General features: G+C 43.0%; 6 protein-coding genes and 1 pseudogene across 23 annotated transcripts in view; 6 read left to right on the top strand and 1 right to left on the bottom strand.

Annotated features, from left to right (window-relative positions):
- The window catches only part of LOC120059902 (protein LBH-like), a 4530-nt gene extending 4509 nt beyond the window's left edge, over positions 1–21 (top strand). The window contains exon 4 of the mRNA XM_039008974.1: positions 1–21. This exon is cut by the window's left edge and continues 1509 nt beyond it. The gene's annotated coding sequence lies outside the window, so the exon portion shown is untranslated.
- A 24065-nt stretch (positions 22–24086) lies between these two features.
- Positions 24087–40693, top strand: LOC120060361 (exocyst complex component 3-like protein 4). Of its 4 annotated transcripts, none has more exons than XM_039009626.1 (15): positions 24087–24206; positions 30068–30408; positions 30918–30962; positions 32492–32620; positions 32823–33035; positions 33289–33916; positions 34038–34155; positions 34315–34443; positions 34588–34688; positions 34904–35002; positions 36333–36456; positions 37174–37296; positions 38651–38803; positions 39078–39196; positions 40129–40693. In XM_039009626.1, the coding sequence occupies exons 2-15, from the start codon at positions 30084–30086 to the stop codon at positions 40346–40348; spliced, it is 2526 nt and encodes an 841-aa protein (XP_038865554.1). In that variant the 5' UTR covers positions 24087–24206; positions 30068–30083; the 3' UTR covers positions 40349–40693. The 4 variants fall into 4 exon arrangements, with proteins under 4 accessions (XP_038865554.1, XP_038865553.1, XP_038865556.1 ...); XM_039009625.1 differs by having other exon boundaries at positions 30918–31046; XM_039009628.1 differs by lacking the exon at positions 32492–32620 and having other exon boundaries at positions 30918–31046.
- A 4672-nt stretch (positions 40694–45365) lies between these two features.
- Positions 45366–56668, top strand: LOC120060360 (tumor necrosis factor alpha-induced protein 2-like). Its single transcript, XM_039009624.1, has 12 exons — positions 45366–45500; positions 50437–50664; positions 50918–51569; positions 51668–51779; positions 52615–52737; positions 52869–52963; positions 53091–53186; positions 53281–53407; positions 53548–53673; positions 53803–53958; positions 54132–54253; positions 54497–56668. The coding sequence occupies exons 1-12, from the start codon at positions 45467–45469 to the stop codon at positions 54642–54644; spliced, it is 2019 nt and encodes a 672-aa protein (XP_038865552.1). The 5' UTR covers positions 45366–45466; the 3' UTR covers positions 54645–56668.
- Positions 56669–76074: 19406 nt separating this feature from the next.
- LOC120060359 (eukaryotic translation initiation factor 5-like) lies at positions 76075–82064 on the top strand. Of its 4 annotated transcripts, XM_039009620.1 has the most exons (12): positions 76075–76192; positions 76384–76569; positions 77639–77919; positions 78107–78188; positions 78334–78506; positions 79000–79111; positions 79222–79343; positions 79521–79679; positions 80426–80587; positions 80727–80891; positions 81045–81179; positions 81325–82064. In XM_039009620.1, exons 3-12 carry the CDS (start codon positions 77848–77850, stop codon positions 81421–81423), a joined length of 1281 nt encoding a protein of 426 aa, XP_038865548.1. In that variant the 5' UTR covers positions 76075–76192; positions 76384–76569; positions 77639–77847; the 3' UTR covers positions 81424–82064. The 4 variants fall into 4 exon arrangements, with proteins under 4 accessions (XP_038865548.1, XP_038865550.1, XP_038865549.1 ...); XM_039009622.1 differs by lacking the exon at positions 76384–76569 and having other exon boundaries at positions 76096–76192; XM_039009621.1 differs by lacking the exons at positions 76075–76192; positions 76384–76569 and adding an exon at positions 76831–77147.
- A 920-nt stretch (positions 82065–82984) lies between these two features.
- On the top strand, positions 82985–127485 carry LOC120060356 (MAP/microtubule affinity-regulating kinase 3-like). 11 transcript variants are annotated; one of them, XM_039009606.1, is made up of 19 exons: positions 82985–83609; positions 85903–86085; positions 94352–94405; positions 97537–97585; positions 98214–98279; positions 99052–99122; positions 99659–99715; positions 100413–100649; positions 100819–100938; positions 101655–101754; positions 104541–104653; positions 104758–104905; positions 105062–105279; positions 105405–105508; positions 105826–106011; positions 110470–110736; positions 111497–111523; positions 126298–126342; positions 126725–127485. In XM_039009606.1, exons 1-19 carry the CDS (start codon positions 83559–83561, stop codon positions 127068–127070), a joined length of 2442 nt encoding a protein of 813 aa, XP_038865534.1. In that variant the 5' UTR covers positions 82985–83558; the 3' UTR covers positions 127071–127485. The 11 variants fall into 11 exon arrangements, with proteins under 11 accessions (XP_038865534.1, XP_038865533.1, XP_038865540.1 ...); XM_039009605.1 differs by having other exon boundaries at positions 100819–100959; XM_039009612.1 differs by lacking the exon at positions 105826–106011.
- A 61-nt stretch (positions 127486–127546) lies between these two features.
- Positions 127547–133405, bottom strand: ckba (creatine kinase, brain a). 2 transcript variants are annotated; one of them, XM_039009617.1, is made up of 8 exons: positions 133319–133405; positions 132472–132673; positions 130844–130998; positions 130573–130705; positions 128838–129009; positions 128414–128537; positions 128057–128246; positions 127547–127866 (listed from the first exon to the last, which is right to left on the bottom strand). In XM_039009617.1, exons 2-8 carry the CDS (start codon positions 132662–132664, stop codon positions 127688–127690), a joined length of 1146 nt encoding a protein of 381 aa, XP_038865545.1. In that variant the 5' UTR covers positions 132665–132673; positions 133319–133405; the 3' UTR covers positions 127547–127687. The 2 variants fall into 2 exon arrangements, with proteins under 2 accessions (XP_038865545.1, XP_038865546.1); XM_039009618.1 differs by lacking the exons at positions 132472–132673; positions 133319–133405 and adding an exon at positions 131138–132061.
- Positions 133406–139121: 5716 nt separating this feature from the next.
- LOC120060358 overlaps positions 139122–143569 on the top strand; it is a 14023-nt pseudogene continuing 9575 nt past the window's right edge.

Below are 143569 nucleotides of genomic sequence, written 5' to 3'. Positions count from 1 at the left end.
AAAATATATATTTTTGAGAAATGGAAGATCAATACTGTGCACTACTTAAGCCTTGCAGGCCTTAATGCTCAAATCAGTTTTGTTTTTCAAATCCATTTTGGACTACTGTCTGTCCAAACAGCAAGTTACAAGTGAACAAATCAGATTTGTGTGTTCAGACAGCAGTCATTTGCTGATAAGGCTTTGCTAGTTGTCATAGTAATTGCGGGTGTGTGTGGAGTCAGTGGTGTAAAGTACAGTACTTAAAACGAGTTGTTTATTGGGGTATCTGTACTTTACTATTTATATTTTTGACAGCTTTTACTTCATTACATTCCTAAAGAAAATAATTTACTTTCTACTCTGTACATTTTCCCTGACACCCAAAAGTACTTGTTACATTTTGACAGGAAAATGGTCCAATTCACACACTTATCAAGGGAACATCCCTGGTCATACCTACTACCTCTGATCTGGTGGACTCACTAAACACACATGCTTTGTTTGTAAATGATGTTGGAGTGTTGGAGTGTGACCCCAGCTATCAGTAAATTAAAGAAACAAGAAAACGGTGTTGTCTGGTTTGCTTAATATAAATTATTTGAAATTATTTATAGTTTTACTTTTGATACTTATGTATATCTAAAACCAAATACTTTTATTCAAATAGTATTTTACTGGGTGACTTTCACTTTTACTTGAGTCATTTTCTATTAAGGTGTCTTTACTTTTACTCAAGTTTGACAATTGGATACTTTTTCCACCACTATGTGCGGTGGTGTAAGCTGATTGGTGGTGATGTTAGTGCTTCCTACACCTCAGAAGTTATGGATCAAGCTAAGGTGTCAACAATGCCTACCATGTACATGTCCCAGTTTATTTTAATGTTCAAAATCATAGGGTAAGAACACGTTTTAAAGCCTGAAAGGATAAGTTGATCCGACTTTTAAAATGAGCCTTAGCTATGTAGCTGTTTAGCTGTCTAGCACATTCACTAATTTATTTGTAAACAATTAACAGGCTGGTTAGTTAGCTACCACATGTTCTTGTCAAAAACATGTGGTTTTTCCAATAACAACCTACTCCTTCACCTGCCGGGGTCAAAAAAAAGAAAAAAGAAAGAAAACTGCGTGGTCAAAAAAAGACAAAGAAAGAAAACCCAGGGAGCGGCAAAGTAGAGGAACTGATTGGTTTCACCTGTCTGCAGTTTGGCTCTGACTACAACTGGAGACAGATGTGGCTGTTCTGCTGCAGTCTAGAAGTTTCCCCTGAGCTGTCCGTGGTCCTGCCTCTGGGGAATACTTCACAATGCTGTCCGTGGTCCTGGCAGCCAAAAATCGAAGAAACCTCGCAGGCACATAACATTCATCCACCACACAACCCCTGAAACCGCTACATACCGTCCCCCCCAGCGTTGACCCTGTGGTCAGAGCGGTCGAAGAAAACATGGCATGCATACGAGACATGGTATCAGCATTACCATGTTTAGAACATGAACGGTGGACGATCCGATAGTGGAAAGGCTGGAGGTTGAGGAACCACCGGGTGATTCGGGCGTTAGTGTCCTTATTCTACTTTATCCAGGTAAGGGGAGCGTGATCTGTCGTCAGTACAAACTTGCAGCCCAGAACATAATATTTCAAGGACTCACGAGCCCACTTGATTGCCAAACACTCTTTTTCCACTGTTGATATTTGGTTTCATGGGGAATCAACTTACGGCTAATGTACAGCACCGGATGTTCCTCTCCATGAACTTCCTGCGAGAGTGCAGCTCCAATTCCAGTGTCCGATGCATCGGTCTGTACAATCAGAGGTTTCGAGAAATCTGGCGAATACAACACAGGGGCAGTGCATAAGGCCGTTTTCAGTTTCTGAAATGCCTCTTCGGCCGCAGGGTTCCACTGTACCATGGCAGATTGGCCCTTCTGGGTCAGGTCACACAGGGGTCCTGAGATGATTGCATAATCCTGGATGAAACAGCTGTAATAACGGTAAGGCCCAGGAAAGCCCATACCTATTTCTTATTCACTGGTCAAGGCCAATTCTGGATCGCTGCGACCTTCTTTTGTGGTTTGATCAACCCTCGCCCTATGGAATAGCCCAAATACTTTGCTTCACTTACCCCCAGCGTGCATTTCTTTGGGTTGGCCGTGAGTCCTGCTTGCCGAAGGGTGTCGATGACCGCTGTTAATCAGATTAGGTGCTCCTCCCTAAATGTGGCTGTGGATTATCACATCGTTCAGGTAGACTGCAGCATAGGATTGATGTGGGCGCAGAATGCGGTCCATCAGCCCTTGAAATGTGGCGGGGGCTCCATGAAGTTCAAAGGGCAGTCGCACATATTGGAACAGGCTGTCTGGAGTGGAGAATGCCGTCTTCTCACGGGCTGCAGTGGTCAGAGGAACCTGCCAATACCCCTTGGTTAGGTCAAGTGTACTAATGAACCAGGCATTTACCAGTCTATCTATCAACTCATCTATTCTCGGAATGGGATAAGCATCAAATTCCGAAATGGCATTACATTTACGGAAGTTATTACAGAACCGTACTGTACCATCTGGTTACGACACCAGGACTATCGGGCTGGACCACGCACCGTGTGACTCTTCAATGACTTCCAGCTCCAACATCTTCCCTACTTCTTATTTTATTGCTGCTCTCTTCGCCTCTGGCACCCGATAAGGTTTTTGATGGACCCTTATTCCTGGAGGCGTGATGATGTCATGTTGGATGTGATATGTGTTTTCTTCCTTACTAGGACACACCTCTTTATTTTTCATAACCAACTCACGTAACTCTTGGGTCTGGGAAGGCGATACATCTCCGAGGGTATTCTCTTCCAACAGGTTCTTGGAAGAAGTGGCCGAAAGTACTTAAGTCTGTAGGTTTGTTCCCCCCCACAGTGCTTCTTGACATACCCACTTTTTTAACAGGTTAATATGATACACCTGTTCTGGCTTCCTTCTCCCTGGCTGACGGATGAGGTAGTTCACAGGCCCCATTTTCTGCAGCATCTGTAGCCAGGAATATATATTCTATCGTGGGTACTAACACCATAACACCATAATGCTCTTGGTGTTGGCACTATAGTTTATCACTGGCAATGGGATTAAGATATTTCATAAATCAGGAAGGGGTGAGGTTATCTGACAAGTCAGGACACCCCTGGAAATACCTTACCACATCCGCATACACCCCAGTGTTTTTTCTCTCCGTAAATGTCCTCCCAACAAGTGGCTATGGGCCAGGCTCAGCACTGTCCGCCGAAACGAAGTTTGAACCAACAGCTGTGATGTCATTGGATTTGTGACCTGGTATAAGAGATTGTTTCTCTTGGAGAAGTGAGTACATTAGCAGGATTTATAGGTATACCATCTATTACCTTGCCATTCTGTCTGGTGTTCTGTAGTGTGGGGTCTTCCAGCTGAGCAGTGCCAAATGTTCCTATATACTGTGTTAACTCAGGAGGAAAAATCTCATTGGCATAAGAATTTCCAGGCCCCTCGCCCTGCGCTTCCTGTTCCTCCTCTTCCACCATTTCTGGCCCATTTATCCCCACTGGGTTTCCTGCCTCTTCGTCGTTTCTGTCACGTCTGCTCCCGCTCTCCCCCCCTGGTGCTTGAGGGAGCCAGGCTGCCCTGCATCACTCACTCCTATCATCTATTACGCACACCTGCCTTCCCTCTTCACGAGTATCAGCGATTTGTACTCACCTGGACTCACTCATCTGTTTATTTCCTACCCTATATTTGTCAGTTCCCTTGCTCTGTTCCCCGCTGCTGCTTTAATTGTTCTTTGTCTGTATTACTCGTTCGCGGACGCTGTTCCTGTCTCGTTCCATGTCCCTTATTTATTAAACGTTTTACTCCCCGTACCTACTTAGTTTCTCCAGCTTCAATTCATGTGACAGTTTCTTTCCCCTTCTTCTCCCAGGAGAACTCGATTGTCGGCTACGGGAATTGGGAAGGTAAGTACCTATTTGGTAATTCTCCTATCATAGGTCAGGGAGTTTTTTGGTAGCGGTTTCATTTTCTTTTCACTGGAAAATGTAAATGTACCTGGCATGCCCTATTACTGGCACAGCCATCTCCTTTGTCCTGTAGTCCTTTCCACAGTTCTTGAAAATATGGACAGTCGTGTCCCAGTAGCACCGGATATGGTGGGTTTTCAATCAACCCTAGGTTACCTCTGAACCGGCCTCTGGTGTTATTAATCTCTACATCTGCGGTTGGGTAAGTTTTGGTGTCCCCATTGTCATGACTGTCCTGTGAGGAACCGAATGGGTCAGATCAGCTTGGCAATGGATGACAGTAACCAGACCCTCTCTCACCCACAGAGGGGAGGAGGGAGCTGCTGGGGGGGTTGACAGTTCAAACCCTGTTGTAAATCAAGGAGAGAGAACATCCCTCTCCAAATTTCACAGAGGAATGTGCTTTATCTACACAGAGGTTTCCTGCTGAAACTATCACGTTATAAAGCGAATACTGGAAAAATATTCCTAACAGAGAACGTTGGGAATGGTAAAGAAATTAACATTTAGACCAGAAAAGCATGAAGCAGTAGCTACACGTTTGAAATGGTTGGATCTTTGAACCTCAACACGAGGTGAAAAAAATAAACTCACCTCCCAGACCAGAACATCACCAGGCTGCAGCTGCGCGTGTTAAGTGGTTTGAACCCTGAATGCCAACACGTGGTGGAAAAGAGAAGCTCACCTCCCAGACAATCACTGATACAGCTGATTCGCTGTCCTAAGAAAAGTATCTAGAAAAGCAAATTTAAATGGGACCACTCTACTACTCTTTTCAAATCACTGTAGTACGCTACTTTCATCACCCAATGAGAACCATCGACACGGCTGGCTAGCCTATCGTCAAAGGAGCATCGTCCAGAGTGAACAACAGTAGAAGAGACGGGTCCAAACCCATTTCAGACAACCAGAGCCTTACAAGCGTGCCGTTGAAAGGCCCATCACCCTTCCTAATGTCACGAACCGGCTCAAAGCCCGTAACAAAAGAGAGACAACATGGAGATAAGGAATAACAAAATATATTTATTAACTAAGGTAACCTAAATGCAATTAACAATGGTGTGGGGAATCAGTAATCAGTAGTGTAAGTGAGTGTTTTGCATGGATAAATGTGATAATGCGGGGTGTTGAAAGGTGCCAAAGCAAACAACCAAAAGGCCACAAAAATGCCACAACAAAATCTATGAAGGTGTCTGCATGGAGAGAGTCTCCCCAATGAATGTGGAAGAGGTCTATTTATCCTGGGACACACCCGGGCCCAGGTGTTTCCCATGTAGCTGACGACCCTCCCAACTCCGCCCACCGGCATCCTAATAAGGAAACAAGAGCAAAGAGAGAGAATACGGCAGACAGAGTAGGAGGGTCGTCACACTAAGGAGGGCTGGTTCCGGCAGAGATAAACGGCAAACATAGGCATTCACACGTAAATTCATTCATGATTTTTTACTCCAAAGGGGCGGCGGTTTGTGTGCAAAGTATATGATTACTGTGAGAATAGTTTCTAAAATGTATCAACGATAAGTGCCTCTTTTTCTCTCTCTCTCCCTCCCCATCTCCTTTTGTAAAAAACAACCATATTGTGTCAGTCCGCTAGGGACCTTTTCCTAATGTATTAAGTGGGTATGTTATCCTGTGCTATCGTTTAGTTAGCTAGTAAATAAATAATTAAACCAATTTTTGTAGTACTGAATCATAAGTAAGACGTTTTTTTTTGCAGATGCAGGAGGTTACGACTGTTCAGAATGATGATATGAGATGAGGTTATGATTAATATGTTGACTGTTTTGTGATGGTGATAGGTAAAGACCATTATAAGTATAATTCGGGAGATGGTAACTCTTTAAACAACTGTTTCCGTGGTGCCCCAAATTCCTACTGAGTTAATTGTTACGTGATTAATTTAATCGAGGAACAATTAAACACAGTTAGTTTATTCGATAAGTAACAGTCATCAGATTAAGGAAAGTAAAGTCACGGCACCGTGTACACAGGTGATGTCTATGGTTGGAGCGGCAGTCCTCTGCTGCTGGGTTAGTACTGAAGGCGTGATGAGGAAGATCATGCTCCCGGAGTCTAAAAGAGCATCTACTTATTTCCCTTGGACCTGCACCCAACTGAGGTGCGGTGGATGGCGGTGGGTTTGGACATGGGCAGAAACGACATGGCAGTGGTGTAGATTGGAAATGTCGACCAGCATGGGTTCCTCCTTCTTGGGACAGTTCCATGCGATGTGTCCTATTTCTCCACAGTGGTAGCACTCCCGGGTGTCAGTATCAACCACTCTATTCCTTGCCTTTGCTTCAGGTTGGAAAACATGGTCCTGGCGTGCCCACGTTCCCCATCCGCCCTTTGAATTATTTCTTTACAAACCCGGGGACTCTTCAGTTGGGATGGCTGTCTTCCTCCTTCTTTGAGACCTCCCTTTTCCTGGTTGGTTCTGTCCAGGTGGCTAGGTTTGAGCAGTTTGTCTGTTGCTCGACATCTCTCAACGAGCTCCACCACTCTGTCCTCTGTGGTGGGACTGCCCTGGCTGACAACCTTCTTTAGCTTGTAAGGTAAGCCCCGGATGTAGTGGTCAATCACTATTCTTTCCACGATGGCCCCAGTATTGAGGGTCTCGGGCTCTAGCTATTTTTTTACTAGGTGGAGCAGGTCAAACATCTGTGATCTGTGTGCCTTCTCGGGTTGATACGTCCAAGTATGGAACCGATGTGCCCTCAAAGAGACAGTTACTCCCAACCGTGCTAATATTTCCTTCTTCAGTGTGTCATAGTTATAGGCTTCTTTTGCTTCCCCACAAAGAAATTGAGCCAGTATTCCTGCCCATTTTATCTGTGGCCATGCCTCTCGTTCTGCCAATACACTCAAATGTCTTTAGGAAAGCCTCAACATCATCATTCAGCAGCATTTTCTGCAGATACCGAGTGGCCACGATGGGTAGACCCGTGGTCTGTTGAGCAATTTTCACTGCAGTGATTTCCGCAGTTAACTTTTGCACGTTCATATTTATCTGCAGTTGACACTTCCTTTGTTCCCCCAATAACAAGCGATTGGTTTCTGCTTGCTGCCGATTTGCTTCTTGTTGCATGTTATTGGAAGTGACTAATTGCTTCAACAGATCTTCCATGATTGTCTGTCCTTAAAACAGTTAAAAAAATATATATATGGATAAGAATAAGAGATCAAATTAACAAGTAATTAAAGAGCAGCAGTAAAATATATATATATATATATACACAGTTGAAGTCGGAAATTTAAATACACTTAGGTTGGAGACATTAAAATTCGTTTTTCAACCACTCCACAAATTTCTTGTTAACAAACTATGGTTTTGGCAAGTCGGTCAGGACATCTACTTTGTGCATGACACAAGTCATTTTTCCAACAATTGTTTACAGACAGATTGTTTCACTTATAATTCACTGTATCACAATTCCAGTGGGTCAGAAGTTTACATACACTAAGTTGACTGTGCCTTTAAACAGCTTGGAAAATTCCAGAAAATTATGTCATGGCTTTAGAAGCTTCTGATAGGCTTATTGACATAATTTGAGTCAATTGGAGGTGTACCTGTGGGTGTATTTCAAAGCCTACCTTCAAACTCAGTGCCTCTTTGCTTGACATCATGGGAAAATCAAAAGAAATCAGCCAAGACCTCAGACAAAAAATTGTAGACCTCCACAAGTCTGGTTCATTCTTGGGAGCAATTTCCAAATGCCTGAAGGTACCACGTTCATCTGTACAAACAATAGTACGCAAGTATAAACACCATGGGACCATGCAGCCGCCATACCGCTCAGGAAGGAGACGCGTTCTGTCTCCTAGAGATTAACATACTTTGGTGCGAAAAGTGCAAATCAATCCCAGAACAACAGCAATGGACCTTGTGAAGATGCTGGAGGAAACAGGTACAAAAGTATCTATATCCACAGTAAAACGAGTCCTATATCGACATAACCTGAAAGGCCGCTCAGCAAGGAAGAAGCCACTGCTACAAAACCGCCATAAAAAAGCCAGACTGCGGTTTGCCACTGCACATGGGGACAAAGATCGTACTTTTTGGACAAATGTCCTCTGGTCTGATGACACAACAATAGAACTGTTGGCCATAATGACCATCGTTATGTTTGGAGGAAAAAGGGGGAGGCTTGCAAGCCGAAGAACACCATGAACACCATGAAGCCCGGGAGTGGCAGCATCATGTTGTGGGGTGCTTTTCTGCAGGAGGGACTGGTGCACTTCACAAAATAGATGGCATCATGAGGTTGGACAATTATATGGATATATTGAAGCAACATCTCAAGACATCAGTCAGGAAGTTAAAGCTTGGTCGCAAATGGGTCTTCCAAATGGACAATGACCCCAAGCATACTTCCAAAGTTGTGGCAAAATGGCTTAAGGACAACAAAGTCAAGGTATTGGAGTGGCCATCACAAAGCCCTGACCTCAATCCTATAGAAAATTTGTGGGCAGAACTGAAAAAGCATGTGCGAGCAAGGAGGCCTACAAACCTGGCTCAGTTACACCAGCTCTGTCAGGAGGAAAGGGCCAAAATTCACCCAACTTATTGTGGGAAGCTTGTGGAAGGCTACCCAAAACATTTGACCCAAGTTAAACAATTTAAAGGCAGTGCGACCAAATACTAATTGAGTGTATGTAAACTTCTGACCCACTGGGAATGTGATGAAAGAGGACTGGCCACCCCCCATGGCCTGGTTCCTCTCTAGGTTTCTTCCTAGGTTCTGGCCTTTCTAGGGAGTTTTTCCAAGCCATCGTGCTTCTACACCTGCATTGCTTGCTGTTTGGGGTTTTAGGCTGGGTTTCTGTACAGCACTTTGAGATATCAGCTGATGTAAGAAGTGCTTTATAAATAAATTTGATTTGATTTGATGAAAGATATAAAAGCTGAAATAAATCATTCTCTCTACTATTATTCTGACATTTCACATTCTTAAAATAAAGTGGTGATCCTAACTGACCTAAGACAGGGAATTTTTGCTATGATTAAATGTCAGGAATTGTGAAAACTAAGTTTAAATGTATTTGTCTAAGGTGGATATAAACTTCCGACTTGAACTGTATATACCAATATATACAGGGGGGGTACCGGTACCGAGTCAATGTGCAGGTGCACCGGTTAGTTGAAGTAGTATGTACATGTAGGTAGAGTTAATTAAAGTGACTATGAACTGCTGCCGTCTAGAAGTTTCCTCTGAGCTGTGCGTGGTCCTGCCTCTGGGGAATAGTTCACATTGCTGTTCGTGGTCCTGGCAGCCAAAAAACGAAGAAACCTTGCAGGCACATAATGTCCATCCACAACACAACCTTTGAAACCACTACACTTGTTAATTTGTTTAATTTCTTTCCTTCTTAATGCGTTTGAGCCAATCAGTTGTGTTGTGACAAGGTAGAGGTGGTATACAGAAGATATCCCTATTTGGTAAAAGACCAAGTCCATATTATGGCAAGAACAGCTCAAATAAGCAAAGAGAAATGACAGTCCATCATTACTTTAAGACATGAAGGTCAGTCAATCCGTAAAATTGTGCTACATTAGATGACCTGGCCTCCACAATCACCCAACCTCAACCCAATTGAGTTGGTTTGGGATGAGTTGGACCACAGAGTGAAGGTAAAGCAGCCAACAAGTGTTCACCATATGTGGGAACCCCTTCAAGACTGTTGGAAAAGCATTCCTCATGAAGCTGGTTGAGAGAATGCCAAGAGTGTGCAAAGCTGTCATCAAGGCAAAGAGTGGCTACTTTAAAGTATCTAAAATATACACTTTTTTGGTTACTACATGATTCCATATGTGTTATTTCCTATTTTTGATGTCTTCACTATTATTGTACAATGTAGACAATAGTAAAAATAAAGAAAGACCCTGGAATGAGTAGGTGTGACCAAACTTCTGACTGGGACTGTATATACACTGCTCAAAAAAATAAAGGGAACACTTAAACAACACAATGTAACTCCAAGTCAATCACACTTCTGTGAAATCAAACTGTCCACTTAGGAAGCAACACTGATTGACAATAAATTTCACATGCTGTTGTGCAAATGGAATAGACAAAAGGTGGAAATTATAGGCAATTAGCAAGACACCCTCATACCACCCTCATGGAGTCTGTTTCTGACCGTTTGAGCAGACACATGCACATTTGTGGCCTGCTGGAGGTCATTTTGCAGGGCTCTGGCAGTGCTCCTCCTTGCACAAAGGCGGAGGTAGCGGTCCTGCTGCTGGGTTGTTGCCCTCCTACGGCCTCCTCCACGTCTCCTGATGTACTGGCCTGTCTCCTGGTAGCGCCTCCATGCTCTGGACACTACGCTGACAGACACAGCAAACCTTCTTGCCACAGCTCGCATTGATGTGCCATCCTGGATGAGCTGCACTACCTGAGCCACTTGTGTGGGTTGTAGACTCCGCCTCATGCTACCACTAGAGTGAAAGCACCGCCAGCATTCAAAAGTGACCAAAACATCAGCCAGGAAGCATAGGAATGAGAAGTGGTCTGTGGTCACCACCTGCAGAATCCCTCCTTTATTGGGGGTGTCTTGCTAATTGCCTATAATTTCCACCTTTTGTCTATTCCATTTGCACAACAGCATGTGAAATTTATTGTCAATCAGTGTTGCTTCCTAAGTGGACAGTTTGATTTCACAGAAGTGTGATTGACTTGGAGTTACATTGTGTTGTTTAAGTGTTCCCTTTATTTTTTTGAGCAGTGTATATATTCTTTAATCTTTTTTTTATTGGACTGGGCATAAGGTAAGCGAACTCCAACTATAATAAAACACAGTTTTTAACTTTTGTCTCTTAATATAAATATGCATGTGTGCATCATAGTTCAACTCAGTCTTCATATTTTGTGTATTCTTAATATTTGCCTTGAAATACCTTCATTAATGATGGTGATGACTTATCCCCACTTATCCTGCCACTTATACTGTGTTTTCAAAATACCCCTCCATATACCCATCAAGAGGCATTAAAAGTAATGTAAAACTTTGTAGAATTGCAGGAAATGCGGCTATTGTCCTCCCCAAATATCTAAACCACAATTTTGCCCTTGTTTGAACATAAACACCAGGCCTAATTCTTCTCTTTGTTCACAAAAATAGTATATCAAGTAAAAAGTTGTTATTTACATACAGCTACTGTACATATAACATGTATTTTGTATATTTAAGCACATTTCTCATGTCATGGCAACAGTCTTCTGACACGGCTGCAGCATCACCATGGCAAGCATATTTAAATATAATTTCAAAAGCAATACTTGACCCAGTTGTACAAAACCTGCATGTTGATTCTCTCTCTGCATGTTGATACAATCCACCATCATCATCAGTGTTCCCTTTTTCATGGTGATTATCATTACAAATACATTTATAATCTTCTGTGTTTGTGTTTTTTCCCTCCTCATTGATTTGTATTTTGTTCCATTTTGTTGGACAAAGAGTGACCCACATCAGATGGTGCCCGCTCTGTGTTCCCACTTTCATCTTTCTCTCCCACTGGCTACAAACAGGTCCTTTAAAGCGGGGTGTAATGGGTCAAGTTAGATGCCCTACCACACCTAACATATCCCTTCACACACCAACCACCCAGCATCCTCAGCCTTCACACATCACTTTCAGCCTCATCTCACCCAGCAGGAACTTCATGGGGATATTCTCTCCCCATCATCAGGGCAGCAGGCCAGAGAACTCTCATGGCAGGGTCATTATGCTTAAATGAGGCCAAGGTCCGGAAAGCTAGGACATGCCTGTGGGCTTGCATCCCACTATCTTTTCCTACCCAGAACGAGGACTTAATGAAATTAAGGCTTTGGGAGTCTTTTGGCAAAGTCATTCCCTCACAGTAAATTATGTGAAGAAGAGATAGAAAATTCAGAAGCAGAGCACATCCAATGAGAGGATGTAGATTCACAGTGATTCTATATGGTAATTTATCCTGCAAAGGCACTTAATTAACCACCAACTTAATCTACATTTGGTTAGGGCTCCCAGCGGTCTAAGGCACTGCATTTCAGTGCAATAGGTGTAACTACCGTCCCTGGTTTGAATCCAGGCTGTATCACATCCGGCCGTGATTGGGAGTCCCATAGGGCGGCGCACAATTGGCCCAGCGTCGTCTGGGTTTAGCTGGGGTAGGCCGTCATTGTAAATAAGAATTTGTTCTTAATAACTGACTTGCCTAGTTAAATAAAGGTTAAAAAATAATAATGTAGTCAGGGAGATAGAACAGCAGCCTCACTAGAGAATTGCAAGCGAACATGCAGTTTCTGAATGCTTTATAGAATAACAATCAGTGTAGCATAACCACTTCATTATGTACAGGGCTCTTCACTGAATAACTCAAGGCTACTTCTCTCCTCCTGTTAGTGATGCGGTGTTCATATTTACCACAGCCGAGGGTCACGCCTGTAGCCTTCCCAGCAAACATTAATGTCACTTTAATCAATTGTAGATAAAAGGCACTACACATGGCAGAGCCGAGGAGAGCTAGGGATTCTGTCACAAGCAAAAAATGGCACGTAAACAGTACATAAAGTGTGTCTTTGTCACGATCATTGCTTGATTTTATTTGTCAGTTAAGAAAGAATGCATAGTGAGCTCCAAAAGTATTGGGGCAATGACATTTCTTTGTTTGTTTTGGCTCTGTAGTCCAGCACTGATGATAATGACTGTGGGGTTAAAGTACAGACTATCAGCTTTAATGTGAGGGTATTTTCATCCATTTCTGGTGAATCGTTTAGAAATTACCGCATTTTGTGTATGTACTATGACAAACAGCTGTACATTTCAATGAAACATGGTGAAGCCCCAAAATTGCCCTCGCTAGAAGCCTGTGTTTCAGACATAAGGAAGTGGATGGCTGAAAACGTTCTACTTTTAAACTCGGACAAAACAGAGATGCTTGTTCTAGGTCCCAAGAAACAAAGAGATCTTCTGTTGAATCTGACAATTAATCTTGATGGTTGTAAAGTTGTCTCAAATAAAACTGTGAAGGACCTCGGCGTTACTCTGGACCCTGATCTCTCTTTTGACGAACATATCAAGACTGTTTCAAGGACAATTTTATCAGGTTGTGAAAGTGGGAGACAAAATAGTTAAACAGCTCAAAGCGACTTGCACAGACTTATCTTAAAATAAAAAATGTAAGCTTAAATTAATCCTTCAAAGAGGCAGGTTTAACTTCTGCTTAGTACTGTTTGTGAGGGAGCATGGACTATTTGGAATATCTAAATGAAGACCAACATGCACTACAGAAGCCAGCCAGACAAGTACTTGTGAATAGGAGTAATCCATTAAATGACTTTGATGAAATAGCTTTTCGAGACCGCTTTTGTAAGTACAAAGAAAATGCATTGGAGATAATATCTTTGCTAGAGCAATGACTTTTCTCTCTGTCTCAAAGAGGAAGGCCTTTACCCAATTATCTCCAGGTTCTGATCACTTTGAGGTTTTTGGCATCTGGAATCTTTAATCGTGAAACTGGTGATTTGTGTGGTGCCAGTGAAGCAACTGTGTGTAGAATAACTCACAAATCTGCAGGTCCATTTTTGAAATGAGGAGTCTACATCAAGTTTCCTGATGCTGCTGGCCAAGCCAACTATAAAGCGCAATTCTATGAATATGGGCACTTCCCAGGAGTGATTGGCTGTATAGATGGATGTCATGTTCCCATCAAGTGTCCATCAACTCCTGATGCTGAGGAGTACAGGAACCGTAAGAACTGTTTTAACACAGGCGGTCCGAGGAGCTGCCACACCAACACAAAGTGACCCACCCATTACCTGAGAGGCCATTCAGTTGTATTTCTCCCCTTCCCCGTTCCCCCAACATTTATTAAAGGACAACTTTTGTTTGAGCACCACAAAACGGTCTCCCGTTATTTTATTGAGTTTCACCTCTGACTCCGCTGGGCTGCCACAAGTCTTGTAAACCCGACCCTAGGCAAAGTAGCATTGATACATTGTGGGAGGCAACAAGTCTGCCTAGGGAGACTGATGGATGTAGGGCTCTGTAGCCTGAATGTAGCCTGAATGTAGCCTGAATGTAGGTGAAAGTAGGTGATTTCCATATGTCATTTTAACGAGGGATGACATTTTAGGTTTCTCCACAGAATGACATGATGTGTCCATTTTGGTGTCTGAAGCATATTTACAGTATTATAAAAATATACATAAAAACACTAGACTATAAGACTTAACTTTCCCCTATTTATCAGCTTAAGAGTAGTCATTATGAATAATGGGAATTTAGGGAGCTATAGAGCTCAGAAGTACCAAAACTGTCCAGAACTAAAATCAATATGCAAAAATGTCAAACCCCAATATAAATCAAATAAACTCCTCTGGCGTAATTGCGAGAGTATCTGTATTGATAAATAAAAAATACTGTTGAGGATTAGGGTTGCACATTTTGGGGAATATTCAAGGGTGGAAACTTTCTGTGGGAATTAATGCAAATTAATATTAATTCCATTTAAATGTAGATGTTTTTTGCATTGGATATATTTACCATATAATATGGAGACAGATACATAAAACTTTTACCTTATCATAAGTAGACATAATTGCAAATTATTATATCCTTCCAAGAGATATAAAAAAAACGATTTAGTTACGAATTGAACTTTATTTAAATTAGTTGACTCTTCACATGGGATGATTTCGCTGAATAACCAAAGAAAGGGAATATTGAATGATCCCCAATGATCCATCGCATCTCCCAAAAACGTTTTCAACATACATCTGTAAAATGATAGTCTAGAAACTAAAGCTTTGGTTGTCTTCCTCTCAGGCTTCCATGTCTTCTCCCTGGACCTCCTCAATGTCCACCTCTTGAACATCAGACTCTGAGGCCTCATCTTCACTGTCACTTTCCAACCTTGTTGAGGATGGGTCATTGTCAGGCTCAAAAAGCCTCAAATTTGCCCGGATGGCCACCAATTTTTCAACCCTTGTATTGGTCAGCCTGTTGCGTGCTTTGGTGTGTGTTCCCAAACAAGGACCAGTTGCGCTCGGAGGCGGCTGATGTTGTTGGGATTTGGAGGATGATGGAGGAAACAGGGGAAAGTGCCTCAGATCCACAAAGTCCCTTCCACCCGGAGGCTGATGAGATATGTTGCATCTCCATCCCAAAGCCTTTGCTTGGAAGTGTACTTCGCCAGACTGCCAAGAACCTTGCCCTCATTCAGGCCAAGGTGGCGAGACACGGTAGTGATGGCACCATAGGCCTTGTTGATCTCTGCACCAGACAGGATGCTCTTGCCAGCATACTTGGGGTCCAACATGCGGAGTGTATGGGCTTCAGGCAGAAGTCTTCACGCTTTTTGATGTATTTCAGAACTGCAGTTTCCTCTGCTTGGAGCAACAGTGAAGTGGGCAGGGCAGTATGGATTTCTTCTCTTACATCTGCAAGCAGAGTCTGAACATCAGACAGGATGGCATTGTCTCCCTCAATCTGTGCAATGACTACTGCTATAGGTTTCAGGAGTTTCAGGCTGATTACCACTCTTTCCCAAAATACATAATCCAGGAGGATCCTCTTGATGGGTCTGTCCATAACGGCAGACTGTGATATGGCCATTTCTTGGAGAGACTCCTTCCCCTCCAGGAGACTGTCAAACATGATGACAACACCACCCCAACGGGTGTTGCTGGCCAGCTTCAATGTGGTGCTCTTATTCTTCTCACTTTGCTTGGTGAGGTAGATTGCTGCTATAATTTGATGCCCCTTCACATACCTAACCATTTCCTTGGCTCTCTTGTAGAGTGTATCCATTGTTTTCAGTGCCATGACTGCAAAGGTCCAAATGAGGTGGACTTCAATCAAGAAGGATCTGAGTAGCCTGCCACCACAAGCTCATAGTCAGTACTGCAGCCTGCACAAAAAAACACAGGATTTAGTTGGGAAGTTTGTTATTGTGATGTATGATGACCAACCTTTCGTCGGCCAAGTCCTTGATCTGGTGGGGAATGAAATCGAGGTGAGCTGCATGAGATAAACTTTGGGAAATAACTCATTCATGTCACCAGAAACGAGCGATGTGATCTTTTACTACATATCTGATGTGAAAGCAGTCATCTCAGAGCCATCCACCAATCGCAGCTCAAAACTATGCAGCCCGGACTGGGAACATCAAAGCGATGTCGTAACTCAAAGGCTCCAGCTAAAATGGGGAGACTACACCACAGATTAGGTCTTTTGTAGCTTAATTTAAAGTGATGGTTATAAGGTCATGTAACAGAAGTCAAATGAGAACAGAAAATATAAAGTAAAAAAAAGTTATTAATTTAAGTTTTAAAACAACATTCCAAATGATAAACAGGTAGTGTTATTCTTTCATAGCATCCTCAGTCTTGTCAGTTGGATAAGACACCAACCAGGATTTTGTTAATTCGATTTTCAATCCAAGTTCATCATATTTTGCTAACAATGTTATTCAATCAAAATGTTATACTTTTCAATGTTTCAAAATGATTTGATCTTGACTTCTGATATGCCTTTTCCATGTGCCTTTTCTCCATTTACCTTACAATAAAAAAAAAGCTGATTAAAACTGATTGCCGGTGCCTCTTATTTTATATTTAGTATGTAATAATTACATCTTTGTTGCTGAGACAGTCTTTTAGGATAATCCAATGTGGAGTCTCACAATATGTCATTGGGTAAAACAATGCCACAGTCAGATGGTGTAACGCAGGTTTTTCCCATCATATTACAGAATTTAGTTTTCTCAAGCTGAGGATACAGTAACAATCTTTACTCCTTTACAGAAAAAACTTTTTTGAAAATTCCCGCTATTTTCACTTTCAAGCGTGAAATTGTGGGTGCTAAACTCAACAAATGAGCTCATGTTAGTAGAAAAGCCAAAATGTATGATATTAATTATGATGCAATTTTGATTTTCAAAGCAGTATTACTATCTATCAACAGCTGAATGCTAATATTGGTAAATAAACAAATAATTTGAAAAAGCCATTAACGTTACACCGAATTACATTATTCATGGGAGAAATAATATGATTCAAAATGAAAATGCATGCATTTAATTATTGGTGACTTAAACTTGTTGAAATATATATATACAGTGGGGCAAAAAAGTATTTAGTCAGCCACCAATTGTGCAAGTTCTCCCACTTAAAAAGATGAGAGAGGCCTGTAATTTTCATCATAGGTACACTTCAACGATGACACACAAAATGAGAAAAAAAAATCCAGAAAATCACATTGTAGGATTTTTTATGAATTTATTTGCAAATTATGGTGGAAAATAAGTATTTGGTCACCTACAAACAAGCAAGATTTCTGGCTCTCACAGACCTGTAACTTCTTCTTTAAGAGGCTCCTCTGTCCTCCACTCCTTACCTGTATTAATGGCACCTGTTTGAACTTATTATCAGTATAAAAGACACCTGTCCACAACCTCAAACAGTCACACTCCAAACTCCACTATGGCCAAGACCAAAGAGCTGTCAAAGGACACCAGAAACAAAATTGTAGACCTGCACCAGGCTGGGAAGACTGAATCTGCAATAGGTAAGCAGCTTGGTTTGAAGAAATCAACTGTGGGAGCAATTATTAGGAGATGGAAGACATACAAGACCACTGATAATCTCCCTCGATCTGGGGCTCCACGCAAGATCTCACCCCGTGGGGTCAAAATGATCACAAGAACGGTGAGCAAAAATCCCAGAACCACACGGGGGGACCTAGTGAATGACCTGCAGAGAGCTGGGACCAAAGTAACAAAGCCTACCATCAGTAACACACTACGCCGCCAGGGACTCAAATCCTGCAGTGCCGGACGTGTCTCCCTGCAGTACATGTCCAGGCCCGTCTGAAGTTTGCTAGAGAGCATTTGGATGATCCAGAAGAAGATTGGGAGAATGTCATATGGTCAGATGAAACCAAAATAGAAAGTTTTTGGTAAAAACTCAACTCGTCGTGGTTGGAGGACAAAGAATGCTGAGTTGCATCCAAAGAACACCATACCTACTGTGAAGCATGGGGGTGGAAACATCATGCTTTGGGGCTGTTTTTCTGCAAAGGGACCAGGACGACTGATCCGTGTAAAGGAAAGAATGAATGGGGCCATGTATCGTGAGATTTTGAGTGAAAACCTCCTTCCATCAGCAAGGGCATTGAAGATGAAACGTGGCTGGGTCTTTCAGCATGACAATGATCCCAAACACACCGCCCGGGCAACGAAGGAGTGGCTTCGTAAGAAGCATTTCAAGGTCCTGGAGTGGCCTAGCCAGTTGAAAGTCCGTGTTGCCCAGCAACAGCCCCAAAACATCACTGCTCTAGAGGAGATCTGCATGGAGGAATGGGCCAAAATACCAGCAACAGTGTGTGAAAACCTTGTGAAGACTTACAGAAAACGTTTGACCTCTGTCATTGCCAACAAAGGGTATATAACAAAGTATTGAGATAAACTTTTGTTATTGACTAAATACTTATTTTCCACCATAATTTGCAAATAAATTCATTAAAAATCCTACAATGTGATTTTCTGGAGAAAAAAAATTCTCATTTTGTCTGTCATAGTTGAAGTGTACCTATGATGAAAATTACAGGCCTCTCTCATCTTTTTAAGTGGGAGAACTTGCACAATTGGTGGCTGACTAAATACTTTTTTGCCCCACTGTACAACACTAATGAAGAACTTTAATTAGCATTTTTAACAACAACAAAAAATTCTCCCATTTTGAAATCCTTATTCGTCATTGACCCTGTGAATACAAGGGTGATGTACATGCTTTACTTCTTTGCTATCAGTTTCCATTGTTCAGAAGCACTGAATCCTAAACGGCAGTCAAACTGCCATAAATAGCTTACACCACCCGATGCCCGAATCCATCCTCCACCCTTTACATTCCTCCCTCCTCCACCACTACCTACAACACAGCAGGCAGCTGAGGGAGGACAGCTTATAATAATGTCTGGAATGGAGTTCATGGAATGGTATCAAACACATGGAAACCATTGTTTGATGAGTTCCAAACCATTATATTAATTCCGTTGCAGGCATTACTATGAGCCCGTTGCCACTGGTGTAGAGAGGAGTACTTCCGGCGCCGACAGAGATGGCCGCCTCGCTTCGCGTTCCTAGGAAACTATGCAGTATTTTGTTTTTTTACGTGTTATTTCTTACATTGGTACCCCAGGTAATCTTAGGTTTCATTACATACAGTCGGGAGGAACTACTGAATATAAGAGCAACATCAACTCACTATCATTACGACCAGGAATATGACTCTCCCGAAGCGGATCCTGTGTTTTGCCTTCCACCCAGGACAATGGATCAGATCCCAGCCGGCGACCCTAAACAACGACGCCGTAAAAGGGGCAAACGAAGCGGTCTTCTGGTCAGGCTTCGGAGACGGGCACATTGTGCTCCACTCCCTAGCATACTACTCGCCAATGTCCAGTCGCTTGACAACAACGTTGATGAAATCCGAGCAAGGGTAGCATTCCAGAGAGACATCAGAGACTGTAACGTTCTTTGCTTCACGGAAACATGGCTCACTCGAGAGACGCTAACGGAGTCGGTGCAGCCAGCTGGTTTCTTCATGCATCGCGCCGACAGAAACAAACATCTTTCTGGTAAGAAGAGGGGCGGGGGGGTATGCCTTATGATTAACGAGACGTGGTGTGATCATAACAACATACAGGAACTCAAGTCATTCTGTTCACCTGACTTAGAATTCCTCACAATCAAATGTCGACCGCATTATCTACCAAGGGAATTCTCTTCGATTATAATCACAGCCGTATATATTCCCCCCCAAGCAGACACATCGATGGCCCTGAACGAACTTTATCTGACTCTATGTAAACTGGAAACCACACACCCTGAGCCTGCATTCATCGTAGCTGGGGATTTTAACAAGGCTAATCTGAAAACAAAACTCCCTAAATTCTATCAGCATATCGATTGTGCTACCAGGGCTGGCAAAACCCTGGATCATTGTTATTCTAACTTCCGCGACGCATATAAGGCCCTCCCCCGCCCTCCTTTCGGAAAAGCTGACCACGACTCCATTTTGTTGCTTCCAGCCTACAAACAGAAACTAAAACAAGAAGTTCCAGCGCTCAGGTCTGTTCAACGCTGGTCCGACCAATCTGACTCCACACTTCAAGACTGCTTCGATCACGTGGATTGGGATATGTTCCGCATTGCGTCCAACAACAACATTGACGAATACGCTGATTCGGTGAGCGAGTTCATTAGAAAGTGCATCGGCGACATAATACCCACAGCAACGATTAAAACATTCCCAAACCAGAAACCGTGGTTTGATGGCAGCATTCGCGTGAAACTGAAAGCGCGAACCACTGCTTTTAACCAGGGCAAGGTGACCGGAAACATGACTGAATACAAACAGTGTAGCTATTCCCTCCGCAAGGCAATCAAACAAGCTAAGTGCCAGTATAGAGACAAAGTAGAGTCGCAATTCAACAGCTCAGACACAAGAGTTATGTGGCAGGGTCTACAGTCAATCACGGATTACAAAAAGAAAACCAGCCCCGTCGCGGACCAGGATGTCTTGCTCCCAGACAGACTAAATAACTTTTTTGCTCGCTTTGAGGACAATACAGTGCCACTGACACGGCCCGCTACCAAAACCTGCGGGCTCTCCTTCAATGCAGCCGAGGTGAGTAAAACATTTAAACGTGTTAACCCTCGCAAGGCTGCAGGCCCAGACGGCATTCCCAGCCGCGTCCTCAGAGCATGCGCAGACCAGCTGGCTGGTGTGTTTACGGACATATTCAATCAATCCTTATCCCAGTCTGCTGGTCCCACATGCTTCAAGAGGGCCACCATTGTTCCTGTTCCCAAGAAAGCTAAGGTAACTGAGCTAAACGACTACCGCCCCGTAGCACTCACTTCCGTCATCATGAAGTGCTTTGAGAGACTAGTCAAGGACCATATCACCTCCACCCTACCTGACACCCTAGACCCACTCCAATTTGCTTACCGACCCAATAGGTCCACAGACGACGCAATCGCAACCACACTGCACACTGCCCTAACCCATCTGGACAAGAGGAATACCTATGTGAGAATGCTGTTCATCGACTACAGCTCAGCATTTAACACCATAGTACCCTCCAAACTCGTCATCAAGCTCGAGACCCTGGGTCTCGACCCCGCCCTGTGCAACTGGGTACTGGACTTCCTGACGGGCCGCCCCCAGGTGGTGAGGGTAGGTAACAACATCTCCACCCCGCTGATCCTCAACAATGGGGCCCCACAAGGGTGCGTTCTGAGCCCTCTCCTGTACTCCCTGTTCACCCACGACTGCGTGGCCATGCACGCCTCCAACTCAATCATCAAGTTTGCGGACGACACTACAGTGGTAGGCTTGATTACCAACAACGACGAGACGGCCTACAGGGAGGAGGTGAGGGCCCTCGGAGTGTGGTGTCAGGAAAATAACCTCACACTCAACGTCAACAAAACAAAGGAGATGATTGTGGACTTCAGGAAACAGCAGAGGGAGCACCCCCCTATCCACATCGACGGGACAGTAGTGGAGAAGGTGGAAAGTTTTAAGTTCCTCGGTGTACACATCACGGACAAACTGAATTGGTCCACCCACACAGACAGCGTTGTGAAGAAGGCGCAGCAGCGCCTCTTCAACCTCAGGAGGCTGAAGAAATTCGGCTTGTCACCAAAAGCACTCACAAACTTCTACAGATGCACAATCAAGAGCATCCTGTCGGGCTGTATCACCGCCTGGTACGGCAACTGCTCCGCCCACAACCGTAAGGCTCTCCAGAGGGTAGTGAGGTCTGCACAACGCATCACCGGGGGCAAACTACCTGCCCTCCAGGACACCTACACCACCCGACGTCACAGGAAGGCCATAAAGATCATCAAGGACAACAACCACCCGAGCCACTGCCTGTTCACCCCGCTATCATCCAGAAGGCGAGGTCAGTACAGGTGCATCAAAGCAGGGACCGAGAGACTGAAAAACAGCTTCTATCTCAAGGCCATCAGACTGTTAAACAGCCACCACTAACATTTAGTGGCCGCTGCCAAGATACTGACTCAACTCCAGCCACTTTAATAATGGGAATTGATGGAAATGTATGTAAAAATGTATCACTAGCCACTTTAAACAATGCCACTTAATATAATGTTTACATATCCTACATTACTCATCTCATATGTATATGTATATACTGTACTCTATATCATCTACTGCATCTTGCCATCTTTATGTAATACATGTATTACTAGCCACTTTGAACTATGCCACTTTATGTTTATATACCCTACATTACTCATCTTATATGTATATACTGTACTCTATACCGTCTACTGCATCTTGCCTATGCCGTTCTGTACCATCACTCATTCATATATCTTTATGTACATATTCTTTATCCCTTTACACTTGTGTATATAAGGTAGTAGTTGTGGAATTGTTAGGTTAGATTACTCGTTGGTTATTACTGCATTGTCGGAACTAGAAGCACAAGCATTTCGCTACACTCGCATTAACATCTGCTAATCATGTGTATGTGACAAATAACATTTGATTTGATTTGATTTGAGTAGACAGTCGCAGGTTTAGAACTGCTGAGTTTAATTAAGCAGCATAGATCAAAGCGGGACGAAACCCAAACGCTGTTGTGCTCCAAATATATCTTCATAAACAAACAGGCACAGGGCGAACCCAAAGTGCAAAACATAAAGTACTCAGGAAATAGTAGGAGAGATTCCCCTCAGGAAACCAAGTAACATTTGCATATACAGTGATAGAGTGGGGATTGGAACCAGGTGTGTGTAATGATGACGAGACAAGTCCGGGATTGATGAGTGAAGGGCGTTTTCCAGCAGTAGGTTCGGCAGCAGCTAGAAGGCCGAATAACTGCTGTGGTCCCCAGAGGCACTCCTCTGGTAGAGGAGATGGAGTAGTACGTGGAAGATAAGATGTCAGAGGAAGTGCTGTCAGAGCTCTGCATCAGCCATCAAAGCTGCATTGGCATGACACAGCAAGTATAGCCAAATCATCACACTAACTAATCATATGATACCTTGTGGTCATGCCCAAACCCCAAGCCCTTGACCTGTAGTCCAGTAACACATTGGCTCCAAAATGTAATCCAAGGGACATCTGGTCTGTGGGCACACAACTCTCTCACGCATGTAGGTCTATACACAGACACAAACATGAACATAACAATGCTCACATATGCACACACATGCACATACACACACAGCTGAGTGATGACATTGTTTGTCCACGGACACACAGTTATTAACTCCACATCTTGGCCGGAAATATAATGTACAGAGGAGTTCTTATATCCTGACATGTCCTTGACTGTAGGAGAGACTGTTGTCTTCCAAACCATAGAATAGGATATACACCACCCTATCAGAGAAAATACTAAGGCTACACTCTGAGAAAAATAGGTGCTATCTAGAACCTATAAGGGTTTTCCATTTTTGGTTCTTAGTAGAACTAGTTTGGGTTTCATGTAGAACCCTTTCCACGGAGGCTTCTACATGAAACCCAAAAGGGTTCTACCTGGAACAATTAAGGGTTCTACCTGGAACCAGAAAGGGTTATCCTATGGGGACAGACAAACAACCCTTTTTTTATGTGTGTGTTTGTCTTCATGCGTTTTGTAATTTTGTGTATTATATATTTTAAGTGCTTGATGTATTTATGCAGGGCTCATCTGTAAAAGAGACCATAGTCTCAGTATGACTTCCCCGTCAAAATATGTTAGCAGGTGTTATGGCAGGTGCAATCAATGCAGTAAATGCCATACAAGCACACAATAACCAACAATTCAAAAATAATCAAAAGTTGTTTTTCTGAGCAGTTGTTTGCAATTTACAGATAGACCTGTAGCGTATCTAGTCTACTGTAGAACTCCACTTTGGGATATCTCAAAACTATGCCTGTATGAAAGTGCAGTCTGGTTTAAAAGCATCGTAATGATTAACTTTCTAACAATATTTGATCTTTGCTTCTGTCATGCGCAGGTTGTCTCGAGCCCGCATTTTTGCTGTGATATTGTTGGTTACACAAGACTTCTGTAGCTACCTGTCACTACTGGTCGAGGTGAACATGAAAGTGAAAGCAGTGAAATCCCCAGATTGGTAGGCCTAGTCACCGCTCCAGACGGTAAAAGGTGTTGCTCAGGTGAGTGAAGCTATATTCTTTTGAAATTTGAAAGGGTGTATGCTTATGAGAAAAATGTATCTGTATGTCTGTAATGCTTACCCCTATAGAAAATATGAGCAGGGGATTCTGCTGAGGCAGATTGTTTTTACAGACTAGGTTTCATGCAAATTGGGGCATTTGTCATACAATTGAACTCTTTAGCCTCTGCATGCTAAGTATTGCTTCGAAAATGGTGATGAATGTACTATAAGGCTATGCAGAGACATACTTCAATAGATACCAAACGGCTCTTTCCATTTTTACAGGCAAGTTTTAACATGTCACTGCAGCTATCAACAAATAAGCTGTCTCTCTGATGGAAATTTAAGTGGGGAGGATGTTTATTCATCAACATTGTTGGGGAGTAGTGAACTACTGTACAGTTAAACTAGTAATGTAATTACATTTTGCAGTAGCTTGGTGGTAGTTGTTCTAAATTCAAATCTTGGTAGTGTTTTCAGTGGTATCTTGCTAGTGTTTTGTACATTTTTGCCACGTAGTGATACAGCTAACTACTGGAACTACACTACTAATAAAATATGGGTGAAGTAGGCAAGAATGTTCTTTCTTTTTCGTCATCAAACCTGCCTAATTCTCACTTGAAACACTTTTGTGTGTGCCTAATTCTCACTTTTGTTTTTAATAGGCTTAATTACACATTCTGTTAACATCTGACTCCAGAGTGAACTGTTCTTGCAATTTGTAGTCTATGACATTTCATATTTAGATATGGTAATTTTTCACAAAGTAGTTTGGATGTAGTGAACTACTTTTTCTAAGTAACTTAATTTAAGTAAGCTATATTTTTCTTAAGGGCAGTTTTGGACACTTACTGACAGTTGTGGCTGTTTCGCGTGATGTATTGTTGTTTCTACCTTCTTGCCCTTTGTGCTGTTGTCTGTGCCCAATAATGTTTGTACCATGTTTTGTGCTGCTGCCATGTTGTGTTGCTACCATGTTGTTGTCATGTTGTGTTGCTACCATGCTATGTTTTCATGGCAGATGATTACATGGGCTGCTTTATATAATTAACATTTCATTATTTCTTTATTTTTTCCATATTTTCTCATTGTTTCTGTGATCATTTTTTTATTTTTTTTTACATGTAAATTAAATTCTTTAAGAGTCTTTCCTGTTTAAGGAGTATTTTAGTATTTTGATACTTTGTGCAAGGCAATTGATCAGCATTAAAATCTTGTGGATGGGGCTTCCCGAGTGGCGCAGCGGTCTAAGACACTGTATCGCAGTGGAAGCTGCGTTGCTACAGATGCTGGTTCGATACCTGTCTGTGTCGCAGCCGGCCGCGGCCGGGAGACCAATGAGGCGTCACACAATTGGCCCAGAGTCGTCCGGTTTAGGAGAGGGTTTGGCTGTCCTTGTCCCTTTGCGCTATTGCGACTCCTGTGGTGGGCCGGTCACCAGGTTTACGGTGTTTCCCGGAAGCCAGCCGTACACATTGGTACGGCTGGGTTCCGGGTTAAGCTTGCATTGTGTCAAGAAGCAGTGCGGCTTGGCGGGGTTGTGTTTTGGAGGGCTCTCGACCTTCGCCTCTCCTGAGGCCGTACGGGAGTTACAGCGATAGGACAAGACTGTAACTATGGATATGACGAAAAGGGGTAAAAAAAACTTTGTAGATGGGTATAATTTGTATGTGTATAATAGTAATATTTAAAATGACTAAATTGGGTAATTTTGTATACATTTATTTAAATTTGCATTGGGATGCTTCTTGGGGGATTCAGTTAAGATGCCGGCAAAGTCAGCTCAATTCCGGTAGAGTAGACGGAAATGGCCCGATGTACTGTATTCTGGGCAGTCATTCATTTTGATTCCAGACTGAGTCTGACACCCGATTCCAGGCCGATTCAATCAGTTCCGGTCCCCCGAAAGAGGGCCGCTTCTGGGCCAATTCTTCATTGCTAGCTGGGAAGAATTTGTTCTTAACTGACTTTCCTAGTTAAATGAAGGTTAAATAAAATTAAATAAGAAAGCTTTAGTGTAGCTTAACTTCTTCCAGTATGAAGTAATTGGTAGCTTGGTAAACTATATTTTCAGAGTAGCTTCCCCAACACTGCAAATCAATTAGGGGGTACCTTGGTTAAATGACCACACTCGTACCTTAAAAAGTGAACTCAGAAAAGCTGAACATAAATGGAAGGCCTGCAAACTTCAAGTATTCTGTGAGATAATGAAGGATCTGATGAGAAACTACAATGTTGCGGTTAAAGATGCAAGAGTGAAAGTTGTTTTTGAGCAATTGGTGGCTTATTTGAGTATGAACAACTTCAGTCAGGTTTCCGCTCACTTCACAATATGGAAACTGCTTTATTGAAAGTCAGTAATGTTAGGTTCTAATTATTAGAGTAAGAACTCGACGGACACTGTGAAAGCTTAAACCAAGTTTATTCTTCCCAAAGGATTGAACAGCTGAATCGACAAAAACATGTTTACAATAGTGGTGATATATGTACCCCACTTTGGGTGGAGTCTCCTCCTTCTTGCTAAACATTGCATCTTTATTGCTAGGCAGGAAACTAAGTGATACGAGTAATAAACTTTTCCTTCTCCCTTAATGTGACCTGACCTGACGTCGACCCCCATCATCACTAATTCATGACTCTCTCCCCTTATCAATGCCTGCCACATATGATCGTTTTCCCTATACTCAGTACATTCCAAGCTTAACTGCACCCACCATAGACCTTCCTCCTACAGATAACCATTCACTTCTGGTGTAGACCCTCTAAACCTAAGCACTCAATATTTCAATAAGGTACCTGATAATTAACCCTATCCCAAGTTTAGGAGTTAGAACCCAGAATCAATCAGTAATAACCTTCTGTTGGCTGCCGATGCCGGTGAATGCTCTATCCTAGTTCTTTTGGATCTCAGTGCCGCCTTCGATACTATCGATCATAACATTCTTGTCTACCGGCTGGAGAGTTGGTTGGGAATCTATGGTATTGCCCTCGATTGGTTGGGGTCATATTTATGTGACTTACGTTTCTCAGTGAGCATGGGTGGTTCAGTATCGTCCCCAGCAACTATTCACTATGGTGTCCCTCAGGGGTCAATTCTAGGCCCAATCCTTTTTTCCCTGTACATGTGTCCCCTTGGTGACATCATTCGCGGTCACAAAATTCAGTTTCACTGCTATGCGGATGACACACAGCTTTAGTTACCGATCAGATCCAGTGATCAAGCTAGCGTAGCTACCCTTCACAAGTGTCTTGTTGATATCATATGTTGGATGTCTGACAACTTCTTCCAGCTCAATGACAAGAAATCAGGTTGTTTTATTTGGCCCTCACCTTGCTAGAACACAGACTGAGAATAACCTTGGTCCTTTGTCCACCAATGTAAAGCCTACAGCCAGAAACCTTGGTGTCTTCTTTGACCCTAATCTAAATCTCGATTTGCATGTAAGATTGTCCAGTCCTGCATTTATCATCTTAGAAATATAGCCAAAGTCAAGTATTTTATTTCAGTCACTGATCAGGACAAAGTTAATCATGATTTTATTTCCTCACTCCTAGACTACATTAACTCTTTATATACATGTATTAGTCAGAAATCACTCCGTCTACATATAGTTCAAAATGCTGCAGCTTGGCTTTTAACAGGCACCAGAAAATGTACCATGTCACACCTATTTTAGCTTCTCTACACTGGCTACCAATCACTTTTAGAATCGATTTTTCAACGATTAAGGCTCGGTTTAGCCCTATCCTATATCTCAGAAAACTGCCATTAGAGCCCCTAGACTTTGGAATGGTCTGTTAGAGGAGATCAGGTTTGCGAATTCAGTGCCCCTTTTTAAATCCCTACTGAAGACAGACTTTTATAAAAATGCATTCTTAGCAGTGACTTGTGAATTATTTGTCCCTGGCCGAGCAATATAGGAATGCTACCCTTATTCTTAACTTGAGGTACTTTGCCAGGTTGGGTTGGTTACCATGATGGCACATCCTGTCTGTCACGTATACTCCCTCTCCGGCGCTCGTGGTCATCAGGCTGCTCATTATTACGCACACATGTCACCATCGTTACGCACGCCAGCGCCTCGTCAGACTCACCTGGACTCAATCACCTGCCTGATTACCTTCCTTTCATACACTACCGTTCAAAAGTTTGGGGTCACTTAGAAACGCTCTTGTTTTTGAAGGAAAAGCTAATTTTTTATCCATTTAAAATAACATCAAATTGATCAGAAATACAGTGTAGACATTGTTAATGTTGTAAATGACCCTTGTAGTTGGAAACGGCAGATTTTGTATGGAATATCTACATATGCGTACAGAGGCCCATTATCAGCAACCATCACTCCTTTGTTCCAATGGCACGTTGTGATAGCTAATCCAAGTTTATCATTTTAAAAGGCTAATTGACCCTTTTGCAATTATGTTAGCACAGCTGAAAACTGTTGTTCTGATTAAAGAAGCAATAAAACTGGCCTTCTTTAGACTAGTTGATAGACTAGTTGATAGCTGTGCTAACAATTGTAAAAGGGTTTTCTAATGATCAATTATCTTTATAAAATTAAAAACTTGGATTAGCTAACACAACGTGCCATTGGAACACAGGAGTGATGGTTGCTGATAATGGGCCTCGGTAGGCCTATGTAGATATTTTTTTTTTTTTAAATCATACATTTCCAGCTACAGTAGTCATTTACAACATTAACAATGTCTACACTGTATTTCTGATCAATTTTATGTTATTTTAATGGACAAAAAAATGTGCTTCTCTTTAAAAAAAACAAGTACCCCAAACTTTTGAAAAATAGTGTATGTCACTCCCTTTGGTTCTTTCCCTAGGCATTATTGTTTCTGTTCCTGTGACTCTGTGTTCCATGTCTGTACGCTGCTCGTGTTTCTTGTTTTGTTCCATGTTCGTTTATTTATTAAAATAATTCACTCCCTGTATTTGCTTCCCGACTCCCAGCGTATACATTAGAGAATAACACCTCACCAAAGTGGAGCATCAGGGATTAAAAAAAATAAAAATAAGAATTCTGAGTGTGGGTGACGTCGGGTCCGGGTGCCGCAACCGGGGATGCCTCAGCTGGCTCGTCAGGTTTCCATGCCTCAGCCGTTTCGTCAGGTTTACAAGACGCGGTTGGCTCGGCAGTCTCCAACGCCTCAGCCAGGTCGGCAGGCTCCCACGCCTCAGCCGGCTCGGCAGTCTCCTACGTCTCAGCAGGCTCCCATCCCTCAACCTGTTCATCAGGTTCCCGCGCCTCAGCAGAAGCAACCGGCCCTCTCCTTGTCCTCGGGACCGTCCTCCTTCTGGTCGGCGTCCTGCAACTAGAGCCGCGCATCAGGGAGGGGGCACTGTCACATACACTCCCTCTCTGGCATTTGAGGTCGTCAGGCTGCTCATTATTACGCACACCTGTCACCGTCATTACGCGCTTCAGCGCCTCATCAGACTCACCTGGACTCACTCACCTGCCTGATTACCTTCCCTATATATGTCACTCCCTTTGGTTCTTTTCCGAGGCGTTATTGTGTCTGTTCCTGTGACTCTGTTTGTGTTCCATAGATATACGCTGCTCAGGTTTCTTGGTTTGTTCCATGTTCATTTATTTATTAAATTATTCTCTCCCTGTACTTGCTTCCCGACTCCCAGTGTACACGTTATACTGCCCCTGTTCCTCTTACCTTCAAGAGAAAATAGCATGTTGTCTGTAAACAGAAGCTGTTCCTGCTGACTGCTGAGACAGGCACCAAAAGCTACAGGCACTTTTAACAACACATTCCACAGACACCGCCTTACCTGACTCAAGAGATTTATTTTTTAGAGACATTTTTCATCTTTCCCCTACCATTTTATTTTAGTAACCAGGGACATTCGATGGCAAGCGGTGATCAGATGGCAGAGATTGGGGAACCTGGGGACATGGAGGAGGTGAATGAAGCTCAGGGTCTAGAGGACGGATCCTCCCTCAAATCCACCATGGAGAGGAACAGGAAGACCCAACCCGACGGCTCGGTGAAGGAGAAGAAACTGGGGATGATGAAGCAATTCAGGGAGAGCATGAAGCGGGTTGGAGAGAGGAGTCCTCTGGCCTCAAACAGCAAAGGGTCAAAGGACAGACCCTATTCAGACCAGGGGGGGGACAGTATTGACCCTGAAGTGACATCTCTGACCCATCAGCTGCCGCCCCCTCACTCACCAAGTAAGTTTTACTCGGGTTTGTCCCTCTGTCAAATTAAGTGAGTTATGAAATATCCTCTTTAGTCAAGAAATGGCTTCCCAAGGTCATGGGAAGAGGAAGTCTCAGGAGACACAGGATGACAATATAAATTACAGGAAGGACTCTCCTATGCACTGTATTGGGGACTTGTATTTATTTATTTTCAGCCTGACATAGGCCAGACTGAGCAGGTGGTTTTCCTCATTACTCAATAACTTACATTCCTATCTTAATCAGAAAACAGCTCTCAACCAAGCAGGATATACACTAACATAACTAACCTTCGTAAAATAACAAATCTGACAGAAGCTGCTTAACCAGATGCCAACGTAGTATCTTTTTCTGTTTGTGCGTGTGTGTGACTGTACGACTTTTCGTTTGTACACACACACACACAAACAGTCAGCACACCCACTATTACACTGAAAAAGTAGTTACATTTCTAACGGTATTCATTGTCAAAGAGATCAGCAACTCTCTCTCTCGCTCAGGTTTGAATGCTGGGTCTCCTGTGGCCTCTCCCCTGAAGAGTCCAGGTGAGTTTTTTCAAAGGAAGGAGGGAGAAGAGATTGCAGAAGATTCACCACCATCCCAGAAAAAAGACTCCAGAACACACTCAGGTACACTGCTGTTAACCCAACCGACCAGAACTTGTTCTTGTCAAAGGTTGTTTTTAAAGGTTGTTTGCAGTAGGCATAGATGCTGTTCAAAGACAAGCACAAATACATCTCTTTCACTGAGAGAATTCTAGAGAGCTTTGTTGGGATACCCTTCTGTAATACAGGCGTTCCTAAACTTTTACTGCACATGACCCCAAATTGACACCAGAAAATGCAGAGGACCCCATTGTGGGAATGTATGTTTTTTCAGCTTCCCATTGATTCTTCGAAAAAAGCCATACGTTTTACAATGGTTCCCTGAAAGTTTTCCTGGGAGGTTTTTATTAACGTTCCGAGAAAATAAATTATAGGTTATTTGAAGGTAATTAAAACGACAATATGTAACTTTTTGGGCGACCCAACCGAATTCACATAGAAACATGAGTTATAGATCTGTCATTCTCATTGAAAGCAAGTCTAAGAAGCGGTAGATTTGTTCTATGTGCACTATTTCTATGCTTCCCTTTCTTAAATTTAATTTGTCTTTTCCTTTTGGTTTTGTACACCAGCTGAAAATTTAAATGCAAGATTTTCTAGGGATTTAGATGGTATAATGATTCTCTACACTATACTTGCTTGTTTTGTCACATTAACTGAAAGTAGGCAAACTATTATAATTTATTAACTATTATAATTTTTGCCAGGAAATGGCAGTGAAATCTGCATAGTGCACCTTTAAATATTGTTCTGAACATGTTTCAGTAAGACTGTTAATAACACTGCTAGCTTAGTTTGAGTTAACTGTTTTGAACTCCAAGCACAGATGGGACACACAGAAATTAATTTGCTTAGGCATTAATCATGCAAAAACATTTATTTATTGTGGCATGGCGTCAGTGAGATTCTAACCTATGATCTTCTGTTTTCTATCCAAGGAATTAGTCCTCTGCGCCACCAGGATGGACCTAGGGTGTCATTTTTTTAAACTCATACAAAACTGTTCATTTTACTCTATTCAAACAGACGCCATTTCAAAGGAAACAAACACTCATTAAGATCAGGTGTGGCCAATTAGTGGAACACTTAAACACACTTAACAAGATAGAGTTTTGTTGAAGCTGAGAGTGGAATGTATATATTTTTAAATAGCGTTCTTTGAACGTTACTAATGTTTTCTTGTGGTTTTATGGAAAGTTTTGTTAATGTTCTGAGAACATGATTTTAAATAGAACCATGTAGGAACCTGTAGGAAACGTTATGCTGAAATTCCCACCTAAGAAATATATGGTTCTCAGAACATTATGTGCTACCTGTCTATCCTGCACCCTTCCCAGATCATTGTGGGTAGGTTGTATGTAAAATAACCATAGGACAACCACACTCTCACCAAGCTCTAAGAAACATATGGTTCTCCTGGCATTAGGTGCTAGCTGGGCAGCAACTCTCTCTCTCTCTCTCTCTCTCAGGTTTGAGTGCTGGGTCTCCTGTGGGCTCTCCCCTGAAGAGTCCGGTTGGGTTCTTCCAAAGAAAGGAGGGAGGAGAGATTGCAGAAGATTCACCACCATCCCAGAAAAAACACTCCAGAACACACTCAGGTACACCACTGTTTACCCAACCAACCATAACTTGTTTTTGTCAATGGATGTTTTTAGAGGCTGTTTGCAGTAGGCATAAATACTGTTCAAAGATGAGCACAAATACATATTTTTCACTGACAGAATTCTAGAGAGCTCCATTGGGATATCCTGAGTCTTTTCAAGGTCTTCATAATCTGATCTCTGTATTGGCCATCTATAGACTCATCAACCATTGGGGACTCTCTTCTGAAGAAGGGGGCTTCCATTCGACGGAGTTTGCGACTTGTGGGGAATAAGAAGGACAAGACCCTCAAACAGGAGCCGCTCCAGCCTGTCACTGAGATCACGGTGGAGGAGAAGAGAGAGAGGGAGGAGAGTGTAGAGATCAAAGAGTCATACATACTCCCAGAGATACCCCTCACACCCCTCTCAGGTGAGGCTCACCCCCCCCTCTCTCTCTCGCTCCCCCTCTTTCTCAATCACACTCTCTTTCACTTTGATTTGTCTCGTCCATCTTTCTTTGTTTTAGCAACAGAGATCACAAGAGATCTTATCTGTGATGTAAATCACTATGCTTGTGTGTGCAGTATGTGTGTATTAGGTAAAACAGCCTGAACTTCCACAGACGGATAACAGTCGTCTCTCTATGCGCTAAGGCCTTCACTCTGTCTGCTCTTGCTCTCCAGTGATGCAGATCAACGAGCTGATTAAGACTGAGGTGCTGGAGGAGGCCCACCTGAACCTCCTCTCCCTACGCCAGGAGTTCCAGCGGGAGAGGGATGAGTGCACGGAGGAGGCTTCCCCCATGGAGCTGGCCAAGAAGGAGAAGGACCTGAGCATCCTTTACAGAGCCATGCAGGAAAAGGTGAAGGAGATAGTGCGCAACTCCAACAGCCTTCCCTCCCGCAACAAGGAGCTCCTGATGCATGTGGCCCGCGTCATCCAGGAGGAGGAGAAGAGGGAGGCAGAGCCCGGGGGCGTGGTTGGGCTAGGGGACTGGCGGGGTGCCTGGAGGGAGGCTGTGAGCGAGGGGGTCGAGGAAACGTTGAAGAGAGTTCATCTGGACAGGCCCGAGCAGAATGCCTCCTGGCTGGCTATCCACCTGGGTCTGCTGGGCAAGGCCATCGTAGAAGACTTGGAGAAGGTGAAGGGAGAGCTGCAGGGCTCTTACCCACCCAGCTTCAATGTGTTCAGCACCTACATGAGCTGTTACCATGGTGCTGTCAGCCAGCACCTGAACACGCTTCAGCAGCAAGTGACAGATCTGAAGGACTACTACGCCCTGCTGGACTGGATCATCAATAGCTATGAGAGGTGAGGAAGACTAAAAGTCATTGTCTTGACTAAGAAGTACAGTGTATATAAACAAAATGTTTTCTAGGACTCAAAATGGTGAGTATTATTGTATCTGAGAGACACCATCCCTGTTAAACAGTGAGAAGATAATGAGCAGTCCTTCATTGAGACCAGAGATGGAGGCTGAGAAAACAGGCCTCTCACTGGAGGAGGGCTTCCTGGACCAGCTCAAGGGGAAATACTGCATGCGGGCTAAGGTAAGGGATCGAACACTCCTAAGAGACAGATGGAAAGATGTTTAGGAGGAATTCAGATTGAAAGCAGGTACACTAGAAGAGTTTACAAACATTTTTGTTATATTTTGCTCATCAGTCCTTTAGCCTTTATTATTCTTTTGCTTTCCATGTCTTTTCCAGGAGGACATGAGAGCTTCGCTGGATAGAATATTAGAGCTTGAAAACGAGGACATTTGGATAAAGAAACAGGCACCAGAGACTGATGATGAACACTTCTTGAACTCTGAGATACACATGGATATTTGGACGGTATTGTTTTGTCATGATTTCATATGTTGCAATACTGTCATATCTCCATTAGAGGGCAACATTGCCTACTTAGTTACATTTTCATTGTAGTGACAGGCTACTGTTACTTTGTAAGAGTTGAAACTGATGTTGCTTTCTTTGTAGAAAGTTAAGAGCAATGCTGTTAACTCCAAGAGGATTGATGTGAACCTGGAGATGAGAGTAGTCTGTTCCTGCCTGGAAGAGTTGGAGCAGTTTCCCAAACGGTATGCTCTGCAACAGTTCTGCAACAGCATTTCGCTACACTCGCAATAACATCTGCTAATCATGTGTATGTGACCAATAAAATGTTATTTGATTTGAGTCTGCTTTTTCTATCTCTATCCTAAACATTATTCACTGGAAAAACAAAACCGGGCCTTCTCCTTTGCTTGTTAATAACCCCATGCCTTATATATGTTTTATCTCTCCATCTCCATAGATTTGAGACTAAATTAAGGTACTGCTGTAACAGTGTGGAAAACCCTTCACTTTGGGCTGACTATCAGATAACCTACATCAACAGCTTTACAGCTCTTAAGTAAGTCTGACTCCTCTTCACTACATCCGGTAAACAACACTCCCCCCGAATGCGGAAGACACATTTCAGTTGAATACATTCAGTTGGACAAAAGACTAGGTATCCCCCTTTCCCTTTCCGCCACCCACAATGTAGACTTTTATGTCCTGGACAACAGTTGCTAGGCAGTCAGTTCAGCTTGCCAGACACTTTGGGGTACATTCACCAAAGGAAGGTGTGAATAAATGAGACATTTGACTGCTGCCTAAAAGATTTACCTAAGAACAGAAGTCTTGGATCAGAAGAACAGTGTCAGTAACAATTAGTTTAATACTATCTCAGTGATTTGATGCACATTTTTTGTTTGCAACCATATTTTAGTGGTATAATGTCATGCATTTAGGTACAAGTTTAACTTCACTATGTCTGATTTGAAGTTGCCACTTATGCAACAGAAGTATGAAGTGGGACGATGAAACAACTGTAAGAGAGTATTTATTGAATGTGCATTTTCTGTGGAACCCAAATAAGCTAATTTAGCCTGCCTGCAAGATGCTGTTCAAGATAACCATAAAAAATACACAAGTCATGTTGAATTATGGATAAATATGTACAAACCAACTCAAACATACTCAAACACATGCAGGCACAGTGGCACACTATATCATATTATTGTATAAGTGAAAGTGTATTGAAGAGCAAAGCTGTTTCCAGCCAACAGGCATTTCTGAAGTATATCACTGCCAGTCTAAAGAGAGAAACACCACGTGGTTTCAGGGAAACGGAGCTGCGCAAAATAACTGCCTAGGGGTTTAAGCTGTAGAAAGAGAAAGACCTCTCTCCATGCTCAGAGCTGGTAATGCCACTGAATCAATCCACAGCATGCCTATGTCAGTCAAAAAAGAGGAACATAGTATTAGAGATGGGCAGAAAAAGTCAGAATTCTCTTCTGCAGATTTAGTTATTCATGTTCGAGGAGACAGGACACTCAGATGGCCAGATATAACTTTATACTGTTTAGCCGTATTTCCTACTATTGGCATAATGTTTGTTTGGATAATCTCATGTCGCAGCTCTATCAAGACAACATAGCCCTTCTTCCCCAAATGACCAAATCCATCTGTCACAAATGTTTCCAAACAGACTCCGAAAACCCCACCGTTTCACAAGAAACATCACATAGTTACACAAACAAAACATAATTCTGACAACCCCTGTTGAAACCCTCACGCCATTCCCCCTTCACCCCCCCTTCCCCAATGTAGTGTTCTGATGAATTGAACATAGGTGTATGAATGACAACCTGACCTAACCTCTGACCACTTTCATTTCCCTTTTTCTCTTCCTCCAGGGAGCATATGGAGGGCTACAGGGAGAGCTGCCCAACACAAGTGGACCATCTCAGCAGAGAGGTGGATGGCCTGGTCCATAGACTGGTCCAGGGCCTGGAGGACCAGTTTAAAAATGATGTCAGGGTAGGTTAGGAAGTTTGATTGACCTTTGACCTTGTCCTCGTTCTACAAATGCCCTGATAGCCTGAGTTGATCAGAGTGTGTTGAGGTGATTGAGATTTGTCTTTGCTACTGTAACTTTAGTCCGTCCCCTCGCGCGAACCAGGGACCCTCTGCACACATCAACAACAGTCACCCACGAAGCATCGTTACCCATCGTTCCACAAAGGCACAAATAACTAGCTAGCCATTTCACATCCGTTACACTCACCCCCCTTTCGACCTCCTCCTTTTCCGCAGCAACCAGTGATCCATCCGGGTCAACAGCATCAATGTAACAGTTTAACTTTAGTCCGTCCCCTCGCCCCGGGCGCGAACCAGGGACCCTCTGCACACATCAACAACAGTCACCCACGAAGCATCGTTATCCATCGCTCCACAAAGGCCGCGGCCCTTGCAGGGCAAGGGGAACCACTACTTCACTGATTGAAAGGCTATTAGCGCGCACCACCGCTAACTAGCTAGCCATTTCACATCCGTTACACTACTTGTCTCGGGTGACCTGGAAGTTACTTAGTTTGGTAGCCTACTGATTTACTCCTTGCACATGTTTTTGTAAAGGCTTTTAAACTAAGGTCTCAATTGCTCCTGCTGTCAATGTTATGGATGGGGGATCAAAAACAAACAAACAAACAAATGTGTGAGGGAATGGGTGGGTTAATATGCGTCTGTTTCTTCCAGCCCTACCTCAGGAGAATGATGACGAGGAAGTGGCTCTCCACAGATGAGGACTTCCAACAGCTGTATAGCAGTACAGAGAAGCTGACCCATCGCTGTTTACAAATGAAATCTCCATATGCACAGGTAAGGAATCGGGAAGTGCTGTTCATATTGTTTTAAATGAAGGATATAACACTCAATTAAGCAAATACTCCGAATTTTACTTGGTGATATGGTGCTGCTAGTGATAGACAACATTTAGAGACAGAATACAGACACCGGAGTTTAAACAAAGTTTACATACATTATATAATACAACTAAGTAGAGTGAGCATAGAGCTATAAAAGAATGAGCCGTTTTTTTCAGCTGCCACAAGTACTACATGCGCTGGTGTTCCTTCTTGGTGACCGTTGTGATGTCCTTCCACTTGAGCTTGTGGGAGTTGATGGTCCCCAAGAATTTGATCGATTCAGCAGTGCTAAGAGCTGAGCCATCAATGTCAAGGGGGAGAGATGGGGGAGGGCGGTTTCTGAAGTCAACCACCATTTCCTGCGGTTTTGCCTTTGTTGAGTTCCAGGTTATTACGACTGCACCAGGCCACTAGCCGATCGACCTTTCCACAGTACAAGGACTCCGACCATAGTGGTGTCATCTGCAAACTTGAGTAGTTTGACAGATGCGTTGTTGAAGGTGCAGTCATTGGTGTAGAGTGAGAAGAGGTGAGAGCATGCAGCCTTGCAGCGCTCCGGTGCTGAGAGATAAAGAGTTCCAAAAGGTGTTTTTCCTGTTTGGCAGGAATTCAGTGATCCAATGACAGATGGAGCTGGACACATTCAGCTGGGAGAGTTTGTCTTGTAGCGGTTCTGGGATGATGCTATTGAACGCAGAACTAAAGTCCACAAACAGTATCCTTGCATATGTCTTTGGATTCTCCAGGTGTTTGAGGATGTAGTGTAGGCCCATGTTGACAGCGTCATCCACAGACCAGTTAGCTCTGTAGGCAAACTGCAGTGCTTCGAGGAAAGCGTCATTGATGTTTGTGAGATGGAACAGTACCAGACGCTAAAAAGTTTTCATGATGACCAAGGTGAGTGCTACAGGTCTGTAGTCATTCAGACAGGAACAGTGCATTGCTCTAGTGTCTGGTTGAATATGTCCGTGAAAACGGGAGAGCTGGTCAGCGCAGTGCTTAAGTATGGCTGGAGAGACCGTGTCCGGGCCAGCAGCCTCCCTGCTATTCTCTTTCCTCAAGAGTCTTGCTGGAAGGTGACCATGCATAGACTGGAAAATGGATTAAAGTAGCTTCTTGAGTTGATGTGGAAATTTCGGTGAACTGCCAGGAAAAGCAGTAAAAGGGAGAGGAGGATGGATGTCACTTAGTTGATTAGGATGATGTCAGTCACGTGAAAGAATGTAAAAAGTGAAAACAGCAGACTTTCATTTCTCTTTTTAATTATTTTCTCTTGCCCCACTGTTCCCTGTGTTCCTCTGCATCAGACCTTTTGGAGCCGCTTGCACTACTACGTGGTGAAAGAGTATGTCTCCCAGCTGATGAAAAACAACTACTCCTGTAAGAACAGGAAGCATGACAAAGCCGCCACCAAAATGAGGGCGCAGTGGGATAAACTCAAGGATCTGTTTGAGGAAATGGTAGCTAACACTTCTTAACCCTGAACCACAATCTGACCGTTCTAAGATTGTTTTATCAATTTACATCCACACACATTCCACTTTTCATGTTCATTCAACATTGTTTAAAATGTAGAATACTACAGTACATAGATTTGTTTCATCGTTATGTCTTTGTGTTTTGAGGAATGTTACTTTGTATAATCAGAAAGGCCCCTCAGTGCTGTCATAAACAAATGACTTGTTATAACCATTCAAGACTACAAGACACACAAATACTTTCCTCTTCTATAAGACAACCCATGACTGGCTCCACCGAGTAGGAGACCACCTGAGTAACATCATTGGGGAAACAAACAAGAGGGACATAAAGAACCACCTGAAACTTTTAGTTGCCGACTATCCAGACATCAGGTAATACCATGCATCTTCCTGAGGTCACATCTTGTATCTGTTGATTTTGGTAATCAACAGAGTATACCGGTGTAATATGCACAGTATAAATTACAAAAAAAGAGCAAGTTAAAAAAACATCATATGAATTCTACTCTGACTCTGTTATGGCCCTGTTGCTGTGAAGAGAGAACAGCAGTGGAAGACAAAGTAGGTCAGTGGTTAGCAGTGTTCATCAGACAGGGGAAGCATGTTGACAGTAGCAGATTGAGAGGGAGCAGAAAGCATAGTTGATTCCTGAGAGCAGTAGAGCAAGATACTTACCCTCAGATTACACAGACCCACAAAGATTTCGAAAACAAATCAAATTTTGAACAACTCCCATATCTATTGGGTGAAATACCACAGTGTGCCATCACAGCAGCAAGATTTGTGACAAGTTGCCACAAGAAAAGGGCAACCAGTGAAGAACAAACACATTTGTAAATACAACCCATATTTGTTTATTTTCCCTTTTGTAACACTGTCCATAATATGACATTTGAAATGTCTTTATTGCTTTGAAACGTTTGTGTGTTATGTTTACTGTTCATTTTTTGTTTATTTCACTTTTGTTTATTGTCTATTTCACTTGCTTTGGCAATGTTTCCCATGTGAAAAAAGCCCATTGAATTGGCTACAAAGCAGGGTTGACAGTGGGGGGTGTTCCCCGATGAGGCATGACCACTTGTATGTTGTGCTGTACTTTCCCAGAACATTGTCCTGGTCTGGGTTTTTAATTGTGCTGTACTTTCCCAGAACATTGTCCTGGTCTGGGTTTTTAATTGTGCTGTACTTTCCCAGAACATTGTCCTGGTCTGGGTTTTTGTGAACCTCTCTGACATGTGATTTGTTGATTGAACTTTAGTAAACTACATATCAAGATTCACTTAATTTTTTGTCTCTGTCTGCAGTAAGAAGCACCTGTCGGCTGTGCTGTACTTCAGGGGCTTGATGCGGGGCAGGGAGAGACAGGTGATCCTGCAGCGTCTCACTGAGCTGAAGAGGGAACTGGGAACCGCAGGGAACATTGGAGATAATAGAAGAGCCCTCTTCAGTGACATGCAGGTCACAGTCACCAATACAGACTGTCTGGCTGACATTCCGTTGTTCTGCATCCTCCCAGACAGATAATAAACGGACCTAGATACAGGAGCCTACACAGAGATGATAACCTAACCAAACTGTCTGCGAAATAACATACTGTATCACAAGTAGGATCACCTCGCACAAATCAAACTTAAAATAATGATTAATATAATCAAAGGGATGCTTTAAGACGCCTCATTTGTTTCCTATCATGTATTGTTACTACAGCCCACTGTCGCAAAAGAAGCTTAGGACACAAATAATAATGGGGCTGATTGCTAAATGAAGGATCAGCTTTAATATTGCAGATTGTGGCTTCCCTCAATGTAATTGTCTGCATTTCCAATCCCCCATATATTTTTTTGTAAATATATCTATTAAAAAATATATAGATATATTTTCCTTCATTTTCCCCTAACCCTACCATCCCTCCCCTAATTGGCATAAACTAATGAACAACAACACGTAGGCTTCTACATACTATATACATTTTACGGACACAGTATATTTTACAATAGTTATCTTTTGTTTGTTTTTAGTCCCGTCCTTCACCTCCACTCAACCCTTCCCATCTATCTCTGAACACCATTTCATTTGGCATATATTTTTTAACTGTGCTGTTTCACAAAACTTCTGAACCTTTATATTCTCATAGATTCTACATATTGTAAATAAATAAATACTAATTTTGCTAAGAGTATTATTATAGTATTGATCGATTGACTATGACTTTTTGAATCACCCAGCAGTGCTATTTGCAGAGGAGGACTGTAACGTTCGTCGTAATCCTCCTCGTCTGAGGAGGAGCAAGGATCGGACCAAAGCGCAGCGTGGTTTGAATACATACTTTAATATATTAAACGAAGACGAACACGAAGTACACTTGACAACTACAAAACAATAAACGACGTGAACAAACGAACGAAAACAGTACCGTGTGGCGAACAAACACAGACACGGCAACAATCACCCACAAACAAACAGTGAAAACAGTCAACCTTAATATGGTTCCCAATCAGAGACAATGAACAAACACTTGAGAACCATATTAGGCCAAACAATAAACCCAACATAGAAACACATAACATAGAATGCCCACCCAGCTCACGTCCTGACCAACTAAACAAGACTAAACAAAGGAAATAAGGTCAGGAACGTGACAGTACCCCCCCCCCCCCCCCCCCCCCCCCAAGGTGCGGACTCCGGCCGCAAAACCTGAACCTATAGGGGAGGGTCTGGGTGGGCATCTGTCCACGGCTCTGGCTCTGGCTCTGGACGTGGCCCCCACCCCACCATAGTTAATCCCCGCTTCCGTGGCCTCCTCTTAATGGCGACCCTCCATATTAACCCCACTGGACTAAGGGGCAGCACCGGACTGAGGGGCAGCACCGGACTGAGGGGCAGCACCGGACTGAGGGGCAGCACCGGACTGAGGGGCAGCACCGGACTGAGGGGCAGCTCCGGACTGAGGGGCAGCTCTTGGCTGGCTGGCGGCTCTGGCGGCTCCTGGCTGGCTGGCGGCTCTGGCGGCTCCTGGCTGGCGGGCGGCTCTGGCGGCTCCTGGCTGGCGGGCGGCTCTGGCGGCTCCTGGCTGGCGGGCGGCTCTGGCGGCTCCTGTCTGGCGGGCAGCTCTGGCGGCTCCTGTCTGGCGGGCGGCTCTGGCGGCTCCTGACTGACGGACGGCTCTAGCGGCTCCTGACTGACGGACGGCTCTGAAGGCTCAGGACAGACGGGCGGCTTTGAAGGCTCAGGACAGAGCCGCTAGAGCCGTCCGTCAGTCAGGAGCTGCCAGAGCCGCCAGCCAGCCAGGAGCCGCCAGAGCCGCCAGTCAGCCAGGACCTGCCAGAGCCGCCAGTCAGCCAGGACCTGCCAGAGCCGCCAGTCAGCCAGGACCTGCCAGAGCCGCCAGTCAGCCAGGACCTGCCAGAGCCGCCAGTCACCCAAGACATGCCAGAGCCGCCAGTCAGCCAGGACCTGCCAGAGCCGCCAGTCAGCCAGGACCTGCCAGAGCCGCCAGTCAGCCAGGACCAGCCAGAGTCGTCAGTCAGCCAGGAGCTGCCAGAGCCGCCAGTCAGCCAGGAGCTGCCAGAGCCGCCAGTCAGCCAGGAGCTGCCAGAGCCGCCATCCAGTCAGGAGCTGCCAGAGCTGCCCGCCAGTCATGAGCTGCCCGCCAGTCATGAGCTGCCCTCCAGTCATGAGCTGCCCTCCAGTCATGAGCTGCCCTCCAGTCATGAGCTGCCCTCCAGTCATGAGCTGCCCTCCAGTCCGGAGCTGCCCTCCAGTCCGGAGCTGCCCTCCAGTCCGGAGCTGCCCTCCAGTCCGGAGCTGCCCCTCAGTCCCCTCAGTCCGGAGCTGCCCCTCAGTCCCCTCAGTCCGGAGCTGCCCCTCAGTCCGGAGCTGCCCCTCAGTCCGGAGCTGCCCCTCAGTCCGGAGCTGCCCCTCAGTCCGGAGCTGCCCCTCCGTCCAGTGGCGCCCTCTTGGATAGTCTTCAGTCCGGGACTCGCTGTAAGGGTCCTCGCTCCAGAGGCGCCACCAAAGCGGGTATTGACTATGGTGGAGTGGGGTCCACGTCCCGCACCCGAGCCGCCGCCGTGAGAAGGCCCACCCGGACCCTCCCCTTCTGTGTCAGGTTTTGTGGCCGGAGTCCGCACCTTTGGGGGGGGGGGGGGGGGGTACTGTTACACCCTGGCCTTAGTTATCTTTGTTTTCTTTATTATTTTAGTTAGGTCAGGGTGTGACATGGGGGATGTATGTGTTTTGTATTGTCTAGGGTTTTTTGTATGTTTATGGGGCAGTGTTCAGTCTAGGTGTTTGTATGTCTATGGTTGCCTAGATTGGTTCTCAATTAGAGACAGCTGTCTATCGTTGTCTCTGATTGGGAGCCATATTTAGGCAGCCATAGTCATTAGGTAGTTTGTGGGTGATTGTCTATGTCTTTACGTTAGTTGCTTGTGTCTGCACTTTCATTTTATAGCTTCACGGTCGTTTGTTGTTTTTGTATAGTTTGTCAGTGTTCGTTTCGTGTTCGTCTTCGTTAATAAAAGAAGATGTATTGTTATCACGCTGCGCCTTGGTCCTCCTCTCTTCCACAATACGACGATCGTGACAAGGACATAACTTGGCAGGTGGTCTGGGGGTCCTCCCATTTTTGGGGGGGCATCTAAAGCACATTTCCTGCATTTCTACACAATCTAATATGACCCATGGCCCTTCTAGCCGTCTCTTTTTAGAACAGCAAAAAGTAAGCAAAAATGCCCACAGTCATCAAGCTAGATAAGAGATTATTAAATATGTTTAAGTGATTGATAAGACTGAACTAGATCAATGATAATTCAATAATCAATGTTGTATTGCACCTTTTAACCAATAGCCTAACAAATGAACAACGTTTACAACTTTTGATTGTCTTTAAGACATCCTCTATATCAAATTTCAGCCAGACCACCGAGCCGACCCCACCAGTCCATTCAATAACTCAACTCTCCTCAACACAACTTCCTTCCCATCTTTTTTTGTCTCAAGGAAAGGCTTTGGAAAACAAAAGTTGAATGAAAACACACATACACCTACACATAAAAACAGTATACACTCCATATCATAGGCCTAATAGTTCTGTAGAGCTCTTTTTACTTGCACACAATATAGCTGGGTCACCCCGTCCTGCCCCTAGGGATCAAATCAAATTGTCGGAAGTTTACATACACCTTAGCCAAGTACATTTAAACTCAGTTTTCACAATACCTGACATTTAATCCTAGCAACAATTCCCTGTTTTAGGTCAGTTAGGATCACCACTTTATTTTAAGAATGTGAAATGTCAGAATAATAGTAGAGAGAATGATTTATTTCAGCTTTTATTTCTTTCATCACAGTCCCAGTGGGTCAGAAGTTTACATACTAATTAAGTGTATTTGGTAGCATTGCCTTTAAATTGTTTAACTGGGGTCAAACGTTTTGGGTAGCTTTCCACATGCTTCCCACAATAAGTTTGGTGAATTTTGGCCCATTCCTCCTGACAGAGCTGGTGTAACTGAGTCAGGTTTGTAGGCCTCCTTGCTTGCACACGCTTTTTCAGTTCTGCCCACAAATTTTCTATAGGATTGAGGTCAGGGCTTTGTGGTGGCCACTCCAATACCTTGACTTTGTTGTCCTTAGGCTATTTTGCCACAACTTTGGAAGTATGCTTGGGGTCATTGTCCATTTGGAAGACCCATTTGCGACCAAGCATTAACTTTCTGACTGATGTCTTGAGATGTTGCTTCAATATATCCACATCATTTCCCTTCCTCACGATGCCATCTATTTTGAGAAGTGCACCGGTCCCTCCTGCAGCAAAGCACCCCCACAACATGATGCTGCCACCCCCGTGCTTCACGGTTGGGATGGTGTTCTTCGGCTGTGAAAGTTGCACCCCTGATGTTCAGTGTTGAACAAACTTTACCATTGACGAAAGTGAAAGTACAGCTATTTCCGGGCTACTTAGATGCATTTCGTTGCAGTTATTAGCCTATCATTTTTTTTTTGTTAGGGGGGACCCCACAGTCCACAGTTCTGTTTTTGTGTAGTGAGGTTTTGAAATATAACATTTTGAGAATTAAACCACAAAACAAATGCAGTCTTCTCCATTTGTTAGTTAAGTGAAAACTTTAGTTTCCTTCCTTTGTACTCATGTGTCTAGTATGAGTCCATCCCAAAGAAATCCATCCAACATCTACTGTATACTGTTCTCATAGTTCACTGATCATTTGTCAGCTTATTAATTATATTGTAGCTATAATGATAAGCAAATGTGTCATAAAAGTAATCATTATCTTGTACATCAAGTTTTATTTGAAGTCAATACATATTTGCCTGTTTATCATGTGAGATGCATGCAGGCCAACCCAGCACACGATAGGATTGGGAAATATGTTTGAGACATGCTCTATGAAAACAAACTCCAAAGCATCAGATCACAGAAGCCAGCTACACATACAGGAAAACACATATCGTCATATGAGGAAGGAAGCAATGTTGCTAAAGAGCAGCTCAACCGTCTTATAAAAGACTGCTCAGTATCCTCCTGAGGTGTCTATTTCTAAGCAACATTCAGTTCACCTGGACCACATGCAGGGGAGGTAGAACACTTGACCCATCATTAATATCAGTGCACACTGTGGAAGAATGAAGTTATTTCGAGGGTTGAGGGATGAAGCAGGTAAGGAATGATCATTTCTCAAGTCTAGAACTCAATGACATTGCATAACGGAAAATAAATCTAACAATTAAGCTTTCACTGCTTTAGTAGTTATTATTGACATAGCTAAGCAATAGTCTATCTGTTTAAAACAGGTGATAAATTCCATAGCCTCAAAGTGTTTTATGGTCTATTCAATCAAATCCGCTTTAGCCAACATCCGCATAGCTGATATTTTGACGGTGTTGGAGGTGAACTGCGTTAAGGCAGTCAAATCCACAAGCTCTCCCTGCATTATCCCTAAAGTGGAAATTGCCATTGGCTGCACGGAATTGGATTAAGAGAAATCCGATGCAGCCTTGTTTACAAGTTCGAACACTGAAATGTGAGATGTCATCTCACCTCGATTAGGCTGATATAAATCCTCATTATTTTGTTTAAAAAAAAATTATTTGAGCATAATTACTGTATTTCTATATAACCTACACTTTCTCGTTCTGAACTTCTACAAAAGTGGGATAGGTGTGGGTTTGTGAGATATTTTTTAGGTGGTTTGACACTTTATTCAGACAGTAATGAAATAAGGAGACAGGCAAATGTTAGAAACAGTGGGAAGAATGGAAGCAGGCAATGATCCCTGTTCTCAGGTGGAAAGTTGCATGCAACACGTGCCTGGGAGTGTTACCACTACACCAAGACTCTACACAGGAAATATTAATAATGGTTGATGGCAGTGGTTAACCAAATCATAGTTTGCAGATTGGAAACATTTTGTATTTTGTAATTTGGGTGAACTCTTTAAAATAGGGCTGGAAGAAAATCCTGCTTGCTCTCTCTCCATACCCTCCTGGAGGGTATGTTTCCCAAGAGTTGAGTGTTTGAAAATGTTCTTGTTATAATAATACATTTCTCAAAATCACCAAACCTTAAAGAAGAATGCTATGAATATCAATATTCAGGTGGTTTATGCCTACTAGTTGAAGGTCCTTGCCATCCTTTTACTCTACATAAACAAAATATGTGTTTATGAGTTGTGAGTCCCCCTATCATCCCCGCCTAGCATGTGCACAATACTAAAATGTCAAAAATTATATTTGATTCCTGGAGAAATGCTTATTTCTATGACTTATTCAAAACTGTCCATGAATGGCTGAAAAAATACATAGCCTCATATTATTCATTCTCAAAGACAAGTAGAAATATGAGATTTTAAACATGTGATTACACTGGCATAATTGGGAAGAAGTGGAATAACAAAGTAAGTGTGGGAATAACAGTAGGGTTCTTTCTGACAAGCACAGTAATTACCCTATATTTTAGCCCATTGTTAAGAATGACAATTGTTCCACTGACCAGACTAATTAAAGTAAATAGATAATAAAATCTCCTGAAAACAAGTTGTCTTCTAAAACAGGCTATAGGCTACATGTGCACCACCAAGTCAGAACAGTAGGCTAAATTAAGAGGGGAAAAAGGACCAACTGATTAGGGTGAGGGACATGGGCTACTAACAGCTTACTACACAACATACACTTATGTATACTTTAGTTAAGAATGTAATACTATCTCCCTGGCATGTTACATAATTTACGCAGCAGCATACAATACATTTTGGACTCTGTGCTGTTTTTTTTCTGTACTGTGCTGTGCTCACTTGAACAGGAAGGTGGCGCAGAATTTGCCTTCATTCTGTCATCAAAAGTTGTCATCAAATTCTGGCATTCACTGGATTTATGGTGTTTTCAAGACAGCTGGGAACTCGAAAAACATTTTTTGGAATCATGGTAACGTCACATATCAATGCAAAAATAACATGCAAAACAGGTGGGGCTCAAAATCCCCACCTGCCCTGAATGACGGGTTGCCACAGCGTCTTTTTACAATTGTATAAACTCAGCAGAGAACGTTCTCTGGCTCAAAATGTCAAACTCATAAAAGACACACCCTCGTCCACTTACCCTCGCCTTATGCCCTTGGGGGAATCCCCGCGGCCAAGCAAGGGAAGTTTGATTAGTTCCTCTGATTAGCCAAGCAAGGGAAGTTTGCAACGTAAGTCCCTCCGCCCTCGTTTTTAATTGTACATCCACTAAGAGTCAGCCAAAACTTAAAACCTCAACGTCAATATGGTGGAGTCAACATAACATCGTAAGTAAAAACGAATGTAAATAAGTTAGAAATTGTGCTACTAATGCACGTAAAAGTCATTATGTTTTTGTTAGGTTAGCTTTTGAAAAATGTAGAACTTAATAATTTGCTAGCTATCATACTGTAGACGTATATTAATAATTATATAACGTTAGTTAATATAAGTAGACATGCAATCATAATTGACAGATTTTTGTTTTGCTTTTTTCATTTTTTCATTGTAATTTGTATATTTTTCAAATTATTATTCTTGTTTTTTATTGCAAAAAAAACAGTATACATACAATAAGTATATAAACAGACAATGATAACATATGCTAGGGGGTACAAAAAGATTATACAAAGACCTGAAAAGATACACACATATTGTTTTAACAGCTTTCTTATTAGAAGAATGTAGGATGGTCTTAATGTACTGCTCGAATTCATTATAGACAACACGGAATAATGTTTTTTTATTCGTGAATTTACATTTGGGAATATGATATTTTACCATCAGCACAATTAGATTCATGAGGTAAAAATGTTTCTTTATCCTTATTATAGTTAAGGAAACCGAGCAGCACATTCTCCCATAAAACAAGACATCAAGAATATTAACAATTATAAAACTATGAATATCTTTCCATAATTTCTTTACATGTAGACAATGCCAAAATGAATGCAAAACTGTTTCTGGATGCGAAAACACAAAAAGTACAGTTAATGTTAATGTGTTTTTTGTTTCTTCAGGTAATGATTCACAGGGTAATACTTATGGATCATTCTGAAAGAGACCTCTTTGACCTTGTTAACAAGCAGGTATTTGTGTGGTAATGACCAGACTTTTTCCCAACAGATATTATTGTGACATAAGGAATGGATAAAATATCCCTTTGAAATAAAGCACGTATAGATCTGTTGTTCTGAGGGGGCAAGGAGAAACACAGTTTTCCTATTGGAGAGTCAACTGGATTAAGCGAGGGTAGGTCAAAAAGGTGAGGTCTGGTTACATCTCTAAACAACAGAGTACCAAATAGAATAGCATCAAAGACTATGGCAAACTCTCTATGTGTAACAGGGATATTGTAACGAGATAGAAATTCCTCATAATTGAGTAACAATCCTTCTGCATTGAAAAGTTGACTCACCAGCAGGATATGATTATTAAACCAGTTCATAAAAAATAAAGACTTGTTTCTATACCAAATAACCTTATTGTTCAAAATGAAAATACCTATGCGGGGGAAAAGTATGTTTATATATTAACGACCACGCTGAGGATACTTGCCTATGAAAAGCAGATAATTTTGTAGGAATCTTATGAATGTTATAGTTACAAAGTTACATAAAATTGAAGCCACCAAAATGGGAGAAGATATAATGAGGGATGAAATTCCAAATTGAATTTGGATTCTTTAAGAAATGTTTATCCCAATTTATCTTAAAGGGATTATTCAAAGTAGGAAAATCAAAAAAATTGAGACCACCATATTCATATGTGTTTATAACGACAGATTTCCTAATATAATGTGTACGATTTTTCCAGATGAAGTTGAAAAGCATCTGGTCAACCGCTTTACCTATTTTGTTGTCAAGATGTAGGGACTGGGCTGCATAAGTAAGTCTGGAGATACCTTCAGCTTTAGAAAGCAATACTAAACCTTTCAAGGATCCTCCCCTGCCCTGCAAGTGCATACAAAACAAAATATCTAAAAAATGTATTCGCTACATGCCTGTATTTGAATTGATATAATGTGGATTTGTATTATTATTTTATTTTTTCTCTTCCTTATTTTTTTGTGGAATCCCTCTGGCTGTTCTGCTTCTTTTTTTTCACATGTTACTGTTTAATTAAAAAAAGTGTACACTCATCAGACGTCAGGATCAGAAGTGTCCACTTCATTTGACTGCTGAGGGGAGAGGGTGTGTCTTTTAAGTTTTTGGAATGCCCTCTCCATTCAGTGCCACTATTCTTGAGGGGCGTTTCTTTAAAACATGCAACCAATTATCTTGATCGCTTACATATTTAGACCAATCATATTCTTCAATATGCGGTGGTTGACAGTGTGGCAGGGCAGGACCATTATAGATGTTCCGCTCGTGATGTTAAGTTGCAGGCGCATATATGCTCCGATTTCAGAATGAGTTGGAGCACAGTTGAAAAGTTAAGGCGCTGACTATATAATCGACTAATTACAAAAATAAATTCAGTAATTTTCAATGCGTGAGATATAAGACGTGTGCCGTGCGAGCGTGAGAAGAGGGTCAAATGCGTGTATTTCACGACCAATGACCAATGGGTGAGAGTTGGCAACTCTGGTTCTACGCTATACAAGTAAAGTGGTCAGTCCTGTCGGGAGAGTAGAGCTATTCCTTTCGGTTCACACTTATTTTTCTATCAGGCTTAAGGTATGTCTATACTGAATGCTTTCTTTTACACATACTGAACGTTTGCTTATGATCTCAAAATTATAATTAACAAAATATACATAGCAATGATATCTGCAGAATATATATCTTATCTTTTACCCACTTTTTTAGGGTAACGTTAGATAAAGATATTGCCAGATAAAAAGGCCTTCAAATCAAATAGTATTGGTCACATACACATTTTTAGCAGTAGCGAAATGCTTAACCGTTATACTAAATGGTCCAAACCTCTTGATGAGTTCGCTATGTGTTGTGTTAAAGTCGCTGCAATATTTAACAGCGCATCAGATTGAATACCATCAGTTTATTGCACATTGTGTCTGTAAAACACCCCCATCGGCATGTCTCCTCTGATGCTAAAGCAGTAAGTGTCCATCTATCTCTGACTGTCTCTCTATAGTGATGAGGACCCTAAGGACTAGAAACACAGTCGCAGGAACAGAATCCACTGAGCCAAACTCTCCAGTGGAACACAACAAACTCTCCAGTGGAAAGACAACATCAGCTGGAAGAAAGTTTAAACATTTAACATTGCCCCAGATCCTAAGACGGAATTCCAAGAGTAACACCAACATCACTGCTCCAGATGTCCCCAACACATCCAGTGTTATTACTTCCCCTCTCGAGGGTGAGTAAACACTGCAATGAGTTGTACCTTTATCTGTCATTGCATTGCAATTTCAAATGATTCCTTTCTTGTCAAAGGTTATCAAAATCCCTATGGAATTTACATTTCCCTTATGACTGATTCATTTGTTTATATAACATCTGTAGATGGTTAATTTAACAGATATCATACAGTACATTCATATGCAAATGTTTTATGGCATATAGTTTAGACACTGTAAACACTACACAGTCTTTGTTGTCTTTCCCCTCAGAGTTGTTGACTTTTGAGCAGAACCTTGAGAGAAATTGCCTGTCTGCTGCTGGCCAACAGCTGATTGAGAGAGAGGAGCGTCTATATGGACAGATCTCAGAAGAGTTGGTTCAGTCGAGCACAGAGAGGGAGGAGGAGGAAGAGCAGTTCACCAGAGATCACAAAGCCCTCCTCAGCCAAATAGACCTGGCTGTAAAGAGTTCTCTCAGTCCAGACGAAGACAGTCTTGAAGCTCTGAAGTCTGCAGTGAAAGCTATCCTACAGGAGGAGGAGCAGGATAGGCGATGGCTGAAGCAGGTGGGTAAACAGCCTGCCTGGAGACCCAGTGAGTGTAGACGTCACCACAACACTGTCCTCCAGAGCCTGGTGGAGGAGCGTATGGACAATGCCGAATTGCCTCCTGAAGAGAGCAACAAGCTACGCTCCTCCCTGCAGAGGGATGTCTGTGGGAAGGGCAGGAGGCTGCAGGAGGACCTGCTGAGGGTGGTGAAGGATGTGAAGGGCTGCTACCCAGAGGACATGGATATCTGCAACTTCTATGGAAAGATGTATCACCAAGCCTTCAGCGCAGGGATGAGGAAGATTGAAGAGTATGGGCTGGGCATGGATGACTGCTCTTACCTCCTGTATTGGGTGAATGTTGCCTACCCAGAGTGAGTGATGTCTTGTTTGTGTTTGGTTATTAAAATACTTTATAATGAGGTTAGGAAATGTGACTGACTAGCATAGTAACTCCTGGTTTTTGTCTTAGAATTCTACAAAATCCGGAACTGACCAAGGTGATTAACCCTGAAATGTTAGGAAAGCTCTTGACTGAGGAGTTGACAACACCATTGGAGAATCAATGTCTTACTCACAAAGAGGTAAATATGATTTCAATTCAAATGTGTCCTGCAAACTGGACCACAGCTTTCTGACCCATGTGTTTATGTTTTTGTACAGAAAAAGATTAGGGGCTCTATTCAGTCTGTATCGCTGAAGCATTACAGATTGTGCGATAGAAATGTGAAGGTAATATCTGATTGAGCCGACATATGCAGCGTTTATCGTGAATAAAGTCTTCACTAACGCAGGAACATTACCTTTAAATTTCAATCATGCTGTACCGCTGAACTTCCGCTGAACTTCCGCAATACGGTTTGAATAGAGCCCTACAGATGTAGGATCTTGCAACAACAAAAAACTATTCAAGGTTTAAAAGGCTTCTAAAGTTAGTAATTTCCACTTAAAATGTTCAGACTTGATTTACCCTTACTAAAAATGTATCAACCTCTCCAGAAATGTCTATTTATAATCCACACAATAATTCACATTTCCTGTTGCTGCAGGATTATTTTCCTGCTCTCAAATGCAGGGTCAAATTAAGATCTTACATCTGGAGATGTAAATGATGGCTTGTGGATCATTAAAAAAAGTGTATGGTAATAAGCCAACACTTTTTTGGTTCCAGGTAAAACTATTTTGGGTTCCATGTAGAATCCTCTGGGGAAAGGGTTCTACATGTAACCCAATAGGGTTCTACCTGGAACCAAAAACAGTTATTCTATGGGAAGAGACAAAGAACCCTTTTGTGGGATTATTACCATTAACTTTTTTTAGGTTATATTTTAGGTTATAGATAGCACCGTTTTTTCTAAGAGTGCAGAGATAAATGTTTCCCTTGTTAGATGCATTGTTTTCTTGATGCCCTGTTTTCAGACAGAGGTGCAGACATTGATCAACAAAGTGCTGATGGTGGAGGAGCAAGCCTGGATGGAGGGGTCTGTGCCTGAGCTCAGAGACGACTGTTACTTTAGCCCCTTGGCCATCGACGTAATTCAGGTAGACATCATATAGGAAATATTTGGCATCCTCATGCCTTTATTGCTCTAACTATTCAGTTAGTCACAAATTAGGTTGTTGATTTTAACAGGGATTAATTTAATACATTTTTTATTTCACTGTCCCTTTAGTTTATTAATGCTGCAGTGAAATCGATAGAGACAGTTTTGGGAGCCACGTCCAAAGTCCAGATAATTGTTTGCCTGTTGAAGGACTTCTTGAATAGGTACTACAGTATACACTTTTTGCAGGAAAGAATTACATGACCTGAAGTTACAATGCATTGTATTCTACTCCAAATACTATCAAATTATGATTATCTATTACTAATATACCAAATTACACACTTGCAGCTATAAGAAATTCCAGGAGAAAGTTCTCAAGGGAAGCAACAATGGAAACAGCAGAACTGTGATAATGGCCAATCTTGCCTGTGTTGAGCAATTTAGGTATGTTTTACTTTTCTTTTCAGTTTTTATATCCACATTGATAGAACCACCAAGACATCTAGTCATCTAATTTGATGTCTATGATTCCACACAGGGACTATATTGTGAACAAAGCCGATATCTTCCCAGTGGATGTAAAGGAATGCTGTCTGTCCATAGTAGCTGAAATGAAAAACATTGGCTACACATCTTTAACAAGCCCTATACACAAGGATCTCAAGGTATAGCTGACTTACACAACTCATCTCTCTTTGATTTTGCATCTGAGCCAAGTAATATAAAGTGCAATGTACCTACTAGCCTGTCCTTGCTCTTAATTCAGTACTGATCTATTGTCTATCTGCCCTCTCCACACACACAGTCTCAGTACAGCGGTCTGGGGACGCCTGTCTGGTTGGAGAAGAAGAAACAGGTGTTTGAGAAGCTGTTTGAAGGAATTAACAAACACACCCAGGATCTTAAGGGCTTGACTGACTCCTGTCATCAGGTAAATTGATTAACAGATTGATTGAGAGATGGAATGGCTGATTTCCTGGTTGGTTGGTAGGTTGGTTAATTGATAGATTGAGAAATTGATTGGTTGGTTGGTTGATTAATTGGTCGAATGGTTATGCAGGAGCTGCTGAGCCAGCTGCACTTGGAGGTGACAGTGGAGTACGTGAGGAGGCTACTGAAGAGGAAGATAAAGCTGAGAGACAAAGAGATGCAGGAGCAGGCGGCCAGGTCGGTGTGTGAAGATGGCCAGAGACTACACAAACTGTTCACTGAAGCGGTGAGAATACACACACACACACACACACACACACACACACACACACACACACACACACACACACACACACACACACACACACACACACACACACACACACACACACACACACACACGCACACACACACACACACACACACACACTGGAGATCATATTGTGTTTGTTGTCACAGGGTTCCAGGGAGGAGTGGCTAAGTGACATCCTGCCCAAGATTGCTGAAGTGCTGAAACTCCAAGACATTTCCTCCATACAGCTGGAGATAGTGACTCTGAGTCAAGCTTACCCTGATCTCAGGTTAAACTTTCATACTTGTTATTCACATAACTGTTGTTAGAAAATACTGTAGCTATTTGATTTTGTATTTCCTTTGCATATTCTAATGCAGTGATTGCTTATATTGATACAGCTGAAACAGTTCCTTTTATAATGCTAAATGCAGTTACAGTGCCTTGGCACAAGGCCAATAACACAGTGCAGATGATGCTGTGTTTGCGTTGAACACACAGTGAGCTCAACCTTTTCCACTTTAACCCACAGTGAATTCCAGGTGTCCGCCCTGCTTAGCCTCAAATCCAACCTTTCTGCCTCTGCCGTGAAGAGGGTAAAGAAGACCCTCCTGGACAACCAGGACACCACCAGCTCCCAGGATGCCCCATCTTTTTTCTCCAAGGTACAGGTCAAATGAGTTTTGAATACTCTTAATGAATCAAGTCTGCAATGCTCTTGTAAGGAAAGTACCCTAAAGAGGGGACTAGCGTGGTTCTGGTTCCGGTTCTGACCGAAATGTTCGCTTATAAATTGTTCTGTGGACACCATAGATTGAAATAGCATGCATTCAGCGATAGCCCTAGATCTCACGGACTCGGGAGTATATATCTTCCACATGTGTACCTCAGGCTGTGAAATCTGACATCACTTGAAGCTGGGATGTCCTGCCTACCATTTCATTCACTCTTCCAACTCTCCATCAACTACTGGCTGAACGCTACGTCACAGCCATTGACAAAGCACATGCCTGCAATCCTTAGTTCCTAGCTTAGCAGGAGAGAATGGTTTCATCACATCCAGAACTTTATCAAAGTCATCAAAAATAATTCTGAGATTTTAAATATATGTTTTTTCTGTTTGTCATAGACAGACAAGATTAATATGAGAAGAATGGCCAGTTCATAATGAGTAGAGAATATGCACATTTTCTCTAACATTTTCTCTAACATGTATTTTACAGTTATAAGGAAGTTGACATTTTATAGTTAGTCGTTTTAGAATTTGATTGTACTATATTTAGAAAGCATATACGTCATTTCAAGCCTCAGTTTTGTTGAATAGCAAATACATCATAAAATATTTCATATGTGTATCATATTTGTACTGTGTACTTGAGCGTGTGTCCTCTAAAGTATTCTGCATTACAAGTTATTGTTTATTGCCATCTCATGATAAATAATTACTTGTGGGTACATAGATTATAATTTAGATTACATTTTCCCTTGAATTGGTTAGTCAATGACTAAAAGTCATTGTTACCATTCTGTCAATGAAAATGCAGAGTATACACTCTAACCAATTGTCTAGCCAACCATTATTTATTTTGTGTATCAGTTCCAGGTAAACGCTCACTTTACCAGTAAGCTACCTATGACTTTGGAAGGAGGAAGGAAACCACATTAACAGCCTTGTTGTTTACAGGATAGGCATTTCAAGTGAGTCAGGCTGCCAATCATTCCAGGTTAATGTCTCTGTATCCCTTGGAAGACTGTCAATTTTGATAATAGGTTGTGATAAGGATTTAAGGGAAACACCATTCTTTGATGATAATATCCCCTGGGAGACCATTGTGGAAGCATGTAGTGGATGGTACCATTCAAATTGACTTACTGATTACTGTATGTATTGTGAATTACTGTACATTTAGGAATTTCCAATATTCGAGTACTACTCTCACAAGCCAAAAAGACTGTTAGGGGATTTCCATTCTCAGCGGAAGCACAATCACTGATAGCCTTACTGCCGTTGTCTCCATCTACAGGGCACTATTGGTTCTAAGTCTTTCCATTAGGCATTTTTGATGAGGATTAAAACCACTTGACCTGAAAATAAAAAACTTTAGGCAGTTTTACTTCCAATTTCTCTTTAAGACCGTAAATAATAACTTGCCATATAGTACCTTTTAAAAAGTTGACAAAGACATGTAAACAGAGCTCCAAATATTGTGCAGTAGGGTGAGAACTTGAGGGTCATGTTGTTTAGAATGAGGTCGTTATTGTCCTCTACCTGAGAGTTCCCACACTCAGCAGCAAAAAAGGCAGCCATACCAGGCTGCAGACCTGGTTTGGGACAGGAAAATGTAGTACACCTCCTGGCTTGCCTCCAGAACCTCCCAGGTCTGTCTCTGTGACAGTCCTCCCGTCCAATGCAGCAGAGTAGGCAGGTGCTCCATAGTACTACAACAGAGGTAAACATGTATCAATACATAAAATTGGAGATATCTAGCCTGTACTCAAGCTATTCCCTATGGAATAAAATTAGTCAGTGCTGTGGATCATGCAGACTTTGGAAACCCTGTGGCATACTCATCCGTGTGAAGTGGGGCTGTTTAACTTTGTACTATAGCTTCTTACAGATTTGATGTTGTATTTTGCATGTTGAATTATTTATTTAATAAAAAGAGCTATTCATTACATGTATGTGAGGCACCTCTGTGTAGTTGACATTTCTCAATTTCTCCTTCATGGATTCAAGAATTATGTGGTTATTTAGTATTTTCTGCCTTACTCAAGGATTTCCCTTCAATTGGTTAGTCAATGATTCCAAGTCATTGTTACCATTCTGTCAATGAAAATGGAAAGTATACACTCTAAGCACTTGTCTAGCCGACCATTATTTATTTTGTGTATCAGTTCCAGGTAAACACTCACTTTACCAGTAAGCTACACTACCGGTCCAAAGTTTTAGAACACCTACTCATTCAAGGGTTTTTCTTTATTTTTGCTATTTTCTACATTGTAGAATAATAGTGGAGACATCAAAACTATGAAATAACACATATGGAATCATGTAATAACCAAAAAAGTGTTAAACAAATCAAAATATATTTGAGATTCTTCAAATAGCCACCCTTTGCCTTGATGACAGCTTTGCACACGCTTGGCATTCTCTCAACCAGCTTCACCTGGAATGCTTTTCCAACAGTCTTGAAGGAGTTCCCACATATGCTGAGCACTTGTTGGCTGCTTTTCCTTCACTCTAAGGTCAGACTCATCCCAAACCATCTCAATTTGGTTGAGGTCGGGGGATTGTGGAGGCCAGTTCATCTGATGCAGCACTCCATCACTCTCCTTCTTGGTAAAATAGCCCTTATACAGCCTGGAGGTGTGTTGGGTCATTGTCCTGTTGAAAAACAAATGATAGTCCCACTAAGCCCAAACCAGATGGGATGGCGTATCGCTGCTGTGGTAGCCATGCTGGTTAAGTGTGCCTTGAATTCTAAATACATCACAGAGAGTGTCACCAGCAAAGCACCAACACACCATAACACTTCCTCCTCCATGCTTTGCGGTTGGAAATACACATGCGAAGATCATCCGTTCACCCACACCGCATCTCACAAGGACACGGCAGTTGGAGCCAAAAACCTCAAATTTGGACTCCAGACCAAAGGACACATTTCCACTGGTCTAATGTCCATTGCTCATGTTTCTTGGCCCAAGCAAGTCTCTTATTATTATTTTTATCCTTTAGTAGTGGTTTCTTTGTAGCAATTCGACCATGAAGGCCTGTAGGCCTCTCTCGGCCATGAAGGCCTCTCCTCTGAACAGTTGATGTTGAGATGCGTCTGTTACTTGAACTCTGTGAAGCATTTATTTGTCCTGCAATTTCTAAGGCTGATCATTCTAATTAACTTATCCTCTGCAGCATCCATCCTTCCATTCCTGTTGCGGTCCTCATGAGAGCCAGTTTCATCATAGCGCTTGATTGTTTTTGCGACTGCACTTGAAGAAACGTTCAATGTTCTTGAAATGTTCCGTATTGACTAACCTTCATGTCTTAAAGTAATGATGGACTGTCGTTTCTCTTTGCTTATTTGAGCTGTTCTTGCCATAATATGGACTTGGTCTTTTACCAAATAGGGCTATCTTCTGTATACCACCCTTACCATGTCACAACACAACTGATTGTCTCAAATGCGTTAAGGAAAGAAATTCCACAAATTAACTTTTAAGAAGGCACACCTGTTAATTGAAATGCATTCCAGGTGACTACCTCATGAAGCTGGTTGGGAGAATGCCAAGAGTGTGCAAAGCTGTCATCAAGGAAAAGGATAGCTATTTGAAGAATATCAAATAAATTATTTGTTCAACACTTCTTTTTGTTTACTACATGTTTCCATGTGTTATTTCATAGTTTTGACATCTTCACCATTATTCTACAATGTAGAAATTTGTAAAAATAAAGAAAAACCTTTGTATGACAAGATGTTCTAAAACTTTTGACCGGTAGTGTACCTATGACTTTGGAAGGAGGAAGGAAACCACATTTACAGCCTTGTTAACAGGATAGATGTTTCAAGTGAATCAGGCTGCCAATTCTTCCAGGTTAATGTCTTTATCTCCACTGGAAGACTGTCAGTGATTTATAATAGTTTGTGATAATGATATAAAGGGAAACACCATACTGTTCATTGAAAAAGATAAGCTAAATACCATCCTACCTCTCCAATGGAGCCATCCAAAATGCATTCAAATTGACTTACTGATTACTGTATTTGTACATTTTGGAATTTCCAATATTCGAGTACTACTCTCACAAGCCAAAAAGACTGTTAGGGGATTTCTCAGCGGAAGCACAATCACTGATAGCCTTACCGCCGTTGTCTCCATCTACAGGGCACTGTTGGTTCTTTTCCATTAGGCATTTTTGATGAGGATTAAAACCACTTGACCTGAAAATAAAAAACTTTAGGCAGTTTTAATTCCAATTTCTCTTTAAGACCGTAAATAATAACTTGCCATATAGTACCTTTTAAAAAGTTGACAAAGACATGTAAACAGAGCTCCAAATATTGTGCAGTAGGGTGAGAACTTGAGGGTCATGTTGTTTAGAGTGGGCTCGTTATTGTCCTTTGCCAGAGACGTCCAGTTCACACACTCAGCAGCAAAAAAGCCAGCCAAACCAGGGTGCAGACCTGGTTTGGGAGAGGTCAATGGGGTACACTTCCTGGCTTGCCTCCAGAACCTCCCGGGTCAGTCTCCATGACAGGCCTCCCTTCCAGCGCAGCAGGGCTGGAAGGTGCTCAGCAGCACTACAACAGAGATAAACATTTATCAATATATAATATTGGAGATATCAAGCCTGTTCCCAAGCTAATCCCTATGTAATAAAATTACATTCAGTGCTGTGGACCATGCAGACTTTTGAAACCCTGTGGTATACTCTGTTTTACCTTGTACTGGCGTTGTCCCTCAGTATCTCACTGACTGTTATCTTGAGACTTTCAATGTCGCTGCACTCCAGCACTTCTCTCACTTTAATCAGTATGATGTTCCACTGTTTAACATCAGGATTCTGATAAAAAGTAAGTAATGTCAGTAGAAGAATGTTGACCTTTTAAAGTAATTACACATTCTGAGAAGAACCAGCTGCATCTTATCAGGTAGAAAGGAGGCATTTATAGTAATTGGTGTACAACAGGACTAGCTTTTTTACCAGGCCTGAGAAGATGGAGTGAAGGAGCTCGGCATCATGCATCACTCTTTTGTTCACATAATCCCATCTCTTCACCAGCTTCCCATGGTTACTCTGCACCAGGTGTTGGAGGTACAGAAGGGTGATGCACTGATAGGCTTTGTTAATCACAGTCTGCAGAGAGAAGGGACAGAGATGTATAAAATAATATACTGGAAAGAACAAGAGAGAAGTGTTGAGTATTTCACATTACAGTTTCGTTATAAGAATGTAATAGGAGGGGCCTCCCGGGTGGCGCAGTGGTCTGTGCCACCAGAGACTCTGGGTTCGAGTCCAGGCTCTGTCGCAGCCGGCCGCGACAGGGAGGCCCATGGGGCGGCGCACAATTGGCCCAGCGTCGCCCGGGTTAGGGAGGGTTTGGCCGGCAGAGATATCCTTGTCTCATCGCGCTACTGTGGCGGGCCGGGCGCAGTGCACGCTGCCCTGGTCGCCAGGTGTACGGTGTTTCCTCTGACACATTGGTGCGGCTGGCTTCCTGGTTGGATGGGCATTGTGTCAAGAAGCAGTGCGGCTTGGTTGGGTTATGTTTCGGAGGACGCATGGCTCTCGACCTTCGCTTCTCCCGAGTCCGTACGGGAGTTGCAGCGATGAGACAAGACTGTAACTACTACAAATTGGATACCACGAAAATTGGGGAGAGAAAAAAAAAGAAGAAGAATGTAATAGGCATCCTCTCACACCAGATGTGAACAGTGAACACACCTTTTGCGTATCCTTGTCTTTGGGAAGGTCTTGGAAAATAAATGTAATATCTTTCATTAGATTTTCCATTTGTTCATCCTCTCTTTTGAAATACTTCTTCAAGGAAATCTGGGGATCACAAAACATTGTAACACTGTCCAGTTTCCCTTAATGGTTTCAATATAATTTCATACAAATTAAGATTACAAAATGAATGTGTTTCTAGGATGAAGTTCATATTAGAAGTGGGAACTTGTGGATTTTGAACAGATAGGCTTGTCTTGCTATAGTATTCTATTCAGCTGGGGGGGGATTAACCTGTGCAAGTTGAATTGGTTTTTCCAGGAGAAGCTTCCAAGAAAGAGCTTCCAACCCCTTAAGTGTTGATATGGTTTTAACACAGTCTAAGCTTGTGTCATCTTTGGCAATCCTTGAAATATACAACCTGCAACAGATACATAATCATAATGATTATCATGATTCAACAACAATACATGAGATTTGATTTCATAGCATAAGAAGAACATATAAAACTTACTTGAGTTCATTGCAGGTGTTGAAAGTCTTAAAGAAGTGCATTGTACCTGATGTTCCCATTCCTGCTTGTTTCTGAAGGTGCTTCTTTTCAACAGTAACATACCTGCACAGTTTAGCACAATAAGCACATTCATTCAACATTTTGCCTGGTCTCAGTGCATTACCAGACAAACAGCAAGACAATGAAACCGTAGTGTGGTACTAAGAAAAGGTGACAACTACCTTTCCACAAAGTCCTGTAGCTCTTGCCAACAGACTATTTGGACCTTGTGTCAGGTTTTGGCCAAGACTGTTCGGGTTTTGGTCACTAGATGTCCCCATTGCACCTTTTTGTACCTTTTGTTTTTCTTGCTCTATTATTGTTTGCACCTGTAGGTCATTCCCTTGTTAGTATTTAAACCCTGTGTGTTCCTCAGTTCCTTGCTCAGTGTTTGTAAGTTAGCACCCAGCCCCAGCCCAAGCCTTGTTTTATTCAGATATTTCTCTTGTTGGATTTTCCAGAGGTTCTCTGGTTTAGTTCTTGTGTATTATTTGAGTAGTCTTTTGAGGTTTGTTTTTCCCTGCTGTTTTTTTACCACTTTGTGGAGTTTCTTTTGTATTTTGGAGGATTTCCATTTTGTGCCTCTTGGCTTTATTTTTGGACATTGTGGATTTAGTTTCTTTGCCTGAAGATTTTGTTCTTTAATTAAACCACCATCTCTAGTACTGCTGTGTCTGCCTCATCTTCTGGGTTCTGACGATTATTAGTGACTGTTTCTCGCACCGGGTCCTGACAGAAACACTGAGCCATTATAATGAACCCAGAGGCAGCCAGTACCCAGGATTTTTTTTTCATGCTGTCCCACCACGAGGGGACTGTCCAACGCCACGAAGCTGCTCTGGTTCAGCAAGAGGCCTTAATGGCTAGACATTCTCAACTTCTGTCAGAGATGCTGACTTCCATAAAGCAGATTTCGGATCAACTTTCCCCGGCAACCGCTTCTGCTCCAGTTCATCCGATTCAAGTGCCCCTGGCAGTTAACCCCCTGGCTGAACCTCGTCTGCCGCCTCCCCAACGGTTCTCAGGGGATCCGAGTGTTTGTAAGGGGTTTTTCACCCAATGTTCTCTCTCCTTTGAGCTGCAACCATCGTCGTTTCCCACCGACCGGTCCAAGATAGCATATATCATCACCCTGCTGTCGGAAAAAGCCCTAGCCTGGGCTACTGCTGTGTGGGATGCCCAAAGTCCCTGCTGTGCCAGCTACTCTACCTTTGCTGAAGAATTCAAGCGAGTGTTTCAAGGTCCTACCAACGGCCCTGACTCAGCCAAACAGCTCCTGACTCTCCGCCAAGGTCGGCGCAGCGTGACGGACTATGCCATCCAGTTCCGCACTGTGGCAGCAGCAAGTGGCTGGAACGACGAGGCGCTCACAGTGTGTTTTTTGAAGGGTCTTTCTGACACCATCCAAGATGAACTGGCCACTCGGGAACCACCGGACAACCTCGAGTCCCTGATCAAGTTGGCTTCACGCATAGACCAGCGTCTGAGAGAGAGAGAACTCAACCGTAGACCGCTCACCCTAGCTCCTATCGGTTCCAGCTCCGAGTCTCCACCTTTATCCTCGCTGGCTCCACCAGAACCCATGCAGGTTGGACGCATCTCCCAGGCTGAGAGAGACCGCCGGATGAGGGAGCGATGCTGTCTATATTGCGGCAAACCGGGCCATTTCCGCTCCACGTGTCCCGGGCTCCAGGGAAACGCACTCTCCCGTGCAGGCCTGGGAGGACTGTAACGGGAAACATAACCTCCTCCCATCCATCCAACTCCCGCCTGCTCATTCCAGTTACCCTTTCCTGGGACGACCACGAGTTTTCTCTTCAAGCCTTGGTAGACTCTGGAGCCGCAGGTAACTTCATGGATGGGGTCTGGGCGAAAGAGAATGGCGTTCCTTCTGAACCTCTGAGTGACCCCATAAGGGTTACTACGTTGGATAGAAGCCCTTTGGGATCTGGACTTGTTACTCGTGCCACTACCCCCTTGCGACTTTCAGTTTCCCAACACCAGGAAGTGATGAACTTTCATCTGATCTCCTGTTCCGAGTTCCCTCTCGTCCTTGGTTATCCCTGGCTTCACAGCCATAACCCTCACATCGGCTGGTCTGTGGGCACTATCAAGCAGTGGGGTCCTACGTGCCAAGCCACTTGTATCTTCCCGAGTTCCCCGAGTTCCCCTTCCGAGTCTCTAGAATCCATCGACCTGTCCCGAGTGTTACCATGACCTCAAACTGGTATTTAGCAAACAGAGGGCCACCAAACTACCACCCCATAGACCTTACGATTGCACCATCGACCTGTTTCCGGGGACCTGCCCTCCCAGGGGTCGGATCTTTTCCCTTTCTCCTCCCGAACGAGCTGCTATGGATACCTACATCAAGGACGCTCTGGCAGCAGGCCTCATGCGTCCATCTACCTCGCCGGCGGGAGCAGGGTTTTTCTTTGTGGCCAAGAAAGATGGTGGATTACGACCTTGCATCGACTACCGGGGACTCAATGCCATAACCGTCCGTAACCGCTACCCGCTACCCCTTATGGCCACAGCCTTTGAGCTGCTCCAGGAAGCAGTTGTCTTCACTAAGCTTGACCTGCGGAACGCATACCATCTTGTGCGGATCAAACCCGGGGACGAGTGGAAGACCGCTTTCAACACGCCTACTGGTCACTACGAATACTCGGTGATGCCCTTCGGCCTGACCAACGCTCCGGCTGTGTTCCAAGCGCTCATAAACGATGTGCTTAGGGATATGCTTAACATCTTTGTGTTTGTTTACTTGGATGACATCCTCATCTTTTCGAGCTCCCTTCAAGAACACACTAAGCATGTCAGACAAGTGCTCAAACGCCTCCTAGACAGCCATTTGTACGTTACGCCGGAAAAGTGTGAATTCCATTCCTCTCGAGTACAATTCCTGGGATTTATAGTGGAACCCGGTCGAGTCCAGATGGACCCCAAGAAGGTAGGGGCGGTAGCGGATTGGCCCACCCCCAAGTCCGTTAAGGAAGTTCAGCGTTTCCTGGGCTTCACCAACTTTTACCGCAAGTTCATCAAGAACTTCAGCTCGGTGGCAGCCCCTCTCTCAGCTGTAACCAAGGGTGGCAACACAAGGTTTCTGTGGGGAAGAGAAGCTGAGACGGCCTTCCAAGGACTCAAGCAGCGCATCCTCTCTGCTCCCAACCCTTACACTACCAACGGCGGATGAACCTTTTGTGGTGGAGGTAGACGCATCAGAGGTTGGGGTTGGAGCTGTCCTGTCTCAGAGGGGTGAAGACAAGAAGCTTCATCCTTGCGCCTTCTTCTCTCACCGGCTTACCCCGGCCGAGAGGAATTACGATGTGGGGGATCGTGAACTCCTAGCGGTTAAGATGGCATTGAAGGAATGGAGACACTGGCTCGAGGGGGCTTCTCAACCGTTTCAAGTGCTTACGGACCACAAAAATCTGGAGTATATCCAGCAGGCGAAGCGGTTGAACTCCAGACAAGCTCGATGGTCTCTTTTCTTCAGCCGATTTCAGTTTATCCTCACCTATAGACCCGGGTCGAAGAATCTCAAACCGGACGCCTTGTCACGAATCTACTCTCCTGCCATTCGAGAAGATACTGACATGACTGTCCTTCCGGCCGCTAAGATCGTGGCTCCGATCTCGTGGCAAGTGGAGGATACCGTGAAACAAGCTCAAGCCATCGAACCGGGCCCTGGAGGAGGTCCTGCTAATCGGTTGTTTGTTCCCAAGGCAGCAAGGTCCCAAGTCCTTCTGTGGGGGCACTCCTCTCGCCTCACCTGTCACCCGGGCGTAGGTCGCACCTTGGAGTTCATCCAGCGTAAGTTCTGGTGGCCCACCATAAAAGAAGACGTTGCCACTTTCGTCAAGGCCTGTTCCGTGTGCTGCCAGGGCAAATCTTCTCACCTCCGCCCTCAAGGACTCCTTCACCCTCTATCTATTCCCCACCGACCCTGGTCCCATATCTCGTTGGACTTTATTACTGGCCTTCCTCCGTCCCATGGTAATACTACGATCCTAGTCATCATCGACAGGTTTTCTAAGGCGGCCAGGTTTGTTCCCTTGACCAAATTACCTTCTGCCAAGGAAACAGCTGAGTTGGTGATTAACCATGTGTTCCGAGTCTTTGGGATTCCGCAAGATATGGTTTCCGACAGAGGTCCCCAGTTCGCCTCAAGGTTTTGGAAGGCCTTCTGCCAACTCATAGGGGCCACGGCCAGTTTATCTTCAGGGTACCATCCGGAGTCCAATGGCCAAACTGAGAGGATGAATCAGGAGCTGGAAACCACCCTCAGATGCATGGTTTCCAACAACCCGTCCACATGGTCATCCTTCATTGTTTGGGCCGAGTACGCGCACAACACCTTGTGCTCCTCCTCCACTGGTATATCCCCGCATGAGTGTCAGTTTGGCTATGCGCCTCTATTGTTCCCGGACCAGGAGGCAGAAGTCAGAGTGCCTTCAGCCTCGAGGTTCATCAGACGCTGTCGGCTTACGTGGAAGAAGGCACGTCTTAATCTTCTGCGTTCCTCTCAGCAGTACCAACGACAAGCCAACAGACGTCGCCGTCCCGGTCCTACCCTGTACCCCGGCCAGAGAGTATGGCTCTCAACTAAGAACTTACCACTACGGGTGGAGTCTCGCAAGCTGTCCCAGAGGTTCATCGGTCCCTTTAAGATTGCCAGGAGAGTCAATCCCGTTACTTTTCGCCTGCACTTACCCAGATCCCTTAAGATCAATCCAACATTTCACATTTCTTTATTAAAACCTGTTGTTTTTTCTCCCCTTATCCCGGCAGGCAGACCTCCCCCTCCGCCCCGTGTCATCGGTGGCCAGTCGGCTTATACCGTCCACCGGATACTGGATTCCCGCCGGGTGCAGCGGTCCTGGCAGTATCTGGTGGACTGGGAAGGCTACGGTCCCGAGGAGCGCTCCTGGGTTCCTGCCAAGGACATACTGGACCCTGACCTCATTCGTCAGTTCAGGACCCTCCACCCTGAGAAGGCTGGTAGGAACGTCAGGAGCCGTTCCTAGGAGGGGGATTCTGTCAGGTTTTGGCCAAGACTGTTCGGGTTTTGGTCACTAGATGTCCCCATTGCACCTTTTTGTACCTTTTGTTTTTCTTGCTCTATTATTGTTTGCACCTGTAGGTCATTCCCTTGTTAGTATTTAAACCCTGTGTGTTCCTCAGTTCCTTGCTCAGTGTTTGTAAGTTAGCACCCAGCCCCAGCCCAAGCCTTGTTTTATTCAGATATTTCTCTTGTTGGATTTTCCAGAGGTTCTCTGGTTTAGTTCTTGTGTATTATTTGAGTAGTCTTTTGAGGTTTGTTTTTCCCTGCTGTTTTTTTACCACTTTGTGGAGTTTCTTTTGTATTTTGGAGGATTTCCATTTTGTGCCTCTTGGCTTTATTTTTGGACATTGTGGATTTAGTTTCTTTGCCTGAAGATTTTGTTCTTTAATTAAACCACCATCTCTAGTACTGCTGTGTCTGCCTCATCTTCTGGGTTCTGACGATTATTAGTGACTGTTTCTCGCACCGGGTCCTGACACCTTGCGCATCAGAGTTTGGCTCATCATCTTTGCTTTCTGGAGAACAGCATTGATGCACTATGTAGAGGAGGAAGAGTCACAGGGAGAGAAATGGTTTAGTATAGATTTACAGTGATACACTTTATTATCTCTTTACACATCACTGCTGGTTAAAGTACCTGGATGACATCCAGATGTAGTTTGATAAAGGCCTCCTCTCCAGAGACACACCTCTCTACCTGACACCTCGTTCTGAAGGATCCTCCTCAGTGATGTGGAGGTGTCCTCCTACAATGGGTCAGACAGAGAGACTGAAATACGTAAAATCTTCACAGGAACTTCATGGGTTATTATCAAATAAAATATGTTTAAAAATCAATACATGATAGAAATCTAGCCCTCAAGAAGTGTGCTTGTTTTGAGATGACTTCACATCACCTATAGGTGATTCACCTGCACAGTGGCCAGGAGTTTCTTCTCAGCTTGTGGGATCCAGTCTGTCAGAAGGAGAAGGTCAACTGCATGTATAGCCTCATCCCAGATGTTGGGGTGTCCTAGCAGCTCCTCACTAGAAAAACAACCCAGAAAATGTATGCCATTACTGCTTTAGTATCAGAATCAGTACTACACCATCCCAGCGAGAGTGAATGAGAGAGAGAGAGAGAGAGTGTGCAGGTGGGACAGAGTACCTCAAATATGTGTGTAGTACCCAGTCAAGAACTGTGAAGGCCTCTTTTTTTGTGTTGACATAATGAAGGATCTGCTGTAGACAGTCAAACGTACGCTGATGATAGCAAGCAATCAAATGCTTCAGCAACTGAGCCTCTTTGAGCAGGGGTGCCAACCTCAGAAGCTCCCCCTGCACAGTTATTTGCACCTTTATCAGGTAGCCCTCCAGCTGATTCAGTGTTCCCTGCTGGCAGTTTGGGGAAGTGTTTGTCCACAGACGCTTCAATAAGATGAAAGTACCTCTGGAGCAAGACTTCTGGGTGTGTATCGTCCTTCTTCTGAGCCTCATGGCACATAATCTCTTCTGGTGGCCCCTCCAAATTAGCTTCAAGTCTCTCTTGAGGGACAACATGGTTGACCCTCAAAGCTTCTGCAAGTACACTGAGCAACAACTGTCCCTTCTCCTGACCCCCCTGATTGTCCAACTCCTGATGGTTGTTAAAGCCATTCTCCATGTAGGGATTCCCATACCCCACATTCCCGGTTTGGTCCTCTTCTGTGAATAATACCAATAATGCAATGCATTTGAATGAATACAGTGCTCAAAAAAAATATGCAAAAGACCATTATAACACCATTCATGTATTCTTAGTTTATTCATTATAAATTGAATACTGTTTGTTTTGGTCATGCTATTATTACATTAAAATACATTTATCCCAACAAATGTAGACATATCTTCTTGCTTATGGAACAAACATGACAAATGACAAAAACTCAGACAAACAATAGATAGACCATAATAATAATCTGGACCTCACCATCTGTAGGCAGTGTACTGTTCTTAATCAGAGGACTCACGTCCTCTCTCCCCAATGGCTTACGCTTTCTGCTCATGAAGTTGAATTTCTTCATGGTTTTCTTCTGGGTTGATTGCCTGTCACACTGATTGCCACAAAAGGGACCACTGCTGAACTCAACTGGTCCTTAGTCAGAATCCAAGTAGGTGGATATGATGATGGAATATCTTGAGGGGATGTAGCAAGTACATGTACAGTAGTCCAAATGAGGAATACTGTAAGTCACAGTTTGTCAACCAACCACCAATATCCATACAATTGACCGTTTACCAAACTATATAGAGTGGTGCTGGAGCAGGGAATTCCCCATTTTCTGATTGGAGACACCACAGTCAGTGTTGCTTTCAGTTTCTGTGGCTGCATTGTATTGTCCTGTACACCTATATACCATTACATGTTGAACAATACACTCATTGTGAAGACTTTTTTATGAGAATCCTGTTAATAGACCAACTGATCTGTTAAATGGACTAACTGATGACAGGAAACAATACATTTTAAGGTAAACATGCTGGAGGTTATAGTCTGAACAAATTAGCATTATGCAGCACTTGCCTAACTGGGTGATGGTATGAATCAACTGTTTTGAATTCCCCAAAACTTTCCCAGGTCGGGAACATTTTCAAAGTGTGGGGGAATATTTGGTATATTCCTTAATAACTGCTCTACCTGGTTGTTTCATTCAACGTTTACATAATCAAATTCCTCAACCATGCCTCCTGGAAGGGGCTCTGGATAAACGTGATTGCTAATCCACTCATAACAGGCCCTGACAAGCTGTTGGTCTGGTTTCATAGAAAAAAAATATGAAAAGTACTGTAGGCCTATTTGTGTCTGCCACAGTAGACATATTTATGATTGACTGAGAAATATAATTTATTGAAGTATGAAACCAAAGGCTGTTTGTTTTACAACAGGTAACCAGAGATGTGGGTGGGGCAGTGGGTATGGTCATGCTTGTGTATCAGGATAAAGGGAGTTTTCCCAGGTGAACGCTAAACTTTCCCTTATTGTTGACATGACAATCATGATTATTCAAAGCTGAGATAATGATGACGCAATCATTTTATCAGTACCAAAGAGGAAGAGGCAAAGCCATAGACCACCTTTGTCAGTACTAATCACAAGGGGACATGCTGTTGGGGGGACTGAGCTATACATGTACAGTGACTTCAGAAAGTAATCACACCCCTTGACTTTTTCCACATTTTGTTGTGTTACAGCTTGAATTTAAAATGGATTCAATTGAGATTTGTGTAACTGGCCTACACACAATACCCCATAATGTCAAAGTGGATTAATAATAAATAATAATACCAAAAAAATGAAATGTCTTGAGCCAATAAGTATTCAACCCCTTTGTCATGGCAAGCCTAAATAAGTAAAAGAATGTGCTCATTAAGTCACATAATAAGTTTCATGGACTACTCTGTGTGCAATAATAATGAATGACTACCTCATATCTGTTCCCCACACATACAATTATCTGTAAGGTCCCTCAGTAGAGCAGTGAATTCCAAGCACAGATTCAACTAAAAAGACCAGGCAGGTTTTTCAATGCCTCTCAACAAAGGGCATCTGTTGGTAGATGGGTAAAAATAAAAAAGCAGACATTGAATATCCCTTTGAGCATGGTGAAGTTATTTATTACACTTTGGATGGTGTATCAATACACCCAGTTACTTCAAAGATACAGGCGTCCTTCCTAACTCAGTTGCCGGAGAGGAAGGAAACCGCTCAGGGATTTCACCATGAGGCCAATGATGACTAAAACAGTTACAGAGTTTAATGGCTGTGATAGGAGAAAACTGAGGATGGATCAACAACATTGTGCTAACCCAATTGACAGAGTGAAAAGAAGGAAACCTGTACAGAATAAATATACAGTTGAAGTCAGAAGTTTACATACACTTAGGTTGGAGTCATTAAAACTTGTTTTTTAACCTCTCCACAATTTTCTTGTTAACAAACTATAGTTTTGGCAAGTCGGTTAGGACATCTACTTTGTGCATGACACGTCATGTCATTTTTCCAACAATTGTTTACAGACAGATTATTTCACTTATAATTCACTGTATCACAATTCCAGTGGGTCAGAAGTTTACATACACTAAGTTGACTGTGCATTTAAACAGCTTGGAAAATTCCAGAAAATTATGTCATGGCTTTAGAAGTCTGGTTCATCCTTGGGAGCAATTTCCAAATGCCTGAAGGTACCACGTTCATCTGTACAAACAATAGTACGCAAGTATAAACACCTTTGGAACATGCAGCCTTCATACCGCCCAGGAAGGAGACGCGTTCTGTCTCCTAGAGATGAACGTACTTTGGTGTGAAAAGTGCAAATCAATCCCAGAACAACAGCAAAGGACCTTGTGAAGATGCTGGAGGAAACAGGTACAAAAGTATCTATATCCACAGTAAAACAAGTACTATATCGACATAACCTGAAAGGCCGCTCAGCAAGGAAGAAGCCAGTGCTCCAAAACCGCCATAAAAAAGAGAGACTACGGTTTGCTACTGCACATGGGGACAAAGATCGTACTTTTTGGAGAAATGTCCTCTGGTCTGATGAAACAAAAATAGAACTGTTTGGCCATAATGACCATCGTTATGTTTGGAGGAAAAAGGGGAATGCTTGCAAGCCGAAGAACATCCCAACCGTGAAGCACGGGGGTGGCAGCATCATGTTGTGGGGGTGCTTTGCTGCAGGAGGGACTGGTGTATTTCACAAAATAGATGGCATCATGAGGACGGAAAATTATGTGGATATATTGAAGCAACATCTCAAGACATCAGTCAGGAAGTTAAAGCTTGGTTGCAAATGGGTCTTCCAAATGGACAATGACCCCAAGCATACTTCCAAAGTTGTTGCAAAATGGCTTAAGGACAACAAAGTCAAAGTATTGGAGTGGCCATCACAAAGCCCTGACCTCAATCCTTTAGAGAATTTGTGGGCAGAACTGAAAAAGTGTGTGCGAGCAAGGAGGCCTACAAACCTGACTCAGTTACACCAGTTCTGTCAGGAGGAATGGGCCAAAATTCAACCAACTTATTGTGGAAAGCTTGTGGAAGACTACCCGAAACGTTTGACCCAAGTTAAACAATTTAAAGGCAATGCTACCAAATACTAATTCAGTGTATGTAAACTTCTGACCCACTGGGAATGTGATGAAAGAAATAAAAGCTGAAATAAATCACCCTCTACTTTTATTCTGACATTTCACATTCTTAAAATAAAGTGGTGATCCTAACTGACCTAAAACAGGGAATTCTTACTCGGATTAAATGTCAGGAATTGTAAAAAAAAAATGAGTTTAAATGTATTTGGCTAAGGTGTATGTAAACTTCCGACTTCAACTGTATTCCAGAACATAAACAGGCACTAAAGGAAAACTGCAACAAATATGACAAAGAAATTAGCTTCATGTCCTGAGCTTTGTTTGGGGCAATTCCAACAACACATCACTGACTACCACTCTTCGTATTTTCAAGCATGGTGGTGGCTGTATCATGTTATGGGTATGCTTGTCATTGGCAAGGACTAGGGAGTTTCTTGGGACAAAAAGAAACGTAATAGAGCTAAGGACAGGCAAAATCCTAGAGGAAAACCTGGTTCAGTCTGCTTTCTAACAGACACTGGGAGACAAATTCACCTTTCAGCAAGACAATAACCTGAAACACAAGGCCAAATATACACTGGAATTGCTTACCAAGATGACATTGAATGTTCCTGAATGGCCTAGTTACAGTTTGAAAATCTATGGCAAGACCTGAACATTTTTGTCTAGCAATAATCAACAACCAATTTGACAGACCTTGAAGAATTTTTAAACGAATAATGGGCAAATGTTGCACAATCCAGGTGTGGAAAACTCTTAGAGACTCACAGCTGTAATCGCTACCAAAGGTGATTCTAACATGTATTGACTCAGGGTGTTGAATACTTATCTAATCAAGATATATTAGTGTTATTTTTCATGATTATTTGTTTTTACAAATGTTAGAATTTTTCTTCCACTTGGATATTGAGTATTTTATGTAGATCTTTGACAAGAAATTACAATTAAATTCATTTAAATCTCACTTTGTAACACAACAAAATGTGGAAAAATTCAGGGGGTTTGAATACCTTCTGAAGGCACTATATTTTGGGGTTGGGGGACTGCAGGGGAGTGATATGAGGGAGGGTCCTTCACCAAATACATTTTAATTGAAACTGCATAGAGAAAGTTGTTTTTGTTTGTGTAAACTAATTTCCAGTATTCTCAACATCAGTACTATTCCATTGAATAGTTTAACATGTCTGTTGTGTTTTATTTGCTTGATATGGTCATTGTGTGTAAATAGAGAGAACTCTAGTGAAGGATTAGACAGGGAGGATTAATTACTTCCTCCCTGTCTCTGACGCACACTCCACTACATCAACCCCATCGAAGAAGGATTTGTCCAATGGATGAAAGGGGAGGGCGGGGATAACCAGTTGTGCAGACAGTTCACATTTTGGCTACAGAGGAATTTATCCCGTCAAACATAGGTCTAGCATTGAAAGAGAAGAATGAGGAGGCATTTGCAACATTTCCATGGAAACTTACCCCCACACCAGTGTGTCACCAGTTTTACATTAATGTAAATTAAAGTGTAATTGTGTTTCCAATAGGAGTGTGAAACTAAAAACTTGGGGAGAGCAGAATCAACAACCACTGCATCATCAAAATCAAATCACATTTTATTTGTCACATACACATGTTTAGCAGATGTTATTGCGGGTGTAGCAAAATGCTTGTGTTTCTAGCTCCAACAGTGCAGTGATATCTAACAAGTAATATCTAACAATTTCACAACAATACACACATTACACACAAATCTAAGTAAATTAATGGAATTAAGAATATATAAATATTTGGACGAGCAATGTCAGAGCGGCATAGACCAAGATGGTTGCTTTGTGTAAAGGTGTTAAAATTCACAGTGAGCCATGTAAATGATGGCTGAAAAGTACCAGTGGCCTGGCTTTGGCCCCAGGTGAAAGTAGATCCACCGGAGCCATGGCCCAGTGAGACACGGGTGCTGGCCCGCGTAGATGGAAACAGAAAAGTCTGCCTTTTGGGTAAAACACTGGGGTAAATCCTGTATGGAAATGAGCCATCTGGGAGAATCTCAATAGCATACTCCTCGAGTCCTCTCTCCTTGCCATCTTCTCAAATCCCATTGGATGAGAAAGCCAGAAGTCCATCTCCTCTGACCTTTTCCAATGGGTTTTGAGAAGGAGGCGAGGAGAAAGGACGCAAGAGCCTTTTGTCATTTGGGCAAAAGCTTGTCTTCCAGCCTCTTTTCAGTGACCTAGAAACCAATAAGAGGTCGGTGGTTGAGGAGAAGTCAATTTGTTAGTAGTCGAACGGAAGAGTGTCCTCCCCTCCTTGATAGCCACCTTTCATCGAGGATGGTCATGTGTATCCTACCGGAGTCCTTCGCGGGAGAGTTTTGATATCTGCCACACCCCCTTTGAAGCAGTTGTTTTCTGGAAGGAGAAATAAGCTATTTATCCTTTTATCTATAAAATGTCTTGCACCACTAGCTAAATTTCTTTTATCAATATACACATTTATTTGGGGATTTCACCCCTGTAAATGTAATTTCATACAAGTGGATTTTCATCAACGTTCCTTCTACTCGCCGCCTATCCTCGATTAGGCCTACCTTTGACCTTTTTCAAAAGGAGAGAGAGGAAGGAGGAGAGGACGCAGGAGTTTAGCAAATCCAATTGAGAAAGAGTATGGAGTTGAGATTCTCCCTCTGAGTGGGACCAATGGCGTTGAGGTACAAGCAACTCAGAAAGATGGCGGAAACTGGAGACGGTGATGAACTTCAAACTTATGGTGGTAAAAGCAAGGAAGATTGGACAATGGTCCAAAAGAATAGAAAACGGACCAAATTAGTGCTGGGAAACAAAACAGGTAGTTCTGCGAATGCCCCTTCTTATCTTGTAGGAGTGCGGTTTGTTGAGGAGGGGAGGATTGAGTATAGCCATGGCTATAACACCATGGCTCACATTCATTTCCTCAATTCTTCGCTCTTCAGCTAACACAATTTACAAGCGTCTTAGGTGTCTGTTAGTGGGGAGAGATTATTCGTCCACCTAGATGTTGCGAGTTTGGGGTCTTGTTATTGGTTTTTGTGTTTGCTAAAAGCAAACTACTTTCTGCTCGTGTAGCTAATGCTTCCTTGCTTGGGTAGGATTTGTGTTTGCTAAAAGCCTAGCACTTCTGCTCTGCTTGTGTAGTTTGTGCTTCCTTGCTTGAGTAAGATGGCCAGTGGTAAGAGTAAGCCTAGGGCATGATACTCACAAGTGCTGTCCTGTTTGCCTGGGGTGGAAACACACTCAGTGTCACTGGAAGAGTTCAGACTTAGTTGTTCACTGACTTCTTAGGGAAATTGGGGTTACTGGAGAAGGGCCTCTTTTTTTTAATCAGTGTTAAGGTGGCCTCGGGGCTGCCGGAGACAGGGAGAGAGTGTGTGGGCTACTCTGAAAGGGGGGTTTGGTCGACAGAACTAAGAGCACTGCATATCAATTACCTGGAGCTACTTGCTGTTTTCCTAGCGGTGAGGAGTTTTCTTACAATAACTACTAGTTGGCACTGCAGAGTGCGTCATCAGATGGCACTAGTGATGGGAGACGCCATTTTGATATTCTTAGTTAAGACATACGCAAATGTGTGTATGATAGCACCTTAATCTTTCTACATGGAAACCATGTATTTGATACGATTCTGCTCCAGCCCTTACCATAAGCCCGTCCTCCCCAATTAAGGTGCCACCTATATCCTGTGACACAGGCCTATATTTTCATAAGCGCAAGGTAACTGCAAGAGACAGGTCGGAATGTCTTACTGAAATACGGGACAGATCAAACTTTTTGTTCTACATTAGTGGTGTTTGGTTGCGGGAGACGGGACAGAGGCCAAAACTGCGGATTGTTGCTGCGTTCACATACTAGTCGGAACTAGGAAACTCTGAAATGTCTGACTTGCTAACTGGTTGCAGTTATACACGTGTTGCGATTAATGAATCAGCAAGCTGGACATTTCTTAGTTCCGACTACATGTGAACGTGGCATGCCCCGTACAATAAAATCATAGCGATCCTATTAAATTACTAGTTCCTAATTATATGCATAAAACCATAAAGATCCTATTAAAGATACAATATTCAAATGATTTATTTTAAGCAAACCAGACAAGTTTTCTTGTTTCTTTAATTTACAGATATCCAGGGTCACACCAACATTATTAACAAACAAAGCATGTGTGTTTAGTGAGTCCACCAGATCAGAGGTAGTAGGGATGACCAGGGATTTTGTCTTTAAACGCATGAATTAGACAATTTTCCTGTCCTGCTAAGCATTCAAAATGTACAAAGTAATTTTGTGTGTCAGGGAAAATGTATGGAGTAGAAAGTACATAATTTTCTTTAGGAATGTAGTGGAGTAAAAGTAAAAGTTGTCAAAAGTATAAATATTAAAGTACAGATGCACAAAAATAACGACTTAAGTAGTACCTTAAAGTATTTTTACTCTACACCATTGGAAAGAGTGCAAATAGAAACAATACACAGCGTCGCTTCTTAGACTTGCTTTCAATGAGAATCTATAACACACATCTATATGTGAATTTGGTTGGGTCACCCCCAAAAATGTGGCTTTCAACCCTTAATTATATGTGTAAGACCATGCACCATAATAGGATGTTTGGTGCTGCGTTCAAATTAACTGGGAACTCGGACCTCTCCGACTTCAGTGCGTTCAAGAACACCGGGAACTCTGAACAAAACGAGCAACGACGGGGAAGAATAGTTTTTAACTTTTAACATCCAATTCCGAAATCTAGTTGTCTTGAAAGCACCATAGGAATTCGGCCAAATTATGAAATCACTGATCATTAGGTCGGAGAAGTCGAAGCTCTAGGATGATCCCTGAGTTTCCTACTTGGAATTTAGAGTTGGATGACTGAAACTATTTTCCACAGTCGGAACGCGTTCCCAGTTGTCTTGAACGCACGGTAAATCTGATGTCGGAGATTCCCGAGTTCCATGTTCCCAGTTGTCTTGAACGCGGCAATAGTTTGTAAGTAAAACCCCACAGAAGAAGCAGAAGCATTGAAAAATAACCTTCGAGAGGTAAGCAATTTTAATGTCGACCATCTGACTTGTCTAGCTAGCAATTGTTGTGCTGTCAACATGTTATATTTAGCTAAAGCTAGTTAGGCAACAAAAAAAACAGCTAAAGTTAGCGTGAGAGTATCAACGTGCTAGCTATCCGCATTATCTAGTTAACAAGTTTCTACTGACTGACTTTCGCGTTTCCTTAGGTATCCCCACTCTGAGGGCGTCCAGAATATTTTCACAATAGGGGCAAGAATCTGCTGGATCGTGTCACCTCCGACGTTAACAACACTTATTTTGCCACCACAAGCCTAGCAACACATCACAGCTATTGGCAACCATTCACTGCGCCTCTTGGACGACCAGCGGTGTGTTTATGTCTTACGAAATCGGTGAGTGCATTATGACTATATAACGAGTAAGGTGCTATCGTAAATGTATATTTTAAAATTTAATTATTTGCGTCTTAACTAAGAACATCAAAATGGCGTCTCCCATCACTCGTGCCATCTGATGACGCACTCTGCAGTGCCAACTAGTAGTTTTGGCGCGTTCAAAATAACTGGGAACTCGGACACTTACGAGGTCAAATCATGACGTCCGGGCTCTAGAAAGAGGCCCGAGGTGGAATTCAAATCGATCTTTCCCAGTCGGAGCGCGCGTTTGTTCTCCCGATTTCCCAGTTGTTCCGATCGCGGCATGAATGACGCTTTCAAGATAACTGCGAACTTGGAAACGAGGTCGAATCATGACGTCAATGCTCTTCAGTCGGAACTCTAGAAAGATGCCCGAGATTCCGAGTTGGATGACCCTAAATGATATTTACCAGTCGGAACTCGGTTTTTCTGAGTTGCTAGTTGTTCTGGACGGCCTGAAGTCGGAGATTTCCGAGTTCCCAGTTGTTTTGAATTCTGCATACGCTAGCTTCATCAGTCAGGCTTTCTGGGTGCTAATCTACCCAACTTCGTTTGTAAGTGGTTTGTATATCGAAGTGAAAGAATGTGTCGTTAAATATATTAACTAGTTAACGGTAAAGCAAAATCAATTGGCTGGCTAGCGTAACTAGTTAACAAACCCAATGACATGTGAGATTAACTGCTCTAGTCGTGAAGATGGCTAGCTCCGTAGGTTAGAGTAATTTTTTATGCCGAATTTGATGTCTTCAACTCGTGACTTGACCACCTCGATATGGTAATGCCTGGTCGGGATTGGAGGACAATGAGCTAAATGTCAGACTGCCTTTTCGTCTTGTCTGTAATTGTCAACGGTGATATTTCATAAGAGCCACACTATGGACACATTGGGTAGCTAACAATATACCTATACAGATTGTTATTCAAAGGTCAAGTCATAGAATTATATAGGCTACTTGGGTATTCAATAAAAGCCATTGCCATCTAGGAAGTTATCAGAATCTGTGGCACTAGAGCTGATGTCCATGCCTTTCTCCCTTTCTTTCAGAGCTGTTGTGCAGCTGTTGGAACCTGTGTGGGGGAAACCTAGTCTACAAGCAAGGGGCTTGCGGCCACTTTGGCAAAATATTTTTAATGTCAGAGACGGGGGACGCTTGCAGTCGTTTATGTCATCCTCTGTTTTCCAGACAGAAGATCCCGAAACATCTCCATTCAATATATTTTTTATCTTACTGAAAGTGCTAGTAGCCAGCCAAAATGTCTGTTAATGTCAACCGCAGTGTGGCAGACCAGTTCTATCGCTACAAGATGCCCCGTCTGATTGCTAAGGTGACTATCTGGTATAGTATGATCCTGTAAGAGAAATTACTAACAAATATCAAGAATGTTGAATGACTATCTTTGGCTGTGTTTGTTCTAATTCTTTTCCAGTGAGATGTGCAGGCCTCAATGGTGATCATCTGCAAAATGATTCTACTAATTTATTTGTTTTTTTTGTGGTTGGATTTGTGTCCAGGTTGAGGGCAAAGGAAATGGAATCAAGACTGTCATTGTCAACATGACTGATGTTGCAAAGGCACTGAGTAGGCCTCCAACATGTAAGTTAACCTCCCCACCACAAGTGTTTTCTGAAGTGCTAACATTGACTCGCACCATACATTGATACCTTGATGTGGCTAAATGTTAGTGTGCATTACCATCCATTAGCTTAGGGGATGTTGATTTTGACTCTTATCCTTGCAGATCCGACCAAGTTTTTTGGTTGTGAGCTTGGTGCTCAGACCCAGTTTGATGCAAAGAATGACCGCTTCATCGTAAACGGATCCCATGAAGCAAACAAGTTGCAGGACATGCTAGATGTATTTATCCGGAAATTTGTGCTGTGTCCTGAGTGTGATAACCCTGAAACTGATCTGGTAACTATTTGAGGAACATATTTGTGGTGTACGTTTGGGTAGTAGAGGGGGACAGGAATGAAATGTCGAGCGCATTGATCTGTGGGACTTTGCAATTGTAATTTGACCATTATACCAAAGCCACAGATGGTCAGTTTTCCCGGTAATGTTTTTTTAATCATGTTTTTTTGTTTTTTTTACTCCGCATAGTGTTGTATCAAGGTCCCTCCTGAGGCCTGTAGATATGACACAGCCCTGGTCAGGTTTTTGTATATAGATATATTTGATGTCCTGCCAACCTTGTGCTATATCTGTAATTTTGGGTTCTGCTTGTTCATGCCGCAGCCATTTGGATCTAACTTTGTATGCTACATACCCTGCAGTGAGTGATCAATTGTCTTTTTGTCTTGCAATACAGTTATGGTCTGCTGGGTAAATTATTACTTGTCTTATTGGTGGTATAGTCACTGTCATTAGAGTGAATATGCTCATTTGTTTGACCTTTTCATTGCAGCATATCAATCCTAAGAAACAAACAATCGGTAACTCCTGTAAGGCCTGTGGGTACCGCGGCATGCTAGACACACGACACAAGCTCTGCACATTCATCCTCAAAAACCCACCAGGTAAGCACACAATAAGAATTTGCCCATGATCGATTTGTTTCCTTACTAATCTAAAAGTCAAGTCAGATATGTGGCCTATTGAGTCAAAGCGCCGGTGGCTTTTTCATCAGAAAATGAACCTGGGTCTGTGGAGAAGAAGAAAGATAAGAAGAACCGTAAGAAGGACAAGGAGAATGGCTCTGGCAGCGTTGAGGCTGGGAACCATAACGACATAGATGCCCCTGATGCCGTAGTGAGTATCCTCATTAATGTACGCAAACCATGCCAGGTCTTAATGTTAGCGGTTGAATAGGGGGAACAAACCTCCATCACCCGTCTCCAAGCTATTATTGGTCTGAGGGACTAGTTTGTCAGTATCTCAAGCCTGCCATCTGCAGCATTGACCCAGTGATAATATGTTGTGTATCAGGATGGTGAAGATGATGAGGATTGGGCAGAGGAGACCACGGAGGAGGCACAGAGACGAAGGATGGAGGAGATCAGCTCCCATGCAAAGAACCTGACCCTCAGTGAGGACCTGGAGAAGACCCTGGAGGAGCGGGTCAACATATTCTATAACTTTGTCAAAGTAAGTTGTGCCTGAAACTAATTACAAGGATAATGAAAGTTGGTGATTGATTGTGAAATTCTCTTGGATATGGTGTAGGCAACTTTGGTCCTAGCGTGCCATAAGCACTTCATGTTTTTGATTTAACCAGGCCAGGTGTGTTGCATTTAGTCAGTCACTGAACTAATCAATTAGCTCAGTTGGTCTGGTGTGGGGTGTAGTTGAGACAAGCTCCGGTGGTAAGGGTGTGAACGTTTAAACGAAGTTGGGATCCTTAACGTTAAGAAAAATCCCTAACTTAAAAACAATGTTTTTGTATCCCCCCCACTTAATTGAAATCACAGTGCAGTTATTTTCTGTTATAGGCTATAAAGGCCTGGGAAAGTTGTGTAAAACCAGAGGAAGAGGAACTTTTTAGGATACTTTGGTGAATTTGCAAGACAAGACATTGTGAGATGCACATTACCAAAACATATGAGCATGTTTCTGCTGCCCCTCTCACCCACGCTGGCCTGTCTGCAATCTTTTTCACTAATGATGCAAATGTGTGGTCAGTCTTCTGTCTATTGCGTGTAGAATATTTTTGCAGTGGCAGTTTAAACATTAAGCTAAATTGTCCATTTGTCATGTCCCTAACCTGCGGCACTCCAGGATCAGGGTCTCCTATAGGGTAACAATGAAAGAATCTTTGTGTTGCTAGGCTTCTTGGGGTCTATGTTGAAGACCATGGTGTTAAAAGCGTTCTTGCTTGTGGTTACTTTCTCCAGAAAAAAAGGGAGGACTGCGCTGTTGATGCAGCAGATAAGGAGATCTTGGCGGAGGCAGAGCGTCTGGATGTGATGGCCATGGGACCGCTGATTCTGAGCGAACTACTGTTTGACGAAAACATCCGTGACCAGATCAAGAAATACAAGCGCCATTTCCTTCGCGTGAGTCTTCAAACTCGTATTGTTACGTTTGACCTCTGTCATAACCTCATAACTCAGTGGTAAGGCATTCAAGAGGGGACAGTTGACTAAAACCTTCTCAAATTGATCATGGTTTTGTTACTGCTCCTTATGACTTCAGTTCTGTGTGAATAACAAGAAGGCCCAGAAGTACCTCCTGGGAGGCTTTGAGTGCTTGGTGAAGCTGCACCAAGCCCAGCTGCTGCCCCGTGTGCCTGTCGTGCTCAAAGACCTGTATGATGCTGATCTAGTGGAGGAGGATGTCATACTGTCCTGGGCAGAGAAGGTGTGTGGTTAAACATGTACATTGCTCACACACACTTCAATACATTTGAATGTCCCACTTAGCTTAATTCGTAGCTTCTTGTAAAATAAGTGACGTTTAATTTTCTGTTTGCTCGGTTCTCTAAGTCTCGTTGCTCATGACTGTCTCTTTCAGGTGTCCAAGAAGTATGTCTCTAAGGAACTTGCCAAAGAGATCCATGCGAGGGCGTCTCCTTTCATCAAGTGGCTGAAGGAGGCGGAGGAAGAGAGTGCGGGCAGCGAGGTGGAAGAGGATGATGAAAATGTGGAGGTACTGGTTAGACTATCCCCTGATTTCACAGCTTTCACAGTTTTATACTGTTTGAGTTGGGCTACTAGGATCTGTTTAGTCAAAATTGCAGCTAATGCAAGACCTACTGTAATGTAACAACTCTTATTTTCTCATACTCACTCAGGTTGTGTATGATTCTTCTGCTCGGGAACTGAAAGTGGAGACAGTAAAACTGAACAAGCCTGATGAGGAAGAGGACGACTTCGATATTGATGCAATTTAAACAAGGATGCCATTTTTGAGAAGTTGTAGCTTTGAATCACATTTTCTCATCTTGTCAAATCACCAGCCCTCCTTTCCTTTTCTCACACCCTCACTGCTTCCTGGCATGATTAACATGGCGCTATGCACATTTCCTCTGTAATTTTGAGATGTATCCGATCTGAGATATGGGTGGATTTTGTGGGAATTACTTGACTGGCATGAATTTCTTCCCTTTTTTTGTCATTAAATGTTTTACTGTCCACAACTGTATTTTGTTCCAATTGAATTATTAGATGGTATTCTTGATATTGTCAGATCTGTGGTATGTGTAAACTGTGCCTAACCTCTATGGATGTCACTCAGTACTCCACATACTTGTGGTATTCCCCCTCTTGACAAGTCAGCAGTGCCGTCGCAGCATACTTTTGAATTGATACAGCTTTTTGGAATATTGAGAGCACAGAAAACAACACTGAAATATATGATGCTCATCAGGGTGACTCAACCCCCCCCTGATTAGTATTCAGTATATTGCATCAGTATCTATTATTATAGGCCTACTTCACTTGGATGAGGAAAATATACACTGAACAAAAATATAAACGCAACATGTAAAGCGTTGGTTTCATGAGCTGAAATAAAATATCCCTTACATTTTCATACTCCTGGAAAGCTTATTTCTTTGTTAGTGAGCATTACTCCTTTTCCAAGATAATTCATCCACCTGACCGGTGGCATATCAAGAAGCTGATTAAACGGCATGGTCATTATACGGGTGTGCCTTGTGCTGAGGACCATTAAAAGGCCACACTAAAATGTGCAGCTTTGTCACAACACAATGCCACAGATGTCTCATGTTTTGAGGGAGCGTGCAATTGGCATTCTGAATGCAGGAATGTCCCCCAGAGCTGTTGCCAGAGAACGTAATATTAATTTCTCTACCATAAACTGCCTCCAATTTAGTTTTAGAGAATCTGGCAGTACATCCAACCTGCCTCAACCGCAGATAATGTGTACGGCGTTGTGTGGCGGAGCGGTTTGCTGACGTCAGTGTTGGGAAGAGTACCCCATTGTGGGGTTATGGTATGGGCAGGCAGGCATAAGCTACGAACACAATTGCATTTTATCGATGACAATCTGAATGCACAAAAATACCGTGACGGGATCCTGAGGCCCACTTTATTTAAGGTATCTGACCAACAGCTGCTTATCTGTATTCCCAGTCATGTTACATTCATAGATTGGGGCCTAATGAATTGACTTGATTTCCTCATATGAACTGTAACTCGGTAAAATCAATGAAAATGTTGCATGTTGCGTTCTATTTTTGTTCAGTATATTTTCTTTATGGGAGGGACCTGCCATCCTGCCATAACCCAGCTACGTTTGGAAGCACAACCACTGACTCATGGTTTCTGTAGGTAAGGCATGAACTTGTACACAAGAGAAAGACCTGTTATTTCCTATCTGTCATTAATGTGAATCACTGAGCGGTGACCGCGCTATCACCGGCTGTATTGCGCTCCAATGAGCGCCGAGGGACGCCTGTTTCCTCACTTCCTCTGCTGTTCTGACAGGATTTGGCCCGATCCAACCCGTGAGTAGCCATTTTGGTCCCACCTAAAACACTAGCCTCATTCGGAATCGGAGATGGAAGAAATTGAGCCGACAGCGAGTCAGAAAGATAAACGCTATTGAAACTCAGGAATACAGACGGACAGGACATCAAGGCACACAAGGATTGCGTTACAAAAAGGAGCGATTTTGGGACCGGTGACAACAACCATCTGCCGCCCCCTCTGTCCGAGTGCTATTCTAGCCTAGATTGGAGCCAGTCTCCGATAATTACATACATTTAAGAGGCCATGTATGGCATTTTTTCAAATAAAAATATAGCTTATCAACCTTAATTTTCAATATAAATGACTATAGGCCGAGTGAGCGTTATAGGGAAATAGATGTCATCATCACACTTTTTCTGCGTCCTCGGGACACCTTGAGACACATTTGGATTGGATGGACCGATGTTGAGACAGTATCCAGAATCCATGGTTTTGGTCCAGAAGCAAGAGTACAATCACCACCGTTGTATTGCCAAAGAAGGTGCAGAATTGAATCATCCGGGAAATAGAGACAACATTCATCGAGAATAAAATGTCAACAAAAACTCCACTACCTACGGTCAATGAGAAAGAGGCGGAAAGCGTAAGTTAACGTATTATTAAGTAGTTAGAGGTGTAGTGTGTCTGACAATACAAAGTAACCACTCTCCCTGTTCCATTGTATCATACCCTTTTACTTAGGCTACTGGCTACATTGTATCTGAGTGTTCGATACATTGTGTCACACGGGAGATTGGCATATGTTCCTCTACTGTGCATGCCCTGGCTGTAATCTCCTATGTTGCCTGAAAACACGACATATGCTGTGTTTGGTCTGTGGACAGTGATAGATACTAATTTGTATCTCCATCCAAACCTTACCTGTTAGAGGACTGGTTTTTAAAAGTGTCGGTCAATAGAGGTGCCAATTGCTCGCCTACCAATGGGTTTACACAGTTCCCACCCCTTTCAGTTCAAAGGCAATCGTCTGTCAATTTTCATTCTCGTTGAGAGTATCGGGCAAGCGCGAGGGGATCTATGAGTTACCCCCACAAAAACGAGAGAGTTATCTGGTTAAATGGCATTCAAATTGCCAGCACAAAAATGACAGGGTCTCCGTCGATGAAGAGACCCCCCATCACCATAGTAAGTAACGATTTATTAATAAGATAAATCTCTGCAACTCTAGGCTACCTGGAATTTTCATTTGGCTAAATGAGGACGAAACTCTCTTGGAATGTCTGTTCGTGAATTTGATCATTTTATACTGTTGTATGAAGTTTCCTTCATCCTCTCTATCTGGTTAATCTGGAATTTACATTGTAGTGAAGGAACATACACTGAGTATACAAACTATTTATTACTTTTTCCATGACAGACTGTCCAGGTGAATCCAGGTGAGAGCTATGATCCCTTATTGATGTCATTTGTTAAATCCACTTCAGTCAGTGTGTAGATGAAGGGGAGGAGACAGGTTAAATAATTATTTTTAAGCCGTGAGACAGCTGAGACATGGATTGTGTATGTGTGCCATTCAGAGTGTGAATGAGCAAGAAAAAATATTTAAGTGCCTTTTAACAGGGTATGGTAGTAGGTGCCAGGCACACCACTTTGTGCCAAGAACTGCAACAATGGTTGGATTTTCATGGTCAACAGTTTCTCACATGTACCAAGAATGGTCCACCACCCAAAGGACATCCTGCCAACTTTACACAACTTTGTGATGCATTGGAGTCAACATGGGCCAGCATCCCTGTAGAACGCTTTCGATACCTTGTAGAGTCCATGCCCCGAGGAATTGAGGCTGTTCTGAGGGCAAAAGGTGGGGTGCAACTCAATATTAGGAAGGTATTCCAAATGTTTGGTATACTCAGTATATTGCCAGGTAATAATACTTTAAGTGAGATCTACTTAGAGAAGGTTTATGAGAGAGTTGAATTGTTCTCACATTCAGAGGTGTTGTTTTTAGGTTGTTGTCTATGCTGGTAGTGGATCACAACAGAAATTAAAACATGTTGCAGCGATGGGACAAGACTGTAACTACCAATTGGTATTAGGGAGAAAAAGGGGTTACGTTTTTTAATTTTTTATTATAGCATCCCTGCAAGTGATAACAGCACTGTAACCCAGTGTTATGGTTGGCTTTACAGGAAGTCTAGCCTGATCCAACAGACTGACCAGCACAGCGATCTGTCTGGTTTACGAGGCTATTGGACATCTGCTGAATCTAGTGCATTCTTACTGGTAACATCCTTATCAATGCAAACATCTGAATCTTATTAGCCTATGCTTTCCCTTTTTTTCCCAGTTCAGCGCTGTATATCTTTTCCCACAACTGAAACTGTCTGTGTGGCCAGGGAACCACTGATGCCCAGGTTAGGGGTGGGGTTGTTAGGGCGGAGTGAGAGCACAGAGCAGGCCCTGTTGAGGGAGCTGAATGGGGGTGGAGAGTCGATACTGACCCATAGAAAAGTCTCTATCTGATTTTGGGATGGGGTGTTGTGGGCTTTTAACCATGGTCAGAAAGATCAATACGCTGGAGTCACCTACACTAGGGTTGCAAAATTCCCTGGTTTTCCAGAAATCCTGGTAGGAGGATTCTGGATTTCCTGCTTATTCCCTCTTCATTCCGAGGGAAATTATTGAAAGTTCCCAAAATTTTGCAACCCAAACCTACACTAACCTTTCTTTACCCTCTTGGTTTGCTTGATCATAATCTGTTCAATAAACATGTAATAACCATGAGAGTTGTTTTGGATCCTGACAGGGGATGGAATGCCCCAGCATGAGCCACTGCTAGTGCAGAGATGTTCACCTCCTGTCTGTCCGTCCGCTTGTCAGTCTGTCTGTCTACAGCACACTGTTTCACTCATGTCTGTCCGTCTGTCTGTCCACAGCATACGTCTCACAGCAATGGGCGCCAGGAGGTCACCACGCGCTCCGTCCGCTCGGGAGTCCGCACCCGAAACTCTGGTGCCGACGAGCAGCCTCATGTGGGGAACTATCGGCTCCTGAAGACCATTGGGAAGGGTAACTTCGCCAAGGTCAAGCTGGCCCGCCATATCCTCACTGGCAGAGAGGTGAGAGGAGAGAGGAGAGAGGAGAGATCTGCAGCAGGACAGGCTGCTGTAGCCCCTTTCTGGTTTACCTAGCTTCACAGACAGGTAGCCTAGTGGTTAGAGCGTTGGACTAGTAACCGAAAGGTTGCAAGATCGAATCCTTGTACTGACAAGGTAAAAATCTGTCGTTCTGCCCCTGAACAAGGCAGTTAACCCACTGTTCCTAGGCCGTCATTGAAAATAAGAATTTGTTCTTAACTGACTTGCCTAGTTAAATAAAGGTAAAAAAAATAAAAATAAAAATAGACTCTTCTTTCCCCTCTCAATAGCGTTGTTCTTGTTGTGCAAATATCAATCAATCAATCAATTTTATTTTATATAGCCCTTCGTACATCAGCTAATATCTCGAAGTGCTGTACAGAAACCCAGCCTAAAACCCCAAACAGCTAGTAATGCAGGTGTAGAAGCACGGTGGCTAGGAAAAACTCCCTAGAAAGGCCAAAACCTAGGAAGAAACCTAGAGAGGAACCAGGCTATGAGGGGTGGCCAGTCCTCTTCTGGCTGTGCCGGGTGGAGATTATAACAGAACTATGCCAAGATGTTCAAAAATGTTCATAAGTGACAAGCATGGTCAAATAATAATCATGAATAATTTTCAGTTGGCTTTTCATAGCCGATCATTAAGAGTTGAAAAACAACAGGTCTGGGACAGGTGGCGGTTCCATAACCGCAGGCAGAACAGCTGAAACTGGAATAGCAGCAAGGCCAGGCGGACTGGGGACAGCAAGGAGTCACCACGGCCGGCAGTCCCGACGCATGGTCCTAGGGCCCAGGTCCTCCGAGAGAAAGAAAGAGAGAAGGAGAAAATTAGAGAGAGCCAAGATTTTCAAAATGTTCATAAATGACAAGCATGGTCAAATAATAATCAGGAATAAATCTCAGTTGGCTTTTCATAGCCGATCATTAAGAGTTGAAAACAGCAGGTCTGGGACAGGTAGGGGTTCCATAACCGCAGGCAGAACAGTTGAAACTGGAATAGCAGCAAGGCCAGGCGGACTGGGGACAGCAAGGAGTCACCACGGCCGGTAGTCCTGACGTATGGTCCTAGGGCTCAGGTTCTCAGAGAGAAAGAGAGAACGAGAGAATTAGAGAGAGCATACTTAAATTCACACAGGACACTGGATAAGACAGGAGAAGTACTCCAGGTATAACCAACTGACCCTAGCCCCCCGACACATAAACTACTGCAGCATAAATACTGGAGGCTGAGACAGGAGCGGTCAGGAGACACTGTGGCCCCATCCGAAGAAACCCCCGGACAGGGCCAAACAGGAAGGATATAACCCCACCCACTTTGCCAAAGCACAGCCCCCGCACCACTAGAGGGATATCTTCAACCACCAACTTACAATCCTGAGACAAGGCCGAGTATAGCCCACAAAGGTCTCCACCACAGCACAAACCAAGGGGGGGCGCCAACCCAGACAGGAAGATCACGTCAGTAACTCAACCCACTCAAGTGACGCACCCCTCCTAGGGACGGCATGAAAGAGCACCAGTAAGCCAGTGACTCAGCCCCTGTAATAGGGTTAGAGGCAGAGAATCCCAGTGGAGAGAGGGGAACCGGCCTGGCAGAGACAGCAAGGGCGGTTCGTTGCTCCAGAGCCTTTCCGTTCACCTTCACACTCCTGGGCCAGACTACACTCAATCATATGACCTACTGAAGAGATAAGTCTTCAGTAAAGACTTAAAGGTTGAGACCGAGTCTGCGTCTCTCACATGGGTAGGCAGACTGTTCCATAAAAATGGAGATCTATAGGAGAAAGCCCTGCCTCCCGCTGTTTGCTTAGAAATTCTAGGGACAATTAGGAGGCCTGCGTCTTGTGACCGTAGCGTACGTATTGGTATGTACGGCAGGACCAACTCGGAAAGATAGGTAGGAGCAAGCCCATGTAACGCTTTATAGGTTAACAGTAAAACCTTGAAATCAGCCCTTGCCTTAACAGGAAGCCAGTGTAGGGAAGCTAGCACTGGAGTAATATGATCAAATTTCTTGGTTCTAGTCAGGATTCTAGCAGCCGTATTTAGCACTAACTGAAGTTTATTTAGTGCTTTATCCGGGTAGCCGGAAAGTAGAGCATTGCAGTAGTCTAACCTAGAAGTAACAAATGCATGGATTAATTTTTCTGCATCGTTTTTGGACAGAAAATTTCTGATTTTTGCAATGTTACGTAGATGGAAAAAAGCTGTCCTTGAAACAGTCTTGATATGTTCGTCAAAAGAGAGATCAGGGTCAAGAGTAACGCCGAGGTCCTTCACAGTTTTATTTGAGACGATTTTACAACCATCAAGATGAATTGTCAGATTTAACAGAAGATCTCTTTGTTTCTTGGGACCTAGAACAAGCATCTCTGTTTTGTCCGAGTTTAAAAGTAGAAAGTTTTCAGCCATCCACTTCCTTATGTCTGAAACACAGGCTTCTAGCGAGGGCAATTTTGGGGCTTCACCATGTTTCATTGAAATGTACAGCTGTGTGTCATCCGCATAGCAGTGAAAGTTAACATTATGTTTTCGAATAACATCCCCAAGAGGCAAAATATATAGTGAAAACAATAGTGGTCCTAAAACGGAACCTTGAGGAACACCGAAATGTACAGTTGATTTGTCAGAGGACAGACCATTCACAGAGACAAACTGATATCTTTCCGACAGGTAAGATCTAAACCAGTCCAGAACTTGTCCGTGTAGACCAATTTGGGTTTCCAGTCTCTCCAAAAGAATGTGGTGATCGATGGTGTCAAAGGCAGCACTAAGGTCTAGTAGCACGAGGACAGATGCAGAGCCTCGGTCTGACGCCATTAAAAGGTCATTTACCACCTTCACAAGTGCAGTCTCAGTGCTATGATGGGGTCTAAAACCAGACTGAAGCATTTCGTATACATTGTTTGTCTTCAGAAAGGCAGTGAGTTGCTGCGCAACAGCTTTTTCTAAAATTTTTGAGAGGAATGGAAGATTCGATATAGGCCGATAGTTTTTTATATTTTCCGGGTCAAGGTTTGGCTTTTTCAAGAGAGGCTTTATCACTGCCACTTTTAGTGAGTTTGGTACACATCCGGTGGATAGAGAGCTGTTTATTATGTTCAACATAGGAGGGCCAAGCACAGGAAGCAGCTCCTTCAGCAGTTTAGTAGGAATAGGATCCAGTATGCAGCTTGAAGGTTTAGAGGCCATGATCATTTTCATCATTGTGTCAAGAGATATAGTACTAAAACACTTAAGTGTCTCTCCCGATCCCAGGCCCTGGCAGAGCTGTGCAGATCCAGGACAGCTAAGCCCTGGAGGAATACGCAGATTCAAAGAGGAGTCCGTAATTTGCTTTCTAATGGTCATGATCTTTTCCTCAAAGAAGTTCATGAATTTATTACTGCTGAAGTGAAAGCCATCCTCTCTTGGGGAATGCTGCTTTTTAGTTAGCTTTGCAACAGTATCAAAAAGAAATTTTGGATTGTTCTTATTTTCCTCGATTAAGTTGGAAAAGTAGGATGATCGAGCAGCAGTGAGGGCTCTTCGGTACTGCACGGTACTGTCTTTCCAAGCTAGTCGGAAGACTTCCAGTTTGGTGTGGCGCCATTTCCGTTCCAATTTCCTGGAAGCTTGCTTCAAAGCTCGGGTATTTTCTGTATACCAGGGAGCTAGTTTCTTATGACAAATGTTTTTCGTTTTTAGGGGTGCAACTGCATCTAGGGTATTGCGCAAGGTTAAATTGAGTTCCTCAGTTAAGTGGTTAACTGATTTTTGTCCTCTGACGTCCTTGGGTAGGCAGAAGGAGTCTGGAAGGGCATCAAGGAATTTTTGTGTTGTCTGAGAATTTATAGCACGACTTTTGATGCTCCTTGGTTGGGGTCTGAGCAGATTATTTGTTGCGATTGCAAACGTAATAAAATGGTGGTCCGATAGTCCAGGATTATGTGGAAAAACATTAAGATCTACAACATTTATTCCATGGGACAAAACTAGGTCCAGAGTATGACTGTGGCAGTGAGTAGGTCCAGAGACATGTTGGACAAAACCCACTGAGTCGATGATGGCTCCGAAAGACTTTTGGAGTGGGTCTGTGGACTTCTCCATATGAATATTAAAATCACCAAAAATTAGAATATGATCTGCTATGACTACAAGGTCTGATAGGAATTCAGGGAACTCAGAGAGGAACGCTGTATATGGCCCAGGAGGCCAGTAAACAGTAGCTATAAAAAGTGATTGAGTAGGCTGCATAGATTTCATGACTAGAAGCTCAAAAGACGAAAACGTCATTTTTTTTTTTGTAAATTGAAATTTGCTATCGTAAATGTTAGCAACACCTCCGCCTTTGCGGGATGCACGGGGGATATGGTCACTAGTGTAACCAGGAGGTGAGGCCTCATTTAACACAGTAAATTCATCAGGCTTAAGCCATGTTTCAGTCAGGCCAATCACATCAATCACATTATGATCAGTGATTAGTTCATTGACTATGACTGCCTTTGAAGTGAGGGATCTAACATTAAGTAACCCTATTTTGAGATGTGAGGTATCACGATCTCTTTCAATAATGGCAGGAATGGAGGAGGTCTTTATCCTAATAAGATTGCTAAGGCGAACACCGCCATGTTTAGTTTTGCCCAACCTAGGTCGAGGCACAGACACAGTCTCAATGGGTATGGCTGAGCTGACTACACTGACTGTGCTATTGGCAGACTCCACTAAGCTGGCAGGTTGGCTAACAGCCTGCTGCCTGGCCTGCACCCTATTTCATTGTGGGGCTAGAGGAGTTAGAGCCCTATCTATGTTGGTAGATAAGATGAGAGCACCCCTCCAGCTAGGATGGAGTCCGTCACTCCTCAGCAGGTCAGGCTTGGTCCTGTTTGTGGGTGAGTCCCAGAAAGAGGGCCAATTATCTACAAATTCTATCTTTTGGGAGGGGCAGAAAACAGTTTTCAACCAGCGATTGAGTGCTGAGACTCTGCTGTAGAGCTCGTCACTCCCCCTAACTGGGAGGGGGCCAGAGACAATTACTCGATGCCGACACATCTTTCTAGCTGATTTACACGCTGAAGCTATGTTGCACTTGGTGACCTCTGACTGTTTCATCCTAACATCGTTGGTGCCGACGTGGATAACAATATCTCTATACTCTCTACACTCGCCAGATTTAGCTTTAGCCAGCACCATCTTTAGATTAGCCTTAACGTCGGTAGCCCTGCCCCCTGGTAAACAGTGTATGATCGCTGGGTGATTCGTTTTAAGTCTAATACTGCGGGTAATGGAGTCGCCAATGACTAGGGTTTTCAATTTGTCAGAGCTAATGGTGGGAGCCTTCGGCGTCTCAGACCCCGTAACGGGAGGAGTAGAGACAAGAGAAGACTCAGACTCAGACTCCGACTCGCTACATAATGGGGAGAACCGGTTGAAAGTTTCTGTCGGCTGAATGAGCGACACCAGTTGAGCATTCCTACAGCATTTCCCTCCAGAAGCCATGAGAAAGTTGTCCGGCTGCGGGGACTGTGCGGGAGGGTTTATACTAATGTTACTATCTGTACTTACTGGTGGCACAGACGCTGTTTCTTCCTTTCCTACACTGAAAATACCCTTGCCTAACGATTGCGTCTGAAGCTGGGCTTGTAGCACAGCTATTCTCGCCGTAAGGCGATCGTTCTCCTGTATATTATGAGTACAGCGACTGCAATTAGAAGACATCATGTTAATGTTACTACTTAGCTTCGGCTGTTGAAGGTGTTGACGAACCATGTCCAGATAAAGCGTCCGGAGCGAAAAAGTTGAATGAGGGAAAAAAGTTGCGATGGAAAAACTAAAAATATAAACGGTAATTAAAAACAAAAACAAAACAAAACGTAAAGTTGTCAGCTAGCAAAGTAAAGTTGGCAGCAAAACGCACAGCAACAAAACGCACAGCAACACGTCTGCAAATATGAATTGTATCTTTATTATCAGTAGGTGACATAAAAAAAGAGAAGCAATTCACCAGCTAGTTTATTAGGTACACCCAGCTAGTACTGGGTCGGACCCCCCCTTTCCTCTAGAACAGCCTGAATTCTTTATGGCATGGATTCTGCAAGGTGTCGGAAACGTTCCACAGGTATGTTGGTCCATGCTGACAGTTGCTGCAGATTGGACGGCAGGACATTCATGCTGCGCACATCTATCTCATCCCGTTCTCTCTCATCCCGTTCTCTCTCATCCCATAGATGCTCTATTGGGTTTGGTCAGCAACAATGTTGAGGTACGCTGTAGCGTTCAATCGTTGCTCGTTTATATCAAGGGACCTAATGTGTGCCAGGAAAACATTCCCGACACCAGTACACCACTGTCACCACCGCTTTACTGTTGACACCAGGCAGGATGGGTGCATGGACTCATGCTGCTTATGCCAAATCCTGACTCTGCCATCAGCATGATGCAACAGGAACTGGTATTTGTTGGACTAGGCAATTTTTTCCCACTCCTCAGTTGTCCAGTGTTGGTGATGATGTGCCTATTGAAGCCACTTCTTCTTGTTTTTATCTGGTATGAGTGGATGTCTGCTGCAATAGCCCATCCGTGACAAGGATTGACAGGTTGTGCGTTCCGAGATGCCGTTCTGCATACCACTGTTGTACTGTGCTCTTATTTGTCTGTTTGTGGCCCGCCTGTTAGCTTGCACGATGAGCTGCTTTCACCCACAGGACTTCCGCTGGATGTTTTTTGCTTGTCGCACCATTTCCGGTAAAGCCTAGACACTGTCATGCGTGAAAAGCCCGGGAGGCCGGCTATTTCTGAGATACTGGAACCTGCGCGCCTGGCACCGACGATCATACCACGCTCAAAGTTGCTTAGGTCACACGTTTTGCCCATTCTAACGTTCGATTGAAAAGTAACTGAATGCATCGATACCTGTCTTTATATAGCAAGCCACGGCAACTTGAACCTAATAAACTGTCTGGTGAGTGTATGTACAGTTCAAGTCGGAAGTTTACATACACCTTAGCCAAATACATTTAAACTCAGTTTTTCACAATTCCTGACATTTAATCCAAGAAAAATGTCCTGTCTTAGGTCAGTTAGGATCACCACTTTATTTTAAGAATGTGAAATGTCAGAATAATAGTAGAGAGAATTATTTATTTCAGCTTTTATTTCTTTAATCACATTCCCAGTGGGTCAGAAGTTTACATACACTTAATTAGTATTTGGTAGCATTGCCTTTAAATTATTTAACTTTCCATTCCTCCTGACAGAGCTGGTGTAACTGAGTCAGGTTTGTAGGCCTCCTTGCTCGCACACGTTTTTTCAGTTCTGCCCACATATATTCTATAGGATTGAGGTCAGGGATTTGTGATGGCCACTCCAATACCTTAACTTTGTTGTCCTTAAGCCATTTTGTCACAACTTTGGAAGTATGCTTGGGGTCATTGTCCATTTGGAAGACCCATTTGCGACCAAGCTTTAACTTCCTGACTGATGTCTTGAGATGTTGCTTCAATATATCCACATAATTTTCCGTCCTCATGATGCCATCTATTTTGTGAAGTGCACCAGTCCCTCCTGCAGCAAAGCACCCACACAACATGATGCTGCCACCCCGGGCTTCACGGTTGGGATGGTGTTCTTCGGCTTGCAAGCCTCCCCCTTTTTCATCAAAATATAACGATGGTCATTATGGCCAAACAGTTCTATTTGTGTGTCATCAGACCAGAGGACATTTGTCCAAAATGTACGATCTTTGTACCAATGTGCAGTTGTAAACCATAGTCTGGCTTTTTTATGGTGGTTTTGTAGCACTGGCTTCTTCCTTGCTGAGCGGCCTTTCAGGTTATGTTGCTATAGGATTTGTTTTACTGTGTATATAGATACTTTTGTACCTGTTTTCTCCAGCATCTTCACAAGGTCCTTTGCTGTTGTTCTGGGATTGATTTGCACTTTTCGCACCAAAGTACGTTCATGACCCACTGGAATTGTGATACAGGGAATTATAAGTGAAATAATCTGTCTGTAAACAATTGTTGGAAAAAATACTTGTGTCATGTACAAAGTAGATGTCCTAACCGACTTGCCAAAACTATAGTTTGTTAACAAGACATTTGTGGAGTGGTTGAAAAACTAGTTTTAATGACTCCAATCTAAGTGTATGTAAACTTCTGACTTCAACTAACTGTATGTGCTGTGTTGATACCAGTCAAGCGTCCTCAAAAGATAATTGTTTATACTGGTATTTCATCTTCTACACACCTTGTTTTTGCTCTCTCCTCAGGTGGCAATAAAGATCATCGACAAGACACAACTAAACCCAAACAGCCTTCAAAAGGTAAGGATCCTCCCCGTGTTCCTGCGATTCACAGTACACTTATTGAGGTGGTGTGACAAAGTTGATCATTTCTGAGTGTGGCTGTGCAACCCCTGACCTTTGTAGTTTTGGCCCTGGTTGTGGTTGTTGCCAGTCAGAGGGCATTATTGATCTGACTGATGTGCTGTAGCAGGCAGGGTTTTGGTAGACAGAAAGCAGAGCATGACCAGGGCATACCCGGGAAGCTTGTGTGGCCGTTGGTATTCTGCCTGCCCAACTCTGAGACTTAGGGTAAGCATCTCTCTCACTCACTGCTTAGCTGCAGTTTCCATCTGTTTCTCCACCATTGATTCTGTGCTTTGTATTTAAGGCCTGGCCCTTCGGCATAGACTATGCTAAACCAACAGAAACAATCAGAGCCATGAGGGGCACTTCATGAGGTGGCTTGTTGGAAACACACAAAGCATGACTCTTCTGTTGACAGCCTCCTTGTAGGTCCTTAGAAATAAACCCTAGGAGTAGTCATTTTGATTTAACTCATTTATAGCAATGCAAAGCTACAAATATCATGCTTAAATGTCCCCTTTGCCAGTTGAAATCCCCTTGTCTGACAATGCTATCAGAGACTTTGATTTGTGAACAATAGAAACTCTACCTCTCTCTGACACGGTCCATGTTTTGATTTAATGTCCCAATAACCGAAGCCACCCGCATTTGTAGTCTCCTCTTCTCAGTGGCCCTTGACCTTTGGGTTATGTAATTAGAGGTGTTGGATGTGAAGTTTTGTTTTCCTCCTAGTTTGGAAGAGAGGAGGCCCAGCTCACATCTGTCACAAGCTTATTGTGATTTTATTTATCCTCCCTCTATCCATCCCTAGCCCCCCCCCCCTACTTCACTGGAGGTCACATGACCAGACCAGGCTGTTTTTGCCTAGGTTAGAGGGAAACAGTTATGGAAGCCCTTGATTAAAGGTAAACAGTTTGTTCTCAAATGTCGGTGTGGCGTTTGCTTCTACTGCTCTCCTACTCTGTTCTCCTCAAGTCACCATAGAGCACCACTAGTCTCAGTATAGGCTAATGAGAGCAGAAGCAGTGCTCACCAGTAAATGTGGAACTGCCTGTTAGAAAGTGACCCGCTGTGACAATTAGCATTGCGCAAGTAAAGATTAATGATCCATGTATTAGTGCTCTGGTATACCTGCATTGATTGCAACAACATCTAGAAGTGTTGTGTCTCGTGATGTTTTTGCAGACTTCTTAAATGCCCTGGCCTGCTAGTTCCCATGTGGTCTGTGTCTATACCTCTACGCACACTCTGGATGTTTCTTGATGTTGACTGAAGTCTAACGTATGTGTGTGAGTGTGTGTGTGCGTGCGTCTGTGCATGCGTGCGTGTGTGTGAGAGTGAGAACTGACCAGTTCCGCTCTTTGTCACCCCATAAGCCTGTCATTAACTGCTGTAATATAGTGTTATCTGTCCCCCATAGTTTTTTTTTGGAAACAATGATACGCCTGCCTGCCTTTCCATGACATGGATAATTGCTTTTGATTTTTTCTCAATATTTATGCAGAACTATGACAACATTTTGGATGTAATAATGGGTAGAGAGATGTAATGGGAAAAGTGAGCTTAAATTTGAACCACTCGGTCTTCATCCTCCTCCAGGCTGGCTGGCTTCGCCAGTACGGAGTGTGGCCTGTGTCTGTGTGTCTGTCTGTTATTTTTGTATGTTTTTAACAGGCAGATCAGCTTTAATATTGCAGATAAATTGTGGGTTCTATCTATGTAATTGTTTACATAATTTCCTATCCCCCATATACAGTGCATTCGGGAAGTATTCAGACCCCTTGACTTTATCCGCATTTTGTTACGTTACAGCCTTATTCTAAAATGCATTACATTAGTGTTTTTCCTCATCAATCTACACAATATACCCCATACTGACAAAACAAAAACAGGTTTTTAGAAATTTTCACAAATAAGAAAACAACAACAACTGAAATATACATTTACATAAGTATTCAGACCTTTTACGCCTCCCTAATCCTGATTGCTCAGTTTGGCCGGGCAGCCAGCTCAAGGAAGAGTCTTGGTGGTTCCAAACTTCTTCCATTTAAGAATGATGGAGGCTACTGTGTTCTTGGTTACCTTCAATGCTGCAGACATTTTTTGGTACCCAGATCAATGACACCCTTGTTTTTAAGCCCTAGATTTCTAGCCCCTTGATATTACTGTTGGATCTGATTTTAATAGCTAACATTTCTATGGCCATAATAAATAGATATGCCGATAATGGACATCCTTGTTTTACTCCTCTTGCCCATTTTTAATACTTTCTGAGAAGTAGCCATTATTTACTATTTTATCACATGGGGGTTACTATACATAACTTTAACCCATTGTACAACACTAAAATAGTCAAATTATATATAAATTCTAGTCGTACTTTATCCAAGGCCTTTTCAAAATCAGCTATTAATGCCAGGCCTGGTTTCCCAGATTTCTTTCTAGTTTTCTATTGTGTCAAGTACTTGTCTTATATTATCTACAATGTATCACCCATGTAAAAAAAAAACAGTTTGATTAAGATTAATATTATCTGACAATACCTTTTTAATTCTAAGCGCTGTACATTTTTCTAGGATTTGAAGTGAAGTGAAGTGCAAGGGGCCTCCAGTTTTTTAGGTGGACTGGATCTGATAGTTTACCATGTGTATAGGAGTGGTTCAATTTTTTAAATAATGGACCTTTGGGTGAACAGTTAGGATATGTCTTTGAGCTGCAACTTTCAGACATGGTGATATACTGTATCTCCTCTAATGCATTGTTTATGTCTACTGCAGCACTATTATGTCTTGGATAATGCCAGCAGCACAGTAGTATGGCACAACATCAGGCATGTGTCCTGTTCCATTAAAGATGGATGACTTTTATTATTTTATGGATGGAAGGGGGATGGGAGCACAGCTAGCTATAGTTAAAGGGAGATCAATCAAAAAAACTGCACATGGCTCTGACACAACTCTGTAATGGTTATGGAGCATTTGTCTAGTGTGTGCGTGCACATCCTGCTCAAATTAAGTTGAAAATGTTTCTCTGACACATCCAGTCCAACACGGAAATATGAATTCATTTATTTTCTCTCCTTCCAGCTCTTCAGAGAAGTAAGAATAATGAAGCTTTTAAACCACCCAAATATAGGTAAGCAGAACACACACATACACACAATTGCAGCTGGGGAAGGAGATAGGATTCTCTGCTAATTTCGTTTGATTTTGTACCCCACGCATGTCATGATTTCTCAAATCTGATTATAATGACATGCACAATGATAACCATCTAAAAGAGAGAAAGAACCGCTTCTACATCCCACCTCTGCTATATATAGCCCTGGAGCTCAGCCACTCTTCATCCAGAGACTGTTAGATCAGCTCACGGAAAACACTGCAGGGAAGACGACTTTACAGTATATACCCAATAAGCATGTGTGAGTGCCCTACAGTATATGCACAAGTGAGATATGGTAAGCGTTAGTCTATGACTGGGTCCCACACACAGGCACGCATGCACAAAAGGAAATTAGAAATGTCTTCAATTTCCTCAGCCTCCTCAAGGCTTTCAGCAGTAGAAAATGTAAGTTATTGGATTCCTTGCTTTAAGACAGCTTGCTATTGATACTGAGGAACAGACACTCCCTAGAACCATCTTGAATGCCCTGTGCGCTATCCAGGACAAGCATTTGACAAAGTTGAGCCAGAAAGATGCAATGCAGTAGTTGTTATTGCGTGTAGGCCAAAGACAAATTGTTTTCTTTCTCTTTCCTCCTCAGTCAAGTTGTTTGAGGTGATCGAGACAGAGAGGACACTGTACCTGGTGATGGAGTATGCCAGTGGAGGTGAGCAGTATTACGCCTTGGCTTCTCAGCCCTCCAAACTGCTGTGATGGTATAGGGCTTGGTGAAGAGTCATACATATCAAGTGCTGGTGAAGTGTTACTTATTTGTAGGATTTGTGTGTGTGTGTGGGGGGAGGGGGGGGGGGGGGTCAAGGTGAGGGGGAGGATTATTTATTTAAGATGTTGGAAGAGGTAGGATTTCAGATGGGCAGGGACTCTGCTGTGCTAGCTTCAGGGGGAAGCTGGTTCTTCCATTGGGGTGCCAGGACAGAGAAGAGCTTGGTCTGGGTGGGAGAGCTAAGAGACACACACACACACGGACATGGACACACACACTTACTCCCTGCCTCCGGTCAACACTGAGTGTGTGTGGGAGGGTTTTGAGGATGCAGAACTAGAGGTTTTATGGGGGGAGTTGTGTTGATGCTGGTCCCCCCCCCCCCCCCCCCCCCACACACAAACACACAGGTGCGTGGGCTGAGGAAAACCTCTGATGTTGTAGCCATACTCAGAAGCTTGTGCCTTCAGGACAGAACTACAGTATATTAATTAGAGTTCTGTGTCCCTCTGTAGGCATGAGGAACAGTTGGGCTCACATGCTCCAGATACTGTTTTTCAAAGTAGTTATTGACTTTTTTCTTCTTCTTTTTTTTTTCTTTTTTTCATTTACCTCATTTGATGTACTGTCTGAATGTTGACTTTTTAAAACTTTTTTTCCCTTTGCATATTTCAACCTTTAATTTCAGCTCCTTACTTTTGTGTTTCTCTTGCAGGAGAGGTCTTTGACTACCTTGTTGCACACGGAAGGATGAAAGAAAAAGAGGCCAGGGCTAAATTTAGACAGGTAAGTACAGGACTTTTCCCGCAGTGTGCTGGATTCACACCCTGCCTGCCTGGCCATACGTCACAAGTCAGTGTCCTGACCCACCCAGGGTAGACTGCTGTCACTGTGGAGTGACACAGAGCTCCCCTCGTCTCTTATCTCTCTGGCACTGACGGTGAAACACTGGGGGTGTGCTGCCTACACACACACAGTGCTCTGCAGTGGAAGGACAGGCACACTCAGAAATGTCTAGGCTATAGCTTCCTACTTCCCTAGTCTCACTGCAGGTTCATCTTACTGCAGAGTTTCACTGGGGGCACGGATACACTGATACATCTAGAGCAGATGCTCACACAGGAAGAGAGGAGACACAGTTTTCTCCCAGCTAGAGATGTCATGTCTACACCTTGTGGCTGAGATACTCTGTGTCTCTAGCTGTATCTTCTCACTCTACACCACATCTCCTCACCACATCCTTCACCCGGGGGGAGGGGTGTGTGAAAACATTGTCAGGTGGAAGTCTGTAACTGTCTGTCTATCTGTCTGTTTCTATGTAGATCGTATCTGCTGTGCAGTACTGCCACCAGAAGCACATTGTCCATAGAGACCTGAAGGTAAGGAACCAGTGAGGGCCTGGCTGGGGGAGGGGTGAAGGGGGTGTATGTGGGGGAGAGGAGGATGAAGTCAGGTGGCTGGAGGCAGGCTTTTTACCTGCTCACATGTTCTCCGCTGCACAATATACTCACGTAAAGCAAGCATTCCATTTAGCCAGCCTATGTTATGCTGCCACGTGTAGAATAAATATTGATGCTCCTGTATTTTAATCTCGGTTAGCGTGAGTGGGTCGACCTCGGTGGGAGTGACTCTGTTCAGAGTTCCCATCTCCTCTCCTCTGGCGTCAGCCGCGTGTCCGCACTCTGCTTCCTCTGTAGAGCTTCATGAATGATCCATGAGGACAGAGATGTGAGAGCAGAGAGCAGCCATCTCCACCCTGTGTGTTTGTGTCACTGGGGAGAGGAGGAAACACAGTTAAACTTTAAACACGACACTAACTTTGACTTGCAGAGCACTTTGTTTTTGTGGGGGGGTGTTCTGTAAAGGGCCCTCTTCAGGCATCAGTTGATCTTTTTGTGCCTCTGACATCTCTATATCTTATTGGAACTCTACTGTTATCATGAGTCTTTGAGTTATTCAAGTATTTGCTTTTACCTGTGACCCAGGTGGTCTGTTACCTACATCTATTATATTTCACTGCTATCTCTCACCTCATCCTTACTTCCATTTTCTCTCCCTTCCCTCCTGTGTCTCTAGGCAGAGAACCTGCTGCTGGATGCAGACATGAACATTAAGATAGCAGACTTTGGTTTCAGTAATGAGTTCACCCTGGGGAACAAGCTGGACACGTTCTGTGGCTCCCCACCCTACGCCGCCCCAGAGCTGTTCCAGGGGAAGAAGTACGACGGGCCCGAGGTGGACGTCTGGAGCCTAGGGGTCATCCTTTACACACTGGTCAGCGGCTCGCTGCCCTTCGATGGGCAGAACCTCAAGGTCTGCAAAAATACTATCGCAAAAATACTTCCATCCTCAGTTCCTTTGTCATTGGGAGATTCATAGTCAATGAAACATATGGATAAAATTTTAGATGAACAAGAACTCACAATTTCAGCGATGTCCTCATTGCCTGGCTCATTCACTCTTTCTGTCTGTCTCTCTGTAGGAGCTTAGGGAGCGGGTTCTGAGGGGGAAATATCGTATTCCCTTCTACATGTCCACAGACTGCGAGAACCTTCTCAAGCGCTTCCTGGTGCTCAACCCGGCCAAGCGGGGGACTTTCGAGGTGAGGGACGACAGCGAAAATGTAAATATTCTACACTTCTTTATTCACTCCGCCATGGCACTCCAGAGCATTTCTTTCCACCCGCCATCTCTCCATCCATCCACCACTCCTCGGCCTGGCTTCTGCTCGACACTCTTTTTGTGCTGATTTCATATTCTCCCTTCTCTTTATCTCTCTCCGCTGTTGGCACAATACATAATTCATGATCACTCTTATTTTTATCCTTTTTGTTTCTGAGAACAACACAGACATTGTCTTAGTTTCTGTGTTCACATTGTGCGTGCTAGAATCCATCCTCATCCCTCTTGTCACCAGATGTTCAGATTAGCTATAACCTTGCATTGAAAGATGTCATTTAGAATAGGTGTCGGCCTCGTGGTTGTACGTTTCCTATTATCTTGTAAACCCGTCGTACACGGCGGTCCTATTGATTGGCGAGTTTGTTTGAAAATGACATTATACAGACTTTAAATGGCGATTCTGCTTTCAAACAGTGGAGCGTTTCTTCTAATCAAAATCTCTATCCAATCTTTTTCAAGGAAACCACAATTCACTTGATTTGAGTTCAATGATGTGAAAGTGAATTTAAGAGGGTTCCTATTGTTACACACATCCCCCTGCATCCATGTATACGTATGACTGATCATATGATGTTAAAACCCTGAACTAAGAGGACCCTGGCCTGTATTACAAGGACTATTTTCTTTTTCTTTCAGCAAATCATGAAGGACCGCTGGATCAACGTGGGATCGGAGGAGGACGAGCTTACGGCTTTTGTAGAACCAGAACAGGACATCACGGATCAGAAGAGAATAGGTACTAAACAGGAGAAAAACTGCTCTTGTTATTGCGCTTCAGAAACTCAAGTGTGTAGGCAGCAGCAACACTGCAACAGAATCACTCTCAGTATTTAAACACTTTGAAAAGAAAAAGAAGAGATGCAGCATAAAAGCAGCCCTGTTTCTGCGAGAGCCCCTGAGAGAGGGTGAGACACATGAGACAGAGGAGAGAGCCTCCACATCCTGCCCTGGATAAAAGCACTACAGCGGGAGAGGGAGGGGTAGAGAGGGCGTATGCTCTGAAAGATGTCCTCTGGAGTGTGGGGGTATTGCATAATAGCAGCTGGGATCTCTGTCAGAGCACATGTGTTAGAGGGAGATGCCAGTCACCTAGCGCAAAGAGAGAAAGAGAGGGGGGAGATTGGATGGAGCACATGTTTCACTGAGGGCTCTGTAGTCTAGTAGAGGGAGATCACATGTTTCACTGAGGGCTCTGTAGTCTAGTGGAGAGAGATCACATGTTTCACTGAGGGCTCTGTAGTCTAGTGGAGAGAGATCACATGTTTCACTGAGGGCTCTGTAGTCTAGTGGTGAGAGATCACATGTTTCACTGAGGGCTCTGTAGTCTAGTGGAGAGAGATCACATGTTTCACTGAGGGCTCTGTAGTCTAGTGGTGAGAGATCACATGTTTCACTGAGGGCTCTCTAGTCTAGTGGAGAGAGATCACATGTTTCACTGAGGGCTCTGTAGTCTAGTGGTGAGAGATCACATGTTTCACTGAGGGCTCTGTAGTCTAGTGGAGAGAGATCACATGTTTCACTGAGGGCTCTGTAGTCTAGTGGTGAGAGATCACATGTTTCACTGAGGGCTCTGTAGTCTAGTGGAGAGAGATCACATGTTTCACTGAGGGCTCTGTAGTCTAGTGGTGAGAGATCACATGTTTCACTGAGGGCTCTCTAGTCTAGTGGAGAGAGATCACATGTTTCACTGAGGGCTCTGTAGTCTAGTGGTGAGAGATCACATGTTTCACTGAGGGCTCTGTAGTCTAGTGGAGAGAGATCACATGTTTCACTGAGGGCTCTGTAGTCTAGTGGAGAGAGATCACATGTTTCACTGAGGGCTCTGTAGTCTAGTGGTGAGAGATCACATGTTTCACTGAGGGCTCTGTAGTCTAGTGGAGAGAGATCACATGTTTCACTGAGGGCTCTGTAGTCTAGTGGTGAGAGATCACATGTTTCACTGAGGGCTCTCTAGTCTAGTGGAGAGAGATCACATGTTTCACTGAGGGCTCTGTAGTCTAGTGGTGAGAGATCACATGTTTCACTGAGGGCTCTGTAGTCTAGTGGAGATAGATCACATGTTTCACTGAGGGCTCTGTAGTCTAGTGGTGAGAGATCACATGTTTCACTGAGGGCTCTGTAGTCTAGTGGAGAGAGATCACATGTTTCACTGAGGGCTCTGTAGTCTAGTGGAGAGAGATCACATGTTTCACTGAGGGCTCTGTAGTCTAGTGGTGAGAGATCACATGTTTCACTGAGGGCTCTGTAGTCTAGTGGAGAGAGATCACATGTTTCACTGAGGGCTCTGTAGTCTAGTGGAGAGAGATCACATGTTTCACTGAGGGCTCTGTAGTCTAGTGGAGAGAGATCACATGTTTCACTGAGGGCTCTGTAGTCTAGTGGAGAGAGATCACATGTTTCACTGAGGGCTCTGTACTCTAGTGGGGAGAGATCATGTTTCAGGGGGCTTCCGATCTCTTTCACCCAGTGGAACGAAAAACTCCTCAGTGGGCTTAGTGAAGCCTTATCTTCCAAAACAAATTGAATGGATAGATAGAGAGAAGGATGGATAGATGGAGAGAAGGATGGATAGGTGGAGAGAAGGGTGGAGAGAAGGATGGATAGATGGAGAGAAGGATGGATAGATGGAGAGAAGGATGGATAGATGGAGAGAAGGGTGGATAGATGGAGAGAAGGGTGGATAGATGGAGAGAAGGATGGATAGATGGAGAGAAGGATGGATAGATGGAGAGAAGGGTGGATAGATGGAGAGAAGGATGGATAGATGGAGAGAAGGGTGGATAGATGGAGAGAAGGATGGATAGATGGAGAGAAGGATGGATAGATGGAGAGAAGGGTGGATAGAAAGAGAGAAGGATGCAGAGATAGAGGGAACTGATGTATTATGGGAGCTGATGTATGATGGAACTACAGCTACGGGATCTTCCCCACCTGGCATGCTCCTCTCAACGTGATGCGAGCAACACAGCGGGGGTGGAAGTGATTGGTCGGGAGGCAGTGGAAGATGGGGAGTGATTGGTTGGAAGGCAGCGGGGGTGGCAGTGATTGGTTGGGAGGCCTGTGTGTTACCCACTCCTCCCCTCCCCCCAGCACTTTTCCTCCTCTGCTGATGGATGGGGCGAGAGGGAGGAGGGGTGATAACACCTGAGCTGGAATGCAATGCTGAGTCACTCATGATGAGGTTTCTGCTGCATTTAATAAGTGGTGGATTCGCTCTTGTCGTTATGGTGGAATAGGAAGATATAAATACACCATTGCTTTAAATGAGTCAGAGGACAAAGTGTGCATAATTGCTTATGAATTTTGTATTAACTATGTAGAACACACTAAGGATGTGGGCTGTTTTTGGTTGCTGACACTTGTGAATAAAGATCTTTCTGGTATTACGTTTGTTAACATTTTGGGTTGCAGGATTGGGGTAAATTTCATTAAATGAATAGTCCCTGAAAATAAGAAAGTTGTTGACAATGGTTGTAGAGGTGAGGGCTGTGTATGTGAACCCATGTCTCTGTACTGTTCCAGATGTAATGGTGGGGATGGGCTTCTCTCCAGAGGACATCCAGGAGTCTCTGGCCAAGATGAAGTATGATGAGATTACTGCCACCTACCTGCTGCTGGGGAGGAAGTCTTCTGAGGTCAGAGCAACACCATAGATAGTTGTTGATATCTTCATTCTAGTGCACAGTATATCCAGAGTCCAGTCTTTTTAAGGTGTGTTCTTGTGACCTTTGACCCCTAGCTGGAGCCCAGTGAGTCAACCTCCAGTAGCAACCTGTCCCTGGCTAAGCCCCGGCCCACCAGCGAGCTCAATGGCCAGTCTCCCTCCCACCTCAAAGTCCAGCGGAGCATCTCCTCCAACCAGAAACAGAGACGCTATAGTGACCAGGGTGAGACACTCACAAACATTTAGAGGCAATTCTCATCTTTGACTCATGCTTTTCAGCTTAAATGTGAGACTAAAGATATTCAGTTCTATGTAGGCCAGTAATGTTTCTTTCTATATCCTTTTACTATTTCTTCCTCGTTTTCTCTCTCTTCTCCAGTGGGTCAGAATGTTCCCCAAGGGTCCGGATACCCCAAGAGGAGCCAGACCAGCACGGTCGAAAACAACATCAAAGAGGAGGGAGGGGTGCAGCTCCGCAAACCCAATACCCCCGGGGGGCGCAGTGTCCCCCCCTCCAGCCCCCTGCTGGGGAACGCCAACAACCCCAACAAGGCTGATATTCCCAATGGCAAGAAGGGTGCTACCCCCGTCTCCAACGTGAGTGTCTGCTATTCCATTAAATTATCGATTCTAGAACATATTATGACACTTGAAGTGGGGATGAATCCCTCATTCTGATTTGATGATGTGTGCTGAATCAGCGTTTCTGTACCACCCTGCAGAATAACACTGGCTCTGGCGGGATGACGAGGAGAAATACGTACGTGTGCAGCGACAAGAACGCTACGGACCGTCTCTCTGTCATTCCCAATGGGAAGGAGAAAAGGTAAGGAACAGGCCGGAATGTTGCTTTGTTCACTGGCTGCCTGAACTAAACCCCTAGTGGCCCCTTTCACAGGAACCCTCCACATGGCATCAGCATTCAACACAGCACCTTCACTGTCCATCCCCCCAAGGGCACAGAGGAGAGAACTATGTGTAGGAATACTGTTATTATTGAGAGAAGTTATTAAAGAAAAACACAACAAGGCCTTTAGGGGAGAAATATCATCAATTTCTTGCTCTTGTTTTACTTGCCTTTCTTGGTTCCCTTTTTCTTCTCTTCTATCTATCTGGTTACCTCTTGGTCTGGTTGTGTCCCAGTATAACTGAGATGTCTGCCTGTGTGACGAGTAGTCCGTTCTCTGGCTTTGCCCACGTGTTGGCTGGCTCGTCCACCTCGGTCCAGCTGAGGTACCAGGCCTCTGGCCCTCTCTCTGCCTGCCCCTCAGACTCAGACTGGGCCACGCTGCCCCACTCCCACTGCACTCTGGACTTCTACAGGCCCAAGTAAGACGGCAGGCAGGGCCTCCAACTGTCTGTTTGATTTCTCCCCTCCCACGTGTAGACTACCTATTTCACTGTCTCAGGCCCTCTCTAACCCACGCAACGGCCCCACATCGACATCCATCCCTTTTATGGGCTATCTCTAACCGTTGTGATGATGACATCTCTCCCTCTCTGTAACCTCTTATAGGAGACAACCCCACCCTTTATTATACACATAACTCTGTTCCCTAATCTCTCCATCCTCTGCTTGGACCTTGGAGCTTTGGTCTGACCCTGGTCTTGCCCTGGTATGGCACTGGGCCCGGTTTCCCAAAAGCATCTTCATTAACGTTGCACTTGAAAACGCTCGTAATGTAACGCCTGCCTATGACCACTTGTAGGACAGCTAAGTGCGTCGTTAGATGTTTTTTTCCCTCCCGTGTCACTTTATACACAAAAGATCTCCGCTAAACATAGAATCACATGGTTTATCTTTCTTGCTGTGACCACAGATAACTTAGAACAAAGTTGCCAATGTCTTTGCAATTGATACAAACAAGCGATATATGAAAAGATGCTTCAAATGAAAACCGAGATGACTGCATCAAATTATAAATACAGTAGGTTAGAGGTTGACCGATTATGATTGTTCAACGCCGATACCGATACCGATTATTGGGGGACCAAAAAAAGCCGCTACCCGATTAATCGGCCAATTACAACAATACTGAATGAACACTTATTTTAACTTAATATAATACATCAATAAAATCAATTTAGCCTCAAATAAATAATGAAACATGTTCAATTTGGTTTAAATAATGCAAAAACAAAGTGTTGGAGAAGAAAGTAAAAGTGCAATATGTGCCATGTAAGAAAGCTAACGTTTAAGTTCCTTGCTCAGAACATGAGAACATATGAAAGCTGGTGGTTCCTTTTAACATGAGTCTTCAATATTCCCAGGTAAGAAGTTTTAGGTTGTAGTTATTATAGGAATTATAGGACTATTTCTCTCTATACCATTTATATTTCATATACTATTGGATGTTCTTATAGGAACTTTAGTACTGCCAGTGTAACAGTATAGCTTCCATCCCTCTCCTCGCCGCTACCTGGGCTCGAACCAGGAACACATCGACAACAGCCACCCTCGAAGCAGCGTTATCCATGCAGAGCAAGGGGAACAACTACTCCAAGTCTCAGAGCGAGTGACGTTTGAAACGCTATTAGTGCGCACCCCGCTAACTAGCTAGCCATTTCACATCGGTTACACCAGCCTAATCTCGGGAGTTGATAGGCTTGAAGCACAGCGAAGAGCTTCTGGCAAAACGCAGGAAGGTGCTGTTTGAATGAATGCTTACGAGCATGCTGCTGCCTACCACCGCTCAGTCAGACTGCTCTATCAAATCATAGACTTAGTTATAACATAATAACACACAGAAATACGAGCCTTAGGTCATTAACATGGTCGAATCCGGAAATTATCATCTCGAAAACAAGACGTTTATTCTTTCAGTGAAATACGGAACCGTTCCGTTGTAACGGCTTTCCTCTTCCGAGGATGAAGATTAACAAGGATCGGAGAACCAATGCGCAGCGTGGTAAGTGTTCATGATGAGTTTTAATAGAACAAAACTGAACACTGAAATACAAAACAATAAAGTAACGAACGAAAACCGAAACAGTTCTGTGTGGAACATACAGACACGGAAGACAACCACCCACAAAACACAACGGAAAACAGGCTACCTAAATATGGTTTCCAATCAGAGACAATGACTAACACCTGCCTCTGATTGAGAACCATATCAGGCCAAACGAGAAACCCAACATTGTTACGATCAATGAGGAACATTGTGAGGAGTCAGGCGCAGAGAGCAAAGATATGGGGGAAAAACCACTCTTTAATGTTCAACCAGAAGAACAACTGGTAACGTCAAAACATTTGGCGTAATAATCCACTTGAATAAAGTACACACTGGAAAAAATAATCCAGACTGTGGAAAACCCCAAAATCAAACGAACAACCTCATACAAAACAGAAAGACAAGCCCGCACAAACAGAAGCGGGCTAAACGAACTTAAATAGCACCACCCTAACAACCAAACAATAAACAGGTGAAAACAATTAGTCCAAACCAAACGAAAAGGAAAAAGGGATCGGTGGCAGCTAGTAGACCGGCGACGACGACCGCCGAGCGCCACTCGAACAGGAAGGGAAGCCACCTTCGGTAATACTCGTTACAAACATAGAAACACAAAACATAGATAACCCACCCAACTCACGTCCTGACCAACTAAAACAAAGAAATAACACAAGAACTAGGGTCAGAACGTGACATCCGTATTTTATCTAACGGGTGGCATCCATAAGTCTAAATATTCCTGTTACATTGCACAACCTTCAATGTTATGTCATAATTACGTAAAATTCTGGCAAATTATGCGGCCCAAACTGTTGCATATACACTGACTCTGCGTGCAATGAACGCAAGAGAAGTGACACAATTTCACCTGGTTAATATTGCCTGCTAACCTGGATTTCTTTTAGCTAAATATGCAGGTTTAAAAATATATACTTCTGTGTATTGATTTTAAGAAAGGCATTGATGTTTATGGTTAGGTACACATTGGAGCAACGATACGCACCGCATCGATTATATGCAACGCAGGACACGCTAGATAAACTAGTAATATCATCAACCATGTGTAGTTATAACTAGTGATTATGATTGATTGATTGTTTTTTATAAGATAAGTTTAATGCTAGCTAACAACTTACCTTGGCTTCTACTGCATTCACGTAACAGGCAGGCTCCTCGTGGAGTGCAATGTAATCAGGTGGTTAGACCGTTGGACTAGTTAACTGTAAGTTTGCAAGATTGAATCCCCTGAGCTGACAAGGTAAAAATCTGTCGTTCTGCCCCTGAACGAGGCAGTTAACCCACTGTTCCTAAGCCGTCATTGAAAATAAGAATGTGTTCTTAACTGACTTGCCTAGTTAAATAAAGATTAAATAAAGGTGTAAAAAAAAAATATATATATATATATACCGATTTCCGATTGTTATGAAAACTTGAAATCGGCCATTCCGATTAATCGATCGACCTCTACAGTAGCTTAAAGAGCTATTTCAATCATATTGAAATACATTTAATGTTCAATAAATGGTGGTTTATTTTGCTACTGTCTTTAATTTGTCTCAATATACTGTATTTCATGGTGTGTAACCTAACATGTGTGCAATGATGTGCCAAATCAGTGAAATAAGTGAATTTTTTTCGGGTTAGCATTAGAATAAGCCGCCTGTCACGGATTCCCCTGGTACTGCTGCTCATTCCGTGCACCAGCGCTGGAGACTACGTCACAATGGCCTTCAGCATCACAATGGCCTTCAGCATCACTGAACTGTTTCATTACGCACACCTGGTTCCCATTCCCCCTGATTAGTAATTGTATATATGTGCCCTCTGTTCACCATTGTTTTGTCGGTTATTGTTCCCATGTCCGTTGGTCTGTGAGTACCTGTGCTTTGCTATTTCGGCTTGCGTGTATTGTGCACTTGTTATTACGGGTCTCGTCTCGTGTATTGTTGTGCATTTGTTATTACGGGTCTCACCCCGTGTAGTGTATTGCGGGTCTCATCCCGTGTATTTATTAGAGGTTTAACCTTGCTCTTTTGTTTGGGTTACGTCCCTGTGTTTTTGTACGTGTTTGTTTTGGGCTTCGTCCCCGTGCCTTTTCATGGCATGTTGTATATTTTGAGTGGAGTATTAAACCTCCCTATTACGAATTCCTGCGCCTGTCTCCCATCATTTATACAATGTGACATCGCCTCAATATTTGCAACCGTAGGTGGTAATATCTCTTTAGTAGCATATCCGTCGTCAGTATTGTGAAATAATTATAATGTTAAGGTAAGATTTGAATGGAGAAAGCTGACCCGAGAGCAGCGCTCCCTTTCTTTCGATCCTATCAGTATCGACACATGCTCCAACGATGCACTTAGCGACCGTTCATTCTGCATGGTGTTTTGGGAAACGCATGTTACATCTTCGGCCGTTGTAGGAAAGATGCATCGTTAAAACACTCGTAAGCCTAAATTCCATCGCTATCAGGAAACCGGGCCCTGTCTGGCACTGGCGGCTCCACCACCCACCTCTACCTCGACTATCCAAAACTGTGTCGGTCACTCCATGTTTCCCCACTAGCCAGTTTCCCCAAGGTGTTCATGTTACCTCTCTTTATTTAGTTCTAACTGGATATTAGGACTTTAACTCACTTTAATAATAGAACACTTTAGGGAACTACTAGGATTATTCTAAATTAACATGATTAACACAGATTAGATTTAATTTGAGAGTTTAGGACTTGAAGGTAAGGTTCTGATAATGGTGATACTATGTATAGAACTGGTATGTACTGCCAGGTGTTTGTCTGTCTTCTCTGTATCATCTCTTCCCTCCGTCCTCCCTGTAGTGTGGCCGTGTCTCCTGGCCAGCGGAACCCTGTGGTGTCCACCCACAGCATCACCAGCGCCACCACGCCCGACAGACTACGTTTCCCACGAGGCACAGCGAGCCGCAGCACCTTCCACGGCGGCCAGCTGAGGGAGCACCGCACGGCCACCTACAATGGGCCCCCAGCCTCACCCACACTGTCCGACGACGACGCGCGCCTTACCCAGACTCGCAGCCGCGGCTCCAGCAACCTCTTCTCCAAACTCACCTCCAAACTCACACGCAGGTAGGTGTCAGAGACTACAGCTCCATGCCACTCAATTCAACTGAGTCCAAGTCCCTAAAATATACTCTGACTATATCGAGCTACTGCATATCAAATCAAAACAACAGGTGTGGACTAACAGTGAAATTCTTACTTATATGGTTTGTTTTTAATCCTTCTGAGTGGCCTTTGAACACGGTTCCTTTTAGCATCCTGAATCACATTGTGTGGAACGTTCACAGTCCTACTAACAATAGATTGTTCCAATAATTACATTTACCTCAAGTGTAAACCAGCAGGGAAAACCCAATTTGAGTTTTTGTCCAGACTGACTAACACATCTCAGGCGGGCAGCCAGGCTACTGACAACAATTTAAGGATGTCCCAAGACTAACCTGACATTAGGAATAGAAATCAACATCTGTCTTTTGAACCTTCTCCTTCTCACCATTGATGATTCCAACCACCCTGCACTCTTAGAAAAAAGGGTTCCAAAAGGGTTCTTCGGCTGTCCGAATAGGAAAACCCTTTTTGGTTCCAGGTAGAATTCTATTGGGTTCCATATAGAATCCTCTGTGTAAAGGGTTCTACATTGAACTCAAAAGGGTTCTACCTGGAACCAAAAGGGTTCAAACCTGGAACTTAAAAGGGTTCTTCAAAGGGTTCTGCTATGGGGACAGCCGAGTGTGATTTTCTTCACTAATTTCAACCAATCAGTCATATTCCTTCAGTTGTCCTTCCTCATGTTCATGTTTCTTTGTGTTTCCTGATTCTGTTGTAGAAACATGTCATTCAGGTTTACCAAAAGGTAGGACCCTTATTCCCTTCAGTGTGTGCAATTAATCAACTAAAACTCTCTTTAACCAATAATAAGCTGGAACTGACAAACTAACACACTGCTTAGAACCTTTGTGATTGGTCTCAGGCTTCTAGAGTTAAAGATGGGGTATATTATAAGGGCAGTGTTGCCCTCTTGATCGGTCAGTAAAAAAAATCCATCAACAGCCAACAGAAAGCTTGCCACTAATCAATCTACAATGCATGCGGTGGGGACGGGGCTGCTTACGTAGTTGCTATTGACTGGTTTGTTTTTCACAAAGCAATGATTGGTTAGTATTGAACTGTTGTTCCAGGTAAGTTTGTGTGTTTTATGTAGACTGATATGTGTTTGAAAGGTAGACAGATTCTCTGTCCAGTATTGGATTTTGTTGTACGTTTATGGGTTATGATCGACGGTCCCTGTGATAACTTGGCTGGCTTGTCGCAATGTGATCGACTTTGTGATGTGGTGAGGCATGATATAGATCCCTCAAATTCAACTCTGTACTTCGAAGCCAGTTCCACTGCTTTTTTTCATTCTTCCCCTCTAATCAGGTACTGATTTTAGATCTGGGACACCAGGTGGGTGCAATTTAATTATCAGGTAGAACAGAACCTGCAGGCTCCGGATCTCCAACTAAGAGTTGAATACCCTGATATAGATTATTCTGATAATAATTATTGTTTATAATGCTTTGGGAACTTAAGTTTGTGGAATATTGGTTAGTGGAGTCATATGTACACTGTTAGGGAACCAAGAGGGTTCTGAAATAAATTATTGGGTTGCTTTTGTGAACAAGGTGTACTGATAGCAAGATCAGATGCAATTCACAAATTCAAAGGGAATTATGTCTTGAGACATCAATTTCTGAACATTTACAAGCGGATGGTCTGGCAGCTCAGGAGCAGTTAAAAACAAAAGTAAAGACAAAGCTCTCCCACCATACCTCCTCTTCAGAGAAAAGCTTCTGTTCCTCAGTCTGATTCAAGGCGTGTTTACACTGCTCCTTAGCCCAGGGCTAAGAGCCTGCTTAGCCCTGGGCTAAGGGAGATTTTAAGCCCGGGGCCAAGCGAGTGTTCATACTTGCACATTCTAAAGTGGACTAGCACCAACCTTAGCCCAGGGCTAGCTGGCCCTGCTCCGGAGCAGGTTAGAAATGACTTTTCGGGGCTAGCCCCAGAAACACTGTGCCAAAATAGCCAGTGTGAAACAGTCATTGCATTTTGGTACACCAGAAGTACATTCATTTCCAATGGAACGCTGCATTTGCCTTGCAGCATTGCGTTGCAGAGGCAGTTGCAGTGCGTTCTGTGTGGTGCGTATGTTGGATTTACCGTAGACGGCTTGACAGAAATGGTAGCAGAAGGTGAATGTTGAACTTTTGTTGCACACGTATCCAGATGATGCTGCGTACCATTTTATGCAATGACGCTATTGCTGTGATTGAGGCATTAAGCTCAGGGCCCTGGGTCTGAACCCCACCCTGTGCAACTGGTTCCTGGACTTCCTGACAGGCCGCCCCCAGGTGGTGAAGGTAGAAAACAACACTTCCACTACGCTGAACCTCAACACAGGGGCCCCACAAGGTTGCGTGCTCAACCCCCTCCTGTACTCCCTGTTCACCCATGACTGCGTGGCCATGCACACCTCCACCTCGATCATCAAGTTTGCAGACGACACAACAGTAGTAGGCCTGATTACCAACAATGACAAGACAGCCTACAGGGAGGAGGTGAGGGCCCTGGCAGAGTGGTGCCAGAAATGATGTCAACAAAATGAAGGAGCTTCAGGAGACAGCAGAGGGAGCACGCCCACATCCACATCGATGGGGCCGCAAGTTCGTCGACGTACACATCACTAACAGTCTGAAATGGTCCACCCACACAGACAGTGTGGTGAAGAGCGCCTCTTCAACCTCAGGAGGCTGAAGAAATTCGGTTTGGCCCCTAAAACCCTCACAAACTTTTACACATGCACCATTGAGAGCATCCTGTAAGGCTGTATTACCGCTTGGTGCGGCAACTGCACCATCCGCAACCACAGGGCTCTCCAGGGGGTGGTGCGGTCTGCCCAACGCATCACTGGGGGCACACTGCTTGCCTTCCAGGACACCTACAGCACCCACTGTCACAGGAAGTACGAAATAATCATCAAGGACATCAACCCCCCGAGCCATGGCCTGTTCACCCCACTATCATCCAGAAGGTGAGGTAAGTACAGGTGCGTTAAAGCTGGGACAGAGAGACAGAAAAACTGCTTCTATCTCAAGTCCATCAGACTGTCCACCCAGTACCTTGCCCTGAACTTAGTCACTGTCACTAGCCGGCTACCACCCGGTTACTCAACCTTGCACTTTAGTAGCTGCTGCCCTATGTACATAGACATGGAATCACTGGTCACTTTAATAATGTTTACATACTGTGTTATCATTTCATACGTACAGTGCCTTGCAAAAGTATTCACCCCCTTAGTGTTTTTCCTATTTTGTTGCATTACAACCTGTAATTTAAATAGATTTTTATTTGGATTTCATGTAATGGACATACACAAAATAGTCCAAATTGGTGAAGTGAAATTAAAAAAATTCTTTGTTTAAATAAATTCAAAAATAAATAAATGAAAAGTGGTGCATGCATATGTATTCTCCCCCTTTGCTATGAAGCCCCTAAATAAGATCTTGTGCAACCAATTACCTTCAGAAGTCACATAATTAGTTAAATAAAGTCCACCTGTGTGCAATCGAATTGTCACATGATCTCAGTATATATACACCTGTTCTGAAAGGCCCCAGAGTCTGCAACACCAATAAGAAAGGGGCACCACCAGACAAGCGGCACCATGAAAGACCAAGGAGCTCTCCAAACAGGTCAGGGACAAAGTTGTGGAGAAGTACAGATCAGAGTTGGGTTATAAAACAAATATCCGAAACTTTGAACATCCCACTGAGCACCATTAAATCCATTATTTAAAAAAATGAAAGAATATGGCACCACAACAAACCTGCCAAGAGAGGGCCTCCCACCAAAATTCACGGACCAGGCAAGGATGGCATTAATCAGAGAAGCAACAAAGAGACCAAAGAAAACCCTGAAGGAGCTACAAAGCTCCACAGCGGAGATTGGAGTATCTGTCCATAGGACCACTTTAAGCCGTACACTCCACAGAGCTGGGCTTTACGGAAGAGTGGTCAGAAAAAAGCCATTGCTTAACCTCTCTGGGATATGTGGGACGGAAGCATCCCATCTGGCCAACATCCAGTGAAAATGCAGAGCGCCAAATTCAAATAAATGACTATAAAAATTATACTTTCATGAAATCACACATTCAATATACCAAATTAAAGCTACACTTGTTGTGTGTCAGACGTGTCAGATTTTTAAAAATGCTTTACGGCGAAAGCAAACAATGCTATTATCTGAGGATAGCACCCCAGCTAACAATCACAGACCATCATATTTCAACCCTCCCGGCACGACACAAAACGCAGAAATAAAGATATAATTCATGCCTTACCTTTGACGAGCTTCTTCTGTTGGCACTCCAATAGGTCCTTTTGTTCGGTTAATTCCGTCAATATATATCCAAAATGTCCATTTATTTGGCGCGTTTAATCCAGAAAAACACTGGTTCCAACTTGCACAACGTGACTACAAAATATCTCAAAAGTTACCTGTAAGCTTTGTCCAAACATTTCAAACTACTTTTGTAATACAACTTTAGGTATTTTTTTATGTAAATAATTGATAAAAATGAAGACGGGATGATCTGTGTTCAATACCGGAGGAAAACAATGTGTAGCATGCTTTCTGGTCACGCGCCTCTAACAAACAGTACACTTCACTGGAGCCTCATTCTGAACATGGCTACTTCTTCATTTCTCAAAGGAAAATCCTCAACCAATTTCTAAAGACTGTTGACATCCAGTGGAAGCGATAGGACCTGCAGGAAGGTCCCTTAGAAATCTGGATCCCCAATGAAAACCCATTGAAAAGAGAGTGACCTCAAAAACAAATAATCTAAATGGTTTGTCTTCGGGGTTTTGCCTGCCAAATAAGTTCTGTTATAGTCACAGACATGATTCAAACAGTTTTAGAAACATAGAGTGTTTTCTATCGAATACTAATAATAATATGCATATATTAGCATCTGGGACTGAGTAGGAGGCAATTTACTCTGGGCATGCTTTTCATCCAAATGTGAAAATGCTGCCCCCTATCCTAGAGAAGTTAAAGAAAGAAAAAAGCAAACACGTTTGGTGTTCGTCAAAAGGCATGTGGAAGACTCCCCAAACATATGGAAGAAGGTACCTTGGTCAGATGAGACTAAAATTGAGCTTTTTGGCCATCAAGGAAAATGCTATGTCTGGCGCAAACCCAACACCTCTCATCACCCTGAGAATACCATCCCCACATTGAAGCATGGTGGTGGCAGCATCATGCTGTGGGGATCTTTTTCATCGTCAGGGACTGGGAAACTGGTCAGAATTGAAGGAATGATGGATGCCGCTAAATACAGGGACATTCTTGAGGGAAACCTGTTTCAGTCTTCCAGAGATTTGAAACTGGGACGGAGATTCACCTTCCAGAAGGACAATGACCCTAAGCATACTGCTAAAGCAATACTCGAGTGGTTTAAGGGGAAACTTTTAAATGTCTTGGATTGGCCTAGTCAATCCAATTGAGAATCTATGGTATGACTTAAAGATTGCTGTACACCAGCGGAACCCATCGAACTTGAAGGAGCTGGAACAGTTTTGCCTTGAAGAATGGGCAAAAATCCCAGTGGCTAGATGTACCAAGCTTATAGAGACATACCCCAAGGGACTTGCACCAAAAGGTGCTTCTACAAAGTAGAGGTCGACCGATTATGATTTTTCAACGCCGATACCGATACCGATTTATTGGAGGACCCAAAAAAAGCCGTTACCGATTAATCGGCCGATTTAAAAAAATATATATATATATGTATTTGTAATAATGACAATTACAACAATACTGAATGAACACTTATTTTAACTTAATATAATACATCAATAAAATCAATTTAGCCTCAAATAAATAATGAAACATGTTCAATTTGGTTTAAATAATGCAAAAACAAAGTGTTGGAGAAGAAAGTAAAAGTGCAATATGTGCCATGTAAGAAAGCTAACGTTTAAGTTCCTTGCTCAGAACATGAGAACATATGAAAGCTGGTGGTTCCTTTTAACATGAGTCTTCAATATTCCCAGGTAAGAAGTTTTAGGTTGTAGTTATTATAGGAATTATAGGACTATTTCTCTCTATACCATTTATATTTCATATACTATTGGATGTTCTTATAGGAACTTTAGTACTGCCAGTGTAACAGTATAGCCTCCATCCCTCTCCTCGCCGCTACCTGGGCTCGAACCAGGAACACATTGACAACAGCCACCCTCGAAGCAGCGTTACCCATGCAGAGCAAGGGGAACAACTACACCAAGTCTCAGAGCGAGTGACGTTTGAAACGCTATTAGCGCGCACCCCGCTAACTAGCTAGCCATTTCACATCGGTTACACCAACCTAATATCGGGAGTTGATAGGCTTGAAGTCATAAACAGCGCAATGCTTGAAGCATTGCGAAGAGCTGCTGGCAAAACGCACAAAAGTGCTGTTTGAATGAATGCTTACGAGCCTGCTGGTGCCTACCATCGCTCAGTCAGACTGCTCTATCAAATCATAGACTTAATTATAACATAACACACAGAAATACGAGCCTTAGGTCATTAATATGGTCGAATCCGGAAACTATCATCTCAAAAACAAAACGTTTATTCTTTCAGTGAAATATGGAACCGTTACGTATTTTATCTAACGGGTGGCATCCATAAGTCTAAATATTCCTGTTACATTGCACAACCTTCAATGTTATGTCATAATTATGTAAAATTCTGGCAAATTAGTTCGCAATGAGCCAGGCGGCCCAAACTGTTGCATATACTCTGACTCTGCATGCAATGAACGCAAGAGAAGTGACACAATTTCACCTGGTTAATATTGCCTGCTAACCTGGATTTCTTTTAGCTAAATATGCAGGTTTAAAAATATATACTTCTGTGTATTGATTTTAAGAAAGGCATTGATGTTTATGGTTAGGTACACGTTGGAGCAACGACAGTCCTTTTTCGCGAATGCGCACTGCATCGATTATATGCAACGCAGGACACGCTAGATAAACTAGTAATATCATCAACCATGTGTAGTTATAACTAGTGATTATGATTGATTGATTGTTTTTTATAAGATAAGTTTAATGCTAGCTAACAACTTACCGTGGCTTCTTACTGCATTCGCGTAACAGGCGGGCTCCTCGTGAGGCAGGTGGTTAGAGCGTTGGACTAGTTAACTGTAAGGTTGCAAGATTGAATCCCTGAGCTGACGTCATTCTGCCCCTGAACAAGGCAGTTAACCCACCGTTCCTAGGCCGTCATTGAAAATAAGAATGTGTTCTTAACTGACTTGCCTAGTTAAATAAAGATTAAATAAAGGTGTAAAAAAAATCGACAAAATCGGCGTCAAAAATTACCGATTTCCGATTGTTATGAAAACTTGAAATCGGCCCTAATTAATCGGCCATTCCGATTAATCGGTCGACCTCTACTACAAAGTATTGACTTTGGGGAGGTGAATAGTTATGCACGCTCAAGTTTTCATTTTTTCTGTCTTATTTCTTGTTTCACAATGAAAAATATTTTGCATCTTCAAAGTGGTAGGCATGTTGTGTAAATCAAATGATACAAACCCCCCCAAAAATCTATTTTAATTCCAGGTTGTAAGGCAACAAAATAGGAAAAATGCCAAAGGGGTGAATACTTTCGCAAGCCGCTGTATATACATTTACATTTACATTTAAGTCATTTAGCAGACGCTCTTATCCAGAGCGACTTACAAATTGGTGCATTCACCTTATGATATCCAGTGGAACAACCACTTTACAATAGTGCATCTAACTCTTTTAAGGGGGAGGGGGGGGTTAGAAGGATTACTTTATCCTATCCTAGGTATTCCTTAAAGAGGTGGGGTTTCAGGTGTCTCCGGAAGGTGGTGATTGACTCCGCTGACCTGGCGTCGTAAGGGAGTTTGTTCCACCATTGGGGTGCCAGAGCAGCGAACAGTTTTGACTGGGCTGAGCGGGAACTGTACTTCCTCAGAGGTAGGGAGGCGAGCAGGCCAGAGGTGGATGAACGCAGTGCCCTTGTTTGGGTGTAGGGCCTGATCAGAGCCTGAAGGTACGGAGGTGCCGTTCCCCTCACAGCTCCGTAGGCAAGCACCATGGTCTTGTAGCGGATGCGAGCTTCAACTGGAAGCCAGTGGAGAGAGCGGAGGAGCGGGGTGACGTGAGAGAACTTGGGAAGGTTGAACACCAGACGGGCTGCGGCGTTCTGGATGAGTTGTAGGGGTTTAATAGCACAGGCAGGGAGCCCAGCCAACAGCGAGTTGCAGTAGTCCAGACGGGAGATGACAAGTGCCTGGATTAGGACCTGCGCTGCTTCCTGTGTGAGGCAGGGTCGTACTCTGCGAATGTTGTAGAGCATGAACCTACAGGAACGGGTCACCGCCTTGATGTGAGTTGAGAACGACAGGGTGTTGTCCAGGATCACGCCAAGGTTCTTAGCACTCTGGGAGGAGGACACAATGGAGTTGTCAACCGTGATGGCGAGATCATGGAACGGGCAGTCCTTCCCCGGGAGGAAGAGCAGCTCCGTCTTTCCGAGGTTCAGCTTGAGGTGGTGATCCGTCATCCACACTGATATGTCTGCCAGACATGCAGAGATGCGATTCGCCACCTGGTTATCAGAGGGGGGAAAGGAGAAGATTAATTGTGTGTCGTCTGCATAGCAATGATAGGAGAGACCATGTGAGGATATGACAGAGCCAAGTGACTTGGTGTATAGCGAGAATAGGAGAGGGCCTAGAACAGAGCCCTGGGGGACACCAGTGGTGAGAGCACGTGGTGCGGAGACAGATTCTCGCCACGCCACCTGGTAGGAGCGACCTGTCAGGTAGGACGCAATCCAAGCGTGGGCCGCGCCGGAGATGCCCAGCTCGGAGAGGGTGGAGAGGAGGATCTGATGGTTCACAGTATCAAAGGCAGCCGATAGGTCTAGAAGGATGAGAGCAGAGGAGAGAGAGTTAGCTTTAGCAGTGCGGAGCGCCTCCGTGACACAGAGAAGAGCAGTCTCAGTTGAATGACTAGTCTTGAAACCTGACTGATTTGGATCAAGAAGGTCATTCTGAGAGAGATAGCAGGAGAGCTGGCCAAGGACGGCACGTTCAAGAGTTTTGGAGAGAAAAGAAAGAAGGGATACTGGTCTGTAGTTGTTGACATCGGAGGGATCGAGTGTAGGTTTTTTCAGAAGGGGTGCAACTCTCGCTCTCTTGAAGACGGAAGGGACGTAGCCCCTTCCGTCAGTGTTTCCGTCAGTGCCAAGAAGTCGAGGGACTGGAGGGACGCATAGGCTGAGATGAACTCTGCCTTGTTGGCCGCAGATCGGCAGTTCCAGAGGCTGCCGGAGACCTGGAACTCCACATGGGTCGTGCGCGCTGGAACCACCAGGTTAGGGTAGCGGCGGCCACGCGGTGTGAAGCGTTTGTATGGTCTGTGCAGAGAGGAGAGAAGAGGGATAGACAGACACATAGTTGACAGGCTACAGAAGAGGCTACGCTAATGCAAAGGAGATTAGAATGACAAGTGGACTACACGTCTCGAATGTTCAGAAAGTTAAGCTTACGTTGCAAAAATAAAATAAAATCTTATTGACTAAAATGATATAGTACTGCTGGCGGTGAAGTAGGCTGGCTAGCAGTGGCTGCGTTGTTGACTGTTTGAAAGTGTAGCTGGCTAGGTAACCTCGACAATTTCTCAAAACTACACAATTATCTTGGATACAAGGACAGCAAAGCATAGTCAATTGCATCTTATTCAACCATTGCTGAATACAGTATATACCATTCTATCCTACGTATTCTACAGATATACTAAATATTCTATCCACATACTGTCCATAATGTCAATGCATCCCATCATATACTGTATATATGCAGTACCAGTCGAAGGTTTGGACACACCTACTCGTTCCAGGGTTTTTCTTTATTTTTACTATTTTCTACATTGTAGACTAATAGTGAAGACATCAAAACTATGGAACAACACATATGGAATTATGTTATAACTAAAAAAGTGTTAAACAAATCAAAATATATTTTATATTTGATGCAGAAAATAGTAAAAATAAAGAAAAACCCTTGAATGAGTAGGTGTGTCCAAACTTTTGACTGTTTTCATAGCTTTTCTATTGTCACGATCGTCTATGGGTGAGAGAGAGGACCAAGGCGCAGCGTGTGCAAAATACATTCTCTTTATTTTAGAGAAAGGAAAAACACGAAACGAAACACTGAATACAAACTAAACAAAACAACAAACGACCGTGAAGCTAAATGACTTAAGTGCAATGACAAGCAACAAACGTTCAACATAGACAATTACCCACAAAACCCAAATGCCTATGGCTGCCTTAAATATGGCTCTCAATCAGAGACAATAAACCACAGCTGCCTCTAATTGAGAACCAATCTAGGCAGCCATAGACATACAAACACCTAGACAAGACACTGACCCATATACCCTACAAAACCCCTAGACAATACAAAAACACATACATTCCCCATGTCACACCCTGACCTAACTAAAATAATAAAGAAAACAAAGAATACTAAGGCCAGGGCGTGACATCTATTGACATGTAATTAGTCAATGATAATAATATTGTTGCATTATTTTTGCCTGGATCATTAAAATTTGTCTCGTCTCTGCACAGCATTCTCTGTACAGGGCAAGATCACATTTCAACAGTGAAACCATAGAATTTGTATTTAGAATACTAGAATGAACCTTCTTATGATGGTCCAAAGGTCAGCCATGTTAGTCAGGGAGTTGGTCAACCATGGTTTGCCAGTGCTGTGATAAGATATTGTGTAAAACAATGAATGTGAAGAATTTATCTGCACCCTATGTGTGTTAGCTAGCTAGGCAGACAGTTTTAGAATAATTATTCCATAAATGTTTCTAATTAACTGCCAATATGCAAACATTCCATTCAAACAATGCATTCAATCCGCAGCCATACACTGGCGCAAACAGTTGATGATAGGACAAGTACTGATATTTTGTCATATAATAGCACTCACAGCTTTCCAAGAAAATAGAATCTGAGACATTTATGGTCTGTTTACATATGTTTTAGAGGCTGTTTATACAGAAAATGTCTCAGATTATAATTATATGACAATATTTTCAATTGACTATAATTATTCCATTACATTCATTTCTGACGCATCACATGTCTTACTTTTATTTTCCTGTTTAAGTAAATTAAAGTGGTTTGGGATTTCTCCCTGACCAAGATGGCTGCCATTTTTGTGTCATTATGGAACTTTGAGGGTTTATGATATAGCCCCTCTAGTAATTTAATAGGATCTGTATGAGTGAAACATTGTTTTTGAGGTCAGACAGGCAGACAGCAAGGTTTACAAACCACCACTGTTGGAAATCAAATGCTAGGCTGGAAGCAAGAAGACATGTGTTAATAAATGTCTTACTTAGCAGAGAGATTGTTGTTCGCATGTTGTGTTTGTCTGTTAAGGTTACCACAAGCTCCACTCAGTTGATCTACCTGCGTGCATGTGGGTGGAGTGGGATTTTGGAGTAGCGGACACCTTTTGGTAACACAATATCCTCGCCGGTCCCACTCATATTCACAAGGGGGCGATAACAATGTATTATCTTTTTCATTTTTTTATTTAGTGAAAACAAGGAAGAGTCTCCTTCCCTTGCTAGTAGTAGCAAGCTGGCAGCTAAAAACATAGCAAGCGAGCTAGTTTTTTTTAGCTTCCCTTATAATCAGATTTATAGTTAAATATTCTTATTCTTGCCCATGTGACCTAGAACATTATCTCAGTTTGATATGCTGCTTGAATGTCTTCACTCCCATATCAGCTCAAATAGAATGTCATGTTTTGGTTGTGGAGAAAAAGCATATATCTCACAGCTGTTTTTCCCAGTGTTGGAAAAAGTACCCAATTGTAATACTTGAGTAAAAGTTAAGATACCTTAATAAAAAATGACTCAAGTGAAAGTCACCCAGTAAAATACTACTTGAGTAAAAGTCTAAAAGTATTTGGTTTTAAATATACTTAACTATCAAAAGTAAATGTAATTGCTAAAATATACTTAAGTATCAAAAATAAAAGTCTAAATCATATCAAATTCCTTATATTAAGCAAACCAGACAGCACCATTTTCTTGTTTTTTTTAATATACGGATAGCCAGGGGCACACTCCAACACTCAGATATAATTTACAAACGAAGCATGTGTGAGTTGGACACATTTCCTGTCCTGCTAAGCATTCAAAATGTAAGTACTTTTGGGTGTCAGGGAAAATATATGGAGTAAAAAGTACATTTTCTTTAGGAATGTAGTGAAGTAAAAGTAGTCAAACATATAAATATTAAAGTACAGATACCCCAAAATACTACTTAAGTAGTACTTTAAAGTATTTTTACTTAAGTACTTTACACCCCTGTTTTTTACCAGTAGTCTGGAGTCCCTAGTTATTACATCTAAACAAAATTTATTTGGGGGGGATTCTAAAAAGGCTACAATGTTTTTTTTTACAGTCACTGAGATTATTATTATTATTATTATTATTTTCTTATCAATGTAATATAGGCTACTTTGATGCATAGCCTATAGCAAGGGTACTGAACTCTTACCCTACGAGGTGCGGAGCTTGCTGGTTTTCTGTTCTACCTGATAATTAATTGCACACATCTGGTGTAACAGGTCTAAATCAGTCCCTGGTTAGAGGGGAACAATGAAAAAATGCAGTGGAACTGGCTTCGAGGTCGAATTTAGTTTGAGGGACCTAAAGGCTATAGATCAAGGAACCAAGCAAGCTTCATTGCCTACACAACCAGTGCTTGACTTGTGCAGGAGCTCACTGGAGCTGAGTACCGGCACCTAAAATGTTCTACTGCTTGAGCTCCTGTTCCTCTTATAAAATATTAGCTCGAAAGTATTGTGGAGCTCCTGCACCTAAATATAAACCGTACTGGTACCCAAAATGAGTACCGGCACCTATTTCATTCCAAGTCAAGCACTTCACACAGCACTGCACCCACGGCTACGGAAGGAATGATACGGCGTGTTACAATTTTCATGTGGCACAGGAGTACATCGAATGTCCGAGCGCACAACTACGATCCGCCCCTTTTGTGATGCCAAACAACATTTCAACACTGCGCTACGCTCCGTCGGCTTCGTTAGCATATTCTGTGTAGACCCCTTTAGCCCAGGGCTTTGGAATACAATTGTGAATCCTTAGCCCAGGGCTGAAGCTTAGCCCAATAGCCCTGAGTGAACAAATGCTTGTGTGATCACAGGATAAGATAGCCCAGGGCCAGTCTTAGTCTGGGGCTAAGATAGCCCGGGGCTAAGAACAATGCAGTGAAAAGGCCTTTAGTGGCACACTGAGATCTAGTGGCGACCAGGAGTTCTACATCTCAGGAAGTTCCATCACATTTGCAACCCTTCCATCTTTCTTCCTTCACCATGTCCTTGTCACTCATTTCATTTCTCTGTCGAGTGATTCTTATTTCTGCACAGAGTAACAGCATCTTAGAAACGATTGGTTGAAGTATAAGGAAGGAAGTCTTAGCAGGGAGTCTCTTGTCTCAGTAGTAGGCAATGCGCTTTGCCCTCCCTTCACACTTCTCCTCACTTTTGTATTGCTGTGTGCCAATGTCTCCCTGACCTTTCTGTGCCCTTTAACCTTGGACCTTTCACTGCTCTTCCTCCCCTCAGGGTCAGTATTGACCCGGCCAAACGGCAGACGGCCAAATCAGGGCCTGCCATCCCTTCTTCCCAGGGAGCAAAGACTCTTAGTAAGTCTTCTGTCCACTCATCTCTCCTCTTCTCTTCTCCACCTTCCTCTTCCTCCTTTTCATCCTGGCATTATCGGCCTGTGATCATGTCATTTTTTCTTACTCTCTTTTCATGTATCTGTAAAAAAATACACGCTTTCAAGAGCGTAAGATTTAGAAAGTTATAGGAAGTCGCAGATGGAGACCTAAAGTAAGGGATCATTTCAACCCTTATGTCCCCATAAGAGTTAGGCTCAACTCTGTTCTCTCCACACAGAACTCTGACATACAAACTCGTATACAACATGGTTACATGGTCACATTCCCTTCTCTCTAGAATGTGTATGTGACACTCCCAGCCCCAGATCCAGTCTCAGTACTTCTCTTGTCCCTCATCCCCCTGGCTAGAGGCTTCTATCTTGCCCACTAACTAAACCCTCCAGGAATTAAACTTTCTCTACCCTCCTGTAGACTCATTTCAAAGCTAGTCTGCATGTCTGCAGCACAAAACTCATTAGGGTCTGTGGACATGGTATGCAGTCCTACAATGGCCCTGTAACTGCTTGCCTAATTGTCTTTCAAGCCAACCCCCTCTCCTCTTAACATAACCAGTGTCACATAGAGGGAAGAAACATGGGACATGTTAGAGGATGTCTAGAGGACCCCTGTCCTGCTGTCTGTCAACCTCGAGAATAGACTGCATGAGAGCTCCCACAACAGCCCCAGTCTGCATGCACTGACCCTAATACACAATGTGTGTATTAGACATGTGGGTGTGTGTTCCATTGTATGGTTTTGTTTTTGTCTTGTTTGGGTGAATTTCTTCATGTCAACAAACGTATCCAAGCTGTCATACGTCACTCAACACATTTCCATTCCTGTATCCCCTTGCTCTATGTGGTCTGTTGAAGCACTTTTTGTTAGTTTGAACACCAGCGAGACTGATCAGTGTGACTAGTTCAAAGTCTCTTTTTCCATTGATTCTGCACAGGTTTCATGTCAACACTTCCATATTGAGGTTATAGTTATTTGGTGGTGGCTTTCTTGTTTCTAAACACTTCTACATTAATGTGGATGCTACCATGATTATGGATAATCCTAAATTAGTTGTGAATAATAATGAGAGTCGAAAGTTAGACGCACAAATATCACCCCCCCCAAAAAAATGCTTGGGAGTATGATATTTTTTGAGTCTATAACTTTCTAACTCATTATTCATGCAGGATTATCCGTATTCATGGTAGCATCCACATGAATGTAGAAGTGTTTAAAAACATACATTCTTATTTACAATAAAAGTGACTCCAAAATGGCACACAATACATTATTTACAATTAATTTCTATTGGGTACAAAATCATCTGAAACACAACCAAAACAAACAGCAAATGCATCCAACAAATTTATAGTCAAGCTTTGTGTGTTATGAATTTGGGAACAATTACTTAACTATTTACTACTTTAATATACATATAAGCGAATTTGTTCCAATACTTTTAGTCCCCTATAATGGGGTGGGGAGGACTATGTACAAAACGTGCTGTAATTTCTAAACGGTTCACCTGATATGGATGAAAATACCTTCAAATTAAAGTAGTCATTGTGTCATTTCAAATCCAAAGTGCTGGAGTACAGAGCCAAAACAATGTCACTGTCCCAATACTTTTGGAGCTCACTGTATGTTATATATCTCTCAATATATATTCACAGTACAGTGTTCTCTGTCATCCTTGAAATGACAAAATACTCTCTTTGGAAGTCAACATTTGTGTTTTTTCTCTTTTTCCCAATCTTGCTCTGCTCCCTCTACAACTGTCAGAGTCTCAACCGAGTTTGAGAGAAACGGGAGATTTGAGGGCTCAAGGTGAGGTGTATGTTGCTCTCGCAACCTGATATTCCTGTGACAACAGGCTTGATATCACTTCACTCCCAGCTCTGTTCTCCATTCTGTCAGTCAACCAGTAGTGCCATCTGTCTATCCATAGGGTCCTTCTCCCTCACCTTTTCCCCATGGAAGTGGTCTCTGTATGTGATGGTGTGGTTATTTTAGTTCAATGTTGTGCTCCTCCTAGTGTGCTGCATGACCATCTGTTTACTGTATGCTTTGCTAATTGCCCCTTTGATCAATACCTTACATTATTTTGTCTATTCATGATACCGAGCCATAAACAGATATGAAAATGACTAAACCTAGGGGAAAACGCAGACCTTTAGTTAATTAAACTTCTTTATCTCCCTCTTATCAGTCGCAATGTACCTGGGGATCAGAAAGGGGAAAATAAAGACAGTAAACCCCGCTCCCTTAGATTCACTTGGAGTATGAGGACCACCAGCTCCATGGAGCCTTGCGACATCATGGAAGAGATACGCAAGGTGCTCAACGCCAACAACTGCGATTTTGAACAGCAAGAGTGTTTCCTGCTGCTCTGTGTCCATGGTGATGGACATGCTGAGAACCTTGTCCAATGGGAGATGGAGGTGTGCAAGCTGCCCCGCCTCTCCCTCAATGGCGTGAGATTCAAGAGGATATCAGGCTCATCCATCACTTTTAAAAACATTGCATCCAAAGTCGCCAACGAGTTAAAGCTATGAACAAAAAGGGCAGAACTATGTCTAGAAAGTATTTAAGCTGTACAATCATTAAAGTAGCAGTTTCCTTTTTTTCTCCACAAAATACAGTATGTATTGAATGATAAAATGCCAAAAGCATTCCTATACAATAATCACTGAATTACTAATAGCTACAGTATATAATCTGGTCATGTTAGACCATCATAACAAATTGAATATAGTTGGTCATGCTGTGAAAATGGACAAAGCTTTGTCTTTATTTATTTCATTAAAGTTAACTTTGTTTTCAGTGTAAATAATGTATCTTACTTTCAAGACAGCGACACATTGTTATACTCCGTTTGTTTTATATATTGTTTGAATTTAGGTGGAATTTATGTAAATGCTCATTAGGTAAGAACACCAGTGTCAATAAAAATGTCAACTTGACTCCGTATATTTTAGTTCTAAATGAGGATGTGCAACATCACAAATGGGGAAAGAATTAGAATCAAACATGGAAGAAACAGTTTTTATTTTCAGATGTCCTCTTTCAATGTGAGTGTCTTGTATGAGTGAGTAAGTGCTGTTTATTACAGAGTGCATTCCAGGATAACGTCACATTCATTCAGATGACAAGGGGGAGGCAATCAAGAGTTTCACTTCTGGGCAGGCATGAGGTCATCAATAGACTGGCCCTTCTCCAGCTTCTTCTCCATCTCAACCAGCAGCTTGACACCGTCCACAACCATTTGCACCAGCTCCACCTCAGAGAAGCCCAGGCGGTCTGCGTTGGAGATGTCGAAGGTGCCACCCACAGCTGCGGTGTCCACCCCACCTGGAATATAGACAACGTCAGAAGATGGACTTAACAGCTACAATACTCCTTTCAGAGAAATTCCAGCTTTAATGCTAGAACTATTGCCAGTGTTAGTCATTCTACCGCATTACTGTGCTTGTAAGTTACCCTGAGCAATAGCGAACAAACAAAAGTAGATATCTGGTTCTGTGACGGATAAATGTTTTACCGGTTCCACGTTTCTGGAGCCTTAGCCTCTTGAGCACTTCCTCAAATTTGGCATGCTTGCTCATGTTGGGGATCTTGACGTGGACTCCAGCACGTAGCCCTGTGCCCAGGTTGGATGGGCAGGTGAGAACGTAGCCCAAGTGCTCATTCCACATGAATGAAGTGCCCTTATCTTTGAACAGGGTTTCAATCTGAGGAAAAGAGATCGTGTCAAATTTTAACAAGGAAAGGAATACAAACACCATCGATTGATCATTGCCCACATGTTTTTACACTGAGCATTTTTAATAAGGCAACAGCAAATTATCCTTATTTAAATTCTCAAAACCTTCAATGTATTCCTCAGATATTCTCTCACCTTTGTGAGGCCAGTGCAGAAACGGTTGAACACTTCCTTCATGTTGCCACCCTTCTGCATGGAGATGACACGCAGGTGGTCCTCCTCATTGACCCAGACCAGAAAGGTCTTGGTATCATTGTGCCTTGACAGATTAGAATAAATAGATGTTATATGGTCCTCTTACAAGGTCAATGACAATGGCTTATGCCACCACCAGCGTATAAACTATTATGAACATTTACCCTCTGACTTAGCAGAGATTAAGGTACATCTAGTTAGAGGGCATCTGAGAATTTCCTATCCCTTCCCACAGTCATTTACTTGAATAAAGTAAGGTTGAGAAGTGAGAAAGTAAGAATGACTGGTGAGTTAGAACAAAACCAAATTCTAATACCTTTGAGGAAACCTAGAAGTGCGGGAATGAAAAACCCTGTCCTCTCACCAGATACCCCTGCCATCAGGCCAGTCCCGGGCCATGCCAGAGGCCAGCAGCAGAGGAGACACAGGCTTGTCAAACAGGAAGTGGTCATCAATTAGCTGCTGCTGCTCAGCATCTGTCATGTTCTTCAGGGCATAGTACTTCCCCTTCAGGTCACCGGACAGGGAGTCCAGAGCTGCAGAGGAACAAAATCAGATGTGTCAGATACTTTGGCTCTGTACGAGCTTACTGGATGACTGAATGTGCAGTCTTCATTACATGGCTTTCAATCTGGTTGTGTTACAACCAGAAATTACCTCAAGAAAGGATCAATTCAATGTATATAAATATGTCCAGACAGTGATCTCCAGTCTAAAGCAGGGGTCTTCAACATTTCCTTGCCCAGGGACCCAGATAATGTTAGCAAAATGTGTTTCCCCCCCCACACCTTGTCATCCGGTGAATAATAATGGAAAGGACAAGTATAATCAACATTTTAAAATGAATAGGTTTGGTAGATAGTGTTTCATTATTGTGACATCCCCACATTATAATTGGAAGTAGTGTCAACTAACATTAGCATTACTAACATTACTCCAACTAGGGCTGTGACAACTCTGACATTTTGGGTAATGATTAATTGTCGTGCAAATGACCATAGATATTGTAATAATTGTCATTTTTGTTGAAGTGTTTTGAGCTTGTATGCATCATTTAGCCATACCTAAATGCAGAAGACACATTTCAGTTGTACAACTGACTAGGTATCCCCCTTTCAAATACAACATAGGCCTACCCAATTCATACAACACAGCTTTGGTGACACTCCTTTCTCAAAAACAAAATGTTTGACAAATTAGAACTTTTGGAAATGAATTAGGTAAACTATATATCCACACTTCAATATAAAGTTGACCCCCCCCCCCCCTCTCCTAAAATGTATATATTAAGACTATACGATAATTGTGCCAGCTCTACGTCAAACACAGTCACTATTAGCAACTGTTTAAACAAAGGTTTGCCATGTGCAAAAATGTATGTCCAAGTCAAGAAAGCTTACCAGCAGCCAGTATCACTTGCCATGAAAAAAAAGCACCTGTGATTACCAGTCAAAGCCTATGTCAGATACTCCATTGAATGCAATTTGCGCAATATTAGGAGTTGAGAAATAAAGTTGACATTAGAAAGATGATTATTCACCTCTTTTCCATTGTAGTTATGTAATTCAAAATGTCTAGTCTTGTTGCTAGTAAAATTCATAAAAACATTGAAAACGTTTTCCCACTTTAAAAAAAATACATTTAAATATTTTTTTTCACAGATCCCCTGCACTACCTCCGGGGAAAAATAGATAAGTGTACAAATATGTTTTTTAAAATAAATACTCCTGGTCTATGAATACCCTTGGTCTGAAGCGATCCTTTGTCAGTAACAGACAAATAAATTCACAGTTCACCACTAGAGGGGACCCTCCACACAGTAATGTTGCAAGAGGGAACTGGCATCATTCTAGGCTGGCATCCACTCAGAGCCCCAGACCCTACTGCAGTACTGGATTGCAAATCTCTGCACCGCTCCACCCCACAGTTCAAACACCATTCTAGTTAATCTGTCTACAATTCTACCATGCATTAAACACACCATCCCAACCCCTCAAGACATTATTTCTACACTTCCCATCTTTGCAATTTATTGGGTAAAAACATTTAGAAAATATGTTCAGTCCATCTTGATACATTTTTTAGGGTGGGTTAAGTACCTTCGACTGACATTTTCTCAACACCCCTTCGCTCTCCACGGCTGCAGTGTGGGGGCAGGCAGAACCCACGGATGCTCCTGCCTGTTCGGACACGGGAGCTAATGACATAGTTGGGGTCCAGGTCATCTCCACCCTGTAAATAAAAAAATATAAAAAAATTACCCTAGAGTTACCTGTAACTTGACAACACTGGTCTACTTTCCTGCAGGGTACACAGTTGAACATTTGCCTTAGACCACAGTCAACCAGGTACCCATTTAGAGGGCAGTACCTTCAGGTTGTCTGGGTTGAGGTCAGTCTTGTGCTTGTCTGTAGGCTTGTATCCTCCATGTCTGTCCTCAATGATGGGATCCAGCAGCTCCTTGAAGACCTCGTATGTCTCCTCATCTCCAGCCACACATCCCACAGTCATGATGAAGGGATGGCCTGGCGTAAAAACAAACAAACAGGAGAGTCAATTAGGAGACAAATTGTAGAGCATGACAAACATTAACCTCAAATAATAGTTAGCATTTCATCAGACTCCAAAGGTGGAGTCGACAGACTCAGGATGGGTTCGTTTTACCAGGATTATCAATCCCCGTCTGAATGACACCATCTATGGTGAAGCCGTTGGGGGTGGCACGGTCTCGGAGTTTGGTGTACATGTCCTGGGTTAAGACCTTGGCCATGTGGTTGTTGTGCTGGCTTAGGTCAGGGAACTCCTCCTCAGGTGACAGCCTCTTGATGGTCAGTTTAGCCATTTTATCATTGCTGAACAATAACAAACACATTCTACAGGGTAAGCCACCTGCTATGCTTAAATGCATTTGGACTATCTACTCAGCGCCTCAGCTCCCTTCAAAGAGGGTTGGGCTATACCATTTTAGTTCATATGGAGTCACCAGATTGTCACTTATTGCAGTGACAATCTATGATGGTTTCCGTATTGATATGTTCTTATGGTATGCTAGACCAACAAGCATTATTCCCAGCAGAATTTGAAAGGCTATCTGAAACTAATCATTGAACCATTGTGCTTTGGGCATTTGGTATGGATGCAGGCCAATGGAATACATGCATCCTTCTCCCTATTGATTACAGACTCGTATAGAGTTATATAATCCATCAACAAGGTCACTGTGCAGAACAAAAGGGAATGAGCGCCTCCCTAGATGTGATACTGGATCAGAGATGGAAACTCGAGTCTGAGTCAGACTAGAGTCGCAAAGAAAATGACTTGCGACTTGACTTAGACTCATGATCAATTGACTCGAGACTTGACCTCTAGATGAGCGACTCGTGAACAATGCAAGTCAGTACTGGGATAAGTTTGTTGTACATTCTGTCAGATAACATGGAACAGGCGGCATTGTAACAGAAAGTAGTTTGATACAGAGGGCTGACAAGTGTCCTAGAACGTCTGCGTTCCGCAAAAAATATGCAGACAAGGACATATATATTTCAATGGGAGGATAGTACTCATATTTGCACTTTGTCCTTTTGATTGAGCGGACATTATGTATGCTATTGCTATGTTGATAGATAAACGATAGGAACAAGCAAACGTTAAGCTTAAGTAAAGCTTGTTAAAACAAGCAAAAGTGAACTAGAGTGTATCATAGTATGTGAAATCATGTCATTTAAATAATATGCTGTAAATTATATAATTATTACAGTGTTTGGCAACTAACTTTAAATGTATGAAATTGTTCCCAAAAAATTATGTAGGAAATAATTTACTTCAAATCATTTACAGGGTTTATAGACCTAACCCACAGCAGGCAGAAAGCCATTGCCAAAAGGGACTTGACCTCTACCTCAACCTTCTGAACATCTCTGTACTGGGCGCCCTCACTAAACGCACTTTTAAGAGGCAGAACACATGGCTTAATGGTTGAACGCTGCATGGGTCTTTACCTGGGTTATCAATCCCGGTTTGAATGACATCATCCAATGTAAATCCACTGGGCGTTTGTTTGCTCCTTAGACGCTCGTAGATGGCAGGAGTCAAGATCTTGGCCATATGATTATTGTGCTGGCTGAGATCTGGGTACTCCTCACTAGAAGCGTACTTCAGCTTTAGCACGTTGTGGGTGTTTCCGAAAGGCATGGCTGATCCCTGGACGCAACACGGAGTGGAGGAAAAACTGGTGAATGTGAGCTTGAAAATAGTACAACATAACTGTCAAATACTTGGTTTTTATTATGTGACTGCATGGATCAATATGCGCATTGTGCAGTAAGCGAATGCACTGAACGACAGTCAGACGATTATATAGGCTAGAGGAAAATGTCGACAGAAAGTTGATAAAATAAAAAAGATCCCTTTACTCTAGAGGCGGAGTAATGGAATGCAAGTCAAATGCTAAAGATTGCGCAGCAGTGTCATTCCAATCCAAGTAACTATTTCATAGAGTTCTAGTCTAGAGTGGTATTTTGCTTGTTAAATCCAAGTCGCTCGGAACAATAAAGTAGGGTAGGCTATGTGAGATAGTAACAGGTGCGGCACACTAGACTAGAGCAATATTATCAACATAACGAGGTCTCCTGCTCGATCACGGCTACAGATATAACTGTTTTGCGTTGTCTATTATCGATATTTCCCCGAAATATGTAAAATATATGAATGGATATCCTTTTAAATCTAGCCTCTGCTAAAAATGTTTAAAAGTATTTGCTAATGAGTCACTAATGTGCTGATTTGGGGTTAAAACGACTGATGCCATTCTGATCATCCTCGAGTGAGTAGAAATAGGGGTCCTACCTGCTGCCGAGGCTGGTCACTACTACTACTAGGGGAAGACACAAAGATCCCTATTTTTCAGACCGTGACGCGCAATCACCAACGTTATTTGGTTCTCTAGTAGAAGAAAATGGTCTTGGAGATGGTGCTTTATAGTAGGCGAACTCGGCTCCCATTGGTCAGTGTTTGTATTCCATTCATTCTATTGGTCGAACACTAGGCTATACTCCGAGTTGATATTGAGGTAAAAATAAGGAATTCCCCTCGACTGCGCCAACAAAACAAACGTTCTTTCCAATTGACCCCCAATTTAAAATAGGCAATTTCGTAGTCTATTTATAGTTATACATGAATAACAAAACATTCCGAAATGCTGCTGTGTTATTCAATGTACAGGCTATTCTGTGTGGAGGACTGGGAAATGTTGGGATCAGGTGTCCAAGTAGGCTACACATAGCTAGCTATGCATGTTGAAAACGTTGAATCACAGGTAAGACATTTAACTTGTTTAGTTTAGTCCGTTTGTAACTCCTCACTACTTGTAGCTTTATAGTCAGGTTGGTAACTAGCTAGCACTTACTCACATGGCTGCTAGCATTGTCAAGAAAAGGGCATGAGAGAAGCCCTACAATATTACGTTTTTCTAAGTAGTGAGAATTCTAGGGAGCAAGCAATGTTGAAAAGTCATATTTAGACATGTACTTTTCTTGAATGTAGTTTGTAATTGATTAAAACAAGCAAACAAAAAGAAAACTGCATTTGAAAGTTTTGCTGTGAGCCAATTTAGTAACCTAGGTAACCACAGATTGTTTTACCCACAGGTGGGTGGGGCCAGGAAGCTCCATCTAATACCTACTGGTACTATACCGGATTGCAGTTTTTAGATGTTCCCTTACCTTCGCCTTCACACTTTTCTCTTGAAACCTTCTATATGTAACTACATGTAATCGAAAATGTAATCTACTTAATCCCAAAAAGTAATTTGCATACTCCAAGAAAGGTTAAAAAAAATATATATATACATTGCTGAGGTGTAGTCACTTTTGAGGACACAAACTCAGGTACACAGTACAAATATGATAAAAATATGAAATATTTTATATGATGTATTTACTATTCAGCAAAACTGTATGAATAATAATTTAAATGAATTATATTTTGTCTAAATATAGTATAATCAATTTCTAAAATGACTAACTATAAGATTTAACCTTCCTTATAACTGTAAAATACATTTGTCTATTTACTGTTAGAGAAAATGTGCATATCTTCTGAAGGTCTCTCTTGATCAAAACGTCTGCCCCCATCGCTGTGAACATCTCTTTACGGTGTAAGGATTCCAGACATATGCATTGTTAGTGGCTGTGACCTAGGGTTCAGCCAGGAGTTGATGGACAGTCGGAAGAGTGAATTAAATTGTAGGAGGGACATCCCAGCTTCAAGTGGTGTCAGATTTCACATCTTGCTTCATACAGGCAGAAGAGACATGTGTCCATGAGAATCAGGGCTACTGCTCAATCTATGGTGTCCACATAATGATTTATAAGTGGAAAATGTCCGTCGGAACCAGTACCAGGACCACGCAGGTCCCCAAAACAGGGGACTTTACATCTAAGAGGTTTAAAGGCCCAGTGCAGTCAAAAGTGTGATTTCCTCTGTTTAAATATATATTTCCATACTATGAGGTTGGGATAATGTGCAAGTGTGAAAATGATGATAATGCCCTTTTAGTGTAAGAGCTGTTTGAAAAGACCACCTGAAATTTCAGCCTGTTTTTGGTGAGATGACATCACCAGACCAATAAGAAAGAGAGTTCCAAACCTCTCTGCCAATAACAGCTAGCCTCTCCCCACTCAGACCACTCCCAGACAGTCCTAGTGAAATTCTTGCTTGAGAAATTGCTCTTTGCTAAGAAGCAATTTTTTCTTCTTCTTTTAGACCATTTTAGTTGAAAACAATCACAGTAAAATACTTAATTGTTATCCAGAAATGATTTAATATTGAGATAAAAATGGCTGCATTGGACCTTTAACGGTTATACATATAATATAACAATGTTGAAAATGTGATTTTTAAAAATAGAGGGCTTATCTTTATATCTATGCCATTATAGCGTCTGTGACAGCATGGGCAGTGCCATTGAGGTTACAACCCATATGAATCCCCACCCAGTTGACTACTTTGAAATGAATAAGCATGGTGGAAGCTCTCAATGGCACTGCCCAAGGCCAGGTTAATGCAGGGATTTACCGGGGCTGAAGGGCCCAAGAGGCAGCTAAAATAAAATAAAGGAAATGTATACAGTAATATATATATATATATATATGTGTGTATATATATATTATATATACAGTATATATTATATGTAATATATATATAAATATATATGTGTATGTGTATATATATATATATGTGTATATATGTATGTGTATATATATTTTATATATACAGTATATATTATATGTAATATATATATATATGTGTGTGTGTATATATATGTGTATATATGTGTATGTATATATATTATATGTAATATAAATATATATGTGTATATATATATGTGTATATCTATTATATATACAGTATATATTATATGTAATATATATATATGTGTGTGTGTATATATATGTGTATATATATTATATATACAGTATATATTACTGTACAGTATATATTACATGTAATATATATATTATATGTAATATATATGTGTGTGTATATATGTGTGTACATATGTGTGTATATATGTGTATATATATATGTGTGTATATATATATTATATATACAGTATATATTATATGTAATATATATATATATATATTTTTATAGCAACCGCCAACCACAGGAAGATTCAGGAGCCCGCTCACAATGTTTAGATAGCCTGCTGCTGCCGCTCTGCTAATCTTCAGATGGGGGGAGGAGGCCTGCCATGATTGGGTAACTGGCCCTGCCTTGATTGGGTAACTGGCCCTGCCTTGATTGGGTAACTGATTATTTAAAAAAAAAAAAAAAATTACTGCATAATAATATACAGTGCATTCGGAAAGTATTTAGACCCCTTGACTTTTCCCACATTTTGTTACGTTACAGTCTTAATCTAAAATAGATTTTAAATGTTTAAATCCTCAGCAATCTACACACAATACCCCATAATGACACAAGCTTTTAGATTTTTTTTTTAATGTATTGAAACAAAAAAACAGATACCTTATTTACATAAGTATTCAGACCCTTTGTTATGAGACTTGAAATTGAGCTCAGGTGCATCCTGTTTCCATTGATCATCCTTGAGATGTTTCTACAACTTGATTGGAGTCCACCTGTGGTAAATTCAATTGATTTGACATGATTTGGAAAGGCACACACCTGTCTATATAATGTCCCACAGTTGACAGTGCATGTCAGAGCAAAAACCAAGCCATGAGGAGGTTGAAGGAATTGTCTGTAGAGGGCCAAGACAGGATTGTGTTGAGGCACAGATCTAGGTAAGGGTACCAAAACATTTCTGCAGCATTGAAGGTCCCCAAGAACACAGTGGCCTCCATCATTCTTAAATGGAAGAAGTTTGGAACCACCAAGACACTTTCTTGTGCTAGTTGCCCGGCCAAACTGAGCAATCAGGGGAGAAAGGCCTTGGTCAGGGAGGTGATCAAGAACCTGATGGTCACTCTGACCTTCGAGAATCTTCCAGAAGGACAACCATCTCTGCAGCACTCCACCAATCAGGCTTTTATGGTAGAGTGGCCAGACGGAAGCCACTCCACAGTAAAAGGCACATGACAGCCTGCTTGGAGTTTGCCAAAAGGTACCTAAAGACTCTCAGACCATGAGAAACAAGATTCTCTGGTCTGATGAAACCAAGATTGAACTCTTTGGCCTGAATGCCAAGCGTCACGTCTGGAGGAAACCTGGCACCATCCCTATGGTGAAGCATGATGGTAGCAGCATCATGTTGTGGGGATGTTTTTCAGATGCAGGGACTGGGAGACTAGTCAGGATTGAGGAAATGATTAACCGAGCAAAGTACAGAGATCCTTGATGAAAACCTGCTCCAGAGGGCTCAGGACCTCAGACTGGGGCGAAGGTTCACCTTCCAACAGGACAACGACCCTAAGCACACTGCCAAGACAACGCAGGAGTGGCTTCGGGACAAGTCTCTGAATGTCCTTGAGTGGCCCAGTCAGAGCCCGGACTTGAACCTGATCGAACATCTCTAGAGAGACCTGAAAATAGCTGTGCAGTGACGCTCCCCATCCAACCTGACAGAGCTTGAGGATCTGCAGAGAAGAATGGGAGAAACTCCCCAAATACAGGTGTGCCAAGCTTGTAGCGTCATACCCATGAAGACTCGATGCTGTAATCGCTGCCAAAGGTGCTTCAACAAAGTACTGAGTAAAGGGTCTGAATACTTATGTAAATGTAATATATCCATTTAATGCTTTCTTAATCTGGCCCTGGCGCTGCCCCTGCTAAAATGGCCTTTTTTTACCCTAGTGGCCTCAATGATTCTGTTTTTACCCAATGTAAAATGATATGAACTGACTAGCTTTGGGACACAACATCGAGAGTCAGTGTATTGGTTGGACTCCCTGAGTGGTGCCAGTCCACTCAATACACAGATGTTGTCCCAAAAGTTATGAACTGACCTCCTTTGACCTAACTAACTGTTATTTGCTCAAACTGTTCCTAGGGATTCATTAACAAATATAGGACTGTCATGTAAAAAATGCTGAAAGTAAATTATGATTCACTTAATTGCTTGTTCTGCCTTTTTACGAAATACTATACGTCATCAACTTGAGCCTGCACAGCTCAGCTGTTGAAGAGCATTTAAAAAGCACCGCGTTTGCGCCTTTTCGCAGATTTATATACCATCTGAACTGCCTCATTCATTGCACGATTCAGTGGATTACTGCGAATGAACCTGAGTCTCGTCTGGTCAGTCTCAGTGGTATCTAACAAATCCATATGTGAGATCTGCAAGAGCATGTGAACAGCAAGTAAGTTAGCTAACAAGGCTGAATCATTAACCTTTCGACATATAAATCACTTCGAATATGATATTTACTTCGCTTTTATACAGTAACGTTACTAGAGTTAGTTCCAAGTAGCTACGTTTATGGCGGGTCAAAGTTTGCTAACACGTTCGTTGCCTAACTTTAGCTAATGTTATCTAGCTAGCTAACTAATGAATGGCGTCAGATTGCTCCCCCCATAACATTGAGAAGTTTTGCACAGTGAAGTTGCCGAATAGTGTACTTGGAAAAGCAATATTACATTTGTTGTCGAACCAAGCTAGCTAACGATGAAAAATGCAATTTAGTAACCTAACTAGATTTGTTAATTTCCTAACATGTCTTAGCTAGGTATGTAATTTTAAAATGAGCAAACTGTTTTTCACTTACATTTCCTCCATGGTTGTGGCTGTTTTTAGGTGGAGGCAGTCAAATAACTGAAGTAAAGTTTCTCCACTGTTCTAATTCGAAAATAAACAGCGGCCGTTTAGATTTAAATGATACTTGTTTTTAAAACAAAATATACAACTCGCACGTGCAAGTATTCTAATGAGTATGAAAATAAACAAACCCATTGGAGGGATTTTGATGTCCAGACCACCTAACTACAGGAGGCAGAACTGATTTTTAGCTAAACACAGCTATGTCGCCCAATACATTCCGCAAACTTGTATTTTTATGCATTTGTGAAAAGTGTAATGTTTATCATGGGGGAAATGTTCACTAGTTTCTTTTTGATGGTCTTTGTGGTGATAACATCTGGACCTCTTTACCTTGGTTCCCCCTTGTAGACCCCTGTGATAGAAGACATGAGTTTTGTAGAGTATTCAGAGTTTATCCAGGAGGGTGATGTTGCCATCTTCCTGGGTTATGACTCAGTGATGCCAGTCAGGGTGCAGCAGGGTTCCCAGACACGCTATGGAGTCATTTGCCACTCCAAGGACCTGATAGGCCAGCGCTTTGGCACAATGGTCACCTGGTCTATGTGCTGTGCTGCACCCCACCCCTGAGCTGTGGACCCTCAACCTGCCCCACTGCACCAAGATACTCTACACAACAGACATTGCCAACATTACCATGATGCTGGAGCTCAAGCCTGGCTCTGTCTGTGAATCCGGTGAGAGGGACAAAACCCGCTGATTTCCAACTTTGTGTAAGCTACTTTATCTGAGGACATGAATCATTTGAAACTTTCCCAAACGTCACCGTTTTCACAGAATAACTGCTTAGCATATGACATACGCATACAGTATGGATTGCATGTTTCATGTCCCTGTAGGAGAGGGTCACAGAGGGAAGACCTGGAGGAGGAATGTGTCATAGACTAGTGGGAAACCACGCACTCAACAACAAAAGGCTAAATGTGATACCAATGATTCTTGTAACAGAGGGGCCAGTTAGTGAAAGCTCTCGAGCTAAGTGGAGGGGACAACATCACACTTGGCTTTTGATGACACATGTCAAGTTGTCATGATTATCTACCTTTGAAGAAAGCCGTTGATCTCTGTTTTCACTGGGACACACCGTGTAGAGTTTTACATCCCATTTCTTAGACTTAGAGTGCCCACAGGTGTCAAATTCTACTTCCAACTTTCTCTCTTGACAAATTCAGTAAAGCGGTCAGTTATGAGAATGATCTGAACTAGACGTGAGATGGAACACCACAGTAGTACCATCTAGAAATCTCCCCAAGTAAGGAGTGTCCACCGGTTTAATTCATTTCAGAAGTAAAGTGATTGTGTGTGGGTGGTTAATGGATGGCTGCTGCAGCCTTGGCCGTGTGTACGTGCCTGGCTAGGAGTATCTGGAGGCAGACGGCTGCTCTTGCTGCAGTGCTTCATCATGCTTAACTGCTGTTCTGTTCCTTCCCAGTCAGGCGGGTTATTGATGGAACATCGGTAAACGTGTGTGCCGACTCAAGATAGCGTATCGATGAACAAACTGTTTGGTCAGCCCCCACTCGCCCTCCCTGGCATAATGGGGAGCTGCAACATGTCCTGCAGTGTTGCAATGAGCCTATCTGCTGATAAGCACTTACTAATATCAGGGGTGACTTATTTTGTTTTGAGTGACTTTGGGAATGAGCAATGTAAATGGGCAGTGATAGGTGATTATCAGTTGGCTGTTCTGAGTGTGTTGTAGGGAGAATTCAGTCACTAGAGGAGTCACCTTGCGGCTAGATTGCACTGAAGTTCAGCAGGCTAGCGCAAGCACAAGGTCTCCTGTTATGTTCTGCTGCTTCTCATTTTTAATTTCTTCCCTCTTTGCTGCCCGCTGACCAGGCTCCATCCTGCTGCCAGGATTACATGCTGACTAGACTGGGAGCACTGTCGAAAAGCATTAAACATTCATGGCAATTTGGCTAGCTAACTAATTTGTCCTGAGATATAAAAAGAAAGTAACTCTTGAATGATTAGGTGTCCTAAAACTTTTGACCGGTAGTATGTGTGTGATATATGATACTTAATATTTTTCTTTTTTTTTTACAGTTGAATATGTAAGTAATGTGTCCTCAGTGCACTCCATGCGTAGGCCTTCACGTGTACACTGAGGGAATGTTCCTGCTTGATTTTACCAAGGAAGGTGACTGGATGTTTTGGATACTTGCGATTTGAAGCTATCCCCATTAGTGCTTAAGGATTGTCATAGTAGAACATCACACACACTGGAGCAGAGTTGTGAATGAAATTGGGGAGTAAACTACAAATCCTGGGAAATGGCTTACCATGCAGTAATACTACCCACACACAGCATCAGATTACATGCAGTAAGTAGTTACCAGGCACTTGTCTGTGCCCCTGGCTCTGACGTCAGTCATCCGGTCGGTCAAACGACGTGGCGTTCAGCAAGTCAATGTGCCGCTGTGGGGTAAACATTGCACCCATTGTTGCAATGAGAACAAAAGCAGCAGTGATGCAATGTGAGGAGGGGGAGGAGAAAGGGTCACTGTAGCCCATCACCATGTCCCCCTGCACTAACCACATGTCACAAGATCGCTTCAGACGCAATCAGACAACAGAAAGTATTGTGGTCATATAGTATGATGTACAGTCCAATATTTGATTACTATTTTGATGTTTGCACAACTACACAAACTCTCTAACATGTACTGTATATCAGACACGTTGATGGAATATGACATGAAAATGGTATTGATCTGTTTTTGACGTATTTCCCGTTGTGAAAACGTCAGCCATCTATGACACTGCCACTAGTCGCATACCCTCTCTTAACCCATTCCCTGTTTGTTTTGTGGTTGTAGGTACGGGCAGCAGGTCTCTGTCCCACGCTATCCTGCGCCCACGGGCCACCTGCACACGAGTTCCACCAGCAGCATGCTGAGACGGTGGCGGAGGAGTTCAGGGAGCACCGCGTAGGCTACCGTCCGTAACCAGGACATCTGCATGGAGGGTGACATCCCCTCACCATGGGAGGCTGTCCAACATGCCAAGATTGCCATGAAGAGGCAGGGTAAGACACGAGAGTGTGTGTGGAGTAAGCCAAAACTTGGTCCCAATAACATGACTTTGGCCTGTCCACTCTGAAATCCCAGCAAGCCTTTGTTCCTGGCAGTGCAGTGCACTCTTCCGTATTGATCTGGGTCAGCAGAGCGCTTATTAAATGTGTCCTTGGCTCGCATATGTTCCTCCCTGTTTGTTTCTTCCTTGTCACACGGACGCAGAATAAAGTGACCTGATTAAAGAGCATGCAGTGTTCTCTGTGGAGACCAGGGCCCATGGTGCAGTGGGGGCAAGCCTGGACAAGTTGGTGGCTTAGTTGGGTGGTCAGTCTCTGTGCGAGCGTGTGTGTTCGTGGGCTGAAGGTGGGACATGGGTAGAATATATCAGGGCTATTATTCACATAACCCTAGCATAGTACAGTTACTTACTTTGGATCACTGGTTTATAAACTGCTTTGTAAAAGATTGAGTTGATTTTTATAATCCTGAGGCCCATAAACTGATAATCTTATTAAACGGAAGCCTCCATAAGAAATGGAATGTGGCACATGGACTAGCAACAATGCAAAGACTCCAGCACCCTTTCCTACATTTTCTCCTGCAGTAGATGTTTCACTCCTCCCTTTTATGGTTTCACTTCTGCATATTCCTCTTTAGCTATCCGACTCCCCGTTACACACACACACACACACACACGCGCGCACACAGCCAGATATCTGGATATAGAATCAGTCCCATGACCATACAGGGTTATGTGCTGTAGGGAGAGGTTGCATGAGTCTCCTTTAGGCAAGGCACAATTTATTTCCCTCTGTTCCAGTCTTAGAGACTTGAGTCCCGCCAGTAGCCTGACAGGTAGGAGCGTTGGGCCTGTAACCGAAAGGTTGCTAGATCGAATCCCCGAGCTGACAAGGTAAAAATACACTGCTCAAAAAAATAAAGGGAACACTTAAACAACACAATGTAACTCCAAGTCAATCACACTTCTGTGAAATCAAACTGTCCACTTAGGAAGCAACACTGATTGACAATAAATTTCACATGCTGTTGTGCAAATGGAATAGACAAAAGGTGGAAATTATAGGCAATTAGTAAGACACCCCCAAAAAAGGAATGGTTCTGCAGGTGGTGACCACAGACCACTTCTCAGTTCCTATGCTTCCTGGCTGATGTTTTGGTCACTTTTGAATGCTGGCGGTGCTTTCACTCTAGTGGTAGCATGAGACGGAGTCTACAACCCACACAAGTGGCTCAGGTAGTGCAGTTCATCCAGGATGGCACATCAATGCGAGCTGTGGCAAAAAGGTTTGCTGTGTCTGTCAGCGTAGTGTCCAGAGCATGGAGGCCCTACCAGGAGACAGGCCAGTACATCAGGAGACGTGGAGGAGGCCGTAGGAGGGCAACAACCCAGCAGCAGGACCGCTACCTCCGCCTTTGTGCAAGGAGGTGCACTGCCAGAGCCCTGCAAAATGACCTCCAGCAGGCCACAAATGTGCATGTGTCTGCTCAAACGGTCAGAAACAGACTCCATGAGGGTGGTATGAGGGCCCGACGTCCACAGGTGGGGGTTGTGCTTACAGCCCAACACCGCGCAGGACATTTGGCATTTGCCAGAGAACACCAAGATTGGCAAATTCGCCACTGGCGCCCTGTGCTCTTCACAGATGAAAGCAGGTTCACACTGAGCACATGTGACAGACGTGACAGAGTCTGGAGACGCCGTGGAGAACGTTCTGCTGCCTGCAACATCCTCCAGCATGACCGGTTTGGCGGTGGGTCAGTCATGGTGTGGGGTGG

This window comes from Salvelinus namaycush, chromosome 15 (assembly GCF_016432855.1).
Source record: "Salvelinus namaycush isolate Seneca chromosome 15, SaNama_1.0, whole genome shotgun sequence".
Classification (NCBI taxonomy): domain Eukaryota; kingdom Metazoa; phylum Chordata; class Actinopteri; order Salmoniformes; family Salmonidae; genus Salvelinus; species Salvelinus namaycush.
Note: the sequence above shows the minus strand (reverse complement) of the source record. Positions and strands in the feature narration are given on the sequence as shown.

What these genes read in the sequence shown, in the direction of transcription:
- LOC120060361 (XM_039009625.1), top strand. Translation starts at nt 30,084, where the DNA reads ATGGCAAGCGGTGATCAGATGGCAGAGATTGGGGAACCTGGGGACATG. An exon ending in TGAAATCTCCATATGCACAG is followed by an intron (nt 37,297 to 38,650) that starts GTAAGGAATCGG and finishes CCTCTGCATCAG; the next exon opens with ACCTTTTGGAGCCGCTTGCA. An exon ending in AGGATCTGTTTGAGGAAATG is followed by an intron (nt 38,804 to 39,077) that starts GTAGCTAACACT and finishes CTCTTCTATAAG; the next exon opens with ACAACCCATGACTGGCTCCA.
- LOC120060360 (XM_039009624.1), top strand. Translation starts at nt 45,467, where the DNA reads ATGAAGTTATTTCGAGGGTTGAGGGATGAAGCAG. An exon ending in AGGGTTGAGGGATGAAGCAG is followed by an intron (nt 45,501 to 50,436) that starts GTAAGGAATGAT and finishes GTCTCTCTATAG; the next exon opens with TGATGAGGACCCTAAGGACT. An exon ending in CAAGCTTACCCTGATCTCAG is followed by an intron (nt 54,254 to 54,496) that starts GTTAAACTTTCA and finishes TTTAACCCACAG; the next exon opens with TGAATTCCAGGTGTCCGCCC.
- LOC120060359 (XM_039009620.1), top strand. Translation starts at nt 77,848, where the DNA reads ATGTCTGTTAATGTCAACCGCAGTGTGGCAGACCAGTTCTATCGCTAC. An exon ending in ATAACCCTGAAACTGATCTG is followed by an intron (nt 78,507 to 78,999) that starts GTAACTATTTGA and finishes TTTTCATTGCAG; the next exon opens with CATATCAATCCTAAGAAACA. An exon ending in TATTCTATAACTTTGTCAAA is followed by an intron (nt 79,680 to 80,425) that starts GTAAGTTGTGCC and finishes TACTTTCTCCAG; the next exon opens with AAAAAAAGGGAGGACTGCGC.
- LOC120060356 (XM_039009605.1), top strand. Translation starts at nt 83,559, where the DNA reads ATGTCAACAAAAACTCCACTACCTACGGTCAATGAGAAAGAGGCGGAA. An exon ending in CACGGATCAGAAGAGAATAG is followed by an intron (nt 101,755 to 104,540) that starts GTACTAAACAGG and finishes GTACTGTTCCAG; the next exon opens with ATGTAATGGTGGGGATGGGC. An exon ending in GGGAGATTTGAGGGCTCAAG is followed by an intron (nt 126,343 to 126,724) that starts GTGAGGTGTATG and finishes CCCTCTTATCAG; the next exon opens with TCGCAATGTACCTGGGGATC.
- ckba (XM_039009618.1), bottom strand. Translation starts at nt 131,381, where the DNA reads ATGCATTTAAGCATAGCAGGTGGCTTACCCTGTAGAATGTGTTTGTTA. An exon ending in GACGGGGATTGATAATCCTG is followed by an intron (nt 130,999 to 131,137) that starts GTAAAACGAACC and finishes TTTTTACGCCAG; the next exon opens with GCCATCCCTTCATCATGACT. An exon ending in TCAACCCAGACAACCTGAAG is followed by an intron (nt 130,706 to 130,843) that starts GTACTGCCCTCT and finishes TTTTATTTACAG; the next exon opens with GGTGGAGATGACCTGGACCC.